General features: G+C 41.4%; 11 non-coding genes and 2 pseudogenes across 11 annotated transcripts; 7 read left to right on the top strand and 6 right to left on the bottom strand.

Annotated features, from left to right (window-relative positions):
* Window positions 1-56,048: 56,048 nt before the first annotated feature.
* LOC140302624 (U5 spliceosomal RNA) lies at window positions 56,049-56,162 on the bottom strand. Its single transcript, XR_011915077.1, has one exon. It is a non-coding gene; the product is annotated as a U5 spliceosomal RNA (small nuclear RNA).
* A 412-nt stretch (window positions 56,163-56,574) lies between these two features.
* Window positions 56,575-56,757, bottom strand: LOC140302535 (U2 spliceosomal RNA). The gene has a single exon (XR_011914997.1). It is a non-coding gene; the product is annotated as a U2 spliceosomal RNA (small nuclear RNA).
* Window positions 56,758-78,182: 21,425 nt separating this feature from the next.
* On the top strand, window positions 78,183-78,365 carry LOC140302541 (U2 spliceosomal RNA). Its single transcript, XR_011915002.1, has one exon. It is a non-coding gene; the product is annotated as a U2 spliceosomal RNA (small nuclear RNA).
* Window positions 78,366-78,776: 411 nt separating this feature from the next.
* Window positions 78,777-78,890, top strand: LOC140302626 (U5 spliceosomal RNA). Its single transcript, XR_011915079.1, has one exon. It is a non-coding gene; the product is annotated as a U5 spliceosomal RNA (small nuclear RNA).
* A 7,169-nt stretch (window positions 78,891-86,059) lies between these two features.
* LOC140302539 (U2 spliceosomal RNA) lies at window positions 86,060-86,215 on the top strand (annotated as a pseudogene).
* Window positions 86,216-103,815: 17,600 nt separating this feature from the next.
* Window positions 103,816-103,929, bottom strand: LOC140302645 (U5 spliceosomal RNA). The gene has a single exon (XR_011915096.1). It is a non-coding gene; the product is annotated as a U5 spliceosomal RNA (small nuclear RNA).
* Window positions 103,930-104,340: 411 nt separating this feature from the next.
* On the bottom strand, window positions 104,341-104,523 carry LOC140302556 (U2 spliceosomal RNA). The gene has a single exon (XR_011915015.1). It is a non-coding gene; the product is annotated as a U2 spliceosomal RNA (small nuclear RNA).
* Window positions 104,524-109,446: 4,923 nt separating this feature from the next.
* LOC140302548 (U2 spliceosomal RNA) lies at window positions 109,447-109,629 on the top strand. Its single transcript, XR_011915008.1, has one exon. It is a non-coding gene; the product is annotated as a U2 spliceosomal RNA (small nuclear RNA).
* A 398-nt stretch (window positions 109,630-110,027) lies between these two features.
* On the top strand, window positions 110,028-110,135 carry LOC140302666 (U5 spliceosomal RNA; annotated as a pseudogene).
* Window positions 110,136-129,390: 19,255 nt separating this feature from the next.
* LOC140302651 (U5 spliceosomal RNA) lies at window positions 129,391-129,504 on the bottom strand. The gene has a single exon (XR_011915102.1). It is a non-coding gene; the product is annotated as a U5 spliceosomal RNA (small nuclear RNA).
* Window positions 129,505-129,906: 402 nt separating this feature from the next.
* Window positions 129,907-130,089, bottom strand: LOC140302550 (U2 spliceosomal RNA). The gene has a single exon (XR_011915010.1). It is a non-coding gene; the product is annotated as a U2 spliceosomal RNA (small nuclear RNA).
* Window positions 130,090-138,756: 8,667 nt separating this feature from the next.
* LOC140302558 (U2 spliceosomal RNA) lies at window positions 138,757-138,939 on the top strand. Its single transcript, XR_011915017.1, has one exon. It is a non-coding gene; the product is annotated as a U2 spliceosomal RNA (small nuclear RNA).
* A 411-nt stretch (window positions 138,940-139,350) lies between these two features.
* LOC140302656 (U5 spliceosomal RNA) lies at window positions 139,351-139,464 on the top strand. The gene has a single exon (XR_011915106.1). It is a non-coding gene; the product is annotated as a U5 spliceosomal RNA (small nuclear RNA).
* The last annotated feature ends 4,715 nt before the right edge of the window (window positions 139,465-144,179 follow it).

Below are 144,179 nucleotides of genomic sequence, written 5' to 3'. Positions count from 1 at the left end.
AGTAAACCCAATTCTTCTCAGTTTCTTCAGTCTTGACCTAATTATTCACTTGTGTCTCTCCAGCAAACCTGCTGATTGTGGATGATATGCACAGTGGTCTCTAAGGTCTATTCTTAAGTTCTCTGTCATCAGGAAGATAATATTATTTACAAAGTGCGTCCCATTATCACTGTAGATTTTTTCAGGAATTCCAAACCTAGGTAACATTTAATTCACCAGTGTTGAGAATGCATCTGCCTGTGCATATGGAAATACTTCAACTCATTTGGTAAAACATCAATTATCACCAGGGAGACACCTTTATTTAATTAAATGAAATCCATACAAACGTGTTGAAAAGGGTCCTCCGGCCTCGGGAACTGTCCTCGCCCCAGTCCTAGGCCATATGTATGGATCATATTTTGCACATATTTGACATGTTAGACAAAAAAATCTTTATTATCATATTATGATATTATCATTTATTATAAATAAAACCATACACTGCAAAAACCTTGTTCATTGTTGCTACCATCCCTCCTGTAGAGACATGACGTGCTCCATGGCTCAATACTGCAGCATATTTAAACAAACTCTTTGGCAGTGTAAGTTCTACAGTTCATAGTAAATGGCACCTTTATTCTTCCACATTTGTCCTTGTATATGCAAGTAAGTATATGCATCCAGTTTCTCAGAATACTCTATTCCTGGCTCCACCTTCTCCCAATCTGAGGCTTCTTCATATGCAGTCACAAACACACCTAAACGCCTCCAGTGGTCGACTGAGGTGAGCTCTCCTGAGACGTGTTCTTTTGCCTTCTTACGGAGAGGAAGCGTGACAGAGCTGGGGCCTGTAGATACAAGATCCAAACTATACCAGTATGAAGGTGGTCTCGCGTCATGTTGAATCATTGTTTGAGCGGACTTCATTCGAACTACAGTTAACCCTTTTTCTTCTGGAACTATTCCTAGCTTCGATAAATGGAGTAAATCCCTTCCCAGTAAGTTACACTGACACAAAGTGGACAAGACAACTTGACAATCAGCACTCACTCCAGTCCATGTATCTGTTACTGTCAAGAGTTTTGATAAACGTTCAGGATGGCTCTTACCATTTGCTGATTTGACCCAAATAATTTCTTTGGATTCCTCAACTCCCGGAATGTCATCAGGATGGATTACAGTTCGTGTTGCACCTGTGTCACATAGAAAAGTTACCTCCATCCCGGAAACATTCAATGTGATCTCAGGTTTGATGTCATACAATAAGATAAGTTCAATTCCCTCTAAGTTTAACACTTTTTCTGGCTTTTCTGCTTCTATCCTAGTTACAGCTCCTGTTTCTAGTCATAACTGACTCCCAAACTCTTCCTCTGTCTTACTCTTGCTCCTGCAGTCCCTCGCCCAATGCCCCCTCCTTCCACACAGCCGACATGTATCTCCTCCTGCTCTGTCTCTCCTCCTCCGTCACTGCTCCGGTTGTGATCTGTGTTTTTGCTTTCTCTCATCACCTAAATAGTTGCTTCTCTCCCTTCCAACAAAAAGTTTAGTCCTTTCCTGCTTTTCTTTTTGTTGTTAGAGTGCTCCTCTGCATGCCCTCTTTATTCCATTGCTGTGCAAACATATTAAGATCACTGTTTATTGTCATGTTACAAGTGTTTCAAGTCACACAAAATTACTCTCTGCGTTTGACCCATCTAGTTTGGCACCTGTTGAACACACATGCACAACCTTTTTGTTTAATGTAATTAATATTTATCTGAAGGCTTAGAAACTGCTAATAGTATTAATATATTACTGCATATATTACGCTGATTTATTGCAGCTGTCTTTAAATTTCTCTTTAAGAAAGCTATTGTTTGATATCTGACCCACATAGCATATTTCATTGCTGTGTTGGTTTTTAAAAATATATATTTTATATATATATATTATGGCATGCCGTTCAGGAAATTAATCTTTGAATATATGGAATGAAACTTTGAATATATTGAATGAACCTTGAATATATTGAATGAACCTTGAATATATTGAATGAACCTTGAATATATTGAATGAACCTTGAATATATGGAATGAAACTCTGAATATATTGAATGAAACTCTGAATATATTGAATGAACCTTGAATATATTGAATGAAATTCTGAATATATTGAATGAACCTTGAATATATTGAATGAAACTCTGAATATATTGAATGAACCTTGAATATATGGAATGAAACTTTGAATATATTGAATGAAACTTGACTGACGTCAGACTTCACGGAAGTGCCTGCGGCCATCTTGTCTAAGGTGTGGATACTGTGGCGAAAAGCGAATGACAATGAGTCAGTCCACTCGGAATTTTGTAGGAGGAATATTAAAGTATGAGGACATCATTAACACATTGGCGAATGCATGTACGGGCCAAAATCAGCAGAGGCATCGCTTGTATGTATTACATTTCTGTTCTGGATAAGTTAATTCATAAGTATGTTAAATTCATATTATAAAAAACAAGTTATTATTATCTCAGGGACATGTTAGCATTACCAGTTGGTTAAGCTGTTGAATAAAATAATTTGCACAGGAATAATTTAGAAAATCTCTGATTTAAGTTCATGTTTATGAAGCTAGGTAACTAATTGCAATATTGTCTTTTAGTAATTGTCTTATTGTCTGTTTTTTTTCCTAGTTTCACTCTCTCTTAGCTCATCCCTTTCGTATGGATTCAGTACAATGTGAAGAGTGAAAATAAATCTGCAAACAAACTACGGCATTCTTCATGTTCATGAATATAGAGAGAGTTTAGCTCACTGTCTAGTTGGAGTTATAACACCTCAGCGAGGACAGAACAGTGAAAAAGTGTTATTCAGCTGGAGTTTCAACATCATCAGAAGCAAGATAGGAAAGAATGGAATTAGCAAGGACCGACAATGCATCTGCACGCGCAGGAAAGTCAAAGAGCTCTTACTCCTCAGCATCGAGTGCAGCAGTAACTCTTTGTCGAGCGTCATTTCTATGTAGACGATGGGCTCATCAGCGTGCCCACCGAAGCAGAAGCCATCAGTCTCCTGCTGAGAACGCAAATCTCTCTCAGTGAATCTAACCTTAGGTTGCACAAGTTTGCCTCAATTAGTGAAGCTGTCCTACAGGCATTTGCGCCAGAAGACAGAGCAGTCCTAAAAGACCTGTACCTTGGCAGTGAAGCTACGCCAGTGCAACGCAGTTTGGGACTGCTATGGGAGACAATAGCAGACACTTTCACATTCACAGTCTCTGAGCACAGAAAACCCTTCACTCACAGGGGAGTTCTGTCGACAGTAAATAGCATCTTCGACCCTTTAGGAATGGTCGCACCAGTAACCATCGAAGGCAAAAGTATCTTGCGGGAAATCAGTGACTTCCCAGTCAAGAGGAGCATCCCAGTCAATCACATGTGACTGGGATGCTCCTCTTCCAGAACAAAAGCTGAAGCTATGGGAAACGTGGCGCGAGTCACTGCATGACTTAAGCAAGCTGCACATCCCACGTGCATACACAGCAACGTCACTTTCCAGTGCTGTACACAAAGAGCTATGTGTGTTCTCCGATGCATCCACAAAGGCTCTTGGAGTGGTGGGATATATAAGGACCAAACGTCCTGAGGGAAAAGTCGAGGTAGGATTCGTCTTAGGAAAGGCTAAGCTAGCTCCACAGTCCGAACCTACCATTCCTCGGCTGGAATTGTGTGCCGCAGTGTTAGCTGTGGAAGTCGCAGAACTCATCCAAGACGAACTCGACACGAAGCTGGATGCGATCAGGTTCTATTGTGACAGCAAGGTCCTGCTCGGATACATTCACAATCAGACCAAACGCTTCTACGTCTACGTTCATAATCGAGTCTGCCGAATTAGGCAGTCCACGAGACCTGACCAATGGTTCTACGTCCACACAGAGAACAACCCGGCTGACCATGCATCCAGTTCAGTTCCTGCATATCAACTGACTCAGATAACGTGGTTCACTGGACCAGCTTTTTTGTACAAACCAAGTCTACAGAATGAAGAGTCAAGCCAATCGTTTGAACTTCTAAACCCGGAATCGGACATGGAAATTCGCCCTGAAGTGAGTAGCTTCCTGACGCAGACTCTAGGGAGAGGTCTTTCCGCTGCACGCTTTCAGCGCTTTTCATCTATGCACTCCCTCATCAGGGCTATTGTACTACTCATTCATGTAGCTAAAGCTTACAGATACAACAAAGGGCCCAGCGAATGTAGAGGATGGCACCGCTGCAGCCTCCCACATACACTGGATGAATTGTCTCAGGCGAGACACGTCATCATCAGAGCTGCTCAAGAAGAAGTCTTTGCAAAGGAGTTCACAGCTCTCAAGCTCGGACAGGCTGTAACCAAAGATAGTTCCCTTCAGAGGCTCAGACCTGTTCTCGAAGATGACCTGATTTGTGTCGGTGGCAGATTGAAACATGCTGACTTGAGCATACAGGAAAAGAACCCCATCATCTTGTCCAAGAACAGTCACGTTTCACTGCTGTTGGTGCGACAGTACCACGAGGATGTCAAGCATCAAGGCCGCCACTTCACAGAAGGGGCTCTCAGGGCAGCTGGCTTCTGGGTCATAGGGGGGGAAAAGGCTTATCGCGTCAGTCCTGCACAATCAAAAATATAGATGCTCACATATAGGTTGCTGAATGCAATGAAGACCTGCTTATTCAATAAAGTTCAATGTTAATGTGTAATATTCAATTAGGATTTGCAAAACAGTGAAGTTAAAAAAAGAAAGGGTCCATAGTCGGTATGAGAAGACGACAGGAATATTTACCTGGATGTATGTTAAAACAGAGATGAGAAAATTGTGATAAATAATTGTTTGTTTGTTTGTATGTATATGAATGTTTTGTGTATTGTTATGGAAGTTTTCAATCGCTTCCTTCCTAATACCTCTGATGAGCAATGAAATAGAGAACTTTACTTTTTCTGCCGGCCGGCTAAGTTTTTATTCTTCGTTGCAAGGAAAAAGATCAGTCCACACCATTCAGCGGCAATGGTATGAAAAGATACGGACAAATGATGATTAAGAAACAGGAGGTTAAAACAATTATCTTGTCTGAGTGTTAATTAAGAGGTAGATAGTTTAAAACAATTAGCATGTCTGGGTGATATAAATGGTTAATGTGGACTGGAGGGTCTGTCAGTCCTGAGACATAAAATTTACCATCACAATTCTCCCTTTTGATTATTAATTAATCACTAACAGAAAACAAACTTAAGAAAAATAAAATGGATGAAAACTAAATGCAAGGGAAGGGGAAGAAAAAGTAGTCAAGTAATCAACTTAAGTATCCGGTACGCTATATCAAGCAGATTTGAAAATGTATATTCAAATATTCAGAGTGGTTGTCTTCGATTTCAAAGATTAACGTGACTGTTCACATCTGACAGCATGTTAAGTAAGGCGTCATGTGGGTCTGGTGGCCCATTGACTATGACTGTGAGTTGTCTGTACATATCAGAGCTTGGATATTCAATTCCACACATACGTGCCTGCATCAGTGGGTTTGACATCAGAGATGGTGATCTGGGCTCCGTTGGAATTTTGAAGTTTTGTTATTGTGAAGCGGGGATTTCTCTTTGGAGCAATGGTTTTGTCAGTGGTGGCAATGATCAAGTGCCAATCGTGTGGGCCGCAGGGGTCTCTGCATAGGTATTTGTCATACTTGGCATAATATGCCTGAACCCGTCCTGATCGCCAAATTTCAGGGTAAACGAGGCAGGTGAATGTTGCACTTTGACCCACGTTGACCCTCTGTCAAAGTGACAGTCCTGGCAGGTTTGTAGGTGTAAGCCTCCATCAGCTGTGCCAAACATGACAGCATCAGAATCAAGCGATGCATGGTGGAGTTTGGTGGAACATGCCTTGTTGTTGTTTTTTTTAATCCACAGGGCCAATTCCACGGGTTGTCCTCTTTGGCGTCTGTGCGTCCTTGCACCGTCCGTCGTCTTTGGCCTCTGCTCGTCCTCGTCCGTCCTCCTTGGCCTCTGTTCGTCCTCGCACCGTCCGTCCTCGCGTCGATCAGGTTGGCAGCTGTGCTCCTCCGTTGGCTGGGGGATCTTCCTGCAGTGGATGGCGTGAACCCACGTTGCCCTCTCGGCTATCTTCGCAATGGTGTGCGTTGTCAGAATGGACCTCGTCACCGTTTGGAATTCCAGTGCTCCCTTCTGAAGTCATTTCTCACCACCCAGGTTGGAAGTCTGCAGAGAGAGAAAGAGAGAATAAGTTTTTGCAATATTGTACCCTTTATTCTCACATAGGCCAGTGGAGGGGAGTGGTCTGGTTACAGGTTTAACTCCCAGAGATGAAGGTCTGCCAAAATTAATTTTGATTTCAGAGTGCCATTTTCTTGTTCGACAATGTCTCTACTGGCAGGGTGTTATACACAATGTTGTCTGAGGTTAATGGTAAGAAGTTCACTAATTTGGGTTATTGCAGAATTGACAAAGTGAAAGCCATTATCGCTGCTCAGTTTTGGTGTAGTTGTAGTTCCCAGATAGGGAGTAATCTCTGTTAGCAGAGCCTTTGCTACCACTTGGCTACTCTGGTTTTTTGCTGGAAATACTTCAATCTATTTTGACCACGTCAACTATTACTAAGCAGCATTTCTTTCCTACTGCTGATGACAGTTCTATTAAATCCATCATTAAGTGTTCGCATGGTCTGTCTAGTGATGGGTGAGTGGTGTGTGTGACTGCTTTGGTTTTACCTGTTATGCGTTGCACAAACCATACGCGGTTGACTGATCTTCTGCTGCATGAACTGAAAATCCTTTGGTGAACCAGTGCTGGGTTATGGCATCCATTATCCCCCCTTTTGACACATAGTCCATGCATGTGTCAATTTTGCAAAATGAGGGAAAAAATGTTTAGGTAGGCAAGGCTTATTATCGGTTCCTCGCCACACATCTACCTGTGGTGTGGCAAAAGACTGCACCATTGTGAGAGAGGTGGAAATAGTGACGGGGATCAATTATAGTGGGTTGGAGTGTAGCTTCTTTTTCAGCGGCATCCGCTCTTGCATTTCCTTGGGAGACAGGATCTGCATTGTTAGTGTGAGCAAGGCATTTACAAACAGAAATTTACTTTTTGGAGTAAAATGGCATCAAGAAGAGCTGTGACTTTGTCATGATGGAGAATGGGTTTGCCATTAGATTTTAGGAATTGTCTGTGTTTCCACAGAGTGTCAAAATCCTGGACAACCCAAACATATATCTAGAATCATTAGATTAGATGGTTACTGCTTTGTTGTTAGCTAGTCTGCATGCCTCTGTCATTGCTATCAGTTCTGCCACCTGTGCAGAACGGTGAGGAGGGAGTGAGCTGGAGAGAAGAGTTTCATGATTAGTGACAACAGTAAAACCAACTCTGTTGTGACCCGTTTGTGGGTCACGTGAAGCTGATCCATCTGCAAAGAGAACCAAATCAGGGTTTGTTAATGGTGTTTGGCAAGCAAACCGGTTGGGGGACAGCAACACAGTTATGTTGTGTTCCGTCAACTGGTGTGGGGACGAGGGTGGCAGGTTTTAACACAGGGTGTTTGACAGTGATGTTAGACCGTTCTAAAAGTATTGTGTTGTATTGCAGCCATCGTGCTGTGGAGAGGTAAGAAGTCTTTTATTCAAGTAAAATCATGGACACAACATGTGGGACCAGGAGAGTTACATCAGAATAGGCCACAATATCTCTGGAGGCCATAACTGCCTTTTCAGCTGCCGCCACATATTTGAATACATGTCTGGAGACCTGCAGCCACGGGGTCCAGTTTTAAAGAAAAATAAGCGACAGGGTGTAGTTTATTTCCATGGTCCTGCAACAAAACAAAGTCATAGATCCATCTTTTTCATCTACTGTTTGAGTGAACGGTCTGGTAGGGTCAGGCAGGCCCAAAGTTGGAGTGCTTTGTAAGGCAAGTTTTAGTTCAGTGAAAGATTGTTCCGCTTCAAGAATCCATGTGAGCTTATGTTTTGCATGTAGATCTTTGCCATGAATGAGGGAGGCGAGTGGAGCTTCAAGAATGGCATAGTGAGAAATTAACTGTCTACAGTAAGAGTACATACCAAGAAAATTGCTATGGGTTTTGGAAGGTTCTGAATTGCATTTACTCTTTTTGGTGAAAGAGTCTTTCTTTCAGAAGTGATTACATGACCGAAGAAGACAAATTGAAGTTTAGACTAGCTGGCTTTGTGACCAGTTTTAACCAGATGTTTCAAGGTTTCGACTGTGTTGGCTTCACACTGCTCATTGGTCGGACTGCAGATCATGAGGTCATCAACATACTGTAACAAAGCAGTGTCTGGGGAGAGAACAAAGATTCAAGACTGTCTGAGAGCTTCAATGCAAATGGTGGGACTTTCACAGTATCCTTGGCACAGACGTGTGAATGTGTAGCCCCTCCTATTGAAGTTGAAAGCAAACCAGAATTAGCTTCCTGGGTGACTTGTAACACTGAAGGTGTCTGAAAGGCGCAGATCCTGAATATAACGGCAGTCTGTTGGTTGATCTTTGCCTCTGATTTTATGACAGGAAACAAAGGCGTGCGTATTGGAGAATCGTTAAATGGAACAATTACTCCTGCTACCTTAAGAGACTCAAAGAATGGTGGTATATTATCAATGGCTTTTTGTTTAAGTGAATATTGAGCCTTGCAAGGTTTAAAGTCTGATTTTGGAATGATGACAACATTTTCACAATCTTTGACAAGGTTAACATCATACTTACCATTGCCTGTTCTTTGTTTGTGCACAAAAGATGTCACCCTTTTTGAGTAGCATTGCAATGAAGGTGAAAAAATAAGAGATCTATCAGATGTTTGTTGCCTTTCAACCGCAGGCTTACACAATTTCATAATTGGGCTCAAATCTTCCCAGCTATCCGATGTGTGTTTTGCTAGTGGGATGTGTGGGACTGAATAGTCCATGATGTTCCATTGAGCTGGTGTAAGAGAGACTGACACAGCACATTTATGTTTTGTCCAAGAAGTGTGTGTCAATGTGAATTTGTCAAACCTCTCCCTTAACCAGCCTTCCTCGTATGATTCGTCAGATTCCGGTAACAGGTGAGAGGTACACTGCAGTTCCTCTTTGGCCATGAAGTCTGAAACAAACTCAGGAAAGGTTTATTAGTGGTTGCAGTTGCCATTGATATGCATATATCATGTTCGAGGTGTGGAAGACAAAGGACTTTGGTGCCAGGTCAGGTTGTCAGAGCTGTGGGACCTTCTAGGGTTGGGATTAGACAAAGGCTTAATTTGCACATCCAGTTTCTGCCTGTCAGGTTACTGGGACAGATTTTAGAGAGCAACATTTTATTTTTATTTTGTTCAGTTTCTCTTCTAGTTTTTTCTGTTTTTCTTTGTTTTTTGTTTTCTTTTAAACTAAGGGGCCCCCCTAATGGGAATCTGAGCTCATTTGTCCATACATTTAAATAATTTAGACTTTTATTCCCAAATTTCTTTTTCATGATTTCCACGATGGGCCCCTCCGGAGGCTCAACCACCTAAACGGAAAATCTCCCCATGCCGAATGGGGATGGGGAGGCCGTACGACAAATCCAGTCCAGACGTCTCAGTACTGGGTGCTTTTTTCAAATGCCAAGTCACAAATGCTAACTGTTTCGTATTTTGGCCACAAACAGCAAAAAACCCCTTCCTTTTGTGTTTTATTTTCTTCTTTTTCTTTGTCCAAAGGATACAAGCAACAAAAGGAATTATTACGTGTTCGTTTTAAAAGAGAAAGAATAGAAATAAAGAAAAGAAAAAGAAGCCCCGTCACTTATTTATTCAAGCACCATAACATTTTTTCGTTGTTTTTTTCGTTGTTTTTTTTTTTTTTTTTTCCCCTTGTCCTGTTCAGCATTATGGCAGCAGAATTGTAGTCTGAATACCTTTGATGCCAGACAGATTTGCTTTGCCAAGGGAAGTTTTATAAATGTAAAGCTCCCCTTGATGCCCATTTATTTATTTTTGTTTACAATATATAACATGTAATAGAACTGAACCGGACCGGGGGACAAGGAAAGAAGAAGAGGAAAGAAGAGGAAACAGAACAAAAATAGAAACAAAAACCAGACAACCAGCTGCTACACCTGTAAAAAACAAAACAGACAACAATCCATGGCCTCTGAGGGGAATACAGCCTTAGCGCCACCAGGAGCACCTGAAAGCAGACAAGCAGAGAAAAAACAAACACACAAACAAACAAAAACAAGCACAAGAAGCGGCAATCGCATACAACACAGCTGTGGATATAGATGACCTGAGACGACATGATAATACATCAACTGCTTAGCGAGCATGCTACTGGGCTAATAAATGTGTGTGTGTGAGAACATGCAACACCCATGGCACAGGATCTACATGGTAACCGTGGTTAGTTATGAGTGTATAAGTGTACAGGGCCACAATCCACAGCCCCCCCCCAGCAATCAGAAGCAGGCAGAGAGGGCCACAAGACCCAGGCCACCAGCAGCCCCCACGGAGCACAGAACCCAGGAAGCCCACCGCAGGGACAACCACGCATCCACCCAGAAGACTGCAGAGGAAGCCCCCGGACAGAGCCCCCATAAGCATAGGGCAGAGGCCCTCAGAGAGCCAGGGGCAACAGCCCACCAACCCCGCCAGGTCCCAGCCGCCCAGACATGGGCCGTGCACTGGACCCGGGCCCCGGGAGCCCGAGCGCCCCCAAACCCCCCGGCAGAGGCCCCACCCAATACCCAGGAGGGCCAAGCGCCCCAGACAGCCACACAGTGGGTCAGTGCCTGCCCCAGCGCCCCTGGCCAAGTGCCCTGGGAGTCAAGACGTGCCCACAGGTGGGTGAAGTCGCGAGCAGCGGGGAGAGGCAACGCCGCCCCCCCATCGGGAGAAGCACAGGCAGGCCAGGCCAGGCGACAGCAAGTCCCAGATCCAGGCCCAATCATTACCACACACACTTTCACGTCCCATACATCCACACGTCCTCCCTCCCTCAACTCTGCTGGGGTGTAGTGCAGCGGGCACACCAGGGGGCCAGCAGCCCCCCAGCCACCACAGACCCCGAACCAGCAGAACAATTAATTAATCCTCTTGGCCCCTCCCGCCCCGAGCAGCAACCAGGAAGCAGGGGTGTGGGAAGAAGACCCCTCCCCTCACCCTTCTGGCTCTTCAATATTTTCTAATAGTGAGCGATTTAAATTGAGGGGCAGCCAAACTTGTAGGACTGGGAGCGCGGCCCTCTGGGCAGCCTACATACCCAAAGAGCCCCGCCCACCAGATGCCACTCAGTGTAACCACCCCCCAAGACCTAATGTGTGTGTGTGTGAGTGTGTGTTTGATAAGTAGTAATGTCTAAGGTGTAATTAAAACAGGGGCGGGGAACTGCAGAGTGCAACCAAAGGGGACCACCTACGTGGCCCCATCCACTACACCCCACCGAACACACACGCCCCCAAAACCCTTCATGTGTGAGTGTGTGCTGTGTACAGGAGCCAGAAGGGAGAGGGGTATGGGGATATACACCGGGGCAGCTACTCTCCCCCGGAGAAGGCAGCCAGGGACTGGCTGCAATAGGCATCCCCGCTACCTGGGAGCCAACACAGGGCAGGAGGGGCTGATGTCCACCAGGCTCGGGGCCTGCAGCGACCATATTGCGGGAGCTACTGTACCCCCAGAAGGTACCCATCCCGCCCCACCCCACCCCGGAGCACCTCTACAAACAACAACATAGCACCATAACATTACTTCGTCTTATTTAAACTGCTACAAGTAATAAAAAGCATGGCCACTTCGTCTCAACGCCACAAGTGGCAAAAAGCTGTGGAGACCATGAAAAAACTCAAATGTGCCTAATTAAAACCCAAATTTGAAAGACAATGTATGTAAAGTCAATATTTCAACACTCACCAGACGTGTTTCCCTGAACTCTGTTCTTGGAACCCCGGTGGCAGTGACTCAGGACGTGTTACCGGTGAGCCCTCCCGTCTAACAAATTAATTGAGGTTCGGAGGCTGGAAATGATCTATTTCTCCAGGATGGCCTGTCACTTTCCGGGCCTCGTCCTGAACGGCTGCTCGCGGGATCCTGCCCGACAACGCCAAATTGTTATGGAAGTTTTCAATCGCTTCCTTCCTTGTACCTCTGATGAGCAATGAAATAGAGAACTTTACTTTTTCTGCCGGTCGGCTAAGTTTTTGTAAGTACTTGTTTTAAAGCAAACAAGGAATTAGATAGGAAAAATACATGTTTTAACGGGACCCAGATAATATTAAATACTTAGATAGATGGGAAAAGAAGTGTAGTTTTGTAGGAAATCACAAAATTGCTACACAAAATTAGAGAAATCAATTGAAGAATGCCTTACTGAAGAGCTGTTTACCACAGATTAGCAGTTTTGTGACCAAGCACATGGTAGATCGCTGTACTGCCAAAATGATCTGATTTAATGGATTGGTTTAGACATGCATAACAGCATTTTAAGAACAAAAAGAGAAACGAAAAGGGACAAAGCTTTATGGTGGAAGGTGATGTATGAATAACTGTGTATGTGATGAAGGAGAGACCATTTTAAGTTGTTCGCAGCACAGGGACAGCAGTCCAAGTTGGAGGATCTCCCACGTGGTATCACCTATCACACTGTGTCAAGGCATCAAAAGAAGAAAAAAAACACCAAACTCAAGGACAAAGAGACGAAGACTCCGACAGACTAAGACAGAGGACTGAGAAACCAGAAATACAAAAGGATGCTCGATATCAAGATCCAGAAGAAGAGGCAAATGATGTTTACGATGCTTACACTTATGATGCTGGGGATGATGCCAGCAAGAACCTACCAGTCGATGAACAGAGGAGAGGATTCAGTGCCATCAATCTGCAACATGTGCCAGGAACAATGGTGGCCTCCCCTCCGGAAGGCGATCCAACAAAGACTCAACAACGACACTTCGAGAAGGACAAGAGAGCCAGTTGCACCAAGGAGACCAAGGTCAGTCCATAAAAAGACCAAGCCCAAGCATTACGAGAACCAGAGTTGAAGCAACCCTGGGTAAGTCAGTTCAGCTCCCATGCCAGTGCACAGCATGGAATCTTGACAGACTTCTTCGAGTGCAGTGGAAAAACAACTACGGAAGACTTATAGATATCTCAAACATCTCCTTTCCAGTCAAGTATGTACTACTCAGTGATGTTAGGAGAATTAAAAAAGAGAAGGGGATTGCAGTCTTTATAGTCTCTATAAGTGTATATATTATGACCCCCAACCTGGGTGGTTAGAGTTAAGCAACAGACTTGAAACCAAAGTTGAAATTATGGTTTTAGTAGTAATTAATCGCAGCGTTGATACAACGCTGGGACCTTTTGAAGAAATACCACCTGTTAGAAAGGCTCCAGATTTCAATGATTAATATTGTTTGTTATCCGTCTTGGTAGTTCCACCTTAAGGGTTAACATTGAACAAGTAGTCCGCACCACCTTAAGAATGCAAGGTATTCTGGTTATTGTAGCGGTACCAGAGAAGTGAGCGCCCGTTAAGTTTAGTTTAGTCATCATTATATGCTGTTCAGCACCGAAGTGCCAGTGTGCGTCATTGTTGATTGTAAGTGCATTATTTCAATTCGGTAATATGTGTTTACTCAGGTTGAGGTTTACTTCATTTACCGTTTCCAGTCATGGTTGTATGTGTTCACGTGAGTTCCTCATTGCGTGCCTTAAGCACCGCCTTTGATACTTCTCACTTGGAATTTAATGCGTTGTGAGAATTTGTCTAGGTTGATGTGCACATTTATAAACATGAAGCATTTATGCTGTTTCACATCTGTGTTTTGTGTAGACGTGTGTTCGTGGGCGCCGCCCTTATGTCGCGCTGGTTAGATCTATCGCGGCGGGCCCTTTGATCGCTCGTTAAGCTTGTTAACGCCATTTAAGGCTATCGAGACCTTTATTTGATAACGGTTTATTGCTTACTTTATTTGTGGTCTATATAAGAGCTGGTATGGTAAATTGAGAGTGGTGAAGTTATTGCACTAATCAAGATTATTCCTCATATCTGATCTTATACTGTGACAACCTGTATAGTGTAAATGCTACACTATCAAATACTATATTATTGCAATTATGTAATATATTATGGTATTTGTGTTTATGCTCATAATGGTTTCCTTTTCTGTTTGTATTCTGCACACACACACACACACACATTCAGACATCTATTCAGTGTTAGCACCGTCTCCTGCCATGTAAACAGTCTCATGCCTGTAACTCACCTGTGCCTGCCTCTCATCAGTAAAACTGCCTAAACTGGATTCCAATCTCCTCTGTTTGTGTCCTGACCGACGCCCCGGGAGCGAATGTAGCTTAAACTCAGAACGTACCAACCCTATACAGTCCTTTATTCTAGTCTCATCAACACCACCATTAAACATCTTAACATCATATCTGCCACCAACCCCTGGATCCAGATGGGGAACAACTGAGGGAATTAATACATCAACAGCAGGTACTATACAGGTTATCATTTCAGTGAGGGCAAAGGCCTCAAATGAGGGGGTGAACATAGAATCCTCTACGATTAAAACATCTCTGGGAACTGTGACAACAACAACCATTACCTCAAACAGTACTAATATTTTTGGTTGTACCACAATACAACCTATCCAACCACCAGGCTTGGAGGAGAAGGACATGGTGCCAGCAGGTACCGTTTAGAACACTGATGAGGAAACAGGCAGAGAATCACCTGATCTTGAGCAGCAAAAAGACAAAGCACCTGATAATGTTCAGAAAGAAAATAAGTGATAAAGACAGAGGAGTAGCGAGCAAAGGATGATATCATTGACATGTATCCACTGGTATATTGTTTTGGTTATGATCATGATCCAAACCAGCCACTGGCTGGCGGATGACTTTGTGTATAAATTTTGAAGTTGCGACTTAAGGAATCGTGCAGTAGGAGTGGATTGACATTTTTGTTAACCCTGTTTTCTCCTGTTTATATGGCTACAGGGAGGTAAGATGATTGTATTTTTGTTGCCATTCTTTTGGTCAGGAAAGTTGCCTGCATACAAGATAGACCTGTTTTGTTTATTATTTTGGCTGTGGTCCACTCCAACGTTACTATGACCTATTTGTTGTAAGAGGAATGTTTATGTCAGCGTCAGACAGTTATTTTCAACCTATATCTTTTGTGCAGTTGTTCAGGTGTAATGGAAAAAGCTGTATCTTGTCCATGTTTTCTTTAAGCTTCCTTTATACTAAGCAAGACATTTCTACATATATTTTGATCCCTTATTTCTGAAAGTATTTAGTGTTGTTAACATTGCCAACACTCAATTGTTTCATTTAATTGTTCTTTGAATAAATTACGGGTTGTTCATATAATTGATTTCGATTGATTTGAATTACTTTTATTTGAATACATTTTCTGACTTTTAATCCGCTGTTTTACTAAATGACCTACTATTGCAGTGGTGTTGCCGGACACCGAGGTGTCCCAGCTCTTTAAAGGAGTTTCAGCAGATATAAGGGGGAAAGAGCGAGTCTAGAGTTTTCTGTTAGCAGGACATGATGGGTGGAAATAAACACATACACATGCCACATACACAATGATATAGAAATAAAAAGTATTAAACAGCAGATACATGCACAGTTATTTGGACCGGGGAAGCAGAGTTTGGGCACGTCAGGGTGCTGTCCGATTACATAGAAAAAAAAAGGGAGCTGTTAAGTTACAACATATTGTAACATAGTTTAATTTTCTTGCAAGGTACTGGTTGTTGTTTGCTTTTTGTTCAGGAGGACATCTAACCTAGGAAACCAACCTAGATGGACTAACTGTCCGGGGACCCAAACTCGGAATGTACTCAGAGACTCGAGCATGGACAATGAAAATGGACGGTGGGTCCCTGGACAGGACAATACAATAAGGAAAAACGGACTTGATATACCAAAGAATGCGAACTCGGACACGGCTACTCCACTGCAAAAGCTTTGATATTTTTCTGTATTGTTATTTTTATATTTTAAGATTATACTCTTTGATTTTGTTTTGATTTCGTTATAATCTTGTCACGGTTTATTTTCCGTTCCATGTCTTGTCTCGTCATTTCCTGTTTTATTTTGAAAAATCACTAATTTTGTCCTCTCGTTTCAGGTAACTTGCCCTTCCTCCCGTGTCAAGCGTCTGATTGTCTTCCCTGATTCCAAGTGTTTCCACCTGTTCCCCTTGGTCCCTCATGTGTTCAAATAGTCTGCGTTTCCCTTGTCTTGTGCCAGTATGTTGTCTCACTTTGAGCGTCATTACCAGCCACCTTGTCTCGTCGCCACAGATCCCACGAGCCTGCAATGAGCAACTCTCCTGCAGCGCACCTTGCCTTGTAATTTATTCCATAGCCTTAGTTTATTTATTGTCACGGTAAGTTCCATAGCTTTGTTTTTCCTCCATTTTTACGGAGTGATTTTTCGTTGTAACCATTCAAAGTCGCCTCCGTTAAAGGAGAGCCTTTAAGTTAAAGTTAAAGTTTTATAGAGCCTCTGTTATTGTAACGAGTGCACCTTTGTTTTATCTGCCTCACTTTGAGACCGTGACTTTGCTTTGTTAAGTGTTCATAGCGTTTCTGTTTTCCTCCCGTTGTGGAGAGATTTTACGTTTGTTAATTTTCATAGCCACGCTCCTCTTCCCCTTTAGTTACAGAGGGGAGCGTTTAGGCGTTCTCTAGCCCTTTTCGTTTGCGCTGCGGGAGATCGCCCTGCAGTGCCGTGTTCTGTCTTGTGTTTGGTTATTTATAATAAAACCCTCTTGAAACCACGACCCTGCATCTGCGTCCTAAATCCCTCCCTGGTAACTGACAAATCTCTGATATCGTAATCTGAAATGCCATAATCTTTGTTGTTGTTATGAATCATTTTAATCTGCTTATATACTGTCATGGATTGTAAACATAAGTGTTAACTGTAACTTGATGCAATGACGCTTTGGTTTATCTTGCTCTATCGCGCAGTAGGAACCACACTTTGTGGACATACATTCGATCATAGGATGGCAAAGGGACCAAATTGGCCATAATGGTCCTGAAAGTAGACAGTAATTGTAAGGCTAATTATTAGTATAAAACATGGATTTCTAGCTTAGATTGGTTCAAGAGTGAGATTCCCTTAGGTCGTTCACTCTTTTTCCCCACCTTCTCTGTAGGGTGTTTTTTTTTTTATTGAGTGGATGACGGTTGACCTGCAGGTTCCCTACAGGATCACAACAGAATTCATAGTTGAGAGAGACATGGAGGTTTCACCATGTCAGGAGAGTGGCGAGCTGTGTGACTGGAAGGAGGCCTGTAGGCAGGTTTTATCGTAGCTGAATTTGCTCTAATTACTGAATAGGTTTAGTTTATCTAGTCTAAAATAGTTAAAATAATGTGCACATAGGGATAGGACATAAGATCTTAGTTAATTAGTTGACTCTGAAATTGAAGATCTATAAACATTAGGATTGTTACTTACCGATAATGACGCTTTTGTTGACACGGGTCCGCAGATAAAGTTTGGTAATTTGTTGAGACACATTCGAGATATCATTTCATTTTTCGGGGCTCTTAAGTAGTCTCGAAGGGGGGAATATGTAGTGTCTGATGTTTACCACCTGTGCAAAGATGCCTTGGGAAAATGATAAGAAGTCTGTTAACTGCCATCTCTGTAAGGGAGTTATGGATATAAATCAGGACATTTTGAGAATAACATACGTTTGAGATATCTTCTGTAGTTGTCTTTCCACTGCACTCGAAGAAGTCTGTCAAGATTCCATGCTGTGCACTGGCATGGGAGCTGAACTGACTTACCCAGGGTTGCTTCAACTCTGGTTCTCGTAATGCTTGGGCTTGGTCTTTTTATGGACTGACCTTGGTCTCCTTGGTGCAACTGGCTCTCTTGTCCTTCTCGAAGTGTCCTTGTTGAGTCTTTGTTGGATCGCCTTCCGGAGGGGAGGCCACCATTGTTCCTGGCACATGTTGCAGATTGATGGCACTGAATCCTCTCCTCTGTTCATCGACTGGTAGGTTCTTGCTGGCATCATCCCCAGCATCGTAAGTGTTCACAGCATCATTTGCATCTTCTTCTGGATCTTGATATCGAGCATCCTTTTGTATTTCTGGTTTCTTAGTCCTCTGTCTTAGTCTGTCGGAGTCTTCGTCTCTTTGTCCTTGAGTTTGGTGTTTTTTTTCTTCTTTTGATGCCTTGACACAGTGTGATAGGTGATACCACGTGGGAGATCCTCCAACTTGGACTGCTGTCCCTGTGCTGCGAACAACTTAAAATGGTCTCTCCTTCATCACATACACAGTTATTCATACATCACCTTCCACCATAAAGCTTTGTCCCTTTTCGTTTCTCTTTGTTCTTAAAATGCTGTTATGCATGTCTAAACCAATCCATTAAATCAGATCATTTTGGCAGTACGGCGATCTACCATGTGCTTGGTCACAAAACTGCTAATCTGTGGTAAACGGCTCTTCAGTAAGGCATTCTTCAATTGATTTCTCTAATTTTGTGTAACAATTTTGTGATTTCCTACAAAGCTACACTTCTTTTCCCATCTATCTAAGTATTTAATATTATCTGGGTCCCGTTAAAACATGTGTTTTTCCTATCTAATTCCTTGTTTGCTTTAAAACAAGTATTCCCCTTTTTCTATTCCTTCAGTAGCCAACTAGCTTGTGTGGAGTACACTGGAGCAACTTATCTGACCAGTAAAACACTGCTTTTGTTGTCACCACAAGGTTTCCCCCGTCTGTTGTTTCACTGAGACACTACTGAGTAACTACAACTCAACACAGTGATGATGATACTGTGATGGTAAAACCTGTAACCAGGCCACTCCCCTCCACTGGCCTATGTGAGGATAAAGGGTACAATATTGCAAAAACTTATTCTCTCTTTCTCTCTCTGCAGACTTCCAACCTGGGTGGTGAGAAACGACTTCAGAGGGGAGCACTGGAATTCCAAACGGTGACGAGGTCCATTCTGACAACGCACACCATTGCGAAGATAGCCGAGAGGGTAACGTGGGTTCACGCCATCCACTGCAGGAAGATCCCCCAGCCAACGGAGGAGCCCAGCTGCCAACCTGATCGACGCGAGGACGGACGGTGCGAGGACGAACAGAGGCCAAGGAGGACGGACGAGGACGAGCAGAGGCCAAAGACGACGGACGGTGCAAGGACGCACAGACGCCAAAGAGGACGACCCGTGGAATTGGCCCTGTGGATTCAACAAACACCAACTAGCCGTGTTCCACCAAACTCCACCACGCATCGCTTGATTCTGATGCTGTCATGTTTGGCACAGCTGATTGAGGCTTACACCTACAAACCTGCCAGGACTGTCACTTTGACAGAGGGTCAACGTGGGTCAAAGTGCAACATTCACCTGCCTCGTTTACCCTGAAATTTGGCGATCAGGACGGGTTCAGGCATATCATGCCAAGTATGACAAATACCTATGCAGAGACCCCTGCGGCCCACACGATTGGCACTTGATCATTGCCACCACTGACAAAACCATTGCTCCAAAGAGAAATCCCCGCTTCACAATAACAAAACTTCAAAATTCCAACGGAGCCCAGATCACCATCTCTGATGTCAAACCCACTGATCCAGGCACATATGTGTGGAATTGAATATCCAAGCTCTGATATGTACAGACAACTCACAGTCATAGTCAATGGGCCACCAGACCCACATGACGCCCTACTTAACATGCTGTCAGATGTGAACAGTCACGTTAATCTTTGGAATCGAAGACAACCACTCTGAATATGAGAACATTACCAACATTATCAAACATATGAAAGATGCCTTTCAACTCCCTCCTGTAATAAATTATTCATGGTTCTCTTGGCTGAAATCTTTGGGCCAAGGATGGCCAGCATGGTTTTTAACAATAATAATCCCATATGTAATGATTTTCCTTTTGCTCTGCACCTTAATTCCATGTGTATTGAAATGCCTGTCTAACATGCTCATGAAAAAGATGACTCATTCCTCCACATATGTTCAGGTGAACGCCAATAATGCTGATCAAAATTCAACCTCTCTTCATATCCCTGACCCTGATATTTTACCCCAGCTCAGACTCTGATAACATTTTGTAAAATTTTATTTATTTTTTTGGGTTGTTTTGTTTGCTTTGTTTTGTTAGTATTTTCTCTGCTCTAAGCAACTACCACGATGATACATTTTCAAATCTGCTTGATATAGCGTACCGGATACTTAAGTTGATTACTTGACTACTTTTTCTTCCCCTTCCCTTGCATTTAGTTTTCATCCATTTTATTTTTCTTAAGTTTGTTTTCTGTTAGTGATTAATTAATAATTAAAAGGGAGAATTGTGATGGTAAATTTTATGTCTCAGGACTGACAGACCCTCCAATCCACATTAACCATTTATATCACCCAGACACGCTAATTGTTTTAAACTATCTACCTCTTGATTAACACTCAGACAAGATAATTGTTTTAACCTCCTGTTTCTTAATCATCATTTGTCCGTATCTTTTCATACCATTGCCGCTGAATGGTGTGGACTGATCTTTTTCCTTGCAACAAAGAATAAAAACTTAGCCGGCCGGCAGAAAAAGTAAAGTTCTCTATTTCATTGCTCATCAGAGGTATTAGGAAGGAAGCGATTGAAAACTTCCATAACAATACACAAAACATTCATATACATACAAACAAACAATTATTTATCGCAATTTTCTCATCTCTGTTTTTACATCCAGGTAAATATTCCTGTCGTCTTCTCATACCGACTATGGACCCTTTCTTTTTTTAACTTCACTGTTTTGCAAATCCTAATTGAATATTACACATTAACATTGAACTTTACTGAATAAGCAGGTCTTCATTGCATTCAGCAACCTATATGTGAGCATCTATGTGTAAGCTTTTCTTCTTTGCATTTATCAGCAGCAAGCAATTCTTCATTGCACATGCATATGAAAATAGTAAAACAATTCTAATGCGTGACCTAAACTTTCTATATCAGGAGTGTCTATCATGATGCTGGGAAGAGAACCTCTTTCCCAGAATAGTTCAACCTTCATTACTCTACTCAACTGATCATAACTCCGCAATGAGCACATTTCAAAATATCACTCCTCTGCATGTATTCAAAAATCTATGTATAAATGTTTAATATTTCCTATATTTCTTGATGTCATTCTGTGTGCATATGGCCTAAACTCAATCTCTGTGTGGCGATTTTAATTTAAACTGGTTGAACTCTGCCTCATATTATTTAAAAGAGGTGTGTGCAAATATCAATCTTTCTCAGGTAATTACTGATCCTACAAAACCAAACTTAAAAGATCCTTCAAGGTCGTCCCTGATTGGCTCAATCTTAACAAATCAAAGGTAGAAAGACCGCAGTATCTGAACTTGGTGTTAGTTATCACTGCTCAATAGCCTGTATCAGAACTGCAAAAATGAATACATTAGGTCCACGCTTGGTATCCAGACGGAACCTGAAACATCTCCATGAGCAGGCTTTTTTTTAACTGATCTGTTGAATAGTTTTACTCATGCCACTGTTAAAATCCCAGATGAAGATCTAGCTCTAGACCATTTTTGTAATCTTTTGATTCCATAGTTGATAAACACGCCACTTTTAAAAAGTATAGAACTTAGAACAGGTCTAGTCCCTGGCTTTCGACAGAAATGTCTCCTTTACTTAAAAAATAAATAAACCTTGGATGCTAGCTAGGCATATGAGGGACCCGGGTCATTGCCTTGCTTTTAGGCAGCTTAGAAATAAATGTACAGCAGAAATAAGAAAGGCCAAGTCTGATCATTATCTAAATTTGATTCCCAAATTTACTATTTTATTTTATTGAGTAATATTATTATTTTATTGAGTAATAAAAATTCCACAAAAGTCTATCCTACTGCTCCTGTTTTTAATTAGACTTCTATGCTTTCGCAGTCTATCTTTGTCACTCCTTTTAAGCTTATTGTAAGTTTCTAAATGTTGTGTTTTAATCGTGTCTTCAAAAGTTTTAGTTTTTTCTGTCTCAGCTATATTGTAAATGAGGTTGTTTTCTCCATATATCTCCAAGTTTAAATAAATATTATTAATGTGGCGCCTGCTATGTCAAGGGGACAGTGGTGGTACTCTGTCCTGCATCCTCTTTATTTCTGCTAATCCATGCTTCTAACCATAAAATTGGGAATACTATAATAAGAATAATGATTAATAATACACAGCTGGTTCCTCTTAACCCACAAAATCTTGGTAATCTGAATGGATGCCACGGCCTTTGTCCATCCCTTTTCCCTGTCTTATTTTAGTCACACTCTATGTTCTCATGTTCGCCGTTGTTTTCTTCACTGAGGTTGAGATGAACCCCATCCTGTTGAGAGAATTCCCCTTTGTAGTCAGACTTTTGCCTCAGAGAACGGTGGTGGGTAACTGATCTTTCCCTACTTCTGAAGGTCGTGGTCCTACTAGTTTACAGTGTGATGAGTGAATCCAGGAAGTCCTTTAGCTGCTGTGGGTGTTGTAAATTCTTTACTTTTTTCTTCACTTTGATGATGATCCTGTCTCCGGGTTTTACTGTCTTCAGAGATTCCTTCACCGGTTCACCTGGACAACACTAAACAGAAGAGATCTCTCTACTTGTTAATATTCATATTCTGCTAGGGTTTCTTCTTTTTCTTTTTCTTCATCATGTCAGTTGAATGGTTTTCACTGTGGGAGTACAAATGGTCTTCCATAACTTTTCTCATGTCATAGTTTATGTTAATCATGTTTTCAGGTTTTGTTCTAGTCATGTTTTTCCCCTGTCACGTTCAGTTCACTCTAGTCACCTGGTTAATTGTTCACAGCTGCACCTCATGTCACTGATCACTCCCCTCACAGTATTTAGCTTCCTGGTTTACTTTCAGTCACTGCAGAACCCTCACTATCCGTCCGTGCTTTGCACGCAGATAAGTCTGGTTTCATGCCTCACAGTATTCATAGTCTTGTTTTGTCATAGTATTTTTGTCATAGTCCTGTTTATTCATAGCGTTGTTTAGTTTGTCGTAGTCCTTTTTGAATCCAGCTCTGCCGCGCTTTGTTTTTGCCTTTGCTCCCTTGTTTTTGAACTAGAGAACATCTGGGTCCTCCCTTCCTCAATCCTGACAGAAGGATTCTGCCAGACATGGACCCAGCAGTTCTGGCGCAGCTACAGCGCCGTCTCTGCCGGCCGTCCTGCCGGCCGTCCTGCCGGGTTCCTCCACGTCTCTGCCGGCCGTCCTGCCGGGTTCCTCCACGTCTCTGCCGGCCGTCCTGCCGGGTTCCTCCACGTCTCTGCCGGCCGTCCTGCCGGGTTCCTCCACGTCTCTGCCGGCCGTCCTGCCGGGTTCCTCCACGTCTCTGCCGGCCGTCCTGCCGGGTTCCTCCACGTCTCATCCGGCCGTCCTGCCGGGTTCCTCCACGTCTCATCCGGCCGTCCTGCCGGGTTCCTCCACGTCTCATCCGGCCGTCCTGCCGGGTTCCTCCACGTCTCATCCGGCCGTCCTGCCGGGTTCCTCCACGTCTCATCCGGCACGTCCGGAGGTCAAAATAATTGGATTTTGGGCTGAATTTCTTCTCGATTGTGAAGGTTTGTCAAGGTTGTTTTGTTAAATATATTTATAAATTGTGTAGTGTAGTTATACTTGTAATTCTTTGTTTATTTAATGAAATATAACACTAATTATTTAATATGTTTTTAGATAATGCAGAGTCCAACAATGCACTACAATGTTGACTTGCACTTTTTAGAAAAAGTGCTGTGTCCCTCGAGGATGTGCTGATATTTTCCACTGGTTTAGCAGCACTTCCACCAGCAGGAATGACACCGCCTCCAAGCATTTTGAACTGATTCACCTTTTCCAATGGCACGGACATGTACAAACACACTGAAGCTACCACTCTATCCAGAATGCTTCAGGATTTGGATGTTTTTAGATTTAAAAATTAATAGTTAATAACCGCAAATAACATTGAATGCACATGTTAACAAAGAGAAATCAGAATGTAAACCATATGATTATCACAATAGTAATCAACTGCTGATGTGATTCAATAACTGATAATAATAATTGCTATGGAAATAATACTTCAAAATCAGACATTTAATACTTTTTAAGGGCCTTAAATTTCACCAAGTTGATTTACTACCATTTAATACTTAAGTAGTCTGTGAAGTGGTCTGCTTTAGAGTTAAACACTTATAATAACAACCAATGAAGGGGGTTTTAATTATCAGCACTGATCAGTTTAACAGAGACAGGGATGATCACTATATAGTTTCCACTGTACTTTTCATCCATCAAACAAAGATGTACCAACCACCCTTTTCTGAAATAAGACCATCAAGACTCGATGCGCTGATTCCCTGTTGATGAGCCGTAACTGTGGCTAGAAGAGCCTGCATAGTAGTCCGTATGGACATGGCAGAGGGTACATTGTATTGCTGCCATAGTCCCATTTTCTGTTCTGAGGTCAGTTCTTAATTTCACTGAAACCATACCAATACTCTTGGCACAGTTAATATAATTGTGAGCGATGACTGATGGAGCATTGTTTGTTGGTCCACAAAAAAAAAGCCTAATTCTTCTTGAAAAGTCATCAATACATCCTGAGAGGGCCAGGCCAAATGGTTTCAGTGTATCATACCCATCTACATGCCATCTGTAGTTTGTGTCACGGGGCGTCAGTCAAAACAAGAAAGGACTCAATAGCGAGAATCAGTGGAAAAAGAAAAATTATTTTATTTTCTTGTAAGTCAGTGGTAAACCTAGAGTCCGGAGACAGGGGAATAGAAAGGACTAGATGGTGCAGGAGACTGTGTGGCAGGCATAACTGGATGAGGAGAGACAAGTTAGCTTGAAGGTCCAAAACGAAACACGTTCCAGAAAAACAGGAATGAAGACTACCTTACTGTGAGCTGGTGTATATCAACTGGAGGGTGGGGCGGAGTTGGACTGACTGGGGGTTGTGTTCCTGGAGGGACGGCGAGTGAGCAGGCAGGTAGTAATTGGACACGGAGGAGGATTCGATGAAGGCACTGTTGCAGATAAGGTGGAAGAGGCAACCAAGAAATCCGACAGTCTTGGAAGGGACGTGGCTGGAATGATGGAAACAAGGTAAGTACACGAAGAAGTAGCTTAATCTTAGAGAGACTAAGGTGGCCTGATTACCACAGAAATGGTACAACGATCTGGCGAAGACTGGTACTCCTCCTGTCCTTAAGTCTGGATCTTAATAACTGTTGATGAAGAACAGGTGTGACATCAGGCAGCAATCAGACTCTGCCCCGGAAACCGAGGAAACCTGCTCACCTAGTCTGAACCTCAGAAACACACCTCCAAGCCAAGTCAGATCATGAATGTTTGGACCCATGGAGTGATACGTACGTAAACCTCCTGCGTGTTCTCAAAACCGTCCCTCGTGGAATAGGTGTTTCAATAACCTCACTACTACATCACGTTTAATACGAATTCTGTGTTTCTGTTGCAGAGCTTGCCACATAGTCCGATAACCGAAGAGCTGCCCCGGTCCTTCCAGCTCAATCAGAATTGCTCGCCTCACCTCAGGGAGTGGGTAATAGTTTAATCTTGTTTTTTTTACATTTGCTGTTGCGTTTTCTCTTTTGCCGTTGTGTTTTGCACTTCAGGGCCATTGTATTTTTCCCAACTAGGACACTTTTTTGCGCAGTGAAGTAGGATTCAAACCAAGCAAGTCATTTGCCTGTGATGCCCATGTTTAAATATCGATAAAAGAATAAGGTGAACTATGTCAAATGCTTGATCAAGCTGGATGAGCACAGAGGATTGACCTGCAGCTCTTGCTCCTCTTAAGGCTTACATCACAGACAACAGAGCCTGTTCAGTGGAGTGATCACTTTTGAAATCTGACTGTTATGGATCAAGGAAGTCATTCCATGAGAATAATTCTGTGACCTGTTTGCAGACTGCCCTTTCGATAGTCTTGGAGAGGAACGGGAGGAGTGAGACTGGCCGATAGTTTTCCACGTGCAAGATTCAAGGAAAGTTTTTCAAGTTTTATTTGTCATTTCAGCACATGTTAACATGAGATGGAATGAAATCTGTTTCCCTGGTCCCGGAGCAGCCCAAATGTACAAAAGTATAGAATAAAATATAACTAATAAACTAAGTATAAATACAAATAAAAGAGAAATACACAAGATAAAGAATGCAATTTGAACAAATATATAAATAAAAATACAGCTGGGGGTGGAAGAGCTGAAGATACTAAGATTGCTAAGATGTGAGAGACCAGGATGGATAGGATTAGAAATTTGAATATCAGAGAGACAGCTCAGGTGTAATAGTTCAGACACAAAGTAAGGCTAAGATAATTTAAACATATATAGAGGAGGGATAGAGGATATATTTAATAAAGGATGTTGAGGATGGAGCTGCCAGTCAGGAGGAAAAGAGGAAAACCCCAGAGACAATTTATGGATGTAGTAAACGAAAATATGAAGTTTGTTTGTGTGACAAAAGAGGATGCAAAGGAAAGGGGGAAATTGAGTCTGTGGCAGATTGACGATGATTATGAATGATTTACAGTTTATTCTAGTAGTTGCGTGTTACTGTTCTCAAGTTACAGCTGGGAAACTTTCATTTCTTTACTTTCAAGTTATATCATCCATGCTTTACATAAAACTATTCAGGGTCATTAACAATTCAAATCAAGTTAGTTTATTTATATAGCTCCAAATCACTTAAAATGTCATATCGAAACACTTCAATGATACAGTGAAATTCAAGCTAATTAGATTCCAATTCATTGTAATCATAATCCAAGCAGATCCAATTCGTTAAATTCCAAATTAGTCCAATTCATACATAAAGAGCCAACTCAACAACAATTCCCATCTAAGCAAACCAACAGATTGCACCAAAACTTCTCTTTGGTCTAATCCCCCGTCCTGAGCGTGCATGAGGCGGCTGTGGATAGAAACGACTCCCTTTTAACAGAAAGAAACCTCTGTCTCAGACTCAGAAAGAATGGCCATTAGCCTCGACCATCTGGGGTTTGAGACGACAGACAAGAGGGGACAACAAACACCATAACACTAGTCAAACTATATCTGTTGAGACAGAGAAATGCAAATTAATGACAACAATAATGCCATATGTACATAATGTCATATTAGGAAAAAAGGTTGGAAAAAGAGAGCAAAGTGAGGAAAGATGTGTCATAGGAGGCCCCTCGGCTATGGCTATAACTATGGGATGATTCAGGATCACCTGAGCCATCCCTAACTATAAGTTATCAAAAAGGAAAGTTTTAAGCATCTTAAAGTTAGATAGGGTGTCCACTTCCCAGACAACACTGAACAGGGCTGGGTTACAACTCTTTTCTCGATTTGCTACTCATGAGTCCTTTTCTTATCTAATAGCATATTTTTCAGGAACAGGGTTTTTGTACCTGGAAAGGCTAATGTAAGTTCATATCGAGTCATTAACCAGTCAGGTTTTACTTGGGAGGAAATCCAGCCACTCAAAGCCCAGTTCTCAGAAGGTACCCCAACAACAGCAGCACACACAGACACAGTAGTTGTTAAGTGCTTAACTCTCACAATTTCTGTGCATGACCACCCCCAGCTCACTGGTCCAGAGTTTGCTTTTCTTCTCTCCCGGGAGTCCCAGCACGCTATTGCAGATAAAGGCAGACACAGTGATTACTGATGGGCTGTACGTGTGTCTCACCTACCACTGCCCCCTAAACCACAGCTTGATTCCTCCCCCCTACAGCTAAGCTGAAACCACACACACCACAGAGCCATTTTCACACATGCAGTGGATTTCTGAAATGTAAAAGAGATGTTCTAGAGCAGTGGCCTATAAGAACGCAAATGTCCATAAGATTTGCTTTGGACTTCTTGGAAAGATATTCTGCCCAGCTCCCTAGTCTCACTAGTACATGGAACATCAGTTGGTGAGACAATGCATGAACATGTAAGCAAATATTTCAGATCATTTGCTGCCACTGTGCAAGTAAGTGATTGTGAGAATTTGTTGTTAAGAATTGCCTTCTGTCTGCTCAAGACAGCTATTCTTCCAAAATCCCTCCTTTCCATTATCAGCTGGGAGGGTACATAACCAGCAAAAAAGATTTCCGCTTCGATTGTCTTATGTGAACAGCAACTGCAGATATGGTCCAGACCAAATTTTTCACATTTTCTCCTGAAAATCTCCAGTATTCATTTTTGAAAAAAGCTTTTGGGAAAGTCTAATCTAATAGAAAATGAGCATCTTATTGACTACATTTCTGTCCTATTTCAGCATGCTTTGGTCAGAGCCTCTTATCCAGATTCGCTCAGAGTGGCTGAGAGCAGACTAGCCAATAGGGGGGAACAGGTACAAAGGAGGAGTGTCTGAGGCTTAACAGGCCATTTCAGTGTCAATTTGTCGAAATTCCTGCCACAAATAATGAGAGGGTAAAATTGAGTGAACTTACCATTTTATTCTCAGAGCCTTTATTTCAATTCAATTTGACTTTTCAATACCTATTTATGACATACAAGAAGCATTATCCTATTGCATTATGGGAAGAGGTGAGAGACAAAGATGTGGATTCTTGAAAGCTCTTCAGCACAAAAGTAAATAAAAGCAGATAAAGTGTTTTTTTTATTGTTTTCTGGAAATGGATAAGATTAAAGGCGATTCATATTACTGCCTGTCTGTGTTAGGGAGACAAAATACAATCTAACATATTTAACTAAACTCAAACCAGGTTTACATTTGATTCTTGTTCATGCTCTTAGAGTGATAACATGCTAATCCTACAAGAGACCTAAATGTACATTTTCATACAGTGATGAGTTTGAATCTTTAAAACTATAGGATGAACAGAATCATACCAACTAGGGCTTCCATAAACGATTAATTTAATAGCCGACTAATCATAGATTTTTTTTTTTTCGATTAGTCGACTAATCGGATCATACGTATATTGAATGCAAAATATACAGTTTATTGCATCAGGATGCAGCTGCTCTTAAATAACCATTATCTTTCAACTTGGAGTGTTTAAGGTATATGCTAACTAAAAAAAAAAAAACAATATTATAATTCATTAACCCTTTAATGAAATATGCAGCTTGTTGGAACAAACAATTATTTAACTGTGTAGCAAACACACAAAAATAAATACTTAAGGTTTTTGTTTTTTTGCGTTTTTCATTTTTTCATTTGTCTCTGGCATCAAACATAGCTGCATTTAAATCAAATGAGGTAGGCACCTGAAACTAAGGAATTATTCACAAAAAGTTTCTCACTGACTCAAATATAACACCAACATCTTCAGTATGGACTCAGTCAGGACATTTGCTTGCTGAGGTGTGCATGTAGCTTTGTAACAAAGCCGTCCATTGAAGATGAACATGCTTTTTTAGCACTGAAACGTAACGTTAGAAAACATTAGTGTTCCTATTCTGTTATAACATTACAGAAAACACATGAAATATGTGTACTAAGGCTAATTAATCATATCGTCATCGCTAATGTTAATGTTTACAGCTATCAATATGAGTAAGTAGCAAGTTAACTCTCCGTTTACGCTCATTTTAGCAGCTAACTAGTCAGTTAGCTTACCAAGATGTCGGCCCCTCTTCACAATCAGCCACAACAACATGCTTCCTTTTCAGGTGCTCGTGCATCGTTGTTGTGCTGCCGTGGAAGGCAAGTTCTGCCATGCAGATATTGCATTGCACACATTTGTCTTAGGTTTTCTTAAAATGCTCCCACACTTTTGAGCTCCGTTGCCGGGAAGCCATGATATCAGAGCCCGTCCGGTTTAACTTCCTGTGACATTACAGCTGACCCCCGGTTACCACTACTGCGCATGTGCGTCAAGGACAGAAACGCAGACGCAGCAGTGGAAATGCCGCAGCAGTTTTGAGTGGAAAACAAAGTTTGAAAAAAATAAATAAAAATAAAAACGACGAATTTGATAGTCGACATAATTGTGACTAGTCGACTAATCGTGGCAGCCCTAATACCAAGTCGAAGTTACTCTAGAAAAGAAAAATAAGTCAGATGTGATCAACACAACTCCAGCGATGCCAAACCCCCATAACTGATATTGTCTAGAAATCTGAGTCAATAAGCAATCACTGATATTTCTGAAATCAAGACACCCAAATCCATATCTAAATAACAAGGGGAATAGACATTGTTGCACATATTGCTTCCCCCAACTTAGATGAGATCAACCAATTCATGTCTGCACTAGGAAAAAGCTGTAGCAAAAATAAAAAACTTTTTAAATAGTATAAATGGTAAGGGCTGTGTCAGGAAGGGCATCTGGCGTAAAACGTGCCAAATCAATGATGTGAGATTGACTCGCTGTGGCGACCCCTGATGAAGGGAGACGCCGAAAGAAGAAGAAGAAATTGAGATACCATAGTAAAGGTTTAACAAGAAAAAAAATTAATGGCATAACATATTTTCACTTTTAGCAGCACCTAAATAGAGTGGTAGAGATGGCTCAGGAAGGATTACTTTCAAAAAAGCAGCCTTTCATTTGAACATATTTCCTTGTTACTATTTATCTTGTCGGATGATTAACTGCGACTAGTGTCTCTAAGCTCCTGTTCCATATATCCAATATCCCCGTCTTCCTGAATAACAATCCTCAGTACATAGACCTGCCATACAGCAAAGTATAGAAAGGCCCCCAGATCAAAGACAATAAAACATGTGCCTATACTTTGTTCCACGGCTTGATGGTTCTAGGCACTATCATTGTTTAAATCACAGTGATGACTCTGTGGTACTCTTGATTTCATGTAATGTGGCAGATTATGGAAATGAATTGAAGGCTCAGATGTTTTTGTGTTTCAATTTCCCAAATAGGATTTTCTACCTTCAAAATGTATTCTGTTAGTCAAATCAGATAGTTATTTATATGAGCAGTTTTCTCACTACTGAACTGCCAAAAGAGGAACGATCTTTAAAGTATTTTTAAAAAAAGAAACAACAGGAGTTCAAAACATAAATTTGGCCTCGTTCTCTTTTTGAACATCACTGTCTATGAACATGATTCCGGTTATTCAGACAAGACAATTTTTTAAGGCAGCTCATAACCCAAAACGTCAAGTTCAGTACCACCCCTCCTTTGCATAAGCAGAAGCTTATTCCTTTTCATACAGCATTTCAGCAGAATGGGACATGAATCTCAGACAAGTCGACTGTCATCCAAAAGATCATTAAGCACAAGGGTTGAAGCGCCATTTTCAATGCCATGGCAACAGGGTTGCGAGATGAGATAGAAACAATGCAAGGCATGGTAGGATAGACACTCAATCATTGTTATTGATAGATGGATCTCTTGCTCTCCCTTAAGGAAAATGAAAAGAAAGCTGAAACTGGGAGGACATTGAGAGGGAAGAGGAAGAAAAAAAACAAGTAGGTCATAGATGCATTAACAGAGGGAACTGCCTCTCTTCAAAGGGCTACTTTTCCTACACAAGGGTCTAATTGAACATGTCAAATAGTGTATTTGCATGTGGATGATTATTTTTTATTTTATAGTAAAGCAACAATCAACCGTACAAACAACTGAGGCCCACATCTGAACTAAAGATCCTCATTAAAATCACGAAGCCTTCATCGCACCAAGAAAGCTGAATCTTTTACCTTTCTTTTATTTAGCTTTTTCATAAGTTTTCTTTGTTGCTTGTAGGTTTTAAAAGCATACGCAAGCTTGTATGTGTTTATGCACACTGTATTAAATTACTCTCTTCTCCCAACATTACAGCTGGTCAAGTATGACAGCGGTGAATTGAGAGGACTAAGTGTGTTATCTTTTGCAACTGTCAGCAGTGTTTGTGGTTTTGTGGCAAAGCTCCGCGGGGCCTTCACGTTACAACTGTGGTTGTTTGCTTTTTTTTATATATATGTTACAGCAGGAATCCATTTTAAAACTTGAGACAAGCTCTGCATAATTCACCTTCACTCTCTGTCACTCTAAGGTTGCATGTACACAAAGTAGCAGCACTGTGAACCCGCTAACTTGCAAAACTTGCAAAAACCACTTAAACAACCGAGTGCAAGGAATGCTATATAGCTCGACTGGATGAGCAAAGGTTCTTTTCACAAAGCAGGTTTAGTGAAAACTCTGAGATTATTAACCCTGAAATGAGGGAAACTGAGATTTCTGTTTCACATAGGGAGTTTACTTAAACCAGAGAAAGAGGGGTAACTCTAGACTGTTTCAGAGAGAGGGGTAACTTAAGCTCTCGGTCATTTACCGTAGTAATAGACTCTATGAACCCAACCTGGTTGGGACCAGGTTTTTCCTCAGTAAACCTCAAGTTTCTCTCTGTCTCCGCCCTCTTTCAGCCACACGCGCCATTTGATTTCCTCATTCATTCAGTCAGCAGGCGAGTTTTGGCGTAGCCTAGTTCTTCTAGAAGTTCTGGAAGAATTTTCACAAACATGGCATGTACTTTTGACAACGATCCCGTGATGAAGGTGCAGCATAACTGCGCAGAGAATTAAATATTCGTCGTGAGATGGTTATCAGACCACCAGATACAGGTTTTAGCATTTCCAGACAACTATCTTTCTGAGCGGCACCATCAGAATCTGTTGGGACAAAAGAAAAAAAAAAAACAAGACAAATAAATGTTTGCTTGAATAGGCTTTAAAATATCTATAGGCCTATTACAAGGTACTTGGGTGGTGGACTCAGAGGATGAGCTCCCTCCAGGGATTCCCTCAGCCACTGGCCTTCCAATATTCTTCCAATATACTGGCTTAGGGCCAGCTCCTCTGCCTCCGTTAGAGGTGACAGTGCTGGGCCACCACCCGTTTTACGGGTATCTGCCTTACTTCTGTTGGCCGAGTAGAAGTCTGTGTTAGTTTAAATAGCCTTAATTATTTAACAGAATATGATATCGTTGAGAAGACATTTATGTGTGTAAAAACAGCATCAGGATCATCATCGGGATAAAACAACTGCACAGTCAAATAGCAACTTAATATTTACTTTACAGTGTAAAACATGATCAAAATGAGGTACCTCCATGCCGAGGTCTTAACTGTTTGGACAATGTTTTAATATTTCATCTCAAACTACTGCCAAGTGCGATTTCCCCTGCAGGATTGCACCTAAATGAAATAAATGAATAGGCTACCATTCAAGCAATTTTCCCCTGTAATATTACTGTGATTGTAAAAGACTACATTTAAACTTACGCACTGAAATAAGCAGAAATGGTCTCCCTCTCTTTTGCAGCTGCAGCGGTGTTGCACTTCTTCCTAAAAACATGCTGAAACTCACCGTATGAGTTTATTAAGATTTTCAATTTGGGGTTGCTGCAAAACATAGCCCTACACTTCCCCGCTGCCATGGTGACTCGTCATAGGTGCTCCATTGATGCTGGCTTTTTATAATTGTGGCACACGCACTTAACTCAAGGTGAAACTACGCAGACTTTACTAAACTAACTCAAATCAACGTTTCTGGTACCCGGAGTTTTCTATCTCAGAGTAGATCAACTCAGAGTTTAGGATTAGACTCAGAGTTTGATGAACCTGCTTTGTGAAATGAATCCCAGGTATTCCATGTGCAGGTGTAGCTCTTGGACTCAGCTAGCTCGGTTTCCAGTCCGGGCCTGTGGCCCTTTGATGCATTGTTGCCCCTTTCCTGTCTACTCACTGTCAAATAAAAGCCACTATAGTGCCCAAAAAACTTTTAAAAGGAAAAAACCCTTTTAAAAGGGTGTCCCTCCTTATCCAACTAAGGAGAGATGTTGGAAGGATTTACCAGTAGCCAACTTTAACATCCCAGAGAGTCAATAAGGATTATGGAAGTTTTTCAAAAACAGAAAACAGTCAATCTCTTAAATTGATTAATAATTCAGGTCTGACCAATAAATAAATAAAAAAAAAACAATAAAAAAACATTTTTCCATAAATATATTCAAATCCCAATTCCATTCATATTCTAGAAAAAGGGAGATTTCCCTTTTTCTATTTCCACTAGCTCACAGAAAGAAAATCTCTGCACACACAGTTGTTTAAGACCTCAGAGGATAAACATACATTGCCTATTGTTGATGACAATACACCTTTATCCTCAATTTAAGACCCACAGTTCCTATGTGAGTGCTTTTTATAGATGCTGTTTGCACTGGAGAAAAACATGCCTAACAAAAGAAACATTTCATCATTCTCATCTCCCAAGAGCAGAATATTAAAGATGACTGTAAACTGTACTTGTAAATGATTTCCACAGACCTAAAAAGGCCTAATTTCTATCTTACTCTTTCAAATAAAAGGAGGCAATATAATTTGCCACAAGAAAAGCAAATAAAAGCAAATTTTGACATTTTGCTTTTTAACGCTTTCCATTTATAGGTCAGAGGAAACACCAGCCAACCTCTCATTGTTTCTTAAATGCCATTTTGTAAGGCTTGGAAGCAGGAATTAATTAATGCGTGGGTAGCTGCCAATGTCAAGAGGCAGCACAATTAAATCAATGATTAATTAATTTAAAACATGCAACAAACTCAGTTGGGATATGAAAATAGCATTATGTGCTCTATAGGAAGCTGCCACAGTGCACGTCCTCCCACTGAACAAAGTGTCCACTTAGATGGCTAATAAAAAGTGTCAGTTGCCAGCTGTGTGCCTATGAATAAAATCACTTTAATTTATTAAAATATAATGGATAGGAACTATGGATGTTTTGAGTAGTATCGACATTAAAATGGTGTGACAAAAACACACATTATGAATCCTATAAACACTCAAAACAAAACAGGGTCTTGCTTTATTAAAAAGGCCTAATACAGACATGCTCTATTGTACTTAAGACCTAAAATTTATGAGTCAATAAATTCCCTTAATGTGCAACTTGAGGGAAGATCCTCACGTCTGGAATGTCTAAATATCTGGAAGCACAACATTCAATTAAGAAAAATGTTTGTTCATTTGGCTATACTAAGGACAACAAAAGGGAGAGGAAGAGGTTATTAAGAACGTATTATGCTGTTTTGTAGACATGGTAAGGCATAGGGCACTTTGCTCTGTTCTGCTACAGAACAGATCAGTTTGGCTTAAGCCAAACTGAGGCCACATTCTTGATCACAGCAAAATCTGTTTCGAACATATATTCAGTACCTGCAATTGTGAAATTGCTTGTGTGATTAATTCCACGTTTCTGAGCAGTATTAGAGGCAACAAGTGGATATGTTCAGTTGTCTTGTGTACAAATTTATTAATTAAAATACGGTTAACCTCCTTAGTTGCCTTTTCTCTCTCAGTGTAGACATGTTTGTCCTAAAATCCTTTTGTACATCAAATGCCAACACAACGAAAATATTTGAAACATTTTCACTTACTTGGTTCAGACTCGTGCCCTTTTAGTTCTGGAATAACCTTTACTTTTAGCTTCAATCTCCATGGAAAGCCAGCGTCGTACTGGTTTGTGTTTACAAAACTGTTTCTCTTGAAGTGTGAACGAATCCAAACCTTTCCTGACTGTGTTTCTGGCCAGTAAAAACATACCACATTCACTGATCCACGATTGCTGGGTCTTTTGGGAAGACGAAAAGGGTCAACTTGTCTTCATAAACTAAAACAAATTTCTTTAAAGACATCTGATGCAAAAAACAAACTACTTAGCTCTGAAAGCTACAAGTGGATCACCAATTCCTTGCAGCACAATAACTTCCACTTTTGAAATGTTTGCTGTGGATATAACTTTTGTGAACATTATCAATTTAAAATGCATGTGGTGCATGCTCTAGCTTTCATGGGCCCCCACTTCCTAGAGAATTTTACCACAAAAGGGAATTCTAAACTCTGTCATGTCAAATTGTCTCTTGAGCAAGAATTTGAGACTACTGGGTAAAATGAGTTCCGTCAGCATAAAAATACTAACACACGATATAACTTTTTTTTAGGGGGGGTCATTCGAGGGTAAAAACCAATTAATCTTTTCTACAATCTTGCCTTTGCCTGTGTTGAGGAACACTGATATTGAATATTCAGAAAGGAGAGTCTGAGAAAGGGATTAAGTTGGCAAATAAAATGCCTACTGCTGGTAAATTACTAGAGGATAGTTTTAGTACAGAGTTTGTATAAATTCATTCTATAATGACTTATAATAATTCTTCAAAAAGTGCATGGCAGCAGATGCTCAGCATTAGTTTCTAGATTACCAAAACAAGAAAAATCCCATTGACAGTACAAATGAACAATTTGCTGAACAATGATAGTAAGATGTTTGCCAAAATGCTTGCACAGCACATCAAAAAAGCAAGTCTGGCTCTGACTCGCATAAAATTGTCATAGATCTAGTGGGGTTCTTTGCTGGCAGGCTTGTCAACAGTAATGAAGATACTTTAGCATTTAGTTATAGCAATATTGCAAGATAGTGAAAATATATTTGACTGTATGGAATGGTCTTACCATTTTACAAAATATTGTTTTGGTCTAACTGATTTAAACCTCACTTTCTTTACACCAGATTTTGAACATTTTTGCCTTCGTCACAAAGCCAACCCACATAGTACTGATATCAGCCTTTTCTTGAAAGATTTTAACCTTCTTTATATTGATGACATTCTGTCATGATACTGTTAAAATTAACCTCTTTTTTTATTCAAGAATAAATCATTAGATTTCTTTAGTAGACTTAATTTAGCAAAAATTTTTTTTATAGCTATTCAATAGAGATAGCCTTGCTTCAGCAAGTGTAGCTATAACTGCCCTATAACACAAAACAGTAAAAGTGTTAGGGTCTGGAGAAGAGTGGACTAAGAAGCGAACAGAAAACTGGAAAATAGATGTAATAAATGGGTTTATTTACCGCATCGACTGTGAAAGGGCGTGCCTACAGCCCTAACATCTTGGTACAGGGCTAGCAGAGGCAGCAGTGCATGAATTTACGAAGGAAAGAGGTACTCCTCAATCTTAAAGTTATTCACTGAATTTTGAACCGATTTCCAAACGTATTAATTTGTTAAAAACGTCACACATGTATCTATGATACAGGGTGCTTGGATATTTTAAAAATGCTGGTTTTCTTCCAGTGAACTTGCCGCAGCGTTTCCCTGAAGCTGAACCTCATTCTAATGTCAACATCAAAACATACTGTAGATTGTAATGTCCCTGTCACTTAGACAACTTAGCTCATATCAAGGGTGAAAACAGTGGGACTGAGGGATGAAATTAAGAATGTGGGGCCAGCTACATCAGTGAGTGATGAGTTATAAACATCACTATATATTTCCATCCCTCTTTCCACTAGGACCACAATTATGCTTTGCCTATGTAGCAGCATGGAAGTGCCCTTCTATAGGTGCATTCCCACTGTAGGAACCTTTTGCAGTTCCTATAACCTTTTCAGGAACTAGGCCGTTTTTTTGCGGATTCGGACATACAGGAACTCTGGACCACGGCCCTCAGTTCCTGTAACCATTTTAGCTCCTTCTCCGAAGCAGGGTCTTTTCTGGGTTCCATAGGAACACATATGACGTAGGTGTTTGGTGGTTGGTAGCTACGCCCCTTGTCTGAAATATTTACTCATACGACACGGACACAACCGGCGCATGTTTAATAAGTTAAACTTACACATCGTCCCCTTTGTCTGCGGCGCTCTGCTCTCCTTCATGAAACGAAGAAGTATCGCTTGCAGCTCAATTGTTTGTCTCCTGACTCTGATCTTAGATTCCTGATGTGATCATCCATGATTAATATTACCGTCATGCAGACCATGAACACAGTGGCCTCCTCGCTCTCCACGTTAGCTTCTTGGTGGTGTTGTTTTCTTCTCTCCTTACTTTTCGTGGGTTTTGTTTTGTTGTTGTGTGTGGCTCTAGAGTAACACGTCACATTCGCAGACAGTTCCCATCAGTCCTGACCAAGGTCCCCGACAGAGAATATAAAGAGACCCTTCGATCAAACTATTTTGACAGGTGACCTTTGACCTCTTATCAATCATTCAAAAATATTGTGACAAGTGACCTTTGACCTACATCCGGTACCTGACATCTGGTCATGTGACCTTTGACCTCCTAAGGAAGGGGGAGTTTATGGGTAGGGTTAAGATTGATTACAGCTAAGGTCAGGAGGTTGTGAGAAATATATTAGTTGAATGTTTAAATAAGAGAAAGGGTTAGGGTTAATAGGAAAGGTTAAGTTGTAGAAGCGGTCAACATTTTAAGTCTCGTCCCTGTAAGGTAAAGATGAGAAAATAATTAGATGTGTGGGGGGTATTGTACGACCCCAGGAGTTGCCGGCACTGCAAGGATTTGGGTGTGGGTAACAGACATTTGGCTCTCTCTGACTGACCAACTCATACAATGAGACTGAACTGCAGGGGGTCACAAGAATGCACCATACTGTGACACTGAACGGAGGATGGGGTATTTATAGCAAATAGGGGTAGGTTTAAATTACACAAAAAGGTTTCCCTCTTAGTTTGCACTCATGGTGCATATGGTATCAAGGGTTGATCTACAGAGAATTCACTAACAGACCAGGTTGCCCATAAAGTTTACATCTGGTTCTCTCTGACTGACCAACTCATACCATGAGACTGAACTGCAGGGGGTCACAAGAATGCACCATACTGGGTGAGAAACAGCCTGTGTCTTACTTCACAAGTAAACAGAATCAATACATCTGTTACTAACCGTAGGATGGATGTAGAATAAGTGTGAAGAACAAGTGATCAGGGGTCATTAGAATGCATCGTACTGTGCGGGAAACAGTCTGGGTCTTAGTTCGCAAGTAAACAGATGAACATATATGATGTTCACAAGAATGCATCATACTGTGGCACTGAACAGTAGGAATAAATGACCAGGGGTCATAAAAATGCAGCGTACAGTGTGGGAAACAATCAAGTGTCGCTGTCTCAGTCCACAAGTAAACAGTTTCAATACATCTGTTTCTAACCGTAGGATGGGTGTAGACTAAGTGTGAAGAACAAATTAGTTAAATTACCACTTCAAGAAATTTTTAAAACACTCCCTTATTTCTATGGAGGGGGATGTAAGACTATATAAAATCGTTCAGGCATTTACCTCGGGGGCTCAACCACGTCAGGACTGGAATCATGGACTCTGGTACGCAAAAGTCTCCTCTAAATCTTTTAAATCTTTAAATCTCTTAGGTCAGTACTTGTAATAGTAAAAAACAACTTTTTTAGGACAGAAAACAAGAGTTGACATCCATACACAACCACCCGGCGGTTCTTTGGGCCTCTTTGAACTATTCGACAGTGAGTAAAAAGATCTGATGATAAACATATGAATGCGTGTATAATTATATTACCACATCATGACAGAGTGTTAATTTCCAGAGCCGGACGCGGAAGATTTGGATGACTTCATATTGACACAAGCCGATTATGGTAATGTTTCTTTAACTTTAATAACCTTTAACAAGTGAAATGTTTCAATGAAATGACATCAGATATAACTGTTTACAGATTTATTAAACAGTGCGGAGCAAGGGCTTCCCCGAAAGAAGAACCCAGCCGTGTTTGAGGGAGAGCTGACTTCCATCGCATCAAGCGGGGAAAACGGACTTTCCCTGAATAAATCTCGGCTACGACGAAGACTGCTCCCTGTTCAGAACAATCAGTTTTCAGCGGGGTGTCCAAGTGTTACTACAGAGGACGGGCAGTTGGAATCATCGGTGTTACACACACCACCGAGCATACGTTTCTCCCCTCGAATACCGCGGCCCGAGTCGCCTGCAACCGGCTTCGGCCCTGAGACAGTCGCCGGTGAAGGAACACAAGCTGTCGGTGTACTAGATTGCATATCGGCGCAACTATTCGAGGCGCCGAGCCTTGTTCGCGGAGAGGGAGGGGATCAAGTATTTGAAATAAAATTGGACAGCCCTCGATAATCAGCCTGATCTGCGGGGTAAGTTAAAAAAAAAAAAAAAACCTCATCATTCTTTGTTTTTGTTTTCTCACGTGTACGCGTAAGCGTCATACGTCATCAACACAGATGTGACGCATAGGGAGAGAGTGAGGGGGGTGGGTGGGGGTAGTGGTTAAAAGAGAACAGCCTTTTCAGTAGAAGTCATCTGAAGTGCAGTGTGTAACCCTCTGTAAAATAAGCCAGTTGATATATTATTACTGCTCTGTTCACTTTTCCGTGCTGCATTCAACGGGAGCATTACATGGTAACACCTATGCATATTTCACATAGTGTATACTTAAGCAAGGTTTTTTATTTATTTATCTATTTTAATGCTATTAAACTGTGTTTCAATTTGACAGTTCCTGTGACAGTTCCTGTGAGGTCCGTGGTAAAGAATCAACGGTGCATTAGAGTGCGCACCAGGCTGTCGCTTGTCCGAGAATTAATCAGAGGTACAGTTTCTTTCTCTATACGTTTCTTTAGTGAACAGAGCATGCTTTACTGCAAAAATGATGTAGACATACTCTTCAAGGGGTCAAATTCCGCGAGCAATTCTTTAACGAGACGCGCTTGGACCCCCTGAAATGCATCACGATCGCGTCGGCCTGTATGAAGGTTTTTACCGCCAACTTTCTGCGGCCTAAAACCCTGGCTATACCTTCACCCGTTTGAGTTTTACGGCTGTTTCTTTCACGGCTGCCCCGTCTGCCATCTGCCTCAGGACGCATGTCCGCTGAGGAAGGCGCCATTTGAACAGTTCTATGCAGAGACCCGTGAGAGAGAGAGTGCTTCAGTCAGTTTATGGTCTTCGTCTGCATATCATGTGGGAGCACGAGTGGACTGAGATGAAAAAGTCCCATCCGGAGGTGATTGAATTTCTCAAGAGCTTTAACGCCCCTGAACCTCTCTCTCCCAGACTGAAACTGTGCACTACGCTGACTTTACATCTCTTTACCCCTATGTAAATTGCAGCTTTCCTTACCCTCTCGGCCATCCCAGAATTATTTGCAAAGATTTTGATGACCCTGACAGCTACTTTGGTTTCATAAGAGCTGTTGTTTACCCTCCGCGTGGGCTGTTTTTCCCAGTTTTACCTTACAAGTCATCTCACGGAAAACTTGTATTCACTCTCTGTCGCACCTGTGCTGAAATGAATAACCAGGCAGGTGCATGCAACCACAGCGATGAGGAGAGAGCACTAACAGGTGTGTTGGTGAGTGTGGAGTTTAGCAAGGCGTTAAAGCTTGGTTATCGTCTTGCTAAAATCACTAAGGTGTGGCACTTTGACAGGACCAGTAGCTCAATCTTTGTAGACTACATACACACATTTCTTAAGGGTAAACAATAGGCTTCAGGATATCCCGCAGATGCACTTGATGAGGAGAGTAAGTTGAGGTATGTCAGAGATTACAAGCTCCATCAAGGTATTCAGCTGGATACCAGCAAAATAGAGGTGAACCCTGCTAAAAGACAGGTGGCTAAACTGTGTCTGAATAGTTTCTGGGGGAAATTTGCGCAGAGGAACGACCTCCATCAGACCACCATCATCACAGACCCGAAGGAATTTTTTAATTTCATGTTCTCGGGTAAATACAAGATAGCCTACTTCCACTTTCTAAACCGTGACATGTGCATGGTGCAGTGGACTTACAACAAACGGTGCATCGCTCCTCCCAACAAGGTAAACAATGTATTCATTGCAGCATTTACCACCGCATATGCACGTTTAAAGCTGTACAGCTGTCTGGAAGTAATGCAGGACAAAATTCTCTACATAGACACAGAAAGTCTGATCTATGTGCTGAAAAAGGGTGAGACTCCTCTGAAACTGGGAAACTATCTGGGGGATTTGACCGATGAGCTGGGGGGGTGACACAATTCAGGAATTTGTTGCAGCAGGACCCAAGAGTTACGCCTACCAGACCAGAAATCAGAAAAAAGTATTGATGCGCGTTAAAGGCATCACTCAGACGCATGAATGCAGCGAGAAGGTCAACTTTGACAGCGTCAAAGAGTTAGTGGAGGGATACTTGGCTGACTCCAGAGAAACGGTGATCGAGACCCCTCAGTGTACCATCAGAAGAGATAAAAAGGGGTTTCTGTTAAAAAATGCGACATTCCTGAAAAAGTTACGGGTGGTTTATGACAAGAGACGCCTTTTTCCTGACGGTACAACTCTGCCTTTCGGTTATTAAGGTATTAAGGTGATTAAGAGGGAAAAGAAAAAAAAATGTCACAATTTTCTGATATGAAGGAGATTGATTTTGACCCCAGACTAAAGACTCCTTTTTCATGTCTGGTTGTGGGGCCCAGCAGATGTGGGAAATCGTTTTTTTTTATTATAAAAGTGTTTTAAAAAAGTGTAACCATGTGATGGATTGTTTACCTGGTAATATTGTTTTGATTTATACCTCTTTCCAACCATTGTACGCTGAACTGCAGCGGCTGAATAAAAACATCAAATTTGTGGAAGGATTGCCTCATTCTTTTGAAGATGAAAATCTGTTCCCTCCTGATCATAAGCACTTGGTTATTCTGAAATGACGTTATTTTTCAGGCTTCAGACCATCCTGAAGTGGTAAAAATTTTCACACAGTACAGACATCACAGAAATATGAGTGTCATGATGTTGACTCAAAATGTATTTCATCAAGGGAAATACAGTCACACCATCAGCCTGAACAGTAACTACCTGGTGCTGTGTAAGAATCCCAGAGACAGATTGCAGGTGAATATACTAGCCCGTCAAATCTTCCCCTCAGAGAAAGCTATCATCCTGGAGAGCTTTGAGGACGCCACCAGAGAGCCGCATGGAAATTTATTTGTCGACTTGACCCACTCATGCGCAGAACAATACAGACTGAGAACGGGTTTACTTCCTAGTCAGTGGCCAGTTGTCTATGTTCCGAAAGCATAGTAATTTATCATGTCAGCCCGTATAAAAAGGAATGCTCTGTTACTCAGAGCTCTGTACGACGCCACACCTCAGAAACGTAAGGACATTCTCGGCCATTGTTCACCCGACTTTCTTAAAGCTTTGTGTGAGATTGCTCTGAATATTTTAAAGGGTAACATTAAGCTATCCCCTCCCCAGTATCGGAGTTTGAAAAAGCAAAAGAAAGTTATCAGACTGCTGGCTGACAAGAGAAGCGGTTTAAACGTAAGCAGTTGGCTCTCAAAAGTCAAGGAGGTGGGTTTATTCTCCCCATCCTAACGGCTTTTGCACCCTTAATTGGGGATCTAGTGGCTGGAATCGTTAGAAGATAAGAACCATGTCGCTCAGGACAGCACAAAAGATGTTTCTCATCTCACCTCATCAGTTCAAACACTTGAGTCAGTCAGAGACTTCTATCAGACAGACGGCGGAGGAGGATTTGGATAATAAAATGAGAGCGATAGTCGACGAGTCAGGAATGACCTCTTATGAAAAAAGTAAGAAATACGACGCCCTGCTGCAAAGATACCTCACCCTAATCAAGCGAGGTCAGATGGAGGAGCCACGGATGACTGTGACTCTTCAGCGAAACAGTCTTAATGACCTGAATCAGATTCCCGTGAGACGGACCGTGTTCACGAGCCCGATCAGTTAGAATTGGATGCAACGGCGAGTGAGGTATTAAAAATCCTTCCAAAGCGCGATCGCAGAAATGGTGAATACATCTTGAGGGAATTATCTGAGAGAAATAGCTGGACCACCAGAGGAGAATTTGTTTATCAGGGACAGGTTGTGAGAGGATCACATTTGGTTGATTTACTTAAAAACCTTCTGCTCCCTTTTAAAAGAAAAGCCCAAACCATGCAACCAACTGGCTGGACAAGTTTTCTCAATGTCTTGAATGAAGTGAACATACCTTTATCCTCTGTGAATAATCCGCAAGCCCGTGAACAATACCGTCGTCTCAAAACAGAGCCGAGTGGAATGGAGAAAATACCATCTGTAAAACCGAAGAAGAAGATAACCCTCTCCCCACATTTTTTAAGATCTGGACATGGTGAGCGAGACGAGGCTGCAGATGAACATAGATACATAGAAAGATAAAACCTCCGCGCTGGGCATTTGTTCTCAATAAAAAATTTTATTGATTCCAATTTTCAGAGTCTACAGAGTCATCACTTTCATGCATTCACAATTTGTAGCACTCTTTGAACATCTGTAAAGAACAGGCTCCGTGATGAAATGAGGTAGCACTGTGCTTTCTAAAGCATCTCTGATATTTTTTCACAAAGTTAGATACCATCACATCATTTTTAAGAACATCGTCACTGTAGGAGGATAATACTTGTTGCAGAGACATTCCGCACGCCCGGTGGCAGAGATAATAAACGCACTGCTGACCGCACACGGTGTTCAAGGTGTACTGAAGTTGGTGATTATGGTACGTTATCTTCAGGGATCGGTCTTTCAGAAATGACACAATGTCTGAGGGGTAGTGAGAAAAATCTGGCGGTAGCCCGTAAGAGTCGAAAAAGGTGGCTTGACCGTTCTCCTCCAGAGTCACACAGAGTTCAGCAGGAGCCTTTCACAGAAAAAAATATCCCCATGGAGGGGGCCCATTAGGTGTACTTCTCTGGAATTAGCTGTACAGAGAGCCCTCTGGTTTAGCCCTCTGTTTGGCCCATTATTGGTTACTATAGAGTCTATGGCGCCGGCTGTATCTTTATAATAAAGACCATCATAGTTCTATATGGGTGGGTGAAATTAATCTATCACCCAGAGTAACATCGCATTGACTGAATAGTGTATTGAGAGGATAATTGATGAGACCCACGGGTGCATCGTTCGCCAAGTTTGTGCCGTCTGCATTGGTGATCTTCACGCGTAGATGTAACAAGGTATTGTTGAGATCCAGATACTTTTCACCATCTCCCGGTATAAAAAACTCAATCGGACCATTCTCAGTAATAGCGGATCGAGGCATAAGTTCCGTGTAGATCTTATCCTCAATAGAAAGCTGGGTCATAGGGACTAAAAATAAGTCCAGTTCTGCCATGGTGCACTCAGGGGATTTGTGATGCAAAAGAGCCATGTTTTACTCTCTTTCTCTCTCTATTTATGATTCAGTGAAATATATCCCTGCTCCGTGCAGACTTCCTCCGTTTAGGCTTGATCCTTCCAACTGACTTCTTTCTTTTGAGCGGCCTCACTATTTGTTTGTAGCTGCCGTTTTCAGATGAGGCTTAGCTATAGCAAAACCTTTTTTAACTAGGGGGGCTATGAAGCGAAATCATTTTGAAAATATAGAGCCTATTCCGCGACCGTACATTACAGGTGCTCCATAAAAACCATGCAGGGTACCTCCGACCTGGTTTTGGTAATAGTTTACGAAGCGATGAGGGTCATCCCTCATGTTTATCTGAACCATGTTGCTTTGTTTTGTTATCCTCCTCCTGACACAGACACAGACACTGAGGTGACCTCTGACTGAACGTTTGCTTGATAGTGACTAATGTGCCTGTGATCAACCCGTTTATATATATATATATGTATATATATATATAACTATATATATATTTAACCATTTTATATAGTCTTACATCCCCCTCCATAGAAATAAGGGAGTGTTTTAAAAATTTCTTGAAGTGGTAATTTCAACTCATTTGTTCTTCACACTTAGTCTACACCCATCCTACGGTTAGAAATCCACACCCAAATCCTTGCAGTGCCGGCAACTCCTGGGGTCGTACAATACTCCCCACACATCTAATTATTTTCTCATCTTTACCTTACAGGGACGAGACTTAAAAAAATCACAGACAGTGGAAAAATGTCAGTCTTAGTTTTACTGGATCTCAGTGCTGCCTTTGATACAGTTGACCACAATATTTTACTCAAACAACTGGAGAACTGGGCTGGTCTTTCCGGAACTGTACTAAACTGGTTCAAAACATACTTAGAGAACAGGAAGTACTTTGTGTCAATAGGTAACTTTACATCTGAGCAGACAAGAATTACATGTGGAGTTCCCCAAGGTTCCATCCTGGGACCTCTTCTGTTTAACATCTACATGCTCCCACTGGCACAGATTATAAAAAACAACCAAATAAACTACCATAACTATTGCAGATGACACACAGATGTATATAACAATGTCACCAGGAGACAGAGGGCCTGTACAGGCCCTTGGAAAATGCATTGAGGAGATTAATGACTGGATGTGCCACAACTTCCTCCAGCTAAACAAAAACAAAACTGAGGTAATTGTCTTTGGAGCCAAAGATAAACGATTGAAAGTCACCACAGAGCTTCAATCTATAAATCTAAAAACGACCGACCAGGCCAGAAATCTGGGTGTAGTGATGGACTCAGACCTAAATTTGGACAAACACATTAAGGCAATAACAAAGTCAGCCTACTATCACCTTAAGAATATATCAAGGCTAAAAGATCTGATGTCTCAGCAGGACCTGGAAAAACTAGTCCATGCATTCATCTTTAGTAGGCTTGATTATTGTAATAGCATCTTTACAGGTCTGCCTAAAAAGTCAGTTAGACAACTGCAGCTCATCCAGAACTCAGCTGCTCGAGTCCTCACTAAGACCAAAAAAGTGGAGCACATCAGTCCAGCTCTGAAGTCTTTACACTGGCTGCCTGTCCATCAGAGGATAGACTTTAAAGTTCTGATGCTGGTCTATAAAGCTCTGAATGGTCAAGGACCAAAATACATCAGTGACCTACTGACCCACTATGAACCTTCCAGACCCCTCAGGTCATCTGGATCCGGTTTTTTGTCAGTTCCCAGAGTCAAAACCAGACATGGAGAAGCTGCATTCAGCTTCTATGCTCCACATGTCTGGAACAAACTCCCAGAAAGCCTCAGATCAGCTGAAACACTCAGTGTATTTAAGTCCAGGTTGAAGACACACCTATTTTCAGCTGCATTTGAATAAGCTTGAGTTTCAAAACGGAATCATGTTTTAACTATTGATTTTATCTTTCATATATATAATTTTTTCTGATTTTATCTATTGTTCTTATTTCCTTCTTTTGTTTAAATTTTAAATCATGCTTTTTATTTCTTCTGTTTTAATGTCTCTGTGAAGCACTTTGAATCACCTTGTTGTTGAATTGTTCTATACAAATAAACTTGCCGTGCCTTGCCTTGCCTTAAAATGTTTACCGCTTCTACAACTTAACCTTTCCTATTAACCCTAACCCTTTCTCTTATTTAAACATTCAACTAATATATTTCTCACAACCTCCTGACCTTAGCTGTAATCATTCTTAACCCTAGCCATAGACTCCCCTTTCCTTAGATGTCAAAGGCCTCCTGAACAGATGGCTGATCTATGTCAAACAAAGGTCACACGTCAAAACAGCTTGATCGATCGATAAGAGGTCAAAAGTCATATGCCCAGATGTCAGCAAACGGATGTCAAACAAAGGTCACCTGTCATATTAATTTGATTGATCGATAAGAGGTCAAGGGTCACCTGTCAAAAAGAGTTTGATCGAAGGGAGCCTATATTCTCTCTCAGGTATCATTCACCCCTCTTCCTCCCCTGTTGGTGCTGGCGTTTTTTTTGGGTCTAAGAAAGACAAGACTTTGCGCCCCTGCATTGACTATCGTGGTCTGAACGCTATCACTGTCAAGAATAAATATCCCCTGCCACTGTTGGATTCGGCCTTTCACTCCCTTCACCCAGCCACTGTCTTTTCCAAATCAGCAGCCTATATGTGAGCATCTATGTGTAAGCTATTCTTCTTTGCATTTATCAGCAGCAAGTAATTCTTCATTGCACATGCATATGAAAATAGTAAAACAATTCCAATGCATTAGCGAAACCTTCTATAACCGGAGTGTCCATCATGATGCTGGGAATAGAACCTCTTTCCCAGAATAGTTCAACCTTCATTACTCAACTGATCATAACTCCGCAATGAGCACATTTCAAAGTATCATTCCTCTACATGTATTCAAAAATCTGTGTAAATGTTTAATATTTCTTATATTTGTTTATGTCATTCTGTGTGCATGTGGCCTAAACCCAATCTCTGTGTGGCAATTTTAATTTAAACAAGTTGAACTCTGCCTCTGATCATTTAAAAAAGGTGTGTACCAATATCAACCTTTCTCAGGTAATTACTGATCCTACAAAACCAAACTTAAGAGATCCTTCAAGGTTGTCCCTGATTGGCTCAATCTTAACAAATCAAAGGTAGAAAATCCGCAGTCTCTGAACTTGGTGTTAGTTATCACTGCTCAATAGCCTGTATCAGAATTGCAAAAATGAAAACATTAGGTCCACGCTTGGTATCCAGATCCTGAAACATCTCCATGAGCAGGCTTTTTTTTTTAACTGATCTGTTGAATAGTTATACTCATGACACTGTTAAAATCCCAGATGAAGATCTAGCACTTGACCATTTTTGTAAATCTTCTAATTCCATAGTTGATAAACACGCCCCTTTTAAAAAGTATAGAACTTAGAACAGGTCTAGTCCCTGGCTTTCGGCAGAACTGTCTTCTTTACTTTTTTTTTTTCCCCCTTGTCCTGTTCAGCATTATGGCAGCAGAATTGTAGTCTGAATACCTTTGATGCCAAACAGATTTTCTTTGCCAAGGGAAGTTAAATAAATGCAAAGCTCCCCTTGATGCCCATTTATTTACTTCTGTTTACAATATATGACATGTAATAGAACTGAACCGGACCGGGGGACAAGGAAAGAAGAAGAGGAAACAGAACAAAAATAGAAACAAAAACCAGACAACCAGCTGCTACACCAGTAAAAAACAAAACAGACAACAATCCATGGCCTCTGAGGGGAATCCAGACTTAGCGCCACCAGGAGCACCTGAAAGGAGACAAGCAGAGAAAAAACAAACACACAAACAAACAAAAACAAGAACAAGAAGCAGCAATCGCCTACAACACAGCTGTGGATATAGATGACCTGAGACGACATGATAATACATAAACTGTTTAGCAACCATGCTACTGGACTAATGAATGTGTGTGTGTGTGTGTGAGAACATGCAACACCCATGGCACAGGACCTACATGATAATCGTGCTTAGTTATGAGTGTATGAGCGTACAGGGCCACAATCCACAGCCCCCCCCCCAAGCAATCAGAAGCAGGCAGAGAGGGCCACAAGACCCAGGCCACCAGCAGCCCCCACAGAGCACAGAACCCAGGAAGCCCACCGCAGGGGCAACCACGCATCCACCCAAAAGACTGCAGAGGAAGCCCCCGGAAAGAGCCCCCATAAGCATAGGGCAGAGGCCCTCCGGGAGCCAGGGGCAACAGCCCACCGAATCCGCCAGGCCCCAGCCGCCCAGACATGGGCCGTGCACTGGACCCGGGCCCCAGGAGCCCGAGCGCCCCCAAACCCCCCGGCAGAGGCCCCACCCAATACCCAGGATTGCCAAGCGCCCCAGACAGCCACACAGTGGGTCAGCGCCTGCCCCAGCGCCCCTGGCCAAGTGCCCTGGGAGTCAAGACGTGCCCACAGGTGGGTGAAGTCGCGAGCAGCGGTGAGAGGCAACGCTGCGCCCCCATCGGGAGCAGCACAGGCAGGCCAGGCGACAGCAAGTCCCAGATCCAGGCCCAATCATTACCACACACACTTTCACGTCCCATACATCCACACGTCCTCCCTCCCTCGACTCCGCTGGGATGTAGTGCAGCGGGCACACCAGGGGGCCAGCAGCCCCCCAGCCACCACAGACCCCGAACCAGCAGAACAATTAATTAATCCTCCTGGCCCCTCCCGCCCCGAGCAGCAACCAGGAAGCAGGGGTGTGCGAAGAAGACCCCTCCCCTCACCCTTCTGGCTCTTCAATATTTTCTAATAGTGAGCAATTAAAATTGAGGGGCAGCCAAACTTGTAGAACTGGGAGCCTACATACCCAAAGAGCCCCGCCCACCAGATGTCACTCAGTGTAACCACCCCCCAAGACCTAATGTGTGTGTGTGAGTGTGTTTGATAAGTAGTAATGTCTAAGGTGTAATTAAAACAGGGGCGGTGAACTGCAGAGTGCAACCAAAGGGGACCTACGTGGCCCGATCCACTACACCCCACCGAACACACACGCCCCCAAAACCCTTCATGTGTGAATGTGTGCTGTGTACAGGAGCCAGAAGGGAGAGGGGTATGTGGATATACACTGGGGGAGCTACTCTCCCACAGAGAGGGCAGCCAGGGACTGGCTGCAAGAGGCATCCCCGCTACCTGGGAGCCAACACAGGGCAGGAGGGCCTGATGTCCACCAGGCTGGGGGCCTGCAGCGACCATATTCCGGGAGCTACTGTACCCCCAGAAGGTACCCATCCCGCCCCACCCCACTCAACCCAACCCCACCCCGGAGGACCTCTACAAAAAAGAAACAAACAACAACAAAAAACAAACAAACAAACCACCCGGTCACACCAGTTGCAGCAGCCCGGGCCTGAGACCCACCATCACCCGACACACTGTCCCCCCCAGCAATGACCAACCCGGTCCCCACAACCCGAGAGACCACCAGACGCCCGAAGCCACACAGCCCCCCCCAGCACACACCCAACCGCCCAGAGCGACGGGACAGCAACCCACCACCACCACTATGTCATAAAGCTAATCAGAGGGGACCAGAGAGAATGAAATTCAGCCAATTGATGTTTTGAGGAGGCAGACATTGTTTCCATGCTAATATAATCTAAAAGAAAATTTCTAAACTGGTTAATACACAGATTGTTCTTCGCTTTCCAGTTCATGAGAATAGTTTTCTTTGCGATACATACTGTGAGAACCATGTGTGCTGAGTTAATTTCCATGTTGATGTTGTCTAAGTCACCCAGTATGCATAGTGTGGGGCATGCAGGGATGCTACACTTTAGCCACTTTAGTTGATAGGTCCTCACAGACTTCAAGCCAGAACTTCTGGAAAGGCGCACAAAACCACAAAGCGTATGCATAATCATCAGGTGTGTTATCTGTGCAATGTGAGCAGATGTTTGAGTGTGTTAGACCCATCCTGAACATCCTTTGCCCTGTATAGTGTGTTCTATGAAGGATTTTGTATTGTATGAGCTGTAAATTAGGATTTCGAGTAATTCTGAAGGTGTTCAAACATATTTGTGGCCAGAAGCTATGACTAGAACTGATGGATAAATCTGCCTCCCATTTTGAGGATGGAAGAGACATTGTGTCATCTATCTTAGACAATAATTTATATATTTTAGATAGTAGTTTTGGGGTGCAGATGCTTACAAATTCTGCTACCCTAGTCAGGAGTTGTAAGTCTGGTTAGTGGAGGATATATTTCTTTGTTATTATAGACTTAAGTTGTTGATATTCTAGGAATTTATTGCTGCCTATGTCATGTTGTGATATGAGCTCATCAAATGAAATAAAATTTCCATTTTGGATTATATGTTCCAGATGTTTGATTCCTTTGATCTTACACAGAGTAAAGTTTAGCATTTTTTTGTTTTGCAGTATGTCAGGATTGTTCCAGATGGGTGTAAGCTTACACGGGACAAGTGAAGACTTTGTTATTTTAAGAAATTCCCACCGGGCTGTCAGAGAGGTGCTGATGTTAATGCTTTTGAAACATTTGTGGCAGGTCCGAGATTTCCAGATTATCACACAATGCTTGTTCTATATTTATCCATGGTTCATCTATTGGGCTAGGTTTAAACCATTTTGATATATACTGTAACCTATTGGCTAAGGAATAGTGCTGAAAATTAGGTAAATCTAATCCTCCACTGTCCTTGGTCTTCTGTAGGGTTTTTAAACTAATACGTGGTGGTTTGTTTTTCCACAGAAATTTGGAGATGCATGAATCTAGTGACTTAAACCAAGTAGCAGATGGTTTTATGGGGATCATTGAGAACAAATAGTTAACTTTTGGTAGTATCATCATTTTAATGGTTGTAACTCTCCCCAAAAGTGATATAGGTAAGGACTTCCAACGAGAGAGCTCGTCCTCTACTCTCTTTAATAATTGCACATAATTTAGCTTTGTTAGCTCTGAGAGCCTGGAGGAAAGGTTTATGCCTAAATATCTAATATTTCCTGACTGTAAAGTGATCACAGGTATATTCTGGACTCCACAGTTAATGGGCAGAACTGTGGTCTTAGACCAATTGATAGAGTAGTCAGAAAGTACTGAGAATTTATTTATGAGTGTGATCGTGTGAGTGAGAGACGTTTGAGAGTTCTGAAGGAAAAGTAAAACATCATCAGCATAAATACTTATTTTATGCTCAATATTTTGGGATTGGATGCCTTTAATATTTCTATCTTGTCTGATAGAAGCTGCTAAAGGTTCGATGAAAATAGCAAAAAGTGAGGGAGAAAGTGGGCAACCCTGTCTTGTACCTCTCTGCAGACTGAAGCTTGGAGAGGTTTGATCATTTGTCCTGACACTTGCTTTTGGGGAGCTATATAATATCCTTATCCAGTTGATGAAGTATGACCCAAACCCAAATTTGTTTAATGCTGCGAATAAAAATTTCCAGTTCACTCGATCAAATGCTTTTTCTGCATCTAGAGAGACTATTGTGGTTTCCAGGTTGTTGATGGTAGAATAGTCTATGAGATTTATTAGCCTGCGAGTGTTAGTGGATGAGTGTCTACCCTTTATAAAACCTGTCTGGTCAGGATGTATTATAAGTGGAGTTATTTTTTCCATTCTTTTGGCAAGGGCTTTACAAATTATTTTGAGGTCTGCATTTATTAGAGATATTGGGCGGTAGCTGGATGGAAGTATGGGGTCTTTTCCTGGTTTCTGTAGCAAGATAATGTTAGCAGAGTTCATGAGTGGGGATAATCTGCCATTCTGCTTAACTTGTAATACCATTTTGTGAAATGCAGGTGCCAAAACAGTCCAAAATTCTTTGTAGAACTCTGCTGGAAAACCATCTGGTCCCGGGGCTTTGTTACTAGGCATATGTTGAAGGGCTTCATGGAGTTCTCCTATTGAAAGAGGTGAATCCAGAGCCATTGCTTGTTCGGTTTGTAATTTTGTAAGGTTGATATTACTAAGAAACTGATCTATGTTACTGTCTGATGGATCATTTTGTGATGAATATAAGGTTTTATTGGTGTCCCTAAAAGCATTGTTGATTGCATCGGGGTCATGGGTGACATTTCCTTTTGAGTCTTTAACAGAAGTGATTGTTGTTTTCTCTTTGTTTCTCTTTAGTTGGTTAGCTAGGAACCTTCCAGATTTATTGCCATGCTCAAAGTTCTCCAAGCGAAGTCTTTGTATCAGAAACTGTGTTTGTTTATCAATAATTTTGTTTAATTCAAGTATAGCTTTTCTTAGTTCATTCAGTATGTGTTCCTCTTTGGAGGTACTGTAGACACTTTCTAATGATTTAATCCAGTTCTAAATCTGATATCCTTGAACTTTCCCTCTTTTTCTTATTTGATGAAAAAGAGATTATTTTGCTTCTCATAACTGCTTTCCCGGCTTCCCAGAGAGTACAAGCTGACATTCCTGGCAGGTCATTATTTTCTAAATATACAGACCATTCCCTTTTGAAATAATTAATAGAATCAGGGTCTTTTAGTAATGATGTATTAAATCTCCAATTCCTCGCTGGTGGTGTAACTCTGTTATTCTTCAGTGTGATAGAAACTGGAGCGTGATCACTGATAGTGATGGGGTGGATTTTGGTGTCTGAAATATCCCTCATCAAGGAACTGCTAACTAAGAAATAATCTATTCTTGAATATGAGTGGTGTACCGGTGAGAAGAAGGTGTATTCTCTAAGAGTGGGGTGGTGGGAGCGCCAAGCATCACAAAGACCAAAATCTTTCATATAATGTTTAACAATATTCGTGGACTGCCAGTTCCACTGACTTCCTGAAGTACTGAGTCTGTCTACTCCTGAGTCTAATACCATGTTAAAGTCCCCTCCTATGATGAGTGTGTTATCTGAGTGATCAGAGAGTGAAGTGAAAAAGGAGTGAAAAAATGAGGGGTCATCCACATTTGGACCATATATATTTGCAATGCATAAATTCATATTTTGAATAGATAAATTAACTATTAGAAATCTACCTTCTGGATCTATAACTGTGTTGTTTACGGTGAAATTTACTCTTCTATTTATCAGAATGGCTACACCTCTTTGTCTGGAGTTGTAACAGGCTGAGCAAATAGATACAAATAGATAGTGATAGTTAACAGACTAAACAGAAGAGATCTCTCTACTTGTTAATATTTGTATTCTGCTAAGGTTTCTTCTCTTTTTCTTTTTTTTCTTCATCATGTCAGTTGATGACTGTGTTTTGACTGTGGGAGTACAAATGGTCTTCCATACCTTTTTCTCAAATGGAGTTCATCTTGTGCTAGTTGGAGGATGCATTTCTAGGATGGTAAACAGTAAACCCAATATTTCCCATTTCTTCTATGATTTTTTTCAGTCTTGACTTAATTATTCCATTGTGTCTCTCCACGAAACCTGCTGATTGTGGATGATATGCACAATTTCTAAGGTCTATTTTAAATTCTTTGCCATCAGTGAGATGACATTGTTTACAAAGTGTGTCAAATTATCACTGAAGATCTTTTCAGGAATTTCAAATCTAGAAATGATTTATTTTACCCGTGCTTTTGCTACTGAGAGTGCATCTGCTTGTGCACATGGAAATATTTCAGTCCATTTGGTAAAAACCTCTGTTGTCACTGAGCAGAATCGTTTCCCTTAACATTAATTTAGTTCAATGAAATCTACACAATAATGAAATAATGAAATAATGAAACAAATATGTTGAAAAAGATACACTGGCTTAGGGAATTATCTTCGTTTTGGTCTTAGATTGCCCTGTTGATTGTATTTTGCACATATTTGACCTGCTAGACAAAACTTTATTCATTTATTTATTCTAAAAAGAAATTATTTTAGACCTGGAACGATCCATCTTTTATTTTTTATGGAACTCCAAATGGGAAAGGTTGAGGAGGGAAGTACTAAAGAAGCCAAAAGTGAATGGAGGGAAAGCAGTACCAGATCTGTATTTGTTTTTAGGAAGTCTCTTTACCTCTGTCCAATTAAAGTGTGCAATTAACCCATCCAAAAACCCAGCGGCAGCTGCAATGGCAAGATTCTGGATGGGGGCCTACATGAGATGATTACGACTTTTACCATCAGACCTGAAAGTACCTGTGTCTTTTAATCTAACAGAAAGTTATGCTTTTATAAAGACATTTTTAAACCATTTTAATTTAGAACAAGAAGATGTAAAAGTTTTAACGTGCCATCGATCTTTGCTCTCTGTTGTGCAGGAGCGGGCCCCAGTGAGTCCAGTGCGTGGGCTCACTATTGGCGAGCCCTCAAAAGTTTGGCGCAGTGTGAACCTTTCAGCTCTTCTGAACAGACTTTGGGATTTGTCATGGATGGTGGCTCACGAGATTCTCCCAGTCAGATCTGTCATGCACTCCAGGGGTATGTCGGCTTGGCCACCTGCCCCCGTCAAGGTTGTGGCGCGCCTGAGACGGTGAGGCATTTCTTCTGGGAGTGCAGTGCTGCTGTGGACTTGTGGGCAACAGCCGACTCCTTAAATTTCCCGTACTTACCAGCAAGAGAGGTCCTGTCAGCACAACTGACACCTGCTTTATGGGGTGAGTCAAAATCAGAACCTCAGGAAAGAGGAATTTGTCAAAAGGTGGCTCACCCTGGGCGCCATCAAAGACGCCATATGGACCTCAAGAAACTTGCTGGTAAGAAGGCACAAGCAGATTCCCCCCGTGGCTGTGATCCAGATGGCAGTAGCAACAGCCCAAGAGGCTGCAGGCCAAGGACGCAGCCACAAAGAAGCATCGCCTCTGTGCTCACTCGGACGAAGGAGCCGGAGTCACACGAAAAAAAGGTCCAAGCAATAGCAGAAGGCAGAGAAGCAATAACTGTCCACTGGTTCAGGTCCGAGGGCCCTTCCTGGCACAATGCGCACTTGTAGCGGTGTTCTTTTTATGGCCATAGGTGGCCAGAGTGTCACTTTGCACCTCCGCCCACCCGCTGCACTGAGCACTCTTCAGCACTTAAATGGTATAACTTTGCACTCCCGCACGCTCCAGCGAGCACCATTCAAGCAAGATCGGCACAGTCGCAACAAGTAAGGCGACTCTACTCAGGGAAGTCACTCTGCACAGTAACAAGATTTCTATTGCACAGACAGAAAGGGCTTCACCCGCAAAGGTAAAGCCTGCCAAAAATAGAAACAACTCATTAGTGCTGCTCTCCACGGAAGTGTTTGGTAAAAGGCGAAAGACTTTTACGTTATGAAGAGAAACCAGAGTACGATTATCCATCACTGCGGGAGCAGGGCATCAGGCTAGTTGGCATAGCCACGTTCCCCATGGTGAGCTTTGCTTGGTTGAGACGCTTGCTCCCCCCCCCTTGCTCCTCGGCTGACCAAGTAGGAACAATCGGGCCCTATTCGATGGCTGCCTTGTCTTTTACTCTGTGCAAAAGACAAGGCAGCCACAAACACCACGGGAACACCGTATTGAGGCTTTGTTCTGACCGCTCATTCGGTGTCGTGTTTCTTTCAAGCAATTCTCCCGGTTAGCCCGCACTCGGCTCGCTCCCAGAGTCGTGTTAAAGTCCACTTCGCATTCACTCTCTTTTCTCAGCAGATTAAAAGAAAGTTTCATCTTGGGCTCCCTGAAACTTCCATCCTGCACCGCTGTTTGCTTTTGCACAAGAGCAGAGAAGAGCGCACAGTTCCCAGCGGCACTGCAGTACCGGGTCGATGCTTGGAGTGAACGGAGCAAGCTCCTTTTTCAACTCCTATTGCTAAAAATCCATTTAATATGTAGTCCTCACATAGAGGACATATCAGATATTAAACTGAGTCTTTATGGTGTTATTTCACCCATTAACACTTAAGGTACCTCATACAGTGGCTGTGATATGGTTACTTAACAAAATATATTTACCAGACATCTCTCCTACATAACTGTTCTTCTTTCACAGCCACACCTTGTTGTCGAGAGATGTGCTACACTTAATCCATCCACACTGCTACCTACTCCACAGATGGAAAGCCTCATGATTGCATGTCAGAAATAACCATCAGTGTTTTACCCAGGCCAGACTTAACTGATACAATGTTGTACTTTGTAGAATGAGAAAGAACTTCTTCAGCAATAAGCATCTCTCAACATATGACGAAATACAGATTTTGCTATAAAATTAATTCCTTCTATCAGCCTGACTTAAAACCGTTTGTCCTCCTTATTTATCCACTTCAAATCGAGTTTCAACAATTAAAAAAAATTTGTAGTTTGAGAAAGAACAACTTAATCTTCAGCAATCAGTATAAAAAGAGGGTAAGAAAAGGTGCAAATGCCAACCATACATCACTAAAAGGTGGAGCGGAAGTATTCGGCTGCAAGTAGGTGTGAATGTCCGACCATAATTTGTAAAAAGCTGATGAGAAAGGGTGAGAATGCCCGACTATACACCATCAAATGCGGAAGCGGAGGTGTTCAGCTGCAAGAAGGTGTGAACGTCCGACCAAAGTTTCTAAAAAGCAGTTAAGAAAAGGTTTGAATATCCATCCAAACATAATCAAAAGCGGGAGCAGAGCTGTTCGACTGCAAGTAGGTGTGAATGTCAGATCATAATTTGCAAAAAGCTGATGAGAAAGGGTGAGAATGCCCGACTATACACCATCAAATGCGGGAGCGGAGTTGTTCGGCTGTGAGTAGGTGTGAATCTCCGACCATAATTGCTGAAAAATGTGTTATAAAAGGTAAGAATGCCGGTCCATACATCATCAAAAGCGGGAGAGGTGGTGTTCGGCTGCAAGTAGGTGGGAATGTCCAGCCATAATTACTCACAAATGGGTAACAAAAGGTAGTATTGCCAGACCATATATGATCAAAACAGGGAGCGGAGGTGGTTCAGCTGCAAAAAGATGTGAATGTCCGCCTAAAGTTTGTAAAAAGCGGGTAAGACAAGGTGCGAATGCCCGACAATGTATGATCAAAAGAGGGAGAGGAGGTGTTCAGCTGCAAGAAGGTGTGAATGTCCACCCATAATTCCTGAAAAATGGGTAAAAAAAAAAGTGCGAATGCCCAACCATACATCATCAAAAGCAGGAGTGGATGTGTTCGGCGACAAGAAGGTGTGAACGTCCAACCAAAGTTTGTAAAAAGCAGTTAAGAAAAGGTGCGAACATCCAACCAAACATAATCAAAAGCGGGAGCAGAGCTGTTCAACTGCAAGTAGGTGTGAATGTCAGATCATAATTTGCAAAAAGCTGATGAGAAAGGATGAGAATGCCCGACTATACACCATCAAATGCGGGAGCGGAGTTGTTCGGCTGCAAGTAGGTGTGAATGTCCGACTAAAGTTCAAATATATTAACAAAAGCGGGAGGAGAGGTCTTCGGATGACAGTGGTTGAGAATTTCCAACCATAATCTATAAAATGCGGGGGAAAAAAAAGTGTGATAGAACACTAAAAGGTGGAGCGGAAGTGTTCGGCTGCAAGAAGGTGTGAATGTCCGACTATATTTGGTGAAAAGCAGGTGAAGCAAGATCTGAATGCCCAACCTTACATCAACCAAAGCGAGATCAGAGGTGTTTGGCTGCAAGAAGGCCATAGTTTGCCAAAAGCGGGTAAGGTGCGAATGACCGACTAAATATCAACAAAAATGGGGGCGGAGGTCTTCGGATGCAAGTGGGTGTGAATATCCCACCATACAAGTATGGTGGAGAGAAAGCTGTGAATGGCCGACAATAGTAAAAAGCGTGTGAGAAAAGGTGCAAATGTCAAACCATACATGATTAAAACAGGGAGCGGAGGTGTTTGGCTGCGACAAGGTGTGAATGTCCACCCATAATTAATGAAAAGCGGGCAAAAAATAGGTTCGAATGCCCAACCATACATCATCAAAAGCAGGAGTGGATGTGTTCGGCTACATAAGGTTTGAATGTCCGACCATAGTTTGTAAACAGCGGGTAAGAAAAGGTTCGAATGCCCGAACATACACCATTAAATGAGGGAGCGGAGGTGTTCCGCTGTAAGAAGGTGTGAATGTCCACCAATAATTCCTGAAAAATGGTTAAAAAAAAGGTCGGAATGCCCAACCATACATCATCAAAAGCAGGAGTGGATGTGTTCGGCTACAAGAAGGTTTGAACGTCCAACTAAAGTTTTTAAAAAGCAGTTAAGAAAAGGTTCGAATATCCAAGCAAACATAATCAAAAGCGGGAGCAGAGCTGTTCGACTGCAAGTAGGTGTGAATGTAAGATCATAATTTGCAAAAAGCTGATGAGAAAGGGTGAGAATGCCCGACTATACACAATCAAATGCGGGAACGGAGTTGTTCGGCTGTGAGTAGGTGTGAATCTCCGACCATAATTGTTGAAAAATTTGTTAGAAAAAGTAAGAATGCCGGTCCATACATCATCAAAAGCGAGAGAGGTGGTGTTCGGCTGCAAGTAGGTGTGAATGTCCAGCCATAATTACTCACAAACGGGTAAGAAAAGGTAGTATTGCCAGACCATACATGATCAAAACAGGGAAGCGGAGGTGGTTCAGCTGCAAGAAGGTGTGAATGTCCGACTAAAGTTCAAATATATTAACAAAAGCGGGAGGAGAGGTCTTCGGATCAGAGTGGTTGAGAATTTCCAACCATAATCTATGAAATGCGGTGAAAAAAAAGGTGTGATAGAACACTAAAAGGTGGAGCGGAAGTGTTCGGCTGCAAGAAGGTGTGAATGTCCGACTATATTTGGTGAAAAGCAGGTGAAGCAAGGTCTGAATGCCCAACCTTACATCATCAAAAGCGAGATCAGAGGTGTTTGGCTGCAAGAAGGCGATAGTTTGCCATAAGCGGGTAAGGTGCGAATGACCGACTAAATGTCAACAAAAGTGGGGGCGGAGGTCTTCGGATGCAAGTGGGTGTGAATATCTCACCATACAAGTATGGTGGAGAGGAAGCTGTGAATGGCCGACCATAGTTTGCAAAAAGTGGGTGAGAAAAGATGCAAATGTCCAACCATACATGATCAAAACAGGGAGCGGAGGTGTTTGGCTGCGACAAGGTGTGAATGTCCACCCATAATTAATGAAAAGCGGGCAACAAGTAGGTTCGAATGCCCAACCATACATCATCAAAAGCAGGAGTGGATGTGTTCGGCTACAAGAAGGTTTGAATGTCCGAGCATAGTTTGTAAAAAACGGGTAATAAAGGGTTCGAATGCCCGAACCTACACCATCAAAAGAGGGAGCGGAGGTGTTCCGCTGTAAGAAGGTGTGAATGTCCGACCATAGTTGGTAAAAAGCGGGTAAGAAAAGGTTAAAATACCCGACTGTACACAATCAATAGAAGGGGGGGAATTGTTCGGCTACAAGAAGGTGTGAAAGTCCGACCATGGTTTGTAAAAAGCGGGTAAGAAAACGTTTGAATGCCCGAATATATACCATCAAAAGTGGAAGTGGAGGTGTTCGGCTGCAAGAAGGTGTGAACGTCCGACCAAAGTTTGTAAAAAGCAGTTAAGAAAAGTTTCGAATATCCAACCAAACATAATCAAAAGCGGGAGCAGAGCTGTTCGACTGCAAGTAGGTGTGAATGTCCACAACGTTGTTCTTTGTTGAAATCGATCTAGACATTGATAAATATGAAGGACAAAGCAGTTTTAACTTGGTTTGAGTGAAGGAATTAATTTTATACATAAAATCCCAAATCATGCAGAACGTATGAAAAGAAGCTTATTCTCGGATTCCTGATCCTCCAGTGTTGCACTTTCCTATACTGCAAAATACAACGTTGTTCCTTGTTGAAATCAATTTAGACATTGATAAATATGAAGGACTAAGCAGTTTCCACTTGGTTTGAGTGAAGGAATTCATTTTATACATAAAATCCCAAATCATGCAGAACGTATGATAATAAGCTTATTCTCGGATTCCTGATCCTTCAGTGTTGCTCTTTCTTCTATTGCAAAATCCAATGTTGTTCTTTGTTGAAGTCGATCTAGACATTGATAAATATGAAGTTAAAAGCAATTTTAACATAGTTTGAGTGAAGGAATTCATTTTATAGTAAAATCCGAAATCGTGCAGAACTCATGAAAATAAGCTTATTCTCGGATTCCTGCACCTTTTGATTTGTTCTTTCTTTTACTGCACAGTCCAATGTTGTTTTTTGTTTAAATCTATCTAGTCATTGATAAATATGAAGGTAAAAGCCGTTTTAACATAATTTGAGTGAAGGAATTCATTTTATACATAAAATCACAAATCATGCAGAACGTATGAAAACAAGCGTATTCTCGGATTCCTGATCCTTCAGTGTTGCTCTTTCTTCTGCTGCAAAATACAATGTTGTTCTTTGTTGAAGTAAATCTAGACATTGATAAATATGAACGACAAAGCAGTTTTCACTTGGTTTGAGTGAAGGAATTCATTTTATACATAAAATCTCAAATCATGCAGAACGTATGAAAATAAGCTTATTCTCGGATTCCTGATCCTTCAGTGTTGCTCTTTCTTCTACTTCAAAGTACAACGTTGTTTTTTTGTTTAAATCTTTCTAGACATGGTAAATATGAAGGACAAAACAATTTTAACATAGTTTGAGTGAAGGAATGCATTCTATACATAAAATCCCAAATCATGCAGAACGTATGAAAACAAGCTTATTCTCGGATTCCTGATCCTTCAGTGTTGCTCTTTCTTCTACTGCAAAATACAATGTTGTTCTTTGTTGAAGTCGATCTAGACATTGATAAATATGAAGGACAAAGCAGTTTTCACTTGGTTTGAGTGAAGGAATTAATTATATACATAAAATCTCAAATCATGCATAACGTATGAAAAGAAGCTTATTCTCGGATTCGTGATCCTTCGGTGTTGCTCTTTCTTCTACTGCAAAGTACAACGTTGTTTTTTTGTTTAAATCTTTCTAGACATGGTAAATATGAAGTACAAAACAATTTAACATAGTTTGAGTGAAGGAATGCATTTAATAAGCAAAATCCCAAATCATGCAGAACTCACGAAAAGCTTTTTCTCGGATTTCTGAACCATTAGTGTTGCTCTTTCTTTTACTGCAAAATACAATACAAAGTCCTTACCTATATCACTTATGGGGAGAGTTACAACCATTAAAATGATGATACTACCAAAAGTTAACTATTTGTTCTCAATGATCCCCATAAAACCATCTGCTACTTGGTTTAAGTCACTAGATTCATGCATCTCCAAATTTCTGTGGAAAAACAAACCACCACGTATTAGTTTAAAAACCCTACAGAAGACCAAGGACAGTGGTGGATTAGATTTACCTAATTTTCAGCACTATTTCTTAGCCAATAGGTTACAATATATATCAAAATGGTTTAAACCTTGTTGTTGTCACAGTTCCCAGAGACGTTGTAATCGTTGAGGATTCTATATTCACCCCCTCATTAGAGGCACGTGTTGCAGATTGATGACACTGAATCGTCTTATCTGTTCATTGCTGGCATCATTCCCAGCATCGTAAGTGTTCGTGGCATTGTTAGCCTCTTCTTTTGGATCTTGATATCGAGCATCCTTTTGTATTTCTGGTTTGTCAGTCCTCTCTCTTTGTTCACCGGAGTCTTCGTCTCTTTGTCCTTGAGTTTGGTGATTTTTTCTTCTTTTGATGCCTTGACACAGTGTGACAGGTGATACCACGTGGGAGATCCTTTAACTTGGACTGCTGTCCCTGTGCTGCGAAATGGCTGTGGTGCTCAAATGGTCTCTCCTTCATCATATACACAGTTATTTATACATCACCTTCCACCATGAAGCGTTGTCCCTTTTTGTTTCTCTGTTTGTTCTTAAAATGCTGTTATGCATGTCTAAACCAATCCATTAAATTATATCATTTTGGCAGTAAAGCGATCTACAATGTGCTTGGTCGCAAAGCTGCTCATCTGTGGTAAACAGCTCTTCAGAAAGGCATTCTTCAATTGATTTCACTAATTTTATGTAATAATTTTGTGATTTCCTACAAAACTACACTTCTTCTCCCATCTGTCTGAGTATTTAATATTGTCTGGGTCCCGTTAAAACATGTATTTTTCCTATCTAATTCCTTGTTTGCTTTAAAACAAGTATTCCCCATTTTCTATCCCTTCAGTAACCAACCAGTTTGTATGGAGTACACTGGAGCAACTTGACTGATCAGTAAAACACTGCTTTTGTTGTCACCGCAAGGCTTCCCCCGTCGGTTGTTTCACTGAGACACTACTGAGTAACTACAACTCAACACAGTTTATACACATAACATTCATATACATACTAACAAACAAACAAACAATTATTTATCGCAATTTTCTCATCTCTGTTTGAACGTACACCCAGGTAAATATTCCTGTAGTCTTGTTATACCGACTATGGACCCTGTTTAACTTCACTGTTTTGCAAATCCTAATTGAATATTACACATTGACATTGAACTTTACTGGATAAGCAGGTCTTCATTGCATTCAGCAGCCTATATGTGAGCATCTATGTGTAAGCTGTTCTTCTTTGCATTTATCAGCAGCAAGCAATTCTTCATTGCACATGCATATGAAAATAGTACAACAATTCCAATGCGTTAGTGAAACCTTCTATATCAGGAGTGTCCATCATGATGCTGGGAATAGAACCTCTTTCCCAGAATAGTTCATTACTCAACTGATCATAACTCCGCAATGAGCACATTTCAAAGTATCATTCCTCTACATGTATTCAAAAATCTATGTGTAAATGTTTAATATTTCTTATATTTGTTGATGTCATTCTGTGTGCATGTGGCCTAAACCCAATCTCTGTGTGGCAATTTTAATTTAAACAAGTTGAACTCTGCCTCTGATCATTTAAAAAAGGTGTGTACCAATATCAACCTTTCTCAGGTAATTACTGATCCTACAAAACCAATCTTAAGAGATCCTTCAAGGTTGTCCCTGATTGGCTCAATCTTAACAAATCAAAGGTAGAAAATCCGCAGTATCTGAACTTGGTGTTAGTTATCACTGCTCAATAGCCTGTATCAGAATTGCAAAAATGAAAACATTAGGTCCACGCTTGGTATCCAGATCCTGAAACATCTCCATGAGCAGGATTTTTTTTTAACTGATCTGTTGAATAGTTATACTCATGACACTGTTAAAATCCCAGACGAAGATCTAGCACTTGACCATTTTTGTAAATCTTCTAATTCCATAGTTGATAAACACACCCCTTTTAAAAAGTATAGAACTTAGAACAGGTCTAGTCCCTGGCTTTCGTCAGAACTGTCTTCTTTACTTAAAAAATAAATAAACCTTGGATGCTAGCTGGGCATATGAGGGACCCGGGTCATTACCTTGCTTTTAGGAAGCTTAGAAATAAAGGTACAGCAGAAATAAGAAAGGCCAAGTCTGATCATTATCTAAATTTGATTCCCAGAGCTTACTCAGATTTCAGAAAAGTCTGTCCTACTGCTCCTGTTTTTAATTAGACTTCTATGCCTTCGCAGTCGCAGCTTTGTCACTCCTTTTAAGCTTATTGTATGTTCTAAATGTTGTTTTAATCGTGTCTTCAAAAGTTTTTTGTTTTTTCTGTCTCAGCTATTGTATATGAGATTATTTTCTCCATTTATCTCCAAGTTTAAATAAATGTTATTACTAGTGTGGCACTTTCTATGTCAAGGGGACAGTGGTGGTACTCTGTATGGTTATTTTAGTCACACCCTATGTTCTCATGTTAGCCGTTGTTTTCTTCACTGAGGTTGAGATGAACCCCCTCCTGTTGAGAGAATTCCCCTTTGTAGTCAGACTTTTGCCTCAGAAAACAGTGGTGGGTAAATAATCTTTCCCTACTTCTGAAGGTCGTGGTACAATGTGATAAGTGAATCCAAGAAGTCCTTCAGCTGCTGTGGGTGATGTAAGTAGTACCTGAAATGGACCTTCCCCCCATTGGGCTGGACCAGTTCTTTTTCTTTATCACTTTGATGATGATCCAGTCCCTGGGTTTTACTGTCTTCAGAGATTCCTTCACCGGTTCACCTGGAACAGACTAAACAGAAGAGATCTTTCTACTTGTTAATATTTGTATACTGCTAAGGTTTCTTCTCTTTTTCTTTTTTTCTTCATCATGTCAGTTGATGACTGTGTTTTGACTGTGGGAGTACAAATGGTCTTCCATACCTTTTCTCAAATGGAGTTCATCTTGTGCTAGTTGGAGGATGCATTTTTAGGATGGTAAACAGTAAACCCAATATTTCCCATTTCTTCCATGATTTTTTTCAGTCTTGACTTAATTATTCCATTGTGTCTCTCCACGAAACCTGCTGATTGTGGATAATATGCACAGTGGTTTCTAAGGTCTATTTTAAGTTCTTTGCCATCAGTGAGATGACGTTGTTTACAAAGTGTGTCAAATTATCACTGAAGATCTTTTCAGGAATTTCAAATCTAGAAATGATTTATTTTACCCGTGCTTTTGCTACTGAGAGTGCATCTGCTTGTGCACATGGAAATATTTCAGTCCATTTGGTAAAAACCTCTGTTGTCACTGAGCAGAATCGTTTCCCTTAACATTAATTTAGTTCAATGAAATCTACACAATAATGAAATAATGAAATCCAAACAAATATGTTGAAAAAGATACACTGGCTTAGGGAATTATCTTCGTTTTGGTCTTAGATTGCCCTGTTGATTGTATTTTGCACATATTTGACCTGCTAGACAAAACTTTATTCATTTACTTATTCTAAAAAGAAATTATTTTAGACCTGGAACGATCCATCTTTTATTTTTTATGGAACTCCAAATGGGAAAGGTTGAGGAGGGAAGTACTGAAGAAGCCAAAAGTGAAGGGAGGGAAAGCAGTACCAGATCTGTATTTGTTTTTAGGAAGTCTCTTTACCTCTGTCCAATTAAAGTGTGCAATTAACCCATCCAAAAACCCAGCGGCAGCTGCAATGGCAAGATTCTGGATGGGGGCCTACATGAGAAGATTACGACTTTTACCATCAGACCTGAAAGTACCTGTGTCTTTTAATCTAACAGAAAGTTATGCTTTTATAAAGACATTTTTAAACCATTTTAATTTAGAACAAGAAGATGTACAAGTTTTAACGTGCCATCGATCTTTGCTCTCTGTTGTGCAGGAGCGGGCCCCAGTGAGTCCAGTGCGTGGGCTCACTCTTGGCGAGCCCTCAACAGTTTGGCGCAGTGTGAACCTTTCAGCTCTTCTGAACAGACTTTGGGATTTGTCATGGATGGTGGCTCACGAGATTCTCCCAGTCAGATCTGTCATGCACTCCAGGGGTATGTCGGCGACGGCCACCTGCCCCCGTCCAGGTTGTGGCGCGCCTGAGACGGTGAGGCATTTCTTCTGGGAGTGCAGTGCTGGTGTGGACTTGTTGGCAACAGCCGACTCCTTAAATTCACATTCACACCTTCTTGCAGCTGAACCACCTCCGCTTCCCTGTTTTGATCATGTATGGTCTTGCAATACTACCTTTTCTTAACCGTTTGTGAGTAATTATGGCTGGACATTCACACCTACTTGCAGCCCAACACCACCTCTCTCGCTTTTGATGATGTATGGACCGGCATTCTTACCTTTTCTAACACATTTTTCAACAAGTATGGTCGGAGATTCACACCTACTCACAGCCGAACAACTCCGCTCCCGCATTTGATTGTGTATAGTCGGGCATTCTCACCCTTTCTCATCAGCTTTTTGCAAATTATGATCTTACATTCACACCTACTTGCAGTCGAACAGCTCTGCTCCCGCTTTTGATTATGTTTGCTTGGATATTCGAACCTTTTCTTAACTGCTTTTTAAAAACTTTGGTTGGACGTTCAAACCTTCTTGTAGCCGAACACATCCACTCCTGCTTTTGATGATGTATGGTTGGGCATTCCCACCTTTTTTTTAACCATTTTTCAGGAATTATTGGTGGACATTCACACCTTCTTACAGCGGAACACCTCCGCTCCCTCATTTAATGGTATATGTTCGGGCATTCGAACCTTTTCTTACCCGCTGTTTACAAACTATGGTCGGACATTCAAACCTTATGTAGCCGAACACATCCACTCCTGCTTTTGATGATGTATGGTTGGGCATTCGAACCTACTTGTTGCCCGCTTTTCATTAATTATGGGTGGACATTCACACCTTGTCTCAGCCAAACACCTCCGCTCCCTGTTTTAATCATGTATGGTTTGACATTTGCACCTTTTCTCACACGCTTTATACTATTGTCGGCCATTCACTGCTTCCTCTCCACCATACTTGTATGGTGGGATATTCACACCCACTTGCATCCGAAGACCTCCGCCCCCACTTTTGTTAATAATTAGTCGGTCATTCGCACCTTACTCGCTTTTTGCAAACTATGGCCTTCTTGCAGCCAAACACCTCTGATCTCGCTTTTGATGATGTAAGGTTAAGCATTCAGACCTTACTTCACCTGCTTTTCACCAAATATATTCGGACATTCACACCTTCTTGCAGCCGAACACTTCCGCTCCACCTTTTATTGTTCTATGGGGCATGCACAGAGGCGATGCTTCTTTGTGGCTGCGTCCTTGGCCTGCCGCTTCCAGCTGCAGCCTCTTGGGCTGTTGCTACTGCCATCTGGATCACATCCACGGGGGGAATCTGCTTGTGCCTTCTTACCAGCAAGTTTCTTGAGGTCCATATGGCGTCTTTGATGGCGGCCAGGGTGAGCCACCTTTTGACAAATTCCTCTTTCCTGAGGTTCTGATTTTGACTCACCCCATAAAGCACCAGTTGTCCTTACAGGGCCGCTCTTGCTGGTAAGTACGGGAAATTTAAGGAGTCGGCTGTTGCACACAAGTCCACAGCAGCACTGCACTCCCAGAAGAAATGCCTCACCGTCTCAGGCGCGCCACAACCTGGACGGGGGCAGGTGGCCGTCGCCGACATACCCCTGGAGTGCATGACAGATCTGACTGGGAGAATCTCGTGAGCCACCATCCATGACAAATCCCAAAGTCTGTTCAGAAGAGCTGAAAGGTTCACACTGCGCCAAACTGTTGAGGGCTCGCCAAGAGTGAGCCCACGCACTGGACTCACTGGGGCCCGCTCCTGCAAAACAGAGAGCAAAGATCGATGGCACGTTAAAACTTGTACATCTTCTTGTTCTAAATTAAAATGGTTTAAAAATGTCTTTATAAAAGCATAACTTTCTCTTAGATTAAAAGACACAGGTACTTTCAGGTCTGATGGTAAAAGTCGTAATCTTCTCATGTAGGCCCCCATCCATAATCTTGCCATTGCAGCTGCCGCTGGGTTTTTGGATGGGTTAATTGCACACTTTAATTGGACAGAGGTAAAGAGACTTTCTAAAAACAAATACAGATCTGGTACTGCTTTCCCTCCCTTCACTTTTGGCTTCTTCACTACTTCCCTCCTCAACCTTTCCCATTTGGAGTTCCATAAAAAGTAAAAGATGGATCGTTCCAGGTCTAAAATAATTTCTTTTTATAATAAATAAATTAATAAAGTTTTGTCTAGCAGGTCAAATATGTGCAAAATACAATCAACAGGGCAATCTAAGACCAAAACGAAGATAATTCCCTAAGCCAGTGTATCTTTTTCAACATATTTGTTTGGATTTCATTATTTCATTATTGTGTAGATTTCATTGAACTAAATTAATGTTAAGGGAAACGATTCTGCTCAGTGACAACAGAGGTTTTTACCAAATGGACTGAAATATTTCCATGTGCACAAGCAGATGCACTCTCAGTAGCAAAAGCACGGGTAAAATAAATCATTTCTAGATTTGAAATTCCTGAAAAGATCTTCAGTGATAATTTGACACACTTTGTAAACAACGTCATCTCACTGATGGCAAAGAACTTAAAATAGACCTTAGAAACCACTGTGCATATCATCCACAATCAGCAGGTTTCGTGGAGAGACACAATGGAATAATTAAGTCAAGACTGAAAAAAATCATGGAAGAAATGGGAAATATTGGGTTTACTGTTTACCATCCTAAAAATGCATCCTCCAACTAGCACAAGATGAACTCCATTTGAGAAAAGGTATGGAAGACCATTTGTACTCCCACAGTCAAAACACAGTCATCAACTGACATGATGAAGAAAAAAAGAAAAAGAGAAGAAACCTTAGCAGTATACAAATATTAACAAGTAGAGAGATCTCTTCTGTTTAGTCTGTTCCAGGTGAACCGGTGAAGGAATCTCTGAAGACAGTAAAACCCAGGGACTGGATCATCATCAAAGTGATAAAGAAAAAGAACTGGTCCAGCCCAATGGGGGGAAGGTCCATTTCAGGTACTACTTACATCACCCACAGCAGCTGAAGGACTTCTTGGATTCACTTATCACATTGTACCACGACCTTCAGAAGTAGGGAAATATTATTTACCCACCACTGTTTTCTGAGGCAAAAGTCTGACTACAAAGGGGAATTCTCTCAACAGGAGGGGGTTCATCTCAACCTCAGTGAAGAAAACAACGGCTAACATGAGAACATAGGGTGTGACTAAAATAACCATACAGAGTACCACCACTGTCCCCTTGACATAGAAAGTGCCACACTAGTAATAACATTTATTTAAACTTGGAGATAAATGGAGAAAATAATCTCATATACAATAGCTGAGACAAAAAAAACAAAAAAACTTTTGAAGACACGATTAAAACAACATTTAGAACATACAATAAGCTTAAAAGGAGTGACAAAGCTGCGACTACAGGATCTGGATACCAAGCGTGGACCTAATGTTTTCATTTTTGCAATTCTGATACAGGCTATTGAGCAGTGATAACTAACACCAAGTTCAGATACTGCGGATTTTCTACCTTTGATTTGTTAAGATTGAGCCAATCAGGGACAACCTTGAAGGATCTCTTAAGATTGGTTTTATAGGATCAGTAATTACCTGAGAAAGGTTGATATTGGTACACACCTTTTTTAAATGATCAGAGGCAGAGTTCAACTTGTTTAAATTAAAATTGCCACACAGAGATTGGGTTTAGGCCACATGCACACAGAATGACATCAACAAATATAAGAATTATTAAACATTTACACATAGATTTTTGAATACATGTAGAGGAATGATACTTTGAAATGTGCTCATTGCGGAGTTATGATCAGTTGAGTAATGAACTATTCTGGGAAAGAGGTTCTATTCCCAGCATCATGATGGACACTCCTGATATAGAAGGTTTCGCTAACGCATTGGAATTGTTGTACTATTTTCATATGCATGTGCAATGAAGAATTGCTTGCTGCTGATAAATGCAAAGAAGAACAGCTTACACATAGATGCTCACATATAGGCTGCTGAATGCAATGAAGACCTGCTTATCCAGTAAAGTTCAATGTCAATGTGTAATATTCAATTAGGATTTGCAAAACAGTGAAGTTAAACAATGAATGGGTCCATAGTCGGTATGACAAGACTACAGGAATATTTACCTGGGTGTACGTTCAAACAGAGATGAGAAAATTGCGATAAATAATTGTTTGTTTGTTTGTTAGTATGTATTTGAATGTTATGTGTATAAACTGTGTTGAGTTGTAGTTACTCAGTAGTGTCTCAGTGAAACAACCGACGGGGGAAGCCTTGCGGTGACAACAAAAGCAGTGTTTTACTGATCAGTCAAGTTGCTCCAGTGTACTCCATACAAACTGGTTGGTTACTGAAGGGATAGAAAACGGGGAATACTTGTTTTAAAGCAAACAAGGAATTAGATGGGAAAAATACATGTTTTAACGGGACCCAGACAATATTAAATACTCAGACAGATGGGAGAAGAAGTGTAGTTTTGTAGGAAATCAAAAATTATTACATAAAATTAGTGAAATCAATTGAAGAATGCCTTTCTGAAGAGCTGTTTACCACAGGTGAGCAGCTTTGCGACCAAGCACATTGTAGATCGCTTTACTGCCAAAATGATCTAATTTAATGGATTGGTTTAGACATGCATAACAACATTTTAAGAACAAAGAGAGAAACAAAAAGGGACAACGCTTCATGGTGGAAGGTGATGTATAAATAACTGTGTATATGATGAAGGAGAGACCATTTGAGCACCACAGCCATTTCGCAGCACGGGGAGAGCAGTCCAAGTTAAAGGATCTCCCACGTGGTATCACCTGTCACACTGTGTCAAGGCATCAAAAGAAGAAAAAATCACCAAACTCAAGGACAAAGAGACGAAGACTCCGGTGAACGAAGAGAGAGGACTGACAAACCAGAAATACAAAAGGATGCTCGATATCAAGATCCAAAAGAAGAGGCTAACAATGCCACGAACACTTACGATGCTGGGAATGATGCCAGCAATGAACAGAGAAGAAGATTCGGTGTCATCAATCTGCAACACGTGCCTCTAATGAGGGGGTGAATATAGAATCCTCAACGATTACAACGTCTCTGGGAACTGTGACAACAACAAGGTTTAAACCATTTTGATATATATTGTAACCTATTGGCTAAGGAATAGTGCTGAAAATTAGGTAAATCTAATCCACCACTGTCCTTGGTCTTCTGTAGGGTTTTTAAACTAATACGTGGTGGGGTTTTTTTCCACAGAAATTTGGAGATGCATGAATCTAGTGACTTAAACCAAGTAGCAGATGGTTTTATGGGGATCATTGAGAACAAATAGTTAACTTTTGGTAGTATCATCATTTTAATGGTTGTAACTCTCCCCATAAGTGATATAGGTAAGGACTTCCAACGAGAGAGCTCGTCCTCTACTCTCTTTAATAATTGCACATAATTTAGCTTTGTTAGCTCTGAGAGCCTGGAGGAAATGTTTATGCCTAAATATCTAATATTTCCTGACTGTAAAGTGATCGCAGGTATATTCTGGACCCTACAGTTAATGGGCAGAACTGTGGTCTTAGACCAGTTGATAGAGTAGTCACAAAGTGCAGAGAATTTATTTATGAGTGTGATCGTGTGAGTGAGAGACGTCTGTGAGTTCTGAAGGAAAAGTAATACATCATCAGCATAAATACTTATTTTATGCTCAATATTTTGGGGTTGGATGCCTTTAATATTTCTATCTTGTCTGATAGCAGCTGCTAAAGGTTTGATGAAAAGAGCAAAAAGTGAGGGAGAAAGTTGGCAACCCTGTCTTGTACCTCTCTGCAGACTGAAGCTTGGAGAAGTTTGATCATTTGTCCTGATACTTGCATTTGGGGAGCTATATAATATCCTTATCCAGTTGATGAAGTGTGACACAAACCCGAATTTGCGATGTTGCGAATAAAAATTTCCAGTTCACTCCATCAAATGCTTTTTCTGCATCTAGAGAGTCGATTATGGTTTCCAAGTTGTTGATGGTAGAATAGTCTATGAGAAAAAGCGGGTGAGAAAAGGTGCGAATGTCCAACCATACATGATCAAAAGCAGGAGTGGATGTGTTCGGCTACAAAAAGGTTTGAATGCCCGACCATAGTTTGTAAAAAGCGGGTAAGAAAAGGTTCGAATGCCCGAACATACACCATCAAAAGAGGGAGCGGAGGTGTTCCGCTGTAAGAAGGTGTGAATGTCTGACCGTAGTTGGTAAAAAGCGGGTAAGAAAAGGTTAAAATACCCGACTGTACACAATCAAAAGAGGGAGCAGATTTTTTCAGCTAAGAGAAGGTGTGAAAGTCCGACCATGGTTTGTAAAAAGCGGGTAAGAAAAGGTTCGTATGCCCGAATATACACCATCAAAAGCGGAAGCGGAGGTATTCGGCTGCAAGAAGGTGTGAACGTCCGACCAAAGTTCAAATATGTTAACAAAAGCGGGAGGAGAGGTCTTCGGATGAGAGTGGTTGAGAATTTCCAACCATAATCTATGAAATGTGGTGAAAAAAAAGGTGTGATAGAACACTAAAAGGTGGAGCGGAAGTGTTCGGCTGCAAGAAGGTGTGAATGTCCGACTATATTTGGTGAAAAGCAGGTGAAGCAAGATGTGAATGCCCAACCTTACATCGTCAAAAGCGAGATCAGCGGTGTTTGGCTGCAAGACGGCCATAGTTTGCCAAAAGCGGGTAAGGTGCGAATGACCGACTAAATATCAACAAAAATGGGGGCGGAGGTCTTCGGATGCAAGTGGGTGTGAATATCCCACCATACAAGTATGGTGGAGAGGAAGCTGTGAATGGCCGACAATAGTAAAAAGCGTGTGAGAAAAGGTGCAAATGTCAAACCATACATGATTAAAACAGGGAGCGGAGGTGTTTGGCTGAGACAAGGTGTGAATGTCCACCCATAATTAATGAAAAGCGGGCAACAAGTAGGTTCGAATGCCCAACCATACATCATCAAAAGCACGAGTGGATGTGTTTGGCTACATAAGGTTTGAATGTCCGACCATAGTTTGTAAACAGCGGGTAAGAAAAGGTTCGAATGCCCGAACATATACCATTTAAATGAGGGAGCGGAGGTGTTCCGCTGTAAGAAGGTGTGAATGTCCACCAATAATTCCTGAAAAATGGTTAAAAAAAAGGTGGGAATGCCCAACCATACATCATCAAAAGCAGGAGTGGATGTGTTCGGCTACAAGAAGGTTTGAACGTCCAACCAAAGTTTTTAAAAAGCAGTTAAGAAAAGTTTCGAATATCCAAGCAAACATAATCAAAAGCGGGAGAAGAGCTGTTCGACTGCAAGTAGGTGTGAATGTAAGATCATAATTTGCAAAAAGCTGATGAGAAAGGGTGAGAATGCCCGACTATACACAATCAAATGCGGGAGCGGAGTTGTTCGGCTGTGAGTAGGTGTGAATCTCCGACCATAATTGTTGAAAAATGTGTTAGAAAAGATAAGAATTCCGGTCCATACATCATCAAAAGCGAGAGAGGTGGTGTTCGGCTGTGAGTAGGTGTGAATGTCCAGCCATAATTACTCACAAACAGCTAAGAAAAGGTAGTATTGCCAGACCATACATGATCAAAACAGGGAAGCGGAGGTGGTTCAGCTGCAAGAAGGTGTGAATGTCCGACTAAAGTTCAAATATATTAACAAAAGCGGGAGGAGAGGTCTTTGGATGAGAGTGATTGAGAATTTCCAACCATAATCTATGAAATGCGGTGAAAAAAAAGGTGTGATAGAACACTAAAAGGTGGAGCGGAAGTGTTCGGCTGCAAGAAGGTGTGAATGTCCGACTATATTTGGAGAAAAGCAGGTGAAACAAGGTCTGAATGCCCAACCTTACATCATCAAAAGCGAGATCAGAGGTGTTTGGCTGCAAGAAGGCCATAGTTTGCCATAAGTGTGTAAGGTGCGAATGACCGACTAAATATCAACAAAAGTGGGGGCGGAGGACTTCGGATGCAAGTGGGTGTGAATATCTCACCATACAAGTATGGTGGAGAGGAAGCTGTGAATGGCCGACCATAGTTTGCAAAAAGCGGGTGAGAAAAGGTGCAAATGTCCAACCATACATGATCAAAACAGGTAGCGGAGGTGTTTGGTTGCGACAAGGTGTGAATGTCCACCCATAATTAATGAAAAGCGGGCAACAAGTAGGTTCGAATGCCCAACCATACATCATCAAAAGCAGGAGTGGATGTGTTCGGCTACAAGAAGGTTTGAATGTCCGAGCATAGTTTGTAAAAAACGGGTAAGAAAAGGTTCGAATGCCCGAACATACACCATCAAAAGAGGGAGCGGAGGTGTTCCGCTGTAAGACGGTGTGAATGTCCGACATAGTTGGTAAAAAGCGGGTAAGAAAAGGTTAAAATACCCGACTGTACACAATCAATAGAAGGGGGGGGAATTGTTGGGCTACAAGAAGGTGTGAAAGTCCGACCAAAGGTTGTAAAAAGCAGTTAAGAAAAGGTTCGAATATCCAACCAAACATAATCAAAAGCGGGAGCAGAGCTGTTCGACTGCGTGATTTGGGATTTTGCTTATAAAATGCATTCCTTCACTCAAACTATGTTAAAATTGTTTTGTCGTTCATATTTACCACGTCTAGAAAGATTTAAACAAAAAAACAACGTTGTACTTTGCAGAAGAAGAAAGAGCAACACTGAAGGATCAGGAATCCGAGAATAAGCTTATTTTCATACGTTCTGCAAGATTTGAGATTTTATGTATAAAATGAATTCCTTCACTCAAACCAAGTGAAAACTGCTTTGTCCTTCATATTTATCAATGTCTAGATCGACTTCAACAAAGAACAACACTGTATTTTGCAGTAGAAGAAAGAGCAACACTGAAGGATCAGGAATCCAAGAATAAGCTGGTTTTCATACGTTCTGCATGATTTGGGATTTTTTGTATAAAATGAATTCCTTCACTCAAACTATGTTAAAACTGCTTTGTCCTTCATATTTATCAATGTTTAGAAAGATTTAAACAAAAAAAAACAACATTGGACTTTGCAGTAAAAGAAAGAGCAAATCTAAAGTTTCAGGAATCCGAGAATAAGCTTACTTTCATGAGTTCTGTATGATTTTGGATTTTATCTATAAAATGAATTCCTTCACTCAAACTATGTTAAAACGGCTTTTAACTTCATATTTATCAATGTCTAGATCGACTTCAACAAAGAACAACATTGGATGTTGCAGTATAGGAAAGTGCAACACTGGAGGATCAGGAATCCGAGAACAAGCTTCTTTTCATACGTTCTGCATGATTTGGGATTTTATGTATAAAATTAATTCCTTCACTCAAACCAAGTTAAAACTGCTTTATCCTTCATATTTATCAATGTCTAGATTGACTTCAACAAAAAAAACATTGTATTTTGCAGTAGAAGAAAGTGCAATACTGAAAGACGAGGAATCCGAGAATAAGCTGGTTTTCATACGTTCTGCACGATTTGGGATTTTATGTATAAAATGAATTCCTTCACTCAAACCAAGTGGAAACTGCTTTGTCCATCATATTTATCAATGTCTAGATCAATTTCAACAAAGAACAACGTTGTGGAAATTCACACCTACTTGCAGTCGAACAGCTCTGCTCCCGCTTTTGATTATGTTTGGTTGGACATTCGAACCTTTTCTTAACTGCTTTTTACAAACTTTGGTCGGACGTTCACACCTTCTTGTAGCCGAACAATTCCCCCCCTTCTATTGATTGTGTACAGTCGGGTATTTTAACCTTTTCTTACCCACTTTTAACCAACTATGGTCGGACATTCACACCTTCTTACAGCGGAAAACCTCCGCTCCCTCTTTTGATGGTGTATGTTCGGGCATTCGAACCTTTTCTTACCCGCTTTTTAGAAACTATGGTCGGACATTCACACCTTCTTGTAGCGGAACACATCCACTCCTGCTTTTGATGATGTATGGTTGGGCATTCGCACTTTTTTTTTACCCATTTTTCAGGAATTATGGGTGGACATTCACATCTTCTTGCAGCTGAACACCTCCTCTCCCACTTATGATCATGTGCGGTTTGATTCTCGAAAAATTTCTTTCATGTTCTCTAGCAATTATTGATGGACATTCAGACCTTCTTGCAGCTGAACACCTCCACTCCCTCTTTTGATCATACATTGTCGGGCATTCGCACCATGTCATACCCGCTTTTTACAAACTTTACTCGAACATTCACACCTTTTTGCAGCTGATCCACCTCCGCTCCCTGTTTTGATCATGTATGGTCTGGCAATACTACCTTTTCTTACCCATTTGTGAGTAATTATGGCTGGACATTCCCACCTACTTGCAGCCGGACACCACCTCTCCCGCTTTTGATGATGTATGGACCGGCATTCTTACCTTTTATAACACATTTTTCAGCAATTATGGTCGGAGATTCACACCTACTCACAGCCGAACAACTCCGCTCCCGCATTTGATGGTGTATAGTCGGGCATTCTCACCCTTTCTCATCAGCTTTTTGCAAATTATGATCTTACATTCACACCTACTTGCAGTCGAACAGCTCTGCTCCCGCTTTTGATTATGTTTGCTTGGATATTCGAACCTTTTCTTAACTGCTTTTTTAAAACTTTGGTTGGACGTTCAAACCTTCTTGTAGCCGAACACATCCACTCCTGCTTTTGATGATGTATGGTTGGGCATTCCCACCTTTTTTTTAACCAATTTTCAGGAATTATTGGTGGACATTTACACCTTCTTACAGCGGAACACCTCCGCTCCCTCATTTAATGGTGTATGTTCGGGCATTCAAACCTTTTCTTACCCGCCACAAACTATGGTCGGATATTCAAACCGTATGTAGCCGAACACATCCTCTCCTGCTTTTGATGATGTATGGTTGGGCATTCGACCCTACTTGTTGCCCGCTTTTCATTAATTATGGGTGGACATTCACACCTTGTCGCAGCCAAAGACCTCAGCTCCCTGTTTTGATCATGTATGGTTTGACATTCGCACCTTTTCTCACTCGATTTTTACTATGGTCGGCCATTCACAGCTTCCTCTCCACCATACTTGTATGGTGGGATATTCACACCCACTTGCATCCGAAGACCTCCGCCCCCACTTTTGTTGATATTTAGTCGGTCATTCGCACCTTACCCGCTTTTGGTAAACTATGGCCTTCTTGCAGCCAAACACCTCTGATCTCGCTTTTGATGATGTAAGGTTAAGCATTCAGACCTTACTTAACCTGCTTTTCACCAAATATAGTCGGACATTCACACCTTCTTGCAGCCGAACACTTCCGCTCCACCTTTTATTGTTCTATGGGGCATTCACACCTTTTTTTTCACCGCATTTTATAGATTATGGTTGGAAATTCTCACCCACTCTCATCCGAAGACCTCTTCTGCCGCTTTTGTTAATATATAGTCGGGCATTTGAACCTTTTCTTACCCGCTTTTTACAAATTATGGTCGGACATTCACACCTACTTGCAGCCGAATACTTCCGCTCCACCTTTTAGTGATGTATGGTTGGCATTTGCACCTTTTCTTACCCTCTTTTTATACTGATTGCTGAAGATTAAGTTGTTCTTTCTCAAACTACAACATTTTTTTAATTGTTGAAACTCGATTTGAAGTGGATAAATAAGGAGGACAAACAGTTTTAAGTCAGGCTGATAGAAGGAATTAATTTTATAGCAAAATCTGTATTTCGTCATATGTCGAGAGATGCTTATTGCTGAAGAAGTTCTTTCTCATTCTACAAAGTACAACGTTGTATCAGTTAAGTCTGGCCTGGGTAAAACACTGATGGTTATTTCTGACATGCAATCATGAGGCTTTCCATCTGTGGGGTAGGTAGCAGTGTGGATGGATTAAGTGTAGCACATCTCTCGACAACAAGGTGTGGCTGTGAAAGAAGAACAGTTATGTAGGAGAGATGTCTGGTAAAGATATTTTGTTAAGTAACCATATCACAGCCACTGTATGAGGTACCTTAAGTGTTAATGTGTGAAATAACACCATAAAGACTCAGTTTAATATCTGATATGTCCTCTATACGAGGACTACATATTAAATGGATTTTTAGGAATAGAAGTTGAAAAAGGAGCCTTCTCCATTCACTCTTAGCATCGACCCGGTACTGCAGTGCCGCTGGGAACGGTGCGCTCTTCTCTGCTCTTGTGAAAAAGCAAACAGCGGTGCAGGATGGAAGTTTCCGGGAGCCCAAGATGAAACTTTCTTTTAATCTGCTGAGAAAAGAGAGTGAATGCGAAATAGACTTTAACACGGCTCTGGGAGCGAGCCAAGTGCGGGCTAACCGGGAGAATTGCTTGAAAGAAACGTGACACCGAATTAGCGGTCAGAAAAAAGCCTCAATCAGGTGTTCCCGTGGTGTTTGTGGCTGCCTTGTCTTTTGCACAGAGTAAAAGACAAGGCAGCCATCGAATAGGGCCTGATTGTTCCTACTTGGTCAGCCGAGGAGAAAGGGGGGGGAGCAAGCGTCTCAACCAAGCAAAGCTCACCATGGGGAAGGTGGCTATGCCAACTAGCCTGATGACCTGCTCCCGCAGTGACGGATAATCGTACTCTGGTTTCTCTTCATAACGTACAAGTCTTTCACCTTTTACTAAACACTTCCGTGGAGAGCAGCACTAATGAGTTGTTTCTATTTTTGGCAGGCTTTACCTTAGCAGGTGAAGCCCTTTCTGTCTGTGCAAAAGAAATCTTGTTAATGTGCAGAGTGACTTCTCTGAGTAGAGTCGCCTTACTTGTTGCGACTGTGCCGATGTTGCTTGAATGGTGCTCGCTGGAGCGTGCGGGAGTGCAAAGTTATGCCATTTAAGGGCTGAAGAGTGCTCAGTGCAGCGGGTGGGCGGAGGTGCAAAGTGACACTCTGGCCAGCTATGGCCATAAAAAGAACACCGCTACAAGTGCGCATTGTGCCAGGAAGGGCCCTCGGACGTGAACCAGTGGACAGTTATTGCTTCTCTGCCTTTTGGCTAAGATCAAGTGATCCACTGCTATTGCTTGGACCTTTTTTTCGTGTGACTCCGGCTCCTTCGTCGGAGTGAGCACAGAGGCGATGCTTCTTTGTGGCTGCGTCTTTGGCCTGCCGCTTCCAGCTTCAGCCTCTTGGGCTGTTGCTACTGCCATCTGGATCACAGCCACGTGGGGAAATCTGCTTGTGCCTTCTTACCAGAAAGTTTCTTGAGGTCTATATGGCGTCTTTGATGGCGGCCAGGGTGAGCCACCTTTTGACAAATTCCTCTTTCCTGAGGTTCTGATTTTGACTCACCCCATAAAGCACCAGTTGTGCTGACAGGACCTCTCTTGCTGATAAGTACGGGAAATTTAAGGAGTCGGCTGTTGCACACAAGTCCACAGCAGCACTGCACTCCCAGAAGAAATGCCTCACCGTCTCAGGCGCGCCACAACCTGGACGGGGGCAGGTGGCCGTCGCCGACATACCCCTGGAGTGCATGACAGATCTGACGGAGAAAATCTCATGAGCCACCATCCATGACAAATCCCAAAGTCTGTTCAGAAGAGCTGAAAGGTTCACCCTGCGCCAAACTGTTGAGGGCTCGCCAAGAGTGAGCCCACGCACTGGACTCACTGGGGCCCGCTCCTGCACAACAGAGAGCAAAGATCGATGGCACGTTAAAACTTGTACATCTTCTTGTTCTAAATTAAAATGGTTTAAAAATGTCTTTATAAAAGCATAACTTTCTGTTAGATTAAAAGACACAGGTACTTTCAGGTCTGATGGTAAAAGTCGTAATCTTCTCATGTAGGCCCCCATCCATAATCTTGCCATTGCAGCTGCCGCTGGGTTTTTGGATGGGTTAATTGCACACTTTAATTGGACAGAGGTAAAGACACTTCCTAAAAACAAATACAGATCTGGTACTGCTTTCCCTCCCTTCACTTTTGGCTTCTTCAGTACTAAAAGATGGATCGTTCCAGGTCTAAAATAATTTCTTTTTAGAATAAGTAAATGAATAAAGTTTTGTCTAGCAGGTCAAATATGTGCAAAATACAATCAACAGGGCAATCTAAGACCAAAACGAAGATGATTCCCTAAGCCAGTGTATCTTTTTCAACATATTTGTTTGGATTTCATTATTTCATTATTGTGTAGATTTCATTGAACTAAATTAATGTTAAGGGAAACGATTCTGCTCAGTGACAACAGAGGTTTTTACCAAATGGACTGAAATATTTCCATGTGCACAAGCAGATGCACTCTCAGTAGCAAAAGCACGGGTAAAATAAATCATTTCTAGATTTGAAATTCCTGAAAAGATCTTCAGTGATAATTTGACACACTTTGTAAACAACGTCATCTCACTGATGGCAAAGAACTTAAAATAGACCTTAGAAACGACTGTGCATATCATCCACAATCAGCAGGTTTCGTGGAGAGACACAATGGAATAATTAAGTCAAGACTGAAAAAAATCATGGAAGAAATGGGAAATATTGGGTTTACTGTTTACCATCCTAAAAATGCATCCTCCAACTAGCACAAGATGAACTCCATTTGAGAAAAGGTATGGAAGACCATTTGTACTCCCACAGTCAAAACACAGTCATCAACTGACATGATGAAGAAAAAAAGAAAAAGAGAAGAAACCTTAGCAGTATACAAATATTAACAAGTAGAGAGATCTCTTCTGTTTAGTCTGTTCCAGGTGAACCGGTGAAGGAATCTCTGAAGACAGTAAAACCCGGGGACTGGATCATCATCAAAGTGATAAAGAAAAAGAACTGGTCCAGCCCAATGGGGGGAAGGTCCATTTCAGGTACTACTTACATCACCCACAGCAGCTGAAGGACTTCTTGGATTCACTTATCACATTGTACCACGACCTTCAGAAGTAGGGAAAGATTAGTTACCCACCACTGTTTTCTGAGGCAAAAGTCTGACTACAAAGGGGAATTCTCTCAACAGGAGGGGGTTCATCTCAACCTCAGTGAAGAAAACAACGGCTAACATGAGAACATAGGGTGTGACTAAAATAACCATACAGAGTACCACCACTGTCCCCTTGACATAGAAAGTGCCACACTAGTAATAACATTTATTTAAACTTCGAGATAAATGGAGAAAATAATCTAATATACAATAGCTGAGACAGTAAAAACAAAAAACTTTTGAAGACACGATTAAAACAACATTTAGAACATACAATAAGCTTAAAAGGAGTGACAAAGCTGCGACTGCGAAGGCATAGAAGTCTAATTAAAAACAGGAGCAGTAGGACAGACTTTTCTGAAATCTGAGTAAGCTCTGGGAATCAAATTTAGATAATGATCAGACTTGGCCTTTCTTATTTCTGCTGTACCTTTATTTCTAAGCTTCCTAAAAGCAAGGCAATGACCCGGGTCCCTCATATGCCCAGCTAGCATCCAAGGTTTATTTATATTTTAAGTAAATGAGACAGTTCTGACGAAAGCCAGGGACTAGACCTGTTCTAAGTTCTATACTTTTTAAAAGGGGCGTGTTTATCAACTATGGAAATAGAAGATTTACAAAAATGGTCAAGTGCTAGATCTTCATCTGGGATTTTAACAGTGTCATGAGTATAACTATTCAACAGATCAGTTAAAAAAAAATCCTGCTCATGGAGATGTTTCAGGATCTGGATACCAAGCGTGGACCTAATGTTTTCATTTTTGCAATTCTGATACAGGCTATTGAGCAGTGATAACTAACACCAAGTTCAGATACTGCGGATTTTCTACCTTTGATTTGTTAAGATTGAGCCAATCAGGGACAACCTTGAAGGATCTCTTAAGATTGGTTTTGTAGGATCAGTAATTACCTGAGAAAGGTTGATATTGGTACACACCTTTTTTAAATGATCAGAGGCAGAGTTCAACTTGTTTAAATTAAAATTGCCACACAGAGATTGGGTTTAGGCCACATGCACACAGAATGACATTAACAAATATAAGAAATATTAAACATTTACACATAGATTTTTGAATACATGTAGAGGAATGATACTTTGAAATGTGCTCATTGCGGAGTTATGATCAGTTGAGTAATGAACTATTCTGGGAAAGAGGTTCTATTCCCAGCATCATGATGGACACTCCTGATATAGAAGGTTTCGCTAACGCATTGGAATTGTTGTACTATTTTCATATGCATGTGCAATGAAGAATTGCTTGCTGCTGATAAATGCAAAGAAGAACAGCTTACACATAGATGCTCACATATAGGCTGCTGAATGCAATGAAGACCTGCTTATCCAGTAAAGTTCAATGTCAATGTGTAATATTCAATTAGGATTTGCAAAACAGTGAAGTTAAACAATGAATGGGTCCATAGTCGGTATGACAAGACTACAGGAATATTTACCTGGGTGTACGAACACCGAACACATCCACTCCTGCTTTTGATGATGCATGGTTGGGCATTCACACTTTTTTTTTCCCCCATTTTTCAGGAATTATGGGTGGACATTCACACCTTCTTGCAGCTGAACACCTCCTCTCCCACTTATGATCATGTGCGGTTTGATTTTCGAAAATTTTCTTTCATGTTCGCTAGCAATTATTGATGGACATTCAGACCTTCTTGCAGCTGAACACCTCCACTCCCTCTTTTGATCATACATTGTCGGGCATTCGCACCTTGTCTTACCCGCTGTTTACAAACTTTAGTCGAACATTCATACCTTTTTGCAGCTGAACCACCTCCGCTCCCTGTTTTGATCATGTATGGTCTGGCAATACTACCTTTTGTTACCCATTTGTGAGTAATTATGGCTGGACATTCCCACCTACTTGCAGCCGAACACCACCTCTCCCACTTTTGATGATGTATGGACCGGCATTCTTACCTATTCTAACACATTTTTCAGCAATTATGGTCGGAGATTCACACCTACTCACAGCCGAACAACTCCGCTCCCGCATTTGATGGTGTATAGTCAGGAATTCTCACCCTTTCTCATCAGCTTTTTGCAATTTATGATCTGACATTCACACCTACTTGCAGTCGAACAGCTCTGCTCCCGCTTTTGATTTTGTTTGCTTGGATATTCGAACCTTTTCTTAACTGCTTTTTAGAAACTTTGGTCGGACGTTCACACCTTCTTGCAGCTGAACACCTCCGCTTCCGTTTTTGATGGTGTATATTTGGGCATACGAACCTTTTCTTACCCGCTTTTTACAAACCATGGTCGGACATTCACACCTTCTCTTAGCTGAACACCTCCGCTCCCTCTTTTGATGGTGTATGTTCGGGCATTCGAACCTTTTCTTACCCGCTTTTTACAAACTATGCTCGGACATTCAAGCCTTCTTGTAGCCGAACACATCCACTCCTGCTTTTGATGATGTATGCTTGGGCATTCTCACCCTTTCTCATCAGCTTTTTGCAAATTATGATCTTACATTCACACCTACTTGCAGTCGAACAGCTCTGCTCCCGCTTTTGATTATGTTTGCTTGGATATTCGAACCTTATCTTAACTGCTTTTTAAAAACTTTGGTTGGACGTTCAAACCTTCTTGTAGCCGAAGACATCCACTCCTGCTTTTGATGATGTATGGTTGGGCATTCCCACCTTTTTTTTAACCATTTTTCAGGAATTATTTGGTGGACATTCACACCTTCTTACAGCGGAACACCTCCGCTCCCTCATTTAATGGTATATGTTCGGGCATTCGAACCTGTTTGGTTAGATATTCTAAACTTTTCTTAACTGCGTTTTTTAAACTTTGGTCGGACGTTCACACCTTCTTGCAGCCGAACACATCCGCTTCCGCTTTTGATGGTGTATAGTCGGGCATTCTCACCCTTTGTCATCAGATTTGTGCAAATTATGATCTGACATTCACACCTACTTGCAGTTGAACAGCTCTGCTCCCGCTTTTGATTATGTTTGGTTGGATATTCGCACCTTTTCTTAACTGCTTTTTACAAACTTTGGTTGGACGTTCACACCTTCTTGTAGCCGAACACATCCACTCCTGCTTTTGATGATGTATGGTTGGGCATTCGCACTTTTTTTTACCCATTTTTCAGGAATTATGGGTGGACATTCACACCTTCTTGCAGCTGAACACCTCCGCTCCCACTTATGATCATGTGCGGTTTGATTTTCGAAAATCTTCTTTCATGTCCTCTAGCAATTATTGATGGACATTCAGACCTTCTTGCAGCTGAACACCTCCACTCCCTCTTTTGATCATACATTGTCGGGCATTCGCACCTTGTCATACCCGCTTTTTACAAACTTTAGTCGAACATTCACACCTTTTTGCAGCTGAACCACCTCCGCTCCCTGTTTTGATCATGTATGGTCTGGCAATACTACCTTTTCTTACCCATTTGTGAGTAATTATGGCTGGACATTCCCACCTACTTGCAGCCGAACACCACCTCTCCCGCTTTTGATGATGTATGGACCGGCATTCTTACCTTTTCTAACACCTTTTTCAGCAATTATGGTCGGAGATTCACACCTACTCACAGCCGAACAACTCCGCTCCCGCATTTGATGGTGTATAGTCGGGCATTCTCACCCTTTCTCATCAGCCTTTTGCAAATTATGATCTGACATTCACACCTACTTTCAGTCGAACAGCTCTGCTCCCGCTTTTGATTATGTTTGGATGGATATTCAAACCTTTTCTTAACTGCTTTTTAGAAACTTTGGTCGGACTTTCACACCTTCTTGCAGCCGAACATCTCCGCTTCCGCTTTTGATGATGTATGGTTGGGCATTCGAACCTACTTGTTGTCCGCTTTTGATTAATTATGGGTGGACATTCACACCTTGTCGCAGCCAAAGACCTCCGCTCCCTGTTTTGATCATGTATGGTTTGACATTCGCACCTTTTCTCACTCGATTTTTACTATGGTCGGCCATTCACAGCTTCCTCTCCACCATACTTGTATGGTGGGATATTCACACCCACTTGCATCCGAAGACCTCCGCCCCCACTTTTGTTGATATTTAGTCGGTTATTCGCACCTTACTCGCTTTTTGCAAACTATGGCCTTCTTGCAGCCAAACACCTCTGATCTCGCTTTTGATGATGTAAGGTTTTGCAGTCAGACCTTGCTTCACCTGCTTTTCACCAAATATAGTCGGACATTCACACCTTCTTGCAGCCGAACACTTCCGCTCCACCTTTTATTGTGCTATGGGGCATTCACACCTTTTTTTTAACCGCATTTTATAGATTATGGTTGGAAATTCTCACCCACTCTCATCCGAAGACCTCTTCTGCCGCTTTTGTTAATATATAGTCGGGCATTCAAACGTTTTCTTACCCGCTTTTTACAAATTATGGTCGGAGATTCACACCTACTTGCAGCCGAATACTTCCGCTCCACCTTTTAGTGATGTATGGTTGGCATTTGCACCTTTTCTTACCCTCTTTTTATACTGATTGCTGAAGATTAAGTTGTTCTTTCTCAAACTACAAAATTTTTTTAATTGTTGAAACTCGATTTGAAGTGGATAAATAAGGAGGAAAAACAGTTTTAAGTCAGGCTGATTGAAGGAATTAATTTTATAGCAAAATCTGTATTTCGTCATATGTCGAGAGATGCTTATTGCTGAAGAAGTTCTTTCTCATTCTACAAAGTACAACGTTGTATCAGTTAAGTCTGGCCTGGGTAAAACACTGATGGTTATTTTTGACATGCAATCATGAGGCTTTCCATCTGTGGGGTAGGTAGCAGTGTGGATGGATTAGGTGTAGCACATCTCTCGACAACAAGGTGTGGCTGTGAAAGAAGAACAGTTATGTAGGAGAGATGTCTGGTAAAGATATTTTGTTAAGTAACCATATCACAGCCACTGTATGAGGTACCTTAAGTGTTAATGGGTGAAATAATACCTTAAAGACTCAGTTTAATATCTGATATGTCCTCTATACGAGGACTACATATTACATGGATTTTTAGGAATAGAAGTTGAAAAAGGAGCCTTCTCCATTCACTCTTAGCATCGACCCGGTACTGCAGTGCCGCTGGGAACGGTGCGCTCTTCTCTGCTCTTGTGAAAAAGCAAACAGCGGTGCAGGATGGAAGTTTCAGGGAGCCCAAGATGAAACTTTCTTTTAATCTGCTTAGAAAAGAGAGTGAATGCGAAGTAGACCTTAACACGGCTCTGGGAGCGAGCCGAGTGCGGGCTAAACGGGAGAATTACTTGAAAGAAACGCGACACCGAATGAGCGGTCAGAACAAAGCCTCAATACGGTGTTTGTGGCTGCCTTGTCTTTTGCACAGAGTAAAAGACAAGGCAGCCATCGAATAGGGCCCGATTGTTCCTACTTGGTCAGCCGAGGAGCAAGGGGGGGGAGCAAGCATCTCAACCAAGCAAAGCTCACCATGGGGAACGTGGCTATGCCAACTAGCCTGATGCCCTGCTCCCGCAGTGATGGATAATCGTACTCTGGTTTCTCTTCATAAGGTACAAGTCTTTCGCTTTTTACTAAACACTAATGAGTTGTTTCTATTTTTGGCAGGCTTTACCTTTGCGGTTGAAGCCCTTTCTGTCTGTGCAAAAGAAATCTTGTTACTGTGCAGAGTGACTTCTCTGAGTAGAGTCACCTTACTTGTTGCGACTGTGCCGATGGTCGAAGCTGGAGTGCAAAGTTGTTACTTGAATGGTGCTCGCTGGAGCGTGCGGTAGTGTAAAGTTATACCATTTAAAAGGGCTGAAGAGTGCTCAGTGCAGCGGGTGGGCGGAGGTGCAAAGTGACACTCTGGCCACCTATGGCCATGAAAAGAACACCGCTACAAGTGCGCATTGTGCCAGGAAGGGCCCTCGGACGTGAACCAGTGGACAGTTACTGCTTCTCTGCCTTTTGGCTAAGATCAAGTGATCCACTGCTATTGCTTGGACCTTTTTTTCGTGTGACTCCGGCTCCTTTGTCCGAGTGAGCACAGAGGCGATGCTTCTTTGTGGCTGCATCCTTGGCTCTCAGCCTCTTGGGCTGTTGCTATTGCCATCTGGATCACAGCCACGGGGGAAATCTGCTTGTGCCTTCTTACCAGCAAGTTTCTTGAGGTCCATATGGCGTCTTTGATGGCGGCCAGGGTGAGCCACCTTTTGACAAATTCCTCTTTCCTGAGGTTCTGATTTTGACTCACCCCATAAAGCACCAGTTGTGCTGACAGGACCTCTCTTGCTGGTAAGTACGGGAAATTTAAGGAGTCGGCTGTTGCACACAAGTCCACAGCAGCACTGCACTCCCAGAAGAAATGCCTCACCGTCTCAGGCGCGCCACAACCTGGACGGGGGCAGGTGGCCGTCGCCGACATACCCCTGGAGAGCATGACAGATCTGACTGGGAGAATCTCGTGAGCCACCATCCATGACAAATCCCAAAGTCTGTTCAGAAGAGCTGAAAGGTTCACACTGCGCCAAACTGTTGAGGGCTCGCCAAGAGTGAGCCCACGCACTGGATTCACTGGGGCCCGCTCCTGCACAACAGAGAGCAAAGATCGATGGCACGTTAAAACTTGTACATCTTCTTGTTCTAAATTAAAATGGTTTAAAAATGTCTTTATAAAAGCATAACTTTCTGTTAGCTTAAAAGACACAGGTACTTTCAGGTCTGATGGTAAAAGTCGTAATCTTCTCATGTAGGCCCCCATCCAGAATCTTGCCATTGCAGCTGCCGCTGGGTTTTTGGATGGGTTAATTGCACACTTTAATTGGACAGAGGTAAAGAGACTTCCTAAAAACAAATACAGATCTGGTACTGCTTTCCCTCCCTTCACTTTTGGCTTCTTCAATACTTCCCTCCTCAACCTTTCCCATTTGGAGTTCCATAAAAAATAAAAGATGGATCGTTCCAGGTCTAAAATAATTTCTTTTTAGAATAAATAAATTAATAAAGTTTTGTCTAGCAGGTCAAATATGTGCAAAATACAATCAACAGGGCAATCTAAGACCAAAACGAAGATGATTCCCTAAGCCAGTGTATCTTTTTCAACATATTTGTTTGGATTTCATTATTTCATTATTGTGTAGATTTCATTGAACTAAATTAATGTTAAGGGAAACGATTCTGCTCAGTGACAACAGAGGTTTTTACCAAATGGACTGAAATATTTCCATGTGCACAAGCAGATGCACTCTCAGTAGCAAAAGCACGGGTAAAATAAATCATTTCTAGATTTGAAATTCCTGAAAAGATCTTCAGTGATAATTTGACACACTTTGTAAACAACGTCATCTCACTGATGGCAAAGAACTTAAAATAGACCTTAGAAACCACTGTGCATATCATCCACAATCAGCAGGTTTCGTGGAGAGACACAATGGAATAATTAAGTCAAGACTGAAAAAAATCATGGAAGAAATGGGAAATATTGGGTTTACTGTTTACCATCCTAAAAATGCATCCTCCAACTAGCACAAGATGAACTCCATTTGAGAAAAGGTATGGAAGACCATTTGTACTCCCACAGTCAAAACACAGTCATCAACTGACATGATGAAGAAAAAAAGAAAAAGAGAAGAAACTTTAGCAGTATACAAATATTAACAAGTGGAGAGATCTCTTCTGTTTAGTCTGTTCCAGGTGAACCGGTGAAGGAATCTCTGAAGACAGTAAAACCTGGGGACTGGATCATCATCAAAGTGATAAAGAAAAAGAACTGGTCCAGCCCAATGGGGGGAAGGTCCATTTCAGGTACTACTTACATCACCCACAGCAGCTGAAGGACTTCTTGGATTCACTTATCACATTGTACCACGACCTTCAGAAGTAGGGAAAGATTATTTACCCACCATTGTTTTCTGAGGCAAAAGTCTGACTACAAAGGGGAATTCTCTCAACAGGAGGGGGTTCATCTCAACCTCAGTGAAGAAAACAACGGCTAACATGAGAACATAGGGTGTGACTAAAATAACCGTACAGAGTACCACCACTGTCCCCTTGACATAGAAAGTGCCACACTAGTAATAACATTTAATTAAACTTGGAGATAAATGGAGAAAATAATCTCATATACAATAGCTGAGACAGAAAAAACAAAAAACTTTTGAAGACACGATTAAAACAACATTTAGAACATACAATAAGCTTAAAAGGAGTGACAAAGCTGCGACTGCGAAGGCATAGAAGTCTAATTAAAAACAGTAGTAGGACAGACTTTTCTGAAATCTGAGTAAGCTCTGGGAATCAAATTTAGATAATGATCAGACTTGGCCTTTCTTATTTCTGCTGTACCTTTATTTCTAAGCTTCCTAAAAGCAAGGCAATGACCCGGGTCCCTCATATGCCCAGCTAGCATCCAAGGTTTATTTATTTTTTAAGTAAAGAAGACAGTTCTGACGAAAGCCAGGGACTAGACCTGTTCTAAGTTCTATACTTTTTAAAAGGGGCAGGTAATTCAACTATGGAATTAGAAGATTTATAAAAATGGTCAAGTGCTAGATCTTCATCTGGGATTTTAACAGTGTCATGAGTATAACTATTCAACAGATCAGTTAAAAAAAAATCCTGCTCATGGAGATGTTTCAGGATCTGGATACCAAGCGTGGACCTAATGTTTTCATTTTTGCAATTCTGATACAGGCTATTGAGCAGTGATAACTAACACCAAGTTCAGATACTGCGGATTTTCTACCTTTAATTTGTTAAGATTGAGCCAATCAGGGACAACCTTGAAGGATCTCTTAAGATTGGTTTTGTAGGATCAGTAATTACCTGAGAAAGGTTGATATTGGTACACACCTTTTTTAAATGATCAGAGGCAGAGTTCAACTTGTTTAAATTAAAATTGCCACACAGAGATTGGGTTTAGGCCACATGCACACAGAATGACATCAACAAATATAAGAAATATTAAACATTTACACATAGATTTTTGAATACATGTAGAGGAATGATAATTTGAAATGTGCTCATTGCGGAGTTATGATCAGTTGAGTAATGAACTATTCTGGGAAAGAGGTTCTATTCCCAGCATCATGATGGACACTCCTGATATAGAAGGTTTCGCTAACGCATTGGAATTGTTGTACTATTTTCATATGCATGTGCAATGAAGAATTGCTTGCTGCTGATAAATGCAAAGAAGAACAGCTTACACATAGATGCTCACATATAGGCTGCTGAATGCAATGAAGACCTGCTTATCCAGTAAAGTTCAATGTCAATGTGTAATATTCAATTAGGATTTGCAAAACAGTGAAGTTAAACAATGAATGGGTCCATAGTCGGTATGACAAGACTACAGGAATATTTACCTGGGTGTACGTTCAAACAAAGATGAGAAAATTGCGATAAATAATTGTTTGTTTGTTTGTTAGTATGTATTTGAATGTTATGTGTATAAACTATGTTGAGTTGTAGTTACTCAGTAGTGTCTCAGTGAAACAACCGACGGGGGAAGCCTTGCGGTGACAACAAAAGCAGTGTTTTACTGATCAGTCAAGTTGCTCCAGTGTACTCCATACAAACTGGTTGGTTACTGAAGGGATAGAAAATGGGGAATACTTGTTTTAAAGCAAACAAGGAATTAGATGGGAAAAATACATGTTTTAACGGGACCCAGACAATATTAAATACTCAGACAGATGGGAGAAGAAGTGTAGTTTTGTAGGAAATCACAAAATTATTACATAAAATTAGTGAAATCAATTGAAGAATGCCTTTCTGAAGAGCTGTTTACCACAGATGAGCAGCTTTGCGACCAAGCACATTGTAGATCGCTTTACTGCCAAAATGATCTAATTTAATGGATTGGTTTAGACATGCATAACAGCATTTTAAGAACAAAGAGAAACAAAAAGGAACAACGCTTCATGGTGGAAGGTGATGTATAAATAACTGTGTATATGATGAAGGAGAGACCATTTGAGCACCACAGCCATTTCGCAGCACAGGGACAGTAGTCCAAGTTAAAGGATCTCCCACGTGGTATCACCTGTCACACTGTGTCAAGGCATCAAAAGAAGAAAAAATCACCAAACTCAAGGACAAAGAGACGAAGACTCCGGTGAACGAAGAGAGAGGACTGACAAACCAGAAATACAAAAGGATGCTCGATATCAAAATCCAAAAGAAGAGGCTAACAATGCCACGAACACTTACGATGCTGGGAATGATGCCAGCAATGAACAGAGAAGAAGATTCAGTGTCATCAATCTGCAACACGTGCCTCTAATGAGGGGGTGAATATAGAATCCTCAATGATTACAACGTCTCTGGGAACTGTGACAACAACAAGGTTTAAACCATTTTGATATATATTGTAACCTATTGGCTAAGGAATAGTGCTGAAAATGAGGTAAATCTAATCCACCACTGTCCTTGGTCTTCTGTAGGGTTTTTAAACTAATACGTGGTGGTTTGTTTTTCCACAGAAATTTGGAGATGCATGAATCTAGTGACTTAAACCAAGTAGCAGATGGTTTTATGGGGATCATTGAGAACAAATAGTTAACTTTTGGTAGTATCATCATTTTAATGGTTGTAACTCTCCCCATAAGTGATATAGGTAAGGACTTCCAACGAGAGAGCTCGTCCTCTACTCTCTTTAATAATTGCACATAATTTAGCTTTGTTATCTCTGAGAGCCTGGAGGAAATGTTTATGCCTAAATATCTAATATTTCCTGACTGTAAAGTGATCGCAGGTATATTCTGGACCCTACAGTTAATGGGCAGAACTGTGGTCTTAGACCAGTTGATAGAGTAGTCACAAAGTGCAGAGAATTTATTTATGAGTGTGATCCTGTGAGTGAGAGACGTCTGTGAGCATAAAGACTTATTTTATGCTCAATATTTTGGGGTTGGATGCCTTTAATATTTCTATCTTGTCTGATAGCAGCTGCTAAAGGTTTGATGAAAATAGCAAAAAGTGAGGGAGAAAGTGGGCAACCCTGTCTTGTACCTCTCTGCAGACTGAAGCTTGGAGAAGTTTGATCATTTGTCCTGACACTTGCATTTGGGGAGCTATATAATATCCTTATCCAGTTGATGAAGTGTGACACAAACCCGAATTTGTTTAATGTTGCGAATAAAAATTTCCATTTCACTCCATCAAATGCTTTTTCTGCATCTAGAGAATCGATTATGGTTTCCAAGTTGTTGATGGTAGAATAGTCTATGAGAAAAAGCGGGTGAGAAAAGGTGCGAATGTCCAACCATACATGATCAAAAGCAGGAGTGGATGTGTTCGGCTACAAGAAGGTTTGAATGCCCGACCATAGTTTGTAAAAAGCGGGTAAGAAAAGGTTCGAATGCCCGAACATACACCATCAAAAGAGGGAGCGGAGGTGTTCCGCTGTAAGAAGGTGTGAATGTCTGACCGTAGTTGGTAAAAAGCGGGTAAGACAAGGTGCGAATGCCCGACAATGTATGATCAAAAGAGGGAGTGGAGGTGTTCAGCTGCAAGAAGGTGTGAATGTCCACCCATAATTCCTGAAAAATGGGTAAAAAAAAAAGTGCGAATGCCCAACCATACATCATCAAAAGCAGGAGTGGATGTGTTCGGCTACAAGAAGGTGTGAACTTCCAACCAAAGTTTGTAAAAAGCAGTTAAGAAAAGGTGCGAATATCCAACCAAACATAATCAAAAGCGGGAGAAGAGCTGTTCGACTGCAAGTAGGTGTGAATGTCAGATCATAATTTGCAAAAAGCTGATGAGAAAAGGTGAGAATTCCGGACTATACACCATCAAATGCGGGAGCGGAGTTGTTCGGCTGTGAGAAGGTGTGAATCTCCGACCATAATTGTTGAAAAATGGGTTAGAAAAGGTAAGAATGCCGGTCCATCCATCATCAAAAGCGAGAGAGGTGGTGTTCGGCTGCAAGTAGGTGTGAATGTCCAGCCATAATTACTCACAAACGGGTGAGAAAAGGTAGTATTGCCAGACCATACATGATCAAAACAGGGAAGCGGAGGTGGTTCAGCTGCAAGAAGGTGTGAATGTCCGACTAAAGTTCAAATATATCAACAAAAGCGGGAGGAGAGGTCTTCGGATGAGAGTGGTTGAGAATTTCCAACCATAATATATGAAATGCGGTGAAAAAAAAGGTGTGATAAAACACTAAAAGGTGGAGCGGAAGTGTTCGGCGTCAAGAAGGTGTGAATGTCCGACTATATTTGGTGAAAAGCAGGTGAAGCAAGGTCTGAATATCCAACCTTACATCATCAAAAGCGAGATCAGAGTTGTTTGGCTGCAAGAAGGCCATAGTTTGCCAAAAGCGGGTAAGGTGCGAATGACCAACTAAATATCAACAAAAGTGGGGGCGGAGGTCTTCGGATGCAAGTGGGTGTGAATATCCCACCATACAAGTATGGTGTAGAGGAAGCTGTGAATGTCCGACCATAGTTGGTAAAAAGCGGGTAAGAAAAGGTTAAAATACCCGACTATACACAATCAATAGAAGGGGGGGAATTGTTCGGCTACAAGGTGTGAAAGTCCGACCATGGTTTGTAAAAAGCGGGTAAGAAAACGTTTGAATCCCGAATATATACCATCAAAAGCGGAAGCGGAGGTGTTCGGCTGCAAGAAGGTGAGAACGTCCGACCAAAGTTTGTAAAAAGCAGTTAAGAAAAGGTTCGAATATCCAACCAAACATAATCAAAAGCTGGAGCAGAGCTGTTCGACTGCAATGCAAGTAGGTGTGAATGTCCACAACGTTGTTCTTTGTTGAAATCGATCTAGACATTGATAAATATGAAGGACAAAGCAGTTTCCACTTGGTTTGAGTGAAGGAATTCATTTTATACATAAAATCCCAAATCGTGCAGAACGTATGAAAAGAAGCTTATTGTCGGATTCCTCGTCCTTCAGTGTTGTACTTTCTTCTACTGCAAAATACAATGTTTTTCTTTGTTGAAGTCGATCTAGACATTGATAAATATGAAGGATAAAGCAGTTTTAACTTGGTTTGAGTGAATGAATTCATTTTATACATAAAATCCCAAATCATGCAGAACGTATGAAAAGAAGCTTATTCTCGGATTCCTGATCCTCCAGTGTTGCACTTTCCTATACTGCAAAATACAACGTTGTTTTTTTGTTGAAATCGATTTAGACATTGATAAATATGAAGGACAAAGCAGTTTCCACTTGGTTTGAGTGATGGAATTCATTTTATACATAAAATCCCAAATCATACAGAACGTATGATAATAAGCTTATTCTCGGATTCCTGATCCTTCAGTGTTGCTCTTTCTTTTATTGCAAAATCCAATGTTGTTCTTTGTTGAAGTCGATCTAGACATTGATAAATATGAAGTTAAAAGCAATTTTAACATAGTTTGAGTGAAGGAATTCATTTTGTAGTAAAATCCGAAATCGTGCAGAACTCATGAAAGTAAGCTTATTCTCGGATTCCTGAAACTTTAGATTTGCTCTTTCTTTTACTGCAAAGTCCAATGTTGTTTTTTTTTGTTTAAATCTTTCTAAACATTGATAAATATGAAGGACAATGCAGTTTTAACATAGTTTGAGTGAAGGAATTCATTTTATGCATAAAATCCCAAATCATGCAGAACGTATGAAAACAAGCTTATTCTCGGATTCCTGATCCTTCAGTGTTGCTCTTTCTTCTACTGCAAAATCCAATGTTGTTCTTTGTTGAAGTCGATCTAGACATTGATAAACATGAAGGACAAAGCAGTTTTCACTTGGTTTGAGTGAAGGAATTAATTTTATACATAAAATCAAATCATGCAGAAATCTATCTAGACATTGATAAATACCAGCCGAAAATCTCTGAAAGGCTTTCTTACCTTTTCTTACCCGCTTTTTACAAACTATAGTCAGACATTCACACCTTGCAGCTGAACCACATCCGCTCCCTGTTTTGATTATCTATGGTCTGGCAATACTACCTTTTCTTACCCGTATGTGAGTAATTATGGCTGGACATTCACACCTACTTGCAGCCGAACACCACCTCTCTCGCTTTTGATGATGTATGGACCGGCATTCTTACCTTCTCTAATACATTTTTCAACAATTATGGTCGGAGATTCACACCTACTCACAGCCGAACAACTCTGCTCCCGCATTTGATTGTGTATAGTCGGGCATTCTCACCCTTTCTCATCAGCTTTTTGCAAATTATGATCTTACATTCACACCTACTTGCAGTCGAACAGCTCTGCTCCCGCTTTTGATTATGTTTGCTTGGATATTCGAACCTTTTCTTACCCGCTGTTTACAAACTATGGTCGGACATTCAAACCTTATGTAGCCGAACACATCCACTCCTGCTTTTGATGATGTATGGTTGGGCATTCGAACCTACTTGTTGCCCGCTTTTCATTAATTAAGGGTGGACATTCACACCTTGTCGCAGCCAAACACCTCCGCTCCCTGTTTTGATCATGTATGGTTGGACATTTGCATCTTTTCTCACCCGCTTTTTGCAAACTATGGTCGGCCAGTCACAGCTTCCTCTCCACCATGGTGAGATATTCACACCCACTTGCATCCGAAGTCCTCCGCCCCCACTTTTGTTGATATTTAGTCGGTCATTCGCACCTTACCTGCTTATGGCAAACCATGGCCTTCTTGCAGCCAAACACCTCTGATCTCACTTTTGATGATGTAAGGTTGGGCTTTCAGACCTTGCTTCACCTGCTTTTCACCAAATATAGTCAGACATTCACACCTTCTTGCAGCCGAACACTTCCGCTCCACCTTTTAGTGTTCTATCACACCTTTTTTTTCACCGCATTTCATAGATTATGGTTGGAAATTCTCAACCACTCTCATCAGAAGACCTCTCCTCCCGCTTTTGTTAATATATTTGAACTTTATTTGGACATTCACACCTTCTTGCAGCTGAACCACCTCCGCTCCCTGTTTTGATCATGTATGGTCTGGCAATACTACCTTTTCTTACCCGTTTTTGAGTAATTATGGCTGGACATTCACACCTACTTGGAGACGAACAGCTCTGCTCCCGCTTTTGATTATGTTTAATTCGATATTCGAACCTTTTCTTAACTGCTTTTTATAAACTTTGGTCGGACATTCACACCTTCTTGCAGCCGAACACCTCCGTTTCCGCTTTTGATGGTATATATTCGGGCATTCAAACGTTTTCTTACCCGCTTTTTACAAACCATTGTTGGACTTTCACACCTTCTTGTAGCCGAACAATTCCCCCCCTTCTATTGATTGCGTACAGTTGGGTATTTTAACCTTTTCTTACCCGCTTTTTACCAACTATGGTCGGCCATTCACAGCTTCCTCTCCACCATACTTGTATGGTGGGATATTCACACCCACTTGCATCCGAAGACCTCCGCCCCCATTTTTGTTGATATTTAGTCGGTCATTCGCACCTTACCCGCTTTTGGCAAACCATGGCCATCTTGCAGCCAAACACCTCTGATCTCACTTTTGATGATGTAAGGTTGGGCATTCAGATCTTGCTTCACCTGCTTTTCACCAAATATAGTCGGACATTCACACCTTCTTGCAGCCGAACACTTCCGCTCCACCTTTTAGTGTTCTATCACACTTTTTTTCCCCCCGCATTTTATAGATTATGGTTGGAAATTCTCAACCACTCTCATCCAAAGACCTCTCCTCCCGCTTTTGTTAATATATTTGAACTTTAGTCGGACATTCACACCTACTTGCAGCCGAACACCACCTCTCTCGCTTTTGATGATGTATGGACCGGTATTCTTACCTTTTATAACACATTTTTCAGCAATTATGGTCGGAGATTCACACCTACTCACAGCCGAACAACTCCGCTCCCGCATTTGATGGTGTATAGTCGGGCATTCTCACCCTTTCTCATCAGCTTTTTGCAAATTATGATCTGACATTCACACCTACTTGCAGTCGAACAGCTCTGCTCCCGCTTTTGATTATGTTTGGATGGATATTCAAACCTTTTCTTAACTGCTTTTTAGAAACTTTGGTCGGACGTTCACACCTTCTTAGGGCCGAAAACCTCCGCTTCCGCTTTTGATGGTGTATATTCGGGCATACGAACCTTTTCTTACCCGTTTTTTACAAACCATGGTCGGACTTTCACACCTTCTCTTAGCTGAACAACTCCGCTCCCTCTTTTGATTGTGTACAGTCGGGTATTTTAACCTTTTCTTACCCGCTTTTTACCAACTATGGTCGGACATTCACACCTTCTTACAGCGGAACACCTCTTTTGATGGTGTATGTTCGGGCATTGGCACCTTGTCTTACCCATTTTTCAGTAATTATGGGTGGACATTCACACCTTCTTGCAGCTGAACACCTCGTCTCCTGCTTATGATCATGTGCGGTTTGATATTCGAAAATTTTCTTTCATGTTTTCTAGCAATTATCGATGGACATTCAGACCATCTTGCAGCTGAACACCTCCGCTCCCTCTTTTGATCATACATTGTCGGGCATTCGCACCTTGTCTTACCCGCTTTTTACAAACCATGGTCGGACTTTCACACCTTTTAGTAGCCGAACAACACCGCTCCCGCTATTGATTGTGTACAGTCGGGTATTTTAACCTTTTCTTACCCGCTCTTTACCAACTATGGTCGGACATTCACACCTTCTTACAGCGGAACAACTCCGCTGCCTGTTTTGATCATTTATGGTCTGGCAATACTATCTTTTCTTACCCGTTTGTGAGTAATTATGGCTGGAGATTCACAGCTTCTTGCAGCCGAACACCTCTTCTCCCGCTTTTGATGGTGAATGGTCCGGCATTCTTACCTTTTCTAACACATTTTTCAGCAATTATTGTCGGTCAGTCACATCCTTTCCCATTAGCTTTTTGCAAATTATGATCTGACATTCACACCTACTTGCAGTCGAACACCTTTGCTCCCGCTTTTGATTATGTTTTGTTGGATATTCGAACCTTTTCTTAACTGCGTTTTACAAACTTTGGTCGAACGTACACACCTTCTTGCAGCCGAACACCTCCGCTTCCGCTTTTGATGGTGTATATTCGGGCATTCGAACCTTTTCTTACCCGCTTATTACAAACCATGGTAGGACTTTCACACCTTCTTTTAGCCGAAAAACTCCGCTCCCGCTATTGATTGTGTACAGTCGGATATTTTAACCTTTTCTTACCCGCTTTTTTACCAACTACGGTCAGACATTCACACCTTCTTACAGCGGAACACCTCCGCTCCCTCTTTTGATGGTGTATGTTCGGGCATTCGAACCTTTTCTTACCCGCTTTTTACAAACTATGGTCGGGCATTCAAACCTTCTTGTAGCCGAACACATCCACTCCTGCTTTTGATCATGTATGGTTGGACATTCGCACCTTTTCTCACCCGCTTTTTCTCATAGACTATTCTACCAACAACAACTTGGAAACCATAATCGACTCTCTAGATGCAGAAAAAGCATTTGATGGAGTGAACTGGAAATTTTTATTCGCAACATTAAACAAATCCGGGTTTGTGTCACACTTCATCAACTGGATAAGGATATTATATAGCTCCCCAAATGCAAGTGTCAGGACAAATGATCAAACTTCTCCAAGCTTCAGTCTGCAGAGAGGTACAAGACAGGGTTGCCCACTTTCTCCCTCACTTTTTGCTATTTTCATCAAACCTTTAGCAGCTGCTATCAGACAAGATAGAAATATTAAAGGCATCCAACCCCAAAATATTGAGCATAAAATAAGTCTTTATGCTGATGATGTATTACTTTTCCTTCAGAACTCACAGACGTCTCTCACTCACACGATCACACTCATAAATAAATTCTCTGCACTTTGTGACTACTCTATCAACTGGTCTAAGACCACAGTTCTGCCCATTAACTGTAGGGTCCAGAATATACCTGCAATCACTTTACAGTCAGGAAATATTAGATATTTAGGCATAAACATTTCCTTAAGGCTCTCTCATTATTAAAGAGAGTAGAGGACGAGCTCTCTCGTTGGAAGTCCTTGCCTATATCACTTATGGGGAGAGTTACAACTATTAAAATGATGATACTACCAAAAGTTAACTATTTGTTCTCAATGATCCCCATAAAACCATCTGCTACTTGGTTTAAATCACTAGATTCATGCATCTCCAAATTTCTGTGGAAAAACAAACCACCACGTATTAGTTTAAAAACCCTACAGAAGACCAAGGACAGTGGTGGATTAGATTTACCTCATTTTCAGCACTATTCCTTAGCCAATAGGTTACAATATATATCAAAATGGTTTAAACCTTGTTGTTGTCACAGTTCCCAGAGACGTTGTAATCGTTGAGGATTCTATATTCACCCCCCCATTAGAGGCACGTGTTGCAGATTGATGACACCGAATCTTCTTCTCTGTTCACTGCTGGCATCATTCCCAGCATCGTAAGTGTTCGTGGCATTGTTAGCCTCTTCTTTTGGATCTTGATATCGAGCATCCTTTTGTATTTCTGGTTTGTCAGTCCTCTCTCTTCGTTCACCGGAGTCTTCGTCTCTTTGTCCTTGAGTTTGGTGATTTTTTCTTCTTTTGATGCCTTGACACAGTGTGACAGGTGATACCACGTGGGAGATCCTTTAACTTGGACTGCTGTCCCTGTGCTGCGAAATGGCTGTGGTGCTCAAATGGTCTCTCCTTCATCATATACACAGTTATTTATACATCACCTTCCACCATGAAGCGTTGTCCCTTTTTGTTTCTCTCTTTGTTCTTAAAATGCTGTTATGCATGTCTAAACCAATCCATTAAATTAGATAATTTTGGCAGTAAAGCGATCTACAATGTGCTTGGTCGCAAAGCTGCTCATCTGTGGTAAACAGCTCTTCAGAAAGGCATTCTTCAATTGATTTCACTAATTTTATGTAATAATTTTGTGATTTCCTACAAAACAACACTTCTTCTCCCATGTGTCTGAGTATTTAATATTGTCTGGGTCCCGTTAAAACATGTATTTTTCCCATCTAATTCCTTGTTTGCTTTAAAACAAGTATTCCCCATTTTCTATCCCTTCAGTAACCAACCAGTTTGTATGGAGTACACTGGAGCAACTTGACTGATCAGTAAAACACTGCTTTTGTTGTCACCGCAAGGCTTCCCCTGTCGGTTGTTTCACTGAGACACTACTGAGTAACTACAACTCAACACAGTTTATACACATAACATTCATATACATACTAACAAACAAACAAACAATTATTTATCGCAATTTTCTCATCTCTGTTTGAACGTACACCCAGGTAAATATTCCTGTAGTCTTGTCATACCGACTATGGACCCATTCATTGTTTAACTTCACTGTTTTGCAAATCCTAATTGAATATTACACATTGACATTGAACTTTACTGGATAAGCAGGTCTTCATTGCATTCAGCAGCCTATATGTGAGCATCTATGTGTAAGCTGTTCTTCTTTGCATTTATCAGCAGCAAGCAATTCTTCATTGCACATGCATATGAAAATAGTACAACAATTCCAATGCGTTAGCAAAACCTTCTATATCAGGAGTGTCCATCATGATGCTGGGAATAGAACCTCTTTCCCAGAATAGTTCATTACTCAACTGATCATAACTCCGCAATGAGCACATTTCAAAGTATCATTCCTCTACATGTATTCAAAAATCTATGTGTAAATGTTTAATATTTCTTATATTTGTTGATGTCATTCTGTGTGCATGTGGCCTAAACCCAATCTCTGTGTGGCAATTTTAATTTAAACAAGTTGAACTCTGCCTCCGATCATTTAAAAAAGGTGTGTACCAATATCAACCTTTCTCAGGTAATTACTGATCCTACAAAACCAATCTTAAGAGATCCTTCAAGGTTGTCCCTGATTGGCTCAATCTTAACAAATCAAAGGTAGAAAATCCGCAGTATCTGAACTTGGTGTTAGTTATCACTGCTCAATAGCCTGTATCAGAATTGCAAAAATGAAAACATTAGGTCCACGCTTGGTATCCAGATCCTGAAACATCTCCATGAGCAGGATTTTTTTTTAACTGATCTGTTGAATAGTTATACTCATGACACTGTTAAAATCCCAGACGAAGATCTAGCACTTGACCATTTTTGTAAATCTTCTAATTCCATAGTTGATAAACACACCCCTTTTAAAAAGTATAGAACTTAGAACAGGTCTAGTCCCTGGCTTTCGTCAGAACTGTCTTCTTTACTTAAAAAATAAATAAACCTTGGATGCTAGCTGGGCATATGAGGGACCCGGGTCATTACCTTGCTTTTAGGAAGCTTAGAAATAAAGGTACAGCAGAAATAAGAAAGGCCAAGTCTGATCATTATCTAAATTTGATTCCCAGAGCTTACTCAGATTTCAGAAAAGTCTGTCCTACTGCTCCTGTTTTTAATTAGACTTCTATGCCTTCGCAGTCGCAGCTTTGTCACTCCTTTTAAGCTTATTGTATGTTCTAAATGTTGTTTTAATCGTGTCTTCAAAAGTTTTTTGTTTTTTCTGTCTCAGCTATTGTATATGAGATTATTTTCTCCATTTATCTCCAAGTTTAAATAAATGTTATTACTAGTGTGGCACTTTCTATGTCAAGGGGACAGTGGTGGTACTCTGTATGGTTATTTTAGTCACACCCTATGTTCTCATGTTAGCCGTTGTTTTCTTCACTGAGGTTGAGATGAACCCCCTCCTGTTGAGAGAATTCCCCTTTGTAGTCAGACTTTTGCCTCAGAAAACAGTGGTGGGTAAATAATCTTTCCCTACTTCTGAAGGTCGTGGTACAATGTGATAAGTGAATCCAAGAAGTCCTTCAGCTGCTGTGGGTGATGTAAGTAGTACCTGAAATGGACCTTCCCCCCATTGGGCTGGACCAGTTCTTTTTCTTTATCACTTTGATGATGATCCAGTCCCTGGGTTTTACTGTCTTCAGAGATTCCTTCACCGGTTCACCTGGAACAGACTAAACAGAAGAGATCTTTCTACTTGTTAATATTTGTATACTGCTAAGGTTTCTTCTCTTTTTCTTTTTTTCTTCATCATGTCAGTTGATGACTGTGTTTTGACTGTGGGAGTACAAATGGTCTTCCATACCTTTTCTCAAATGGAGTTCATCTTGTGCTAGTTGGAGGATGCATTTTTAGGATGGTAAACAGTAAACCCAATATTTCCCATTTCTTCCATGATTTTTTTCAGTCTTGACTTAATTATTCCATTGTGTCTCTCCACGAAACCTGCTGATTGTGGATGATATGCACAGTCGTTTCTAATGTCTATTTTAAGTTCTTTGCCATCAGTGAGATGACGTTGTTTACAAAGTGTGTCAAATTATCACTGAAGATCTAGAAATGATTTATTTTACCCGTGCTTTTGCTACTGAGAGTGCATCTGCTTGTGCACATGGAAATATTTCAGTCCATTTGGTAAAAACCTCTGTTGTCACAGAGCAGAATCGTTTCCCTTAACATTAATTTAGTTCAATGAAATCTACACAATAATGGAATAATGAAATCCAAACAAATATGTTGAAAAAGATACACTGGCTTAGGGAATCATCTTCGTTTTGGTCTTAGATTGCCCTGTTGATTGTATTTTGCACATATTTGACCTGCTAGACAAAACTTTATTCATTTATTTATTCTAAAAAGAAATTATTTTAGACCTGGAACGATCCATCTTTTATTTTTTATGGAACTCCAAATGGGAAAGGTTGAGGAGGGAAGTACTGAAGAAGCCAAACGTGAAGGGAGGGAAAGCAGTACCAGATCTGTATTTGTTTTTAGGAAGTCTCTTTACCTCTGTCCAATTAAAGTGTGCAATTAACCCATCCAAAAACCCAGCGGCAGCTGCAATGGCAAGATTCTGGATGGGGGCCTACATGAGAAGATTACGACTTTTACCATCAGACCTGAAAGTACCTGTGTCTTTTAATCTAACAGAAAGTTATGCTTTGATAAAGACATTTTTAAACCATTTTAATTTAGAACTCCAGGGGTATGTCGGCGACGGCCACCTGCCCCCGTCCAGGTTGTGGTGCGCCTCAGACGGTGAGGCATTTCTTCTGGGAGTGCAGTGCTGCTGTGGACATGTGGGCAACAGCCGACTCCTTAAATTTCCCGTACTTACCAGCAAGAGAGGTCCTGTCAGCACAACTGGTGCTTTATGGGGTGAGTCAAAATCAGAACCTCAGGAAAGAGGAATTTGTCAAAAGGTGGCTCACCCTGGCCGCCATCAAAGACGCCATATGGACCTCAAGAAACTTGCTGGTAAGAAGGCACAAGCAGATTCCCCCCGTGGCTGTGATCCAGATGGCAATAGCAACAGCCCAAGAGGCTGAGAGCCAAGGATGCAGCCACCAAGAAGCATCGCCTCTGTGCTCACTCGGACGAAGGAACCGGAGTCACACGAAAAAAAGGTCCAAGCAATAGCAGTGGATCACTTGATCTTAGCCAAAAGGCAGAGAAGCAGTAACTGTCCACTGGTTCACGTCCGAGGGCCCTTCCTGGCACAATGTGCACTTGTAGCGGTGTTCTTTTTATGGCCATAGCTGGCCAGAGTGTCACTTTGCACCTCCGCCCACCCGCTGCACTGAGCACTCTTCAGCCCTTAAATGGCATAACTTCGCACTCCCGCACGCTCCAGCGAGCACCATTCAAGCAACAACGGCACATTCGCAACAAGTAAGGCGACTCTACTCAGAGAAGTCACTCTGCACAGTAACAAGATTTCTTTTGCACAGACAGAAAGGGCTTCACCCGCAAAGGTAAAGCCTGCCAAAAATAGAAACAACTCATTAGTGCTGCTCTCCACGGAAGTGTTTAGTAAAAGGCGAAAGACTTGTACCTTATGAAGAGAAACCAGAGTACGATTATCCATCACTGCTGGAGCAGGGCATCAGGCTAGTTGGCATAGCCACGTTCCCCATGGTGAGCTTTGCTTGGTTGAGACGCTTGCTCTCCCCCCTTGCTCCTCGGCTGACCATGTAGGAACAATCGGGCCCTATTCGATGGCTGCCTTGTCTTTTACTCTGTGCAAAAGACAAGGCAGCCACAAACACCACGGGAACACCGTATTGAGGCTTTGTTCTGACCGCTCATTCGGTGTCGCGTTTCTTTCAAGCAATTCTCCCGGTTAGCCCGCACTCGGCTCGCTCCCAGAGTCATGTTAAAGTCTACTTCGCATTCACTCTCTTTTCTCAGCAGATTAAAAGAAAGTTTCATCTTGGGCTCCCGGAAACTTCCATCCTGCACCGCTGTTTGCTTTTTCACAAGAGCAGAGAAGAGCGCACCGTTCCCAGCGGCACTGCAGTACCGGGTCGATGCTAAGAGTGAATGGAGAAGGCTCCTTTTTCAACTTCTATTCCTAAAAATCCATTTAATAAGTAGTCCTCGTATAGAGGACATATCAGATATTAATGTGAGTCTTTATGGTATTATTTCACCCATTAACACTTAAGGTACCTCATACAGTGGCTGTGATATGGTTACTTAACAAAATATCTTTACCAGACATCTCTCCTACATAACTGTTCTTCTTTCACAGCCACACCTTGTTGTCGAGAGATGTGCTACACTTAATCCATCCACACTGCTACCTACCCCACAGATGGAAAGCCTCATGATTGCATGTCAGAAATAACCATCAGTGTTTTACCCAGGCCAGACTTAACTGATACAACGTTGTACTTTGTAGAATGAGAAAGAACTTCTTCAGCAATAAGCATCTCTCGACATATGACGAAATACAGATTTTGCTATAAAATTAATTCCTTCTATCAGCCTAACTTAAAACTGTTTGTCCTCCTTATTTATCCACTTCAAATCGAGTTTCAACAATTAAAAAAATTTTGTAGTTTGAGAAAGAACAACTTAATCTTCAGCAATCAGTATAGAAAGAGGGTAAGAAAAGGTGCAAATGCCAACCATACATCACTAAAAGGTGGAGCGGAAGTATTCGGCTGCAAGTAGATGTGAATGTCCGACCATAATTTGTAAAAATTCGGGTAAGAAAAGGTTCGAATGCCCGACTATATATTAACAAAAGCGGCAGAAGAGGTCGTCGGATGAGAGTGGGTGAGAATTTCATTTTATAAAATGCGGTTAAAAAAAAGGTGTGAATGCCCCATAGAACAATAAAAGGTGGAGCGGAAGTGTTCGGCTGCAAGAAGGTGTGAATATCCGACTATATTTGGTGAAAAGCAGGTGAAGTAAGGTCTGAATGCCCAACCTTACATCATCAAAAGCGAGATCAGAGGTGTTTGGCTGCAAGAAGGCCATAGTTTGCCATAAGCGGGTAAGGTGCGAATGACCGACAACAAAAGTGGGGGCGGAGGTCTTCGGATTCAAGTGGGTGTGAATATAATATAAAATTTTAACATAGTTTGAGTGAAGGAATTCATTTTGTAGTAAAATCCAAAATCGTGCAGAACTCATGAAAGTAAGCTTATTCTCGGATTCCTGAAACTTTTGATTTGCTCTTTCTTTTACTGCAAAGTCCGTTTTTTTTTTTGTTTAAATCTTTCTAAACGTTGATAAATATGAAGGACAAAGCAGTTTTAACATAGTTTGAGTGAAGGAATTCATTTTATACATAAAATCCCAAATCATGCAGAACGTATGAAAACAAGCTTATTCTCGGATTCCTGATCCTTCAGTGTTGCTCTTTCTTCTACTGCAAAATATAATGTTGTTCTTTGTTGAAGTCGATCTAGACATTGATAAATATGAAGGACAAAGCAGTTTTCACTTGGTTTGAGTGAAGGAATTAATTTTATACATAAAATCTCAAATCATGCAGAACGTATGAAAACAAGCTTATTCTCGGATTCCTGATCCTTCAGTGTTGCTCTTTCTTCTACTGCAAAGTACAACGTTGTTTTTTTGTTTAAATCTTTCTAGACATGGTAAATATGAAGGACAAAACAATTTTAACATAGTTTGAGTGAAGGAATGCATTTTATAAGCAAAATCCCAAATCATGCAGAACTCACGAAAAGCTTTTTCTCGGATTTCTGAACTATTAGTGTTGCTCTTTCTTTTACTGCAAAATACAACGTTGTTTTTTGTTGAAATCTATCTAGATTGATAAATACCAGCCGAACATCTCTGAAAGGCTTTCTTACCTTTTCTTACCCGCTTTTTACAAACTATAGTCAGACATTCACACCTTGCAGCTGAACCACCTCCTCTCCCACTTATGATCATGTGCGGTTTGATTTTCGAAAAATTTCTTTCATGTTCTCTAGCAATTATTGATGGACATTCAGACCTTCTTGCAGCTGAACACCTCCACTCCCTCTTTTGATCATACATTGTCGGGCATTCGCACCTTGTCTTACCCGCTTTTTACAAACTTTAGTCGAACATTCACACCTTTTTGCAGCTGAACCACCTCCGCTCCTTGTTTTGATCATGTATGGTCTTGCAATACTACCTTTTCTTACACATTTGTGAGTAATTATGGCTGGACATTCACACCTACTTGCAGCCGAACACCACCTCTCCCGCTTTTGATGATGTATGGACCGGCATTCTTACCTTTTCTAACACATTTTTCAGCAATTATGGTCGGAGATTCACACCTACTCACAGCCGAACAACTCCGCTCCCGCATTTGATGGTGTATAGTCGGGCATTCTCACCCTTTCTCATCAGCTTTTTGCATTCGCACCTTTTTTTTACCCATTTTTCAGGAATTAGGGGTGGACATTCAAACTTTCGTGCAGCAAAACACCTCCTCTCCCACTTATGATCATGTGCGGTTTGATTTTTGAAAATTTTCTTTTATGTTTTCTAGCAATTATTGATGGACATTCAGACCTTCTTGCAGGTGAACCCCTCCGCTCCCGCTTTTGATCATACATTGTCGGGCATTCGCACCTTGTCTTACCAGCTTTTTACAAATTTTAGTCGAACATTCACACCTTCTTGCAGCTGAACACCTCCGCTCTCGCTTTTGATTGTGTATAGTCGGGCTTTCGAGCCTATTCTTCCCCGGTTTTTACAAATTATGGTTGGGCATTCAGACCTTGCAGTTGAACAGCTCTGCTCCCGCTTTTGATTATGTTTGGTTGGATATTCGAACCTTTTCTTAACTGCTTTTTACAAACTTTGGTCGGACGTTCACACCTCCTCACAATCGAACAGCTCTGCTCCCGCTTTTGATTATGTTTGGTTGGATATTCGAACCTTTTCATACCCGCTTTTTACAAACCATGGTCGGACTTTCACACCTTCCTGTAGCCGAAACACTCCGCTCCCGCTATCGATTGTGTACAGTCGGGTATTTTAACCTTTTCTTACCCGCTTTTTACCAACTATGGTCGGACATTCACACAGTCTTACAGCGGAACACCTCCGCTCCCTCTTTTGATGGTGTATGTTCGGGCATTCGAACCTTTTCTTACCCGCTTTTTACAAACTATGGTCAGACATTCAAACCTTCTTGTAGCCGAACACATCCACTTCTGCTTATGATCACGTGCGGTTTGATATTCGAAAATTTTCTTTCATGTTTTATAACAATTATTGATGGACATACAGACCTTCTTGCAGCTGAACACCTCCGCTCCCTGTTTTGATGGTGTATGTTCGGGCATTCGAACCTTTTCTTACCCGTTTTTTACAAACTATGGTCGGACATTCAAACCTTCTCATAGCCGAACACATCCACTCCTGCTTTTGATGATGTATGGTTGGGCATTCGCACCTTTTCTTACCCATTTTTCAGTAATTATGGGTGGACATTCACACCTTCTTGCAGCTGAACACCTCCTCTCCCGCTTATGATCATGTGCGGTTTGATATTCGAAAATTCTCTTTCATGTTTTCTAGCAATTATTGATGGACATTCAGACCTTCTTGCAGCTGAACACCTCCGCTCCCGCTTTTGATTGTGTATAGTCGGGCTTTGGAGACTTTTCTTCCCTGGTTTTTTACAAATTATGGTTGGACATTCAGACCTTCTTTCAGCCAAAAACCTCCGCTCCCTCTTTTGATCATACATTTTCGGGCATTCGCACCTTTTCTTACCCGCTTTTTACAAACCTTGGTCGGACTTTCACACCTTTTAGTAAACGAACAACTCTGCTCCCGCTATTGATTGTTTACAATCGGGTATTTTAAACCTTTTCTTACCCGCTTTTTACCAACTATGGTCAGACATTCACACCTTCTTACAGCGGAACACCTCCTCTTTTGATGTTGTATGTTCGGGCATTCGAACCTTTTCTTACCCGCCACAAACTATGGTCAAATATTCAAACCTTATGTAGCCGAACACATCCTCTCCTGCTTTTGATGATGTATGGTTGGGCATTCGAACCTACTTGTTGCCCGCTTTTTATTAATTATGGGTGGACATTCACCCCTTGTCGCAGCCAAAGACCTCCGCTCCCTGTTTTGATCATGTATGGTTTGACATTCGCACCTTTTCTCACTCGATTTTTACTATGGTCGGCCATTCACAGCTTCCTCTTCACACCCACTTGCATCCGAAGACCTCCGCCCCCACTTTTGTTGATATTTAGTCGGTCATTCGCACCTTACTCGCTTTTTGCAAACTATGGCCTTCTTGCAGCCAAACACCTCTGATCTCGCTTTTGATGATGTAAGGTTGGGCATTCAGACCTTGCTTCACCTGCTTTTCTCCAAATATAGTCGGACATTCACAACTTCTTGCAGCCGAACACTTCCGCTCCACCTTTTATTGTTCTATGGGGCATTCACACCTTTTTTTAACCGCATTTTATAGATTATGGTTGGAAATTCTCACCCACTCTCATCCGAAGACCTCTTCTGCCGCTTTTGTTAATATATAGTCGGACATTCGAACCTCTTCTTACCCGCTTTTTACAAATTATGGTCGGACATTCACACCTACTTGCAGCCGAATACTTCCGCTCCACCTTTTAGTGATGTATGGTTGGCATTTGCACCTTTTCTTACCCTCTTTTTATACTGATTGCTGAACATTAAGTTGTTCTTTCTCAAACTACAAAATTTTTTTAATTGTTGAAACTCGATTTGAAGTGGATAAATAAGGAGGACAAACAGTTTTAAGTCAGGCTTATAGAAGGAATTAATTTTATAGCAAAATCTGTATTTCGTCATATGTCGAGAGATGCTTATTGCTGAAGAAGTTCTTTCTCATTCTACAAAGTACAACGTTGTATCAGTTAAGTCTGGCCTGGGTAAAACACTGATGGTTATTTCTGACATGCAATCATGAGGCTTTCCATCTGTGGGGTAGGTAGCAGTGTGGATGGATTAAGTGTAGCACATCTCTCGACAACAAGGTGTGGCTGTGAAAGAAGAACAGTTATGTAGGAGAGATGTCTGGTAAAGATATTTTGTTAAGTAACCATATCACAGCCACTGTATGAGGTACCTTAAGTGTTAATGGGTGAAATTACACCATAAAGACTCAGTTTAATATCTGATATGTCCTCTATACGAGGACTACATATTAAATGGATTTTTAGGAATAGAAGTTGAAAAAGGAGCCTTCTCCATACACTCTTTGCATCGACCCGGTACTGCAATGCCGCTGGGAACGGTGCGCTCTTCTCTGCTCTTGTGAAAAAGCAAACAGCGGTGCAGGATGGAAGTTTCAGGGAGCCCAAGATGAAATTTTTTTTTAATCTGCTGAGAAAAGAGAGTGAATGCAAAGTAGACCTTAACACGGCTCTGGGAGCGAGCCGAGTGCGGGCTAACCGGGAGAATTGCTTGAAAGAAGGGCGACACCGAATTAGCGGTCAGAAAAAAGCCTCAATCAGGTGTTCCTGTGGTTTTTGTGGCTGCCTTGTCTTTTACTCTGTGCAAAATCGAATAGGGCCCGATTGTTCCTACTTGGTCAGCCGAGGAGAAAGGGGGGGGAGCAAGCGTCTCAACCAAGCAAAGCTCACCATGGGGAAGGTGGCTATGCCAACTAGCCTGATGACCTGCTCCCGCAGTGACGGATAATCGTACTCTGGTTTCTCTTCATACCTTCTTTTACCTTTTACTAAACACTTCCGTGGAGAGCAGCGCTAATGAGTTGTTTCTATTTTTGGCAGGCTTTACCTTTGCGGGTGAAGCCCTTTCTGTCTGTGCAAAAGAAATCTTGTTACTGTGCAGAGTGACTTCTCTGAGTAGAGTCGCCTTACTTGTTGCGACTGTGCCGATGTTGCTTGAATGGTGCTCGCTGGAGCGTGCGGGAGTGTAAAGTTATGCCATTTAAGGGCTGAAGAGTGCTCAGTGCAGCGGGTGGGCGGAGGTGCAAAGTGACACTCTGGCCAACTATGGCCATAAAAAGAACACAGCTACAAGTGCACATTGTGCCAGGAAGGGCCCTCGGACGTGAACCAGTGGACAGTTATTGCTTCTCTGCCTTTTGGCTAAGATCAAGTGATCCACTGCTATTGCTTGGACCTTTTTTTCGTGTGACTCCGGCTCCTTTGTCCGAGTGAGCACAGAGGCGATGCTTCTTTGTGGCTGCGTCCTTGGCCTGCCGCCTCCAGCTGCAGCCTCTTGGGCTGTTGCTACTGCCATCTGGATCACAGCTACGGGGGGAATCTGCTTGTGCCTTCTTACCAGCAAGTTTCTTGAGGTCCATATGGCGTCTTTGATAGCGGCCAGGGTGAGCCACCTTTTGACAAATTCCTCTTTCTTGAGGTTCTGATTTTGACTCACCCCATAAAGCACCAGTTGTGCTGACAGGACCTCTCTTGCTGGTAAGTACGGGAAATTTAAGGAGTCGGCTGTTGCCCACAAGTCCACAGCAGCACTGCACTCCCAGAAGAAATGCCTCACCGTCTCAGGGGCGCCACAACCTGGACGGGGGCAGGTGGCCGTCGCCGACATACCCCTGGAGAGCATGACAGATCTGACTGGGAGAATCTCGTGAGCCACCATCCATGACAAATCCCAAAGTCTGTTCAGAAGAGCTGAAAGGTTCACACTGCGCCAAACTGTTGAGGGCTCGCCAAGAGTGAGCCCACGCACTGGACTCACTGGGGCCCGCTCCTGCACAACAGAGAGCAAAGATCGATGGCACGTTAAAACTTGTACATCTTCTTGTTCTAAATTAAAATGGTTTAAAAATGTCTTTATAAAAGCATAACTTTCTGTTAGATTAAAAGACACAGGTACTTTCAGGTCTGATGGTAAAAGTCGTAATCTTCTCATGTAGGCCCCCATCCAGAATCTTGCCATTGCAGCTGCCGCTGGGTTTTTGGATGGGTTAATTGCACACTTTAATTGGACAGAGGTAAAGAGACTTCCTAAAAACAAATACAGATCTGGTACTGCTTTCCCTCCCTTCACTTTTGGCTTCTTCAGTACTTCCCTCCTCAACCTTTCCCATTTGGAGTTCCATAAAAAATAAAAGATGGATCGTTCCAGGTCTAAAATAATTTCTTTTTAGAATAAATAAATGAATAAAGTTTTGTCTAGCAGGTCAAATATGTGCAAAATACAATCAACAGGGCAATCTAAGACCAAAACGAAGATAATTCCCTAAGCCAGTGTATCTTTTTCAACATATTTGTTTGGATTTCATTATTTCATTATTGTGTAGATTTCATTGAACTAAATTAATGTTAAGGGAAACGATTCTGCTCAGTGACAACAGAGGTTTTTACCAAATGGACTGAAATATTTCCATGTGCACAAGCAGATGCACTCTCAGTAGCAAAAGCACGGGTAAAATAAATCATTTCTAGATTTGAAATTCCTGAAAAGATCTTCAGTGATAATTTGACACACTTTGTAAACAACGTCATCTCACTGATGGCAAAGAACTTAAAATAGACCTTAGAAACGACTGTGCATATCATCCACAATCAGCAGGTTTCGTGGAGAGACACAATGGAATAATTAAGTCAAGACTGAAAAAAATCATGGAAGAAATGGGAAATATTGGGTTTACTGTTTACCATCCTAAAAATGCATCCTCCAACTAGCACAAGATGAACTCCATTTGAGAAAAGGTATGGAAGACCATTTGTACTCCCACAGTCAAAACACAGTCATCAACTGACATGATGAAGAAAAAAAGAAAAAGAGAAGAAACTTTAGCAGTATACAAATATTAACAAGTGGAGAGATCTCTTCTGTTTAGTCTGTTCCAGGTGAACCGGTGAAGGAATCTCTGAAGACAGTAAAACCCGGGGACTGGATCATCATCAAAGTGATAAAGAAAAAGAACTGGTCCAGCCCAATGGGGGGAAGGTCCATTTCAGGTACTACTTACATCACCCACAGCAGCTGAAGGACTTCTTGGATTCACTTATCACATTGTACCACGACCTTCAGAAGTAGGGAAAGATTATTTACCCACCACTGTTTTCTGAGGCAAAAGTCTGACTACAAAGGGGAATTCTCTCAACAGGAGGGGGTTCATCTCAACCTCAGTGAAGAAAACAACGGCTAACATGAGAACATATGGTGTTGACTAAATTAACCATACAGAATACCACCACTGTCTCCTTGACATAGAAAGTGCCACACTAGAAATAATATTTATTTAAACTTGGAGATAAATGGAGAAAATAATCTCATATACAATAGCTGAGACAGAAAAAACAAAAAACTTTTGAAGACACGATTAAAACAACATTTAGAACATACAATAAGCTTAAAAGGAATGACAAAGCTGCGACTGAGAAGGCATAGAAGTCTAATTAAAAACAGGAGCAGTAGGACAGACTTTTCTGAAATCTGAGTAAGCTCTGGGAATCAAATTTAGATAATGATCAGACTTGGCCTTTCTTATTTCTGCTGTACCTTTATTTCTAAGCTTCCTAAAAGCAAGGCAATGACCCGGGTCCCTCATATGCCCAGCTAGCATCCAAGGTTTATTTATTTTTTAAGTAAAGAAGACAGTTGTGACGAAAGCCAGGGACTAGACCTGTTCTAAGTTCTATACTTTTTAAAAGGGGCGTGTTTATCAACTATGGAATTAGAAGCTTTACAAAAAAGGTCAAGTGCTTGATCTTCATCTGGGATTTTAACAGTGTCATGAGTATAACTATTCAACAGATCAGTTAAAAAAAAATCCTGCTCATGGAGATGTTTCAGGATCTGGATACCAAGCGTGGACCTAATGTTTTCATTTTTGCAATTCTGATACAGGCTATTGAGCAGTGATAACTAACACCAAGTTCAGATACTGCGGATTTTCTACCTTTGATTTGTTAAGATTGAGCCAATCAGGGACAACCTTGAAGGATCTCTTAAGATTGGTTTTATAGGATCAGTAATTACCTGAGAAAGGTTGATATTGGTACACACCTTTTTTAAATGATCAGAGGCAGAGTTCAACTTGTTTAAATTAAAATTGCCACACAGAGATTGGGTTTAGGCCACATGCACACAGAATGACATCAACAAATATAAGAAATATTAAACATTTACACATAGATTTTTGAATACGTGTAGAGGAATGATACTTTGAAATGTGCTCATTGCGGAGTTATGATCAGTTGAGTAATGAACTATTCTGGGAAAGAGGTTCTATTCCCAGCATCATGATGGACACTCCTGATATAGAAGGTTTTGCTAACGCATTGGAATTGTTGTACTATTTCCATATGCATGTGCAATGAAGAATTGCTTGCTGCTGATAAATGCAAAGAAGAACAGCTTACACATAGATGCTCACATATAGGCTGCTCAATGCAATGAAGACCTGCTTATCCAGTAAGGTTCAATGTCAATGTGTAATATTCAATTAGGATTTGCAAAACAGTGAAGTTAAACAATGAATGGGTCCATAGTCGGTATGACAAGACTACAGGAATATTTACCTGGGTGTACATTCAAACAGAGATGAGAAAATTGCGATAAATAATTGTTTGTTTGTTTGTTAGTATGTATATGAATGTTATTTGTATAAACTGTGTTGAGTTGTAGTTACTCAGTAGTGTCTCAGTGAAACAACCGACGGGGGAAGCCTTGCGGTGACAACAAAAGCAGTGTTTTACTGATCAGTCAAGTTGCTCCAGTGTACTCCATACAAACTGGTTGGTTACTGAAGGGATAGAAAATGGGGAATACTTGTTTTAAAGCAAACAAGGAATTAGATGGGAAAAATACATGTTTTAACGGGACCCAGACAATATTAAATACTCAGACAGATGGGAGAAGAAGTGCAGTTTTGTAGGAAATCAGAAAGTTATTACATAAAATTAGTGAAATCAATTGAAGAATGCCTTTCTGTAGTGCTGTTTACCACAGATGAGCAGCTTTGCGACCAAGCACATTGTAGATCGCTTTACTGCCAAAATGATCTAATTTAATGTATTGGTTTAGACATGCATGACAGCATTTTAAGAACAAAGAGAGAAACAAAAAGGGACAACACTTCATGGTGGAAGGTGATGTATAAATAACTGTGTATATGATGAAGGAGAGACCATTTGAGCACCACAGCCATTTCGCAGCACAGGGACAGCAGTCCAAGTTAAAGGATCTCCCACGTGGTATCACCTGTCACACTGTCAAGGCATCAAAAGAAGAAAAAATCACCAAACTCAAGGACAAAGAGACGAAGACTCTGGTGAACGAAGAGAGAGGACTGACAAACCAGAAATACAAAAGGATGCTCGATATCAAGATCCAAAAGTAGAGGCTAACAATGCCACGAACACTTACGATGCTGGGAATGATGCCAGCAATGAACAGAGAAGAAGATTCAGTGTCATCAATCTGCAACACGTGCCTCTAATGAGGGGGTGAATATAGAATCCTCAACGATTACAACGTCTCTGGGAACTGTGACAACAACAAGGTTTAAACCATTTTGATATATATTGTAACCTATTGGCTAAGGAATAGTGCTGAAAATGAGGTAAATCTAATCCACCACTGTCCTTGGTCTTCTGTAGGGTTTTTAAACTAATACGTGGTGGTTTGTTTTTCCACAGAAATTTGGAGATGCATGAATCTAGTGACTTAAACCAAGTAGCAGATGGTTTTATGGGGATCATTGAGAACAAATAGTTAACTTTTGGTAGTATCATCATTTTAATGGTTGTAACTCTCCCCATAAGTGATATAGGTAAGGACTTCCAACGAGAGAGCTCGTCCTCTACTCTCTTTAATAATTGCACATAATTTAGCTTTGTTAGCTCTGAGAGCCTGGAGGAAATGTTTATGCCTAAATATCTAATATTTCCTGACTGTAAAGTGATCGCAAGTATATTCTGGACCCTACAGTTAATGGGCAGAACTGTGGTCTTAGACCAGTTGATAGAGTAGTCACAAAGTGCAGAGAATTTATTTATGAGTGTAATCATGTGAGTGAGAGACGTCTGTGATTTCTGAAGGAAAAGTAATACATCATCTGCATAAAGACTTATTTTATGCTCAATATTTTGGGGTTGGATGCCTTTAATATTTCTATCTTGTCTGATAGCAGCTGCTAAAGGTTTGATGATAATAGCAAAAAGTGAGGGAGAAAGTGGGCAACCCTGTCTTGTACCTCTCCGCAGACTGAAGCTTGGAGAAGTTTGATCATTTGTCCTGACACTTGCATTTGGGGAGCTATATAATATCCTTATCCAGTTGATGAAGTGTGACACAAACCCGAATTTGTTTAATGTTGCGAATAAAAATTCCAGTTCACTCCATCAAATGCTTTTTCTGCATCTAGAGAGTCGATTATGGTTTCCAAGTTGTTGATGGTAGAATAGTCTATGAGAAAAAGCGGGTGAGAAAAGGTGCGAATGTCCAACCATACATGATCAAAAAGCAGGAGTGGATGTGTTCGGCTACAAGAAGGTTTGAATGCCCGACCATACACCATCAAAAGAGGGAGTGGAGGTGTTCCGCTGTAAGAAGGTGTGAATGTCTGACCGTAGTTGGTAAAAGGCGGGTAAGAAAAGGTTAAAATATCCGACTGTACACAATCAATAGCGGGAGCGGAGTTTTTCGGCTAAAAGAAGGTGTGAAAGTCCGACCATGGTTTGTAAAAAGCGGGTAAAAAAAGGTTTGAATGCCCGAATATACACCATCAAAAGCGGAAGCGGAGGTGGTTGAGAATTTCCAACCATAATCTATAAAATGCGGGGGGAAAAAAAGTGTGATAGAACACTAAAAGGTGGAGCGGAAGTGTTCGGCTGCAAGAAGGTGTGAATGTCCGACTATATTTGGTGAAAAGCAGGTGAAGCAAGATCTGAATGCCCAACCTTACATCATCAAAAGCGAGATCAGAGGTGTTTGGCTGCAAGATGGCCATGGTTTGCCAAAAGCGGGTAAGGTGCGAATGACCGACTAAATATCAACAAAAATGGGGGCGGAGGTCTTCGGATGCAAGTGGGTGTGAATATCCCACCATACAAGTATGGTGGAGAGGAAGCTGTGAATGGCCGACAATAGTAAAAAGCGGGTGAGAAAAGGTGCAAATGTCCAACCATACATGATCAAAACAGGGAGCGGAGGTGTTTGGCTGCGACAAGGTGTGAATGTCCACCCATAATTAATGAAAAGCGGGCAACAAGTCGGTTCGAATGCCCAACCATACATCATCAAAAGCAGGAGTGGATGTGTTCGGCTACAAGAAGGTTTGAATGTCCAACCAAAGTTTTTAAAAAGCAGTTAAGAAAAGGTTCGAATATCCAAGCAAACATAATCAAAAGCGGGAGCAGAGCTGTTCGACTGCAAGTAGGTGTGAATGTAAGATCATAATTTGCAAAAAGCTGATGATAAAGGGTGAGAATGCCCGACTATACACCATCAAATGCGGGAGCGGAGTTGTTCGGCTGTGAGTAGGTGTGAATCTCCGACCATAATTGTTGAAAAATGTGTTAGAAAAGGTAAGAATGCCGGTCCATCCATCATCAAAAGCGGGAGAGGTGGTGTTCGGCTGCAAGTAGGTGTGAATGTCCGACTAAAGTTCAAATATATTAACAAAAGCGGGAGGAGAGGTCTTCGGATGAGAGTGGTTGAGAATTTCCAACCATAATCTATAAAATGCGGGGGGAAAAAAAGTGTGATAGAACACTAAAAGGTGGAGCGGAAGTGTTCGGCTGCAAGAAGGTGTGAATGTCCGACTATATTTGGTGAAAAGCAGGTGAAGCAAGATCTGAATGCCCAACCTTACATCATCAAAAGCGAGATCAGAGGTGTTTGGCTGCAAGATGGCCATGGTTTGCCAAAAGCGGGTAAGGTGCGAATGACCGACTAAATATCAACAAAAATGGGGGCGGAGGTCTTCGGATGCAAGTGGGTGTGAATATCCCACCATACAAGTATGGTGGAGAGGAAGCTGTGAATGGCCGACAATAGTAAAAAGCGTGTGAGTAAAGGTGCAAATGTCAAACCATACATGATTAACACAGGGAGCGGAGGTGTTTGGCTGCGACAAGGTGTGAATGTCCACCCATAATTAATGAAAAGCGGGCAACAAGTAGGTTCGAATGCCCGCCATACATCATCAAAAGCAGGAGTGGATGTGTTCGGCTACAAGAAGGTTTGAATGTCCGAGCATAGTTTGTAAAAAACGGGTAAGAAAAGGTTCGAATGCCCGAACATAGACCATCAAAAGTGGGAGCGGAGGTGTTCCGCTGTAAGACGGTGTGAATGTCCGACCATAGTTGGTAAAAAGCGGGTAAGAAAATGTTAAAATATCCGACTGTACACAATCAAAAGAGGCAGCGGAGTTGTTCAGCTAAGAGAAGGTGTGAATGTCTGACTATAGTTTGTAAAAAGCGGGTAAGAAAAGGTAAGAAAGCCTTTCAGAGATGTTCGGCTGGTATTTATCAATGTCTAGATAGATTTCAACAAAAAACAACGTTGTATTTTGCAGTAAAAAAAAGAGCAACACTAATGGTTCAGAAATCCGAGAAAAAGCTTTTCGTGAGTTCTGCATGATTTGGGATTTTGCTTATAAAATGCATTCCTTCACTCAAACTATGTTAAAATTGTTTTGTCCTTCATATTTACCGTCTAGAAAGATTTAAACAAAAAAACAACGTTGTACTTTGCAGTAGCAGAAAGAGCAACACTGAAGGATCAGGAATCCGAGAATAAGCTTATTTTCATACGTTCTGCATGATTTGAGATTTTATGTATAAAATTAATTCCTTCACTCAAACTATGTTAAAACTGCTTTGTCCTTCATATTTATCAATGTTTAGAAAGATTTAAACAAAAAAAAACAACATTGGACTTTGCAGTAAAAGAAAGAGCAAATCGAAAGTTTTAGGAATCCGAGAATAAGCTTACTTTCATGAGTTCTGCACGATTTGGGATTTTATGTATAAAATTAATTCCTTCACTCAAACTATGTTAAAACGGCTTTTACGTTCATATTTATCAATGACTAGATAGATTTCAACAAAAAACAACATTGGACTGTGCAGTAAAAGAAAGAACAAATCAAAAGGTGCAGGAATCCGAGAATAAGCTTATTTTCATGAGTTCTGCACGATTTCGGATTTCACTATAAAATGAATTCCTTCACTCAAACTATGTTAAAATTGCTTTTAACTTCATATTTATCAATGTCTAGATCGACTTCAACAAAGAACAACATTGGATTTTGCAGTATAGGAAAGTGCAACACTGGAGGATCAGGAATCCGAGAATAAGCTTCTTTTCATACGTTCTGCATGATTTGGGATTTTATGTATAAAATGAATTCCTTCACCCAAACCAAGTTAAAACTGCTTTGTCCTTAATATTTATCAATGTCTAGATCGACTTCAACAAAGAAAAACATTGGATTTTGCAGTAGAAGAAAGAGCAATACTGAAGGACGAGGAATCCGAGAATAAGCTTCTTTTCATACGTTCAGCACGATTTGGGATTTTATGTATAAAATGAATTCCTTCACTCAAACCAAGTGGAAACTGCTTTGTCCTTCATATTTATCAATGTCTAGATCGATTTCAACAAAGAACAACGTTGTGGACATTCACACCTACTTGCAGTCGAACAGCCCTGCTCCCGCTTTTGATTATGTTTGGTTGGATATTAGAACCTTTTCTTAACTGCTTTTTACAAACTTTGGTCGGACGTTCACACCTTCTTGCAGCCGAACACCTCCGCTTCCGCTTTTGATGGTATATATTCGAGATTCAAACGTTTTCTTACCCGCTTTTTACAAACCATGGTCGGACTTTCACACCTTCTTGTAGCCGAACAATTCCCCCCCTTCTATTGATTGTGTACAGTCGGGTATTTTAACCTTTTCTTACCCGCTTTTTACCATCTATGGTCGGACATTCACACCTTCTTACATCGGAACACCTCCGCTCCCTCTTTTGATGGTGTATGTTCGGGCATTCGAACCTTTTCTTACCCGTTTTTTTACAAACTATGGTCGGACATTCAAACCTTATGTAGCCGAACACATCCACTCCTGCTTTTGATGATGTATGGTTGGGCATTCGAACCTACTTGTTGCCCGCTTTTCATTAATTGTGGGTGGACATTCACACCTTGTCGCAGCCAAACACCTCCGCTCCCTGTTTTAATCATGTATGGTTTGACATTTGCACCTTTTCTCACACGCTTTTTACTATTGTCAGCAATTCACAGCTTCCTCTCCACCATACTTGTATGGTGGGATATTCACACCCACTTGCATCCGAAGACCTCCGCCCCCATTTTTGTTGATATTTAGTCGGTCATTCGCACCTTACCCGCTTTTGGCAAACTATGGCCTTCTTGCAGCCAAACACCTCTGATCTCGCTTTTGATGATGTAAGGTTGGACATTCAGATCTTGCTTCACCTGCTTTTCAGTCGGACATTCACACCTACTTGCAGCCGAACACCACCTCTCTCGCTTTTGATGATGTATGGACCGGCATTCTTACCTTTTCTAACACATTTTTCAGCAATTATGGTCGGAGATTCACACCTACTCACAGCCGAACAACTCCGCTCCCGCATTTGATGGTGTATAGTCGGGCATTCTCACCCTTTCTCATCAGCTTTTTGCAAATTATGATCTGACATTTACACCTACTTGCAGTTGAACAGCTCTGCTCCCGCTTTTGATTATGTTTGGTTGGATATTCGCACCTTTTCTTAACTGCTTTTTACAAACTTTGGTTGAACGTTCACACCTTCTTGTAGCCGAACACATCCACTCCTGCTTTTGATGATGTATGGTTGGGCATTCCCACCTTTTTTTTAACCATTTTTCAGGAATTATTGGTGGACATTCACACCTTCTTACAGCGGAACTCCTCCGCTCCCTCATTTAATGGTATATGTCCGGGCATTCGAACCTTTTCTTACCCGCTGTTTACAAACTATGGTCGGACATTTAAACGTTATGTAGCCGAACACATCCACTCCTGCTTTTGATGATGTATGGTTGGGCATTCGAACCTACTTGTTGCCCGCTTTTCATTAATTGTGGGTGGACATTCACACCTTGTCGCAGCCAAACACCTCCGCTCCCTGTTTTAATCATGTATGGTTTGACATTTGCACCTTTTCTCACACGCTTTTTACTATTGTCAGCCATTCACAGCTTCCTCTCCACCATACTTGTATGGTGGGATATTCACACCCACTTGCATCCGAAGACCTCCGCCCCCATTTTTGTTGATATTTAGTCGGTCATTCGCACATTACCCGCTTTTGGCAAACTATGGCCTTCTTGCAGCCAAACACCTCTGATCTCGCTTTTGATGATGTAAGGTTGGGCATTCAGATCTTGCTTCACCTGCTTTTCACCAAATATAGTCGGACATTCACACCTTCTTGCAGCCGAACACTTCCGCTCCACCCTTTAGTGTTCTATCACACTTTTTTTTCCCCCGCATTTTATAGATTATGGTTGGAAATTCTCAACCACTCTCATCCGAAGACCTCTCCTCCCGCTTTTGTTAATATATTTGAACTTTAGTCGGACGTTCACACCTACTTGCAGCCGAACACAACCTCTCTCGCTTTTGATGATGTATGGACCGGCATTCTTACCTTTTATAACACATTTTTCAGCAATTATGGTCGGAGATTCACACCTTCTTGCAGCCGAACACTTCCGCTCCACCTTTTAGTGTTCTATCACACCTTTTTTTTCACCGCATTTCATAGATTATGGTTGGAAATTCACAACCACTCTCATCAGAAGACCTCTCCTCCCGCTTTTGTTAATATATTTGAACTTTATTTGGACATTCACACCTTCTATCAGCTGAAGCAACTCCGCTCCCTGTTTTGATCATGTATGGTCTGGCAATACTACCTTTTCTTACCCGTTTATGAGTAATTATGGCTGGACATTCACACCTACTTGCAGTCGAACAGCTCTGCTCCCGCTTTTGATTATGTTTGGTTGGATATTCGCACCTTTTCTTAACTGCTTTTTACAAACTTTGGTTGGACGTTCACACCTTCTTGTAGCCGAACACATCCACTCCTGCTTTTGATGATGTATGGTTGGGCATTCCCACCTTTTTTTTAACCATTTTTCAGGAATTATTGGTGGACATTCACACCTTCTTACAGCGGAACACCTCCGCTCCCTCATTTAATGGTATATGTTCGGGCATTCGAACCTTTTCTTACCCGCTGTTTACAAACTATGGTCGGACATTTAAACGTTATGTAGCCGAACACATCCACTCCTGCTTTTGATGATGTATGGTTGGGCATTCGAACCTACTTGTTGCCCGCTTTTCATTAATTGTGGGTGGACATTCACACCTTGTCGCAGCCAAACACCTCCGCTCCCTGTTTTAATCATGTATGGTTTGACATTTGCACCTTTTCTCACACGCTTTTTACTATTGTCAGCCATTCACAGCTTCCTCTCCACCATACTTGTATGGTGGGATATTCACACCCACTTGCATCCGAAGACCTCCGCCCCCATTTTTGTTGATATTTAGTCGGTCATTCGCACATTACCCGCTTTTGGCAAACTATGGCCTTCTTGCAAGCCAAACACCTCTGATCTCGCTTTTGATGATGTAAGGTTAGGCATTCAGATCTTGCTTCACCTGCTTTTCACCAAATATAGTCGGACATTCACACCTTCTTGCAGCCGAACACTTCCGCTCCACCCTTTAGTGTTTTATCACACTTTTTTTTCCCCCGCATTTTAGAGATTATGGTTGGAAATTCTCAACCACTCTCATCCGAAGACCTCTCCTCCCGCTTTTGTTAATATATTTGAACTTTAGTCGGATGTTCACACCTACTTGCAGCCGAACACAACCTCTCTCGCTTTTGATGATGTATGGACCGGCATTCTTACCTTTTATAACACATTTTTCAGCAATTATGGTCGGAGATTCACACCTTCTTGCAGCCGAACACTTCCGCTCCACCTTTTAGTGTTCTATCACACTTTTTTTTCCCCCGCATTTTATAGATTATGGTTGGAAATTCTCAACCACTCTCATCCGAAGACCTCTCCTCCGGCTTTTGTTAATATATTTGAACTTTTGTCGGACATTCCCACCTACTTGCAGCCGAACACCACCTCTCTCGCTTTTGATGATGTATGGACCGGCATTCTTACCTTTTATAACACATTTTTCAGCAATTATGGTCGGAGATTCACACCTACTCACAGCCGAACAACTCCGCTCCCGCATTTGATGGTGTATAGTCGGGAATTCTCAGCCTTTCTCATCAGCTTTTTGCAAATTATGATCTGACATTCACACCTACTTGCAGTTGAACAGCTCTGCTCCCGCTTTTGATTATGTTTGGTTGGATATTCGCACCTTTTCTTAACTGCTTTTTACGAACTTTGGTTGGACGTTCACACCTTCTTGTAGCCGAACATATCCACTCCTGCTTTTGATGATGTATGGTTGGGCATTCTCACTTTTTTTTTTACCCATTTTTCAGGAATTATGGGTGGACATTCACACCTTCTTACAGCTGAACACCTCCACTCCCTCTTTTGATCATACATTGTCGGGCATTCGCACCTTGTCTTACCCGCTTTTTAAAAACTTTAGTCGAACATTCACACCTTTTTGCAGCTGAACCACCTCCGCTCCCTGTTTTGATCATGTATGGTCTGGCAATACTACCTTTTGTTACCCATTTGTGAGTAATTATGGCTGGACATTCCCACCTACTTGCAGCCGAACACCACCTCTCCCGCTTTTGATGATGTATGGACCGGCATTCTTACCTTTTCTAACACATTTTTCAGCAATTATGGTCGGAGATTCACACCTACTCACAGCCGAACAACTCCGCTCCCGCATTTGATGGTGTATAGTCGGGCATTCTCACCCTTTCTCATCAGCTTTTTGCAAATTATGATCTGACATTCACACCTACTTGCAGTCGAACAGCTCTGCTCCCGCTTTTGATTATGTTTGGATGGATATTCAAACCTTTTCTTAACTGCTTTTTAGAAACTTTGGTCGGACGTTCACACCTTCTTGCAGCCGAACACCTCCGCTTCCGCTTTTGATGGTGTATATTCGGGCATACGAACCTTTTCTTACCCGCTTTTTACAAACCATGGTCGGACTTTCACACCTTCTCTTAGCCGAAAAACTCCGCTCCCGCTATTGATTGTGTACGGTCGGATATTTTAACCTTTTCTTACCCGCTTTTTACCAACTACGGTCAGACATTCACACCTTCTTACAGCGGAACACCTCCGCTCCCTCTTTTGATGGTGTATGTTCGGGCATTTGAACCTTTTCTTACCCGCTTTTTACAAACTATGGTCGGGCATTCAAACCTTCTTGTAGCCGAACACATCAACTCCTGCTTTTGATCATGTATGGTTGGACATTCGCACCTTTTCTCACCCGCTTTTTCTCATAGACTATTCTACCATCAACAACTTGGAAACTATAATCGACTCTCTAGATGCAGAAAAAGCATTTGATGGAGTGAACTGGAAATTTTTATTCGCAACATTAAACAAATTCGGGTTTGTGTCACACTTCATCAACTGGATAAGGATATTATATAGCTCGCCAAATGCAAGTATCAGGACAAATGATCAAACTTCTCCAAGCTTCAGTCTGCAGAGAGGTACAAGACAGGGTTGCCCACTTTCTCCCTCACTTTTTGCTATTTTCATCAAACCTTTAGCAGCTGCTATCAGACAAGATAGAAATATTAAAGGCATCCAACCCCAAAATATTGAGCATAAAATAAGTCTTTATGCTGATGATGTATTACTTTTCCTTCAGAACTCACGGACGTCTCTCACTCACACGATCAGACTCATAAATAAATTCTCTGCACTTTGTGACTACTCTATCAACTGGTCTAAGACCACAGTTCTGCCCATTAACTGTAGGGTCCAGAATATACCTGCGATCACTTTACAGTCAGGAAATATTAGATATTTAGGCATAAACATTTCCTCCAGGCTCTCAAAGCTAACAAAGCTAAATTATGTGCAATTATTAAAGAGAGTAGAGGACGAGCTCTCTCGTTGGAAGTCCTTACCTATATCACTTATGGGGAGAGTTACAACCATTAAAATGATGATACTACCAAAAGTTAACTATTTGTTCTCAATGATCCCCATAAAACCATCTGCTACTTGGTTTAAGTCACTAGATTCATGCATCTCCAAATTTCTGTGGAAAAACAAAACCACCACGTATTAGTTTAAAAACCCTACAGAAGACCAAGGACAGTGGTGGATTAGATTTACCTCATTTTCAGCACTATTCCTTAGCCAATAGGTTACAATATATATCAAAATGGTTTAAACCTTGTTGTTGTCACAGTTCCCAGAGACGTTGTAATCGTTGAGGATTCTATATTCACCCCCTCATTAGAGGCACGTGTTGCAGATTGATGACACTGAATCTTCTTCTCTGTTCATTGTTGGCATCATTCCCAGCATCGTAAGTGTTTGTGGCATTGTTAGCCTCTTCTTTTGGATCTTGATATCGAGCATCCTTTTGTATTTCTGGTTTGTCAGTCCTCTCTCTTCGTTCACCGGAGTCTTCGTCTCTTTGTCCTTGAGTTTGGTGATTTTTTCTTCTTTTGATGCCTTGACACAGGGTGACAGGTGATACCACGTGGGAGATCCTTTAACTTGGACTGCTGTCCCTGTGCTGCGAAATGGCTGTGGTGCTCAAATGGTCTCTCCTAACACAGTTATTTATACATCACCTTCCACCATGAAGCGTTGTCCCTTTTTGTTTCTCTCTTTGTTCTTAAAATGCTGTTATGCATGTCTAAACCAATCCATTAAATTAGATCATTTTGGCAGTAAAGCGATCTACAATGTGCTTGGTCGCAAAGCTGCTCATCTGTGGTAAACAGCTCTTCAGAAAGGCATTCTTCAATTGATTTCACTAATTTTATGTAATAATTTTGTGATTTCCTACAAAACTACACTTCTTCTCCCATCTGTCTGAGTATTTAATATTGTCTGGGTCCCGTTAAAACATGTATTTTTCCCATCTAATTCCTTGTTTGCTTTAAAACAAGTATTCCCCATTTTCTATCCCTTCAGTAACCAACCGGTTTGTATGGAGTACACTGGAGCAACTTGACTGATCAGTAAAACACTGCTTTTGTTGTCACCGCAAGGCTTTCCCCGTCGGTTGTTTCACTGAGACACTACTGAGTAACTACAACTCAACACAGTTTATACACATAACATTCATATACATACTAACAAACAAACAAACAATTATTTATCGCAATTTTCTCATCTCTGTTTGAACGTACACCCAGGTAAATATTCCTGTAGTCTTGTCATACCGACTATGGACCCATTCATTGTTTAACTTCACTGTTTTGCAAATCCTAATTGAATATTACACATTGACATTGAACTTTACTGGATAAGCAGGTCTTCATTGCATTCAGCAGCCTATATGTGAGCATCTATGTGTAAGCTGTTCTTCTTTGCATTTATCAGCAGCAAGCAATTCTTCATTGCACATGCATATGAAAATAGTACAACAATTCCAATGCGTTAGCGAAACCTTCTATATCAGGAGTGTCCATCATGATGCTGGGAATAGAACCTCTTTCCCAGAATAGTTCATTACTCAACTGATCATAACTCCGCAATGAGCACATTTCAAAGTATCATTCCTCTACATGTATTCAAAAATCTATGTGTAAATGTTTAATATTTCTTATATTTGTTGATGTCATTCTGTGTGCATGTGACCTAAACCCAATCTCTGTGTGGCAATTTTAATTTAAACAAGTTGAACTCTGCCTGATAATTTAAAAAAGGTGTGTACCAATATCAACCTTTCTCAGGTAATTACTGATCCTACAAAACCATCTTAAGAGATCCTTCAAGGTTGTCCCTGATTGGCTCAATCTTAACAAATCAAAGGTAGAAAATCCGCAGTATCTGAACTTGGTGTTAGTTATCACTGCTTAATAGCCTGTATCAGAATTGCAAAAATGAAAACATTAGGTCCACGCTTGGTATCCAGATCCTGAAACATCTCCATGAGCAGGCTTTTTTTTTAACTGATCTGTTGAACAGTTATACTCATGACACTGTTAAAATCCCAGATGAAGATCTAGCACTTGACCATTTTTGTAAATCTTCTAATTCCATAGTTGATAAACACGCCCCTTTTAAAAAGTATAGAACTTAGAACAGGTCTAGTCCCTGGCTTTCGTCAGAACTGTCTTCTTTACTTAAAAAATAAATAAACCTTGGATGCTAGCTGGGCATATGAGGGACCCGGGTCATTGCCTTGCTTTTAGGAAGCTTAGAAATAAAGGTACAGCAGAAATAAGAAAGGCCAAGTCTGATCATTATCTAAATTTGATTCACAGAGCTTACTCAGATATCAGAAAAGTCTGTCCTACTGCTCCTGTTTTTAATTAGACTTCTATGCCTTCGCAGTCGCAGCTTTGTCACTCCTTTTAAGTTTATTGTATGTTCTAAATGTTGTTTTAATCGTGTCTTCAAAACTTTTTTGTTTTTTCTGTCTCAGCTATTGTATATGAGATTATTTTCTCCATTTATCTCCAAGTTTAAATAAATGTTATTACTAGTGTGGCACTTTCTATGTCAAGGGGACAGTGGTGGTACTCTGTATGGTTATTTTAGTCACACCCTATGTTCTCATGTTAGCCGTTGTTTTCTTCACTGAGGTTGAGATGAACCCCCTCCTGTTGAGAGAATTCCCCTTTGTAGTCAGACTTTTGCCTCAGAAAACAGTGGTGGGTAAATAATCTTTCCCTACTTCTGAAGGTCGTGGTACAATGTGATAAGTGAATCCAAGAAGTCCTTCAGCTGCTGTGGGTGATGTAAGTAGTACCTGAAATGGACCTTCCCCCCATTGGGCTGGACCAGTTCTTTTTCTTTATCACTTTGATGATGATCCAGTCCCTGGGTTTTACTGTCTTCAGAGATTCCTTCACCGGTTCACCTGGAACAGACTAAACACAAGACATCTCTCTACTTGTTAATATTTGTATACTGCTAAGGTTTCTTCTCTTTTTCTTTTTTTCTTCATCATGTCAGTTGATGACTGTGTTTTGACTGTGGGAGTACAAATGGTCTTCCATACCTTTTCTCAAATGGAGTTCATCTTGTGCTAGTTGGAGGATGCATTTTTAGGATGGTAAACAGTAAACCCAATATTTCCCATTTCTTCCATGATTTTTTTCAGTCTTGACTTAATTATTCCATTGTGTCTCTCCACGAAACCTGCTGATTGTGGATGATATGCACAGTGGTTTCTAAGGTCTATTTTAAGTTCTTTGCCATCAGTGAGATGACGTTGTTTACAAAGTGTGTCAAATTATCACTGAAGATCTTTTCAGGAATTTCAAATCTAGAAATGATTTATTTTACCCGTGCTTTTGCTACTGAGAGTGCATCTGCTTGTGCACATGGAAATATTTCAGTCCATTTGGTAAAAACCTCTGTTGTCACTGAGCAGAATCGTTTCCCTTAACATTAATTTAGTTCAATGAAATCTACACAATAATGAAATAATGAAATCCAAACAAATATGTTGAAAAAGATACACTGGCTTAGGGAATTATCTTCGTTTTGGTCTTAGATTGCCCTGTTGATTGTATTTTGCACATATTTGACCTGCTAGACAAAACTTTATTCATTTATTTATTATAAAAAGAAATTATTTTAGACCTGGAACGATCCATCTTTTACTTTTTATGGAACTCCAAATGGGAAAGGTTGAGGAGGGAAGTATTGAAGAAGCCAAAAGTGAAGGGAGGGAAAGCAGTACCAGATCTGTATTTGTTTTTAGAAAGTCTCTTTACCTCTGTCCAATTAAAGTGTGCAATTAACCCATCCAAAAACCCAGCGGCAGCTGCAATGGCAAGATTCTGGATGGGGGCCTACATGAGAAGATTACGACTTTTACCATCAGACCTGAAAGTACCTGTGTCTTTTAATCTAAGAGAAAGTTATGCTTTTATAAAGACATTTTTAAACCATTTTAATTTAGAACAAGAAGATGTACAAGTTTTAACGTGCCATCGATCTTTGCTCTCTGTTGTGCAGGAGCGGGCCCCAGTGAGTCCAGTGCGTGGGCTCACTCTTGGCGAGCCCTCAACAGTTTGGCGCAGTGTGAACCTTTCAGCTCTTCTGAACAGACTTTGGGATTTGTCATGGATGGTGGCTCACGAGATTCTCCCAGTCAGATCTGTCATGCACTCCAGGGGTATGTCGGCGACGGCCACCTGCCCCCGTCCAGGTTGTGGCGCGCCTGAGACGGTGAGGCATTTCTTCTGGGAGTGCAGTGCTGCTGTGGACTTGTGTGCAGCAGCCGACTCCTTAAATTTCCCGTACTTACCAGCAAGAGAGGTCCTGTCAGCACAACTGGTGCTTTATGGGGTGAGTCAAAATCAGAACCTCGGGAAAGAGGAATTTGTCAAAAGGTGGCTCACCCTGGCCGCCATCAAAGACGCCATATGGACCTCAAGAAACTTGCTGGTAAGAAGGCACAAGCAGATTCCCCCCGTGGCTGTGATCCAGATGGCAGTAGCAACAGCCCAAGAGGCTGCAAGCCAAGGATGCAGCCACAAAGAAGCATCGCCTCTGTGCTCACTCGGACGAAGGAGCCGGAGTCACACGAAAAAAAGGTCCAAGCAATAGCAGTGGATCACTTGATCTTAGCCAAAAGGCAGAGAAGCAATAACTGTCCACTGGTTCACGTCCGAGGGCCCTTCCTGGCACAATGCGCACTTGTAGCGGTGTTCTTTTTATGGCCATAGGTGGCCAGAGTGTCACTTTGCACCTCCGCCCACCCGCTGCACTGAGCACTCTTCAGCCCTTAAATGGTATAACTTTGCACTCCCGCACGCTCCAGCGAGCACCATTCAAGCAACATCGGCACAGTCGCAACAAGTAAGGCGACTCTACTCAGAGAAGTCACTCTGCACAGTAACAAGATTTCTTTTGCACAGACAGAAAGGGCTTCAACCGCAAAGGTAAAGCCTGCCAAAAATAGAAACAACTCATTAGTGCTGCTCTCCACGGAAGTGTTTAGTAAAAGGTGAAAGACTTGTACGTTATGAAGAGAAAGCAGAGTACGATTATCCATCACTGCGGGAGCAGGGCATCAGGCTAGTTGGCATAGCCACCTTCCCCATGGTGAGCTTTGCTTGGTTGAGACGCTTGCTCCCCCCCCTTTCTCCTCGGCTGACCAAGTAGGGTCCTATTCGATGGCTGCCTTGTCTTTTACTCTGTGCAAAAGACAAGGCAGCCACAAACACCACAGGAACACCTGATTGAGGCTTTTTTCTGACCGCTAATTCGGTGTTGCGTTTCTTTCAAGCAATTCTCCCGGTTAGCCCGCACTCGGCTCGCTCCCAGAGCTGTGTTAAAGTCTACTTCGCATTCACTCTCTTTTCTCAGCAGATTAAAAGAAAGTTTAATCTTGGGCTCCCTGAAACTTCCATCCTGCACCGCTGTTTGCTTTTTCACAAGAGCAGAGAAGAGCGCACCGTTCCCAGCGGCACTGCAGTACCGGGTCGATGCTAAGAGTGAATGGAGAAGGCTCCTTTTTCAACTTCTATTCCTAAAAATCCATTAAATATGTAGTCCTCGTATAGAGGACATATCAGATATTAAACTGAGTCTTTATGGTGTTATTTCACCCATTAACACTTAAGGTACCTCATACAGTGGCTGTGATATGGTTACAAAATATCTTTACCAGACATCTCTCCTACATAACTGTTCTTCTTTCACAGCCACACCTTGTTGTCGAGAGATGTGCTACACTTAATCCATCCACACTGCTACCTACCCCACAGATGGAAAGCCTCATGATTGCATGTCAGAAATAACCATCAGTGTTTTACCCAGGCCAGACTTAACTGATACAACGTTGTACTTTGTAGAATGAGAAAGAACTTCGATATGACGAAATACAGATTTTGCTATAAAATTAATTCCTACTATCAGCCTGACTTAAAACTGTTTGTCCTCCTTATTTATCCACTCCAAATCGAGTTTCAACAATTAAAAAAATGTTGTAGTTTGAGAAAGAACAACTTAATCTTCAGCAATCAGTATAAAAAGAGGGTAAGAAAAGGTGCAAATGCCAACCATACATCACTAAAAGGTGGAGCGGAAGTATTCGGCTGCAAGTAGGTGTGAATCTCCGACCATAATTTGTAAAAAGCGGGTAAGAAAAGGTTCGAATGCCCGACTATATATTAACAAAAGCGGCAGAAGAGGTCATCGGATGAGAGTGGGTGAGAATTTCCAACCATAATCTATAAAATGCGGTTAAGAAAAAGGTGTGAATGCCCCATAGAACACTAAAAGGTGGAGCGGAAGTGTTCGGCTGCAAGAAGGTGTGAATGTCCGACTATATTTGGTGAAAAGCAGGTGAAGCAAGGTCTAAATGCCCAACCTTACATCATCAAAAGCGAGATCAGAGGTGTTTGGCTGCAAGAAGGCCATAGTTTGCAAAAAGCGAGTAAGGTGCGAATGACCGACTAAATATCAACAAAAGTGGGGGCGGAGGTCTTCGGATGCAAGTGGGTGTGAATATCCCACCATACAAGTATGGTGGAGAGGAAGCTGTGAATGGCCCACCATAGTAAAAATCGAGTGAGAAAAGGTAAGAATGTCAAACCATAAATGATCAAAACAGGGAGCGGAGGTCTTTGGCTGCGACAAGGTGTGAATGTCCACCCATAATTAATGAAAAGCGGGCAACAAGTAGGTTCGAATGCCCAACCATACATCATCAAAAGCAGGAGAGGATGTGTTCGGCTACATAAGGTTTGAATATCCGACCATAGTTTGTGGCGGGTAAAAAAAGGTTCGAATGCCCGAACATACAACATCAAAAGAGGGAGCGGAGGTGTTCCGCTGTAAGAAGGTGTGAATATCCGACCATAGTTGGTAAAAAGCGGGTAAGAAAAGGTTAAAATACCCGACTGTACACAATCAATAGCGGGAGCAGAGTTGTTTGTTTACTAAAAGGTGTGAAAGTCCGACCCAGGTTTGTAAAAAGCGGGTAAGAAAAGGTGCGAATGCCCGAAAATGTATAATTAAAAGAGGGAGCGGAGGTTTTCGGCTGAAAGAAGGTCTGAATGTCCATCAATAATTGCTAGAAAACATGAAAGAGAATTTTCGAATATCAAACCGCACATGATAATAAGCGGGAGAGGAGGTGTTCAGCTGCAAGAAGGTGTGAATGTCCACCCATAATTACTGAAAAATGGGTGTGAAAAGGTTCGAATGCCCGAACATACACCATTAAAAGAGGGAGCGGAGGTGTTCAGCTGCAAGAAGGTCTGTATGTCCATCAATATTTGTTATAAAACATGAAAGAAAATTTTCGAATATCAAACCGCACATGATCAAAAGCGGAAGTGGATGTGTTCGGCTACAAGAAGGTTTGAATGTCCGACCATAGTTTGTAAAAAGCGGGTAAGAAAAGGTTCGAATGCCCGAACATACACCATTAAAAGAGGGAGCGGAGGTGTTCCGCTGTAAGACTGTGTGAATGTCCGACCATAGTTGGTAAAAAGCGGGTAAGAAAAGGTTAAAATACCTGACTGTACACAATCAATAGCGGGAGCGGAGTTGTTCTCCTACAAGAAGGTGTGAAAGTCCAACCATGGTTTGTAAAAAGCGGGTAAGAAAAGGTTCGAATATCCAACCAAACATAATCAAAAGCGTGAGCAGAGCTGTTCGACTGTGAGGAGGTGTGAACGTCCGACCAAAGTTTGTAAAAAGCAGTTAAGAAAAGGTTCGAATATCCAACCAAACATAATCAAAAGCGGGAGCAGAGTTCTTCAACTGCAAGTAGGTGTGAATGTCCAGCCATAATTACTCACAAACGGGTAAGAAAAGTTGGTATTGCCAGACCATACATAATCAAAACAGGGAGCGGAAGTGGTTCAGCTGCAAGGTGTGAATGTCTGACTATAATTTGTAAAAAGCGGGTAAGACAAGGTGCGAATGCCTGACAATGTATGATCAAAAGCGGGAGCGGAGGGGTTCATCTGCAAGAAGGTCTGAATGTCCATCAATAATTGCTAGAAAACATGAAAGAAAATTTTCAAAAATCAAACCACACATGATCATAAGTGGGAGAGGAGGTGTTCAGCTGCCAGAAAGTTTGAATGTCCACCCCTAATTCCTGAATAATGGGTAAAAAAAAGGTGCGAATGCCCAACCATACATCATCAAAAGCAGGAGTGGATGTGTTAAGCTATAAGAAGGTGTGAACGTCCAACCAAAGTTTGTAAAAAGCAGCTAAGAAAAGGTTCGAATATCCAAGCAAACATAATCAAAAGCGGGAGCAGAGCTGTTCGACTGCAAGTAGGTGTGAATGTCAGATCATAATTTCCAAAAGCTGATGAGAAATAGTGAGAATGCCCAACTATACACCATCAAATGCGGGAGCGGAGTTGTTCGGCTGTGAGGAGGTGTGAATCTCCGACCATAATTGCTGAAAAAAGTGTTAGAAAAGGTAAGAATGCCGGTCCATACATCATCAAAAGCGAGAGAGGTGGTGTTCGACTGCAAGTAGGTGTGAATGTCCAGCCATAATTACTCACAAACGGGTAAGAAAAGGTAGTATTGCCAGACCATACATAATCAAAACAGGGAGCAGAGGTGGTTCAGCTGCAAGAAGGTGTGAATGTCCGACTAAAGTTTGTAAAAAGCGGGTAAGACAAGGTGCAAATGCCCGACAATGTAGGAGGTTTTCAGGAGGTTTTCAGCTGCAAGAAGGTCCGAATGTCTGAATTATGGGTGGTCTGAATGTCCGATAATTCCTGAAAAATGGGTAAAAAAAGGTGCGAATGCCCAACCGCACATGATCATAAGCAGGAGTGGAGGTGTTCAGCTGCAAGAAGGTTTGAATGTCCGAGCATAGTTTGTAAAAAGCGGGTAAGAAAAAGTGCCAATGCCCGAACATACACCATCAAAAGAGGGAGCGGAGGTGTTCCGCTGTAAGAAGGTGTGAATGTCCGACCATAGTTGGTAAAAAGCGGGTAAGAAAAGGTTAAAATACCCGACTGTACACAATCAATAGCGGGAGCGTAGTTGTTCGGCTACAAGATGGTGTGAAAGTCCGACCATGGTTTGTAAAAAGCGGGTAATAAAACGTTTGAATGCCCGAATATATACCATCAAAAGCGGAAGCGGAGATTTTCGGCTGCAAGAAGGTGTGAATGTCCAGCCATAATTACTCACAAACATGTAAGAAAAGGTAGTATTGCCAGACCATACATAATCAAAACAGGGAGCGGAGTTTGTTCAGCTGCAAGGTGTGAATGTCTGACTATAGTTTGTAAAAAGCGGGTGATAAAAGGTAAGAATGCCCAAACCATAAATAATCAAAGCAGAGATGTTTGGCTGGTATTTATCAATGTCTAGATAGAGTTCAACAAAAAACAACATCGTATTTTGCAGTAAAAGAAAGAGCAACACTAAAGGTTCAGAAATCCGAGAAAAAGCTTTTCGTGAGTTCTGCACGATTTGGGATTTTTCTTATAAAATGCATTCCTTCACTCAAACTATGTTAAAACTGTTTTGTCCTTCATATTTACCATGTCTAGAAAGATTTAAACAAAAAAAACAACGTTGTACTTTGCAGTAAAAGAAAGAGCAAATCTAAAGTTTCAGGAATCCGAGTATAAGCTTGCTTTCATGAGTTCTGCACGATTTCGGATTTTGCTATAAAATGAATTCCTTCACTCAAACTAAGTTAAAACTGCTTTGTCCTTCCATATTTATCAATGTCGAGATAGATTTAAACAAAAAAACACGTTCTACTTTGCAATATAAGAAAGAGCAACACTGAAGGATCAGAAATCCGAGAATAAGCTTTTCATGAGTTCTGCATGTGTTGGGATTTTGTTTTAAAATTAATTCCTTCACTCAAACTATGTTAAAACTGCTTTGCCCATCATATGTACCCATTTCTACATATATTTCAAGCTTAAACTTCCTCATATTACCTTGAATGAGAAATAACCACATTTGTGATTAAGCTATACGCCCCTTTTGAGGAGTTCTGCATGATTTGGGATTTTATCTATAAAATTAATTTCTTCACTCAGACTATGTTAAAATGGCTTTTACCTTCATATTTATTAATGTCTAGATAGATTTAAACAAAAAAAAAAACGTTGTACTTTGAAGTAAAAGAAAGAACAAATAAAAAGTTTCAGGAATCCGAGAATAAGCTTATTTTCATGAGTTCTGCATGATTTTGGATTTTACTATAAAATGAATTCCTTCACTCAAACTATGTTAAAACGGCTTTTACCTTAATATTTATCAATGTCTAGATAGATTTAAACAAAAAAAACAACGTTGTACTTTGCAGTAAAAGAAAGAACAAATCAAAAGTTTCATGAATCTGAGAATAAGCTTATTTTCATGAGTTCTGCACGATTTCGGATTTTACTATAAAATGAATTCCTTCACGCAAACTATGTTAAAACTGCTTTTAACTTCATATTTATCAATGTCTAGATCGACTTCAACAAAGAAAAACATTGTATTTTGCAGTAGAAAAAAGTGCAACACTGAAGGACCAGGAATCCGAGAATAAGCTTCTTTTCATACGTTCTGCATGATTTGGGACAACTCCGCTCCCGCTATTAATTGTGTACAGTCGGGTATTTTAACCTTTTCTTACCCGCTTTTTACCAACTATGGTCGGAAATTCACACCTTCTACAGCGGAACACCTCCGCTCCTGCTTTTGATGATGTATGGTTGGGCATTCGCACCTTTTCTTACCCATTTTTCAGTAATTATTGCTGGACATTCAGACCTTCTTGCAGCTGAATACATCCGCTCCCGCTTTTGATGGTGTATAGGCGGGCTTTTGAGCCTTTTCTTCCCCGGTTTTTACAAATTATGGTTGGACATTCAGACCTTCTTGCAGCCGAAAACCTCCACTCCCTCTTTTGATCATACATTGTCGGGCATTCGCACCTTTTCTTACCCGCTTTTTACAAACCATGGTCGGACTTTCACACCTTGTAGTAGCCGAACAACTCCGCTCCCGCTATTGATTGTGTACAGTCGGGCATTTTAACCTTTTCCTACCCGCTTTTTACCAACTATGGTCGGACATTCACACCTTCTTACAGCGGAACACCTCCGCTCCCTCATTTGATGGTGTATGTTCGGGCATTCAAACCTTTTCTTACCCGCTGTTTACAAACTATGGTCGGACATTAAAACCTTATGTAGCCGAACACATCCACTCCTGCTTTTGATGATGTATGGTTGGGCATTCGAACCTACTTGTTGCCCACTTTTCATTAATTATGGGTGGACATTCACACCTTGTCTTAGCCAAACACCTCCGCTCCCTCTTTTGATCATACATTGTCAGGCATTCGCACCTTTTCTTACCCGCTTTTTCCAAACCATGGTCGGACTTTCACACCTTTTAGTAGCCGAACAACTCCGCTCCCGCTATTGATTTTGTACAGTCGGGTATTTTAACCTTTTCTTACCCGCTTTTTACCAACTATGGTTGGACAATCACACCGTCTTAGAGCCGAACACCTCCGCTCCCTCTTTTGAATGGTGTATGTTCGGGCATTCGAACCTTTTCTTACCCGCTGTTTACAAACTATGGTCGGATATTCAAACCTTCTCGTAGCCGAACACATCCACTCCTGCTTTTGATGATGTATGGTTTGGCATTCGCACATTTTCTTACCCATTTTTCAGTAATTATGGGTGGACATTCACACCTTCTTGCAGCTAAACACCTCCTCTCCCGCTTATGATCATGTGCGGTTTGATATTCGAAAATTCTCTTTCATGTTTTCTAGCAATTATTGATGGACATTCAGACCTTCTTGCAGCTGAACACCTCTGCTTCCGCTTTTGATGGTGTATAGTCGGGCTTTCGAGCCTTTTCTTCCCTGGTTATTACAAATTATGGTTGGACATTCAGATCTTCTTTCAGCCGAAAACCACCGCTCCCTCTTTTGATCATACATTGTCAGGCATTCGCACCTTTTCTTACCCGCTTTTTACAAACCATGGTCGGACATTCAAACCTTATATAGCCGAACACATCCACTCCTGCTTTTGATGATGTATGGTAGGGCATTCGAATCTACTTGTTGCCCGCTTTTCATTAATTATGGGTGGACATTCACACCTTGGTGCAGCCAAACAGCTCCGCTCCCTCTTTTGATCATACATTGTCGGGCATTCGCATCTTTTCTTACCCGCATTTTACAAACCATGGTCGGACTTTCACACCTTTTAGTAAACGAACAACTCCGCTCCCGCTATTGATTGTGTACAGTCGGGTATTTCAACCTTTTCTTACCCGCTTTTTACCAACTATGGTCGGACATTCACACCTTCTTACAGCGGAACACCTCCGCTCCCTCATTTGATGGTGTATGTTCGGGCATTCGAACCTTTTCTTACCCGCTGTTTACAAACTATGGTCGGACATTCAAACCTTATGTAGCCGAACACATCCACTCCTGCTTTTGATGATGTATGGTTTGGCATTCGAATCTACTTGTTGCCCGCTTTTCATTAATTATGGGTGGACATTCACACCTTGGCGCAGCCAAACACCGCTCCCTCTTTTGATCATACATTGTCGGGCATTCGCACCTTTTCTTACCCGCATTTTACAAACCATGGTCGGACTTTCACACCTTTTAGTAGCCAAACAACTCCGCTCCCGCTATTGATTTTGTACAGTCGGGTATTTTAACCTTTTCTTACCCGCTTTTTACCAACTATGGTCGGACAATCACACCGTCTTAGAGCCGAACACCTCCGCTCCCTCTTTTGATGGTGTATGTTCGGGCATTCGAACCTTTTCTTACCCGCTTTTTACAAACTATGGTCGGATATTCAAACCTTCTTGTAGCCGAACACATCCACTCCTGCTTTTGATGATGTATGGTTGGGCATTCGCACATTTTCTTACTCATTTTTCAGTAATTATGGGTGGACATTCACACCTTCTTGCAGCTAAACACCTCCTCTCCCGCTTATGATCATGTGCGGTTTGATATTCGAAAATTCTCTTTCATGTTTTCTAGCAATTATTGATGGACATTCAGACCTTCTTGCAGCTGAACACCTCCGCTCCCTCATTTGATGGTGTATGTTCGGGCATTCGAACCTTTTCTTACCCGCCACAAACTATGGTCGGATATTCAAACCTTATGTAGCCGAACACATCCTCTCCTGCTTTTGATGATGTATGGTTGGGCATTCGAACCTACTTGTTGCCCGCTTTTCATTAATTATGGGTGGACATTCACACCTTGTCGCAGCCAAACACCTCCGCTCCCTGTTTTGATCATGTATGGTTTGACATTCGCACCTTTTCTCACTCGATTTTTACTATGGTCGGCCATTCACAGCTTCCTCTCCACCATACTTGTATGGTGGGATATTCACACCCACTTGCATCCGAAGACGTCCGCCCCCACTTTTGTTGATATTTAGTCGGTCATTCGCACCTTACTTGCTTTTTGCAAACTATGGCCTTCTTGCAGCCAAACACCTCTGATCTCGCTTTTGATGATGTAAGGTTGGGCATTCAGACCTTGCTTCACCTGCTTTTCACCAAATATAGTCGGACATTCACACCTTCTTGCAGCCGAACACTTCCGCTCCACCTTTTAGTGTTCTATGGGGCATTCACACCTTTTTTTTAACCGCATTTTATAGATAATGTTTTGAAATTCTCACCCACTCTCATCCGAAGACCTCTTCTGCCGCTTTTGTTAATATATAGTCGGGCATTTGAACCTTTTCTTACCCGCTTTTTACAAATTATGGTCGGACATTCACACCTACTTGCAGTCGAATACTTCCGCTCCACCTTTTAGTGATGTATGGTTGGCATTTGCACCTTTTCTTACCCTTTTTTTATACTGATTGCTGAAGATTAAGTTGTTCCTTCTCAAACTACAAAATTTTTTTAATTGTTGAAACTCGATTTGAAGTGGATAAATAAGGAGGACAAACAGTTTTAAGTCAGGCTGATAGAATTAATTTTATAGCAAAATCTGTATTTCGTCATATGTCGAGAGATGCTTATTGCTGAAGAAGTTCTTTTTCATTCTACAAAGTACAACGTTGTATCAATTAAGTCTGGCCTGGGTAAAACACTGATGGTTATTTCTGACATGCAATCATGAGGCTTTCCATCTGTGGGGTAGGTAGCAGTGTGGATGGATTAAGTGTAGCACATCTCTCAACAACAAGGTGTGGCTGTGAAAGAAGAACAGTTATGTAGGAGAGATGTCTGGTAAAGATATTTTGTTAAGTAACCATATCACAGCCACTGTATGAGGTACCTTAAGTGTTAATGGGTGAAATAACACCATAAAGACTCAGTTTAATATCTGATATGTCCTCTATACGAGGACTACATATTAAATGGATTTTTAGGAATAGAAGTTGAAAAAGGAGCCTTCTCCATTCATTCTTAGCATCGACCCGGTACTGCAGTGCCGCTGACAACGGTGCGCTCTTCTCTGCTCTTGTGAAAAAGCAAACAGCGGTGCAGGATGGAAGTTTCAGGGAGCCCAAGATGAAACTTTCTTTTAATCTGCTGAGAAAAGAGAGTGAATGCGAAGTAGACTTTAACACGGCTCTGGGAGCGAGCCGAGTGCGGGCTAACCGGGAGAATTGCTTGAAGGAAACGCGACACCGAATTAGTGGTCAGAAAAAAGTCTCAATCAGGTGTTCCCGTGGTGTTTGTGGCTGCCTTGTCTTTTGCACAGAGTAAAAGACAAGGCAGCCATCGAATAGGGCCCGATTGTTCCTACTTGGTCAGCCGAGGAGAAAGGGGGGGGAGCAAGCGTCTCAACCAAGGAAAGCTCACCATGGGGAAGGTGGCTATGCCAACTAGCCTGATGACCTGCTCCCGCAGTGATGGATAATCGTACTCTGGTTTCTCTTCATAACGTAAAAGTCTTTCACCTTTTACTAAACACTTCCGTGGAGAGCAGCACTAATGAGTTGTTTCTATTTTTGGCAGGCTTTACCTTTGCGGGTGAAGCCCTTTCTGTCTGTGCAAAAGAAATCTTGTTAATGTGCAGAGTGACTTCTCTGAGTAGAGTCGCCTTTCTTGTTGCGACTGTGCCGATGTTGCTTGAATGGTGCTCGCTGGAGCGTGCGGGAGTGCACAGTTATACCATTTAAGGGCTGAAGAGTGCTCAGTGCAGCGGGTGGGCGGAGGTGCAAAGTAACACTCTGGCCAGCTATGGCCATAAAAAGAACACCGCTACAAGTGCGCATTGTGCCAGGAAGGGCCCTCGGACGTGAACCAATGGACAGTTATTGCTTATGTGCTATTGCTTGGACCTTTTTTTCGTGTGACTCCGGCTCCTTCGTCCGAGTGAGCACAGAGGCGATGATTCTTTGTGGCTGCTTCCTTGGCCTGCAGCCTCTTGGGCTGTTGCTACTGCTATCTGGATCACAGCCACGGGGGGAATCTGCTTGTGCCTTCTTACCAGCAAGTTTCTTGAGGTCCATATGGCGTCTTTGATGGCGGCCAGGGTGAGCCACCTTTTGACAAATTCCTCTTTCCTGAGGTTCTGATTTTGACTCACCCCATAAAGCACCAGTTGTGCTGACAGGACCTCTCTTGCTGGTAAGTACGGGAAATTTAAGGAGTCGGCTGTTGCCCACAAGTCCACAGCAGCACTGCACTCCCAGAAGAAATGCCTCACCGTCTCAGGCGCGCCACAACCTGGACGGGTGCAGGTGGCCGTCGCCAACATACCCCTGGAGTGCATGACAGATCTGACTGGGAGAATCTCGTGAGCCACCATCCATGACAAATCCCAAAGTCTGTTCAGAAGAGCTGAAAGGTTCACACTGCGCCAAACTGTTGAGGGCTCGCCAAGAGTGAGCCCACGCACTGGACTCACTGGGGCCCGCTCCTGCACAACAGAGAGCAAAGATCGATGGCACGTTAAAACTTGTACATCTTCTTGTTCTAAATTAAAATGGTTTAAAAATGTCTTTATAAAAGCATAACTTTCTCTTAGATTAAAAGACACAGGTACTTTCAGGTCTGATGGTAAAAGTCGTAATCTTCTCATGTAGGCCCCCATCCAGAATCTTGCCATTGCAGCTGCCGCTGGGTTTTTGGATGGGTTAATTGCACACTTTAATTGGACAGAGGTAAAGAGACTTTCTAAAAACAAATACAGATCTGGTACTGCTTTCCCTCCCTTCACTTTTGGCTTCTTCAATACTTCCCTCCTCAACCTTTCCCATTTGGAGTTCCATAAAAAGTAAAAGATGGATCGTTCCAGGTCTAAAATAATTTCTTTTTATAATAAATAAATGAATAAAGTTTTGTCTAGCAGGTCAAATATGTGCAAAATACAATCAACAGGGCAATCTAAGACCAAAACGAAGATAATTCCCTAAGCCAGTGTATCTTTTTCAACATATTTGTTTGGATTTCATTATTTCATTATTGTGAACTAAATTAATGTTAAGGGAAACGATTCTGCTCAGTGACAACAGAGGTTTTTACCAAATGGACTGAAATATTTCCATGTGCACAAGCAGATGCACTCTCAGTAGCAAAAGCACGGGTAAAATAAATCATTTCTAAATTTGAAATTCCTGAAAAGATCTTCAGTGATAATTTGACACACTTTGTAAACAACGTCATCTCACTGATGGCAAAGAACTTAAAATATACCTTAGAAACGACTGTACATATCATCCACAATCAGCAGGTTTCGTGGAGAGACACAATGGAATAATTAAGTCAAGACTGAAAAAAATCATAGAAGAAATGGGAAATATTGGGTTTACTGTTTACCATCCTAGAAATGCATCCTCCAACTAGCACAAGATGAACTCCATTTGAGAAAAGGTATGGAAGACCATTTGTACTCCCACAGTCACAGTAAGCTTAAAAGGAGTGACAAAGCTGCGACTGCGAAGGCATAGAAGTCTAATTAAAAATAAGAGCAGTAGAACAGACTTTTCTGAAATCTGAGTAAGCTCTGGGAATCAAATTTAGATAATGATCAGACTTGGCCTTTCTTATTTCTGCTGTACCTATATTTCTAAGCTTCCTAAAAGCAAGGCAATGACCCGGGTCCCTCATATGCCCAGCTAGCATCCAAGGTTTATTTATTTTTTAAGTAAAGAAGACAGTTCTGATGAAAGCCAGGGACTAGACCTGTTCTAAGTTCTATACTTTTTAAAAGGGGCGTGTTTATCAACTATGGAATTAGAAGATTTACAAAAATGGTCAAGTCCTAGATCTTCATCTGGGATTTTAACAGTGTCATGAGTATAACTATTCAACAGATCAGTTAAAAAAAAATCCTGCTCATGGAGATGTTTCAGGATCTGGATACCAAGCGTGGACCTAATGTTTTCATTTTTGCAATTCTGATACAGGCCATTGAGCAGTGATAACTAACACCAAGTTCAAATACTGCGGATTTTCTACCTTTGATTTGTTAAGATTGAGCCAATCAGGGACAACCTTAAAGTATCTCTTAAGATTGGTTTTGAAGGATCAGTAATTACCTGAGAAAGGTTGATATTGGTACACACCTTTTTTAAATGATCAGAGGCAGAGTTTAACTTGTTTAAATTAATATTGCCACACAGAGATTGGGTTTAGGCCACATGCACACAGAATGACATCAACAAATATAAGAAATATTAAACATTTACACATAGATTTTTGAATACATGTAGAGGAATGATACTTTGAAATGTGCTCATTGCGGATTTATGATCAGTTGAGTAATGAACTATTCTGGGAAAGAGGTTCTATTCCCAGCATCATGATGGACACTCCTGATATAGAAGGTTTCGCTAACGCATTGGAATTGTTGTACTATTTTCATATGCATGTGCAATGAAGAATTGCTTGCTGCTGATAAATGCAAAGAAGAACAGCTTACACATAGATGCTCACATATAGGCTGCTGAATGCAATGAAGACCTGCTTATCCAGTAAGGTTCAATGTCAATGTGTAATATTCAATTAGGATTTGCAAAGCAGTGAAGTTAAACAATGAATGGGTCCATAGTCGGTATGACAAGACTACAGGAATATTTACCTGGGTGTACATTCAAACAGAGATGAGAAAATCGCGATAAATAATTGTTTGTTTGTTTGTTAGTATGTATATGAATGTTGTGTATAAACTGTGTTGAGTTGTAGTTACTCAGTAGTGTCTCACTGAAACAACCAACGGGGGAAGCCTTGCGGTGACAACAAAAGCAGTATTTTTCTGATCAGTCAAGTTGCTCCAGTGTACTCAATACAAACTGGTTGGTTACTGAAGGGATAGAAAATGGGGAATACTTGTTTTAAAGCAAACAAGGAATTAGATGGGAAAAATTCATGTTTTAACGGGACCCAGACAATATTAAATACTCAGACAGATGGGAGAAGAAGTGTAGTTTTGTAGGAAATCACAAAATTATTACATAAAATTAGTGAAATCAATTGAAGAATGCCTTTCTGAAGAGCTGTTTACCACAGATGAGCAGCTTTGCGACCAAGCACATTGTAGATCGCTTTACTGCCAAAATGATCTAATTTAATGGATTGGTTTAGACATGCATGACAGCATTTTAAGAACAAAGAGAGAAACAAAAAGGGACAACTCTTCATGGTGGAAGGTGATGTATAAATAACTGTGTATATGATGAAGGAGAGACCATTTGAGCACCACAGCCATTTCGTAGCACAGGGACAGCAGTCCAAGTTAAAGGATCTCCCACGTGGTATCACCTGTCACACTGTGTCAAGGCATCAAAAGAAGAAAAAATCACCAAACTCAAGGACAAAGAGACGAAGACTCCGGTGAACGAAGAGAGAGGACTGACAAACCAGAAATACAAAAGGATGCTCGATATCAAGATCCAAAAGAAGAGGCTAACAATGCCACAAACACTTACGATGCCGGGAATGATGCCAGCAATGAACAGAGAAGAAGATTCAGTGTCATCAATCTGCAACACGTGCCTCTAATGAGGGGGTGAATATAGAATCCTCAACGATTACAACGTCTCTGGGAACTGTGACAACAACAAGGTTTAAACCATTTTGATATATATTGTAACCTATTGGATAAGGAATAGTGCTGAAAATGAGGTAAATCTAATCCACCACTGTCCTTGGTCTTCTGTAGGGTTTTTAAACTAATACGTGGTGGTTTGTTTTTCCACAGAAATTTGGAGATGCATGAATCTAGTGACTTAAACCAAGTAGCAGATGGTTTTATGGGGATCATTGAGAACAAATAGTTAACGTTTGGTAGTATCATCATTTTAATGGTTGTAACTCTCCCCATAAGGGATATAGGTAAGGACTTCCAACGAGAGAGCTCGTCCTCTACTCTCTTTAATAATTGCACATAATTTAGCTTTGTTAGCTCTGAGAGCCTGGAGGAAATGTTTATGTCTAAATATCTAATATTTCCTGACTGTAAAGTGATCGCAGGTATATTCTGGACCCTACAGTTAATGGGCAGAACTGTGGTCTTAGACCAGTTGATAGAGTAGTCACAAAGTGCAGAGAATTTATCTATGAGTGTGATCATGTGAGTGAGAGACGTCTGTGAGTTCTGAAGGAAAAGTAATACATCATCAGCATAAAGACTTATTTTATGCTCAATATTTTGGGGTTGGATGCCTTTAATATTTCTATCTTGTCTGATAGCAGCTGCTAAAGGTTTGATGAAAATAGCAAAAAGTGAGGGAGAAAGTGGGCAA

The sequence above is a fragment of the Leuresthes tenuis genome, unplaced genomic scaffold (assembly GCF_036924035.1).
Source record: "Leuresthes tenuis unplaced genomic scaffold, fLeuTen1.0.hap1 SCAF_2, whole genome shotgun sequence".
NCBI lineage: Eukaryota > Metazoa > Chordata > Actinopteri > Atheriniformes > Atherinopsidae > Leuresthes > Leuresthes tenuis.
Note: the sequence above shows the minus strand (reverse complement) of the source record. Positions and strands in the feature narration are given on the sequence as shown.